The sequence below is a fragment of the Cajanus cajan genome, chromosome 10 (genome assembly GCF_000230855.2).
Source record: "Cajanus cajan strain Asha chromosome 10, NIPB_CcT2T_4, whole genome shotgun sequence".
Taxonomy (NCBI): Eukaryota; Viridiplantae; Streptophyta; class Magnoliopsida; order Fabales; family Fabaceae; genus Cajanus; species Cajanus cajan.
In genome coordinates, this window is record NC_138526.1 from 1,139,947 (window position 1) to 1,260,893 (window position 120,947).

Below are 120,947 nucleotides of genomic sequence, written 5' to 3' on the forward strand. Positions count from 1 at the left end.
AATGTACTGGCTGATGCTCTGTCAAGAAGACATGTTTTGTTAAATACCCTAGGTTCTCAAATACTAGGGTTTGATGACATCAAGGAGTTGTATGAGAAAGACCTTGATTTTGCTAACTTTTATTCTTTATGTATTCAAAAACCTTACCAAGGTTACTATATTTCTGAGGGGTTTCTTTTTAAAGAAAACAAACTTTGTATTCCCCAAGGATCTATTAGAAAACTTTTGGTTAGGGAGAGCCATGAGGGTGGGCTCATGGGGCATTTTGGAATTGACAAGACTCTTTCACTTTTGAGAGAGAAATTCTTTTGGCCTCATATGAAGAGAGATGTCCAAAGGTTTTGTAGTAGTTGCATTGCTTGCTTACAAGCAAAGTCTACCACTAAACCTCATGGGTTATATACACCCTTGCCTATATCCTCTTCTCCTTGGGTAGACATTTCCATGGATTTTATCCTTGGTTTGCCTCGAACCCAAAGAGGAAAGGATTCCATATTTGTGGTTGTGGACCGTTTTAGCAAAATGGCACACTTTATTCCATGCCACAAAGTGGATGATGCAAGTAACATTGCTAAGTTATTCTTTCAGGAGATTGTGAGACTACATGGGTTACCCAAAACTATAGTCTCTGATAGAGATGTTAAGTTCTTAAGCCATTTTTGGAAAACTCTTTGGGCAAGGCTTGGAACTAAACTTCTATTTTCTACCACATGTCATCCTCAAACTGATGGACAGACTGAGGTAGTCAATAGGTCTCTCGGGACTATGTTGCGGGCAATCCTCAAAGGCAATAAAAAGTCATGGGATGACTATCTCCCTCATGTGGAGTTTGCCTATAATAGAGTGGTTCACAAGACCACTAACATGTCTCCTTTTGAGATTGTTTATGGCTTTAATCCTCTTACCCCTTTGGATTTATTACCTCTCCCTGATGTGACTTCTTTCATTCATAAAGAAGGTACTTCAAGGGCTGAGTTTGTAAGGAAATTACATGAGAGGGTTAGAGATCATATTCAATCCCAAATAGAAAAATACCAAAAATACAATAATAAGGGTAGGAAGGAAGTTATCTTCAAGGAAGGTGACTGGGTTTGGCTACACCTTAGGAAGGATAGGTTTCCTTCCAAAAGAAAGTCAAAGCTTAGTCCTAGAGGAGATGGACCCTTCCAAATCCTTAGGAAAATCAATAACAATGCCTATGTTCCAGATCTCCCTTCTGAGTATGGTGTTAGTTCTAGTTTCAATGTTTCTGATCTCTCTTTGTTTACAGGACTAGCTACACAAGAGGAGGACACTTTGGATTTGAGGACAAATCCTCTTCAAGAGGCAGGGGATGATGGAGGAGGCCCATGGGCTAAGGGCCCAACTACTAGAGCAATGGCAAGAAGGATGCATGAAGAGTGGGCCCAAGCCCAAGAAAGGCCCATCACTTTATTTTGTTGGGCTTTAGCTCAAGCCCATTAGATTAGGGTTAGTATAGGGTTGGGCCTTGGTGCCTTGTATTTTCTTTTGGGCCTTGTATTTTCGGTCTTTTGTAGTGTAGGAATTACATGTAGAGGTCATTTGAAATTTAGGGTTAATTTAGGTTGCATGTGTATTTTCATTAGCATGTAATTAGAAGCACATTTGGTGTGCATTTCGGCCATGTGCAACACATGCACATGGTGTGATCCGAAATGCAACTCAAATGGCCTCCTAATTACATGCCAAATGAGAGCACATGGAGGGGGTGGCCGGTTGGCACCAAAATTTGAATTTTAGAATTCAAATTTTGGCGCCTAGAGTTAAGTTAACCATACCATGGTTTTACTTAACTCTAGGTGAACCCAACTTAAACCCTTAACCTAATTTCACCTATAAATCTTCCTATGGCCGAGTCTTGTAGCACTTTTGGAATTAATTGAATGAGATTTCTTCACTTGAAACCTCTCCCTCCGAAAGTCATTTTGGTTTCCTACTCTACCCTCCTTGAGTGCTTCTCTTTGTAGAGCTAGGACACCCTTTTCTTCCGTGGAACTTAGCTAGAAGCAAGCTTCGACCACCTTGAGTCTCTTTGGAGCTCCAATCCTTGACGCCTCTTCCAAGGATCCGTGGAGACTTAAAGTTCTTCCTATGTGCATCCAAGTGGAAGCACATCAAACTCCGAGTTTAAGAGAGGTTGTTGTAACCTTAGTAGTTGCTAGGATACACAACCCATTACTTATAAAATCCTTCCCTACCCAAATCTGGCGTGCAAAGGTGTAGGAAGGAGAGGAATGCCAACTAGTTGGTTGAGAGAGCTCATTGTAGGTGGTTGTGAGGGTTCAAATCTCCACAGGTTGTTGAGTGAGGAAACTTAGCAAGTGGCTAAGTGTATGTCACAAACAACAAGTGGTTATTTTGTGGGAAGGAAGTCTAGGTGGATGACGGTATAATCTCAACAAGTGTTGAGGAAAAACTTAGTAGGTGGCTAAGAGTGTACTACACAAACAAGAGGTGGTTGGATTGTGTAGGGTAAATCCAACAGGTGGTTGTGATGTAATTAGAATAGTTGTAGTTGGTTTAGTGAAAAACCTCACATTGTGGGACTGGATGTAGTCCAAGTTGGGGTAACTAGTACAAAACTCAATGTGCAATCTCTCAAACTCTATCTCCTTACTTGTTGCAGTTATTTTAATGCCTTATATATATTTGTTGCATAATTTTTCATTGTTTTTAACTGATCAAAAGAAAGAGTCATGAGAAAACTAAGTTTTTAAACACTTAGAAACAACAACTTCTAAGCAACTAATTTTCATAAAGAATAAATATTTTCCAAGGGAACTTATTTATTTAATGTCGTTGCATTCACCATCATGCTACTACATAAGCTGTTTTGCAAATAATTAAGCTTGGAAACTATTTTCATAAAAATACTTTAAGCTCTAACACTTTGAAGCATCAACTTTTAAGTTGTCTTTAAAAAATATAATTAGCACCAATACTCAAAAGTAACAACTTTGAGCAACAAATTTTATAAAAGAACTGATTTTTTAAAGGGAATAACAATTCAACCCCTCTTCTTGTATGTTAATAATCACTTCACAAGATACTTAATATGCCTTTTTTAAATGGCATGGTTTTATGTGTTCAAATATATTTTTAGATGTTATGTGTGATGATTTGCCTTGTTGATACATGACTCAATTATATTCGATATGCAAATTTTGGATGGAAACATCTTCACTTTTTTAATGGAAGCATAATGTATATAGTTATTTACTTTCTTCATTTGCCATTTTTTTTATATTTCATTTAATGCAGTCCCTTACTCCCTTACTATTCATAAGAAAAGCATAAAACTTTTTTTTTTAACCTAATGTTGTCCCTCATCCATAACTAAGAAAAAAGCACATTTCAAGTTTTAAATTTTGAATAGTACAATGTAAGGTTCTGTCATTTAAAAAAACTTTGGTAGTAATAAAATAAATGAAAAGTATGTGATTAAGAAGTTTTATATTCACATGTTTACAATGACTAAATCCAAATTAATATACTCTTATAAGGACTTATAACAAAAAATTAAAGGATACAAGAATCTTAAATTTGGATTTTTTTTCTCATGTTCATATCAGTAGACAACATTTTTCCAAAAAACTATATAACTAGAAAACATGTTTCAAAACTTTAAAATTAACATTATACAAATCGTCATTAACACCCAAAATCCTTCATATAAAAGGCCAAAACATTACATAGTAAACACTACTCAATATCTAAACATATTCAATGGTCAAACCCAACTTGCATTGCATATAAAATACAAGGCACACTACTCAGTGCCCAAACAAAAATTGCAACACAAACAACAATCTCCATGAATTTTCATTTCACAAGAAGCATCCTTTGTAGACTTTCATTCTTCTTCTTTGGCTCTTCATTTTCCACTCGCAAAAGATGTAATTCAATCTTAAGTTTTGCAATCTCCTCCTCAAAGTTTGCAATCTTTCTTCTTTAGAAAATCAATATATTATTCATAGCTTTGAAGCTTCCTCTTCAACTTTTGAATTCCATCAAGAAACATCCTCATTTCATCTTCAATATCAACATAGTTGAACTGTAATTGTTCACTCAATTGGAAAAAAAAACTACAACCATTTTATTTCTACATACAGAGGAATAACATCAAAAGCTAATATATTTTGTAATGAAACAAAAAAAGGAAGAAAACCATTGAAACTTACATTCCAATTTGGGCATGTCCAAAAATGTTTTCCCTAAGTTCTTAGCACTATGCGAAATGAGGAATATAACCTTATGCTTACATCAACAGATAGGTCGATGAATGATGGAGCTTACATCAACACATAGGCTGATGCATGATGGAGGAAGAAGAAGACAACCTTAATGAATCACCTTTCTTATGCACACCAATCTTCCATTTCCTTTTTCACCCAATCACAGAAATCCTAGAACAACCAACAACCTTACACTTTGTGTTAAATTTCTTAAACAAAAGGAAAAAATATTTTAACTTAGTTTTTTTTTTCTGTGTAAAAAAGTTTGTCTTTATAATTGAAAACCAACATTAGCTAAGATGGACTGTGTATGTTAAAAGAATGACACTGGGTTTTACTAAGGTGGAGTTCCATTTTCCACCCCAACAATTAACGAATGAAAGTTAATATCAATGACACAATTAAATAAATTCGGGACATTTTTTAAACATTTTTTTTCTTTTAAGTACTAAAATCAAAACATGAACAAATTATAAAGATCAAAAGTATATTTAGGTTTTTTAATTACGTAATTTTAATTTTCCATTCTTATAAAACTCATAATTTTGGTCAAACAATTAAATATTGATTCATTAATCATTAAAATTACAATAGTAACTATTATATGATATCAAGTATATGACATGTTAATTAATATTTACATTAAAATAAATATGCTTTTATTTTCTCATAAAAAGTTAAATTATATTTTTGATTATTTATCTTATTTTAATATTTATTTTGGTCCTTTATTTTTAAAAGTGTTCATTTTGCTCATATATTTTCTAAATTTGGAAGAATTTTGTCATTTTGAAAAATTATTTTTGATCTTGAGACACAATATTAATTTTTTTTATTGATTCAAGACTTAAAACTCATGTCATCAAATTCACTTATATGAAAATGATTGATTAATTGCCTTTGACTAGGTGGCTGTAAAAATGTGTAGTTTTGCAACTTCTGTCTTAACTTTGGTTGATTCTAATTGTATCTTTTTCATTGTTTTGTTTTGTTGGTGAGTTTTGGTTTAGTCCCCCTACTTTGTACATTTATTTTTACTTTTAATTTTACATTTCTTGATGTGGAGCATATGATAGATGTGGAGTGGAGCGTTAACCTAGTTAAGATCCCCATTTTTTTATAAATATATATAAAAATTATTGAATGCAATTAATGTAATATTTCAAATTTCTAAGAAAATGTTTAATTATATTATTATAAATTTAAATGTTCTTAATTTATTTCTAAGAAAATATTTAAGATTATATTTGGATTATTTAAAAATTAATTTTCAATATAATTGTAATAATCGTTTTAATTAATTTAAAATGTGGGTTACATGTGTGAGTATGGATATAAGGATCGGGATTGAAATTGCTATTCACTTGAGTTTGAGGTTGGGTACAATCATTATTTTTAAACACAGACATAAGGAGTACTACAAAACCTTACCTAGATCCCACCTAACTATATAGTCGTCAAAATAATTCACAATCTATAAGCCAACTCAACCTACCATGCGTTTGAGATGGGTTAGGTTAGAAAAATTTAGTCCGTTTCAATCATAAGAAAAATATGGCCTAACCCACTTACAACCTAGCTCATCACGAGCCAACTTCTGGTGTTATGGGTTGTCCACTTGGTATACCTTTTATTTTTTATTTTTTTGGTTTCTAAATTTATACTATTAACTAAATTTATGCATATTAGTAATGTATTACGATAATTAGTGTTAATTTGTATTATTTGTTAATATTTTATGCAACTACTTTGATATTATAAGTTGATTAAGTTGGTTGTTGTTGATGTTTATTTTTTTGCCCTATTTTTTAACATAATTGTAATTCTAAGACATAAGACTAGGTCTTTTTTTTATAAAGTTTGATAAGTTTTTTTTTTAAATTTAAGTGAGTCAACTTGTTTAAGTCATTAACTCGTGGTGGATTATGTCAAATGAATTTTTTTTAGGCTCAACAAAATGTGAGTCGGATTGGATTGATCCATCTACTTCCCAACCTATGATGGACCAGGCTGAGTTGGATGATCGACTTTTACAACTCTATACTATCTTTAATTGAAGTTCAACTAAAAAGTGTTATAAATATGACAAAAGTTGCATAAAGTAGGTCCAAAAAGTAGTAGAATTTTTTTTTAAAAAAAAGGTTCTATATTATTTTCTAGTTACTTATAGAATATATTTTTTTATATGATGTTTACTATGTTTATAGCTCTTTTAAATTTGAAAATCAATTGAATTTTATAATTTTAATACAGATGAATCTAATGTTATAATTTTATAATAAATTAGTAAAAAAATGATTCAAATCGTGTTATAAATTTAAAAATAATCATTATTTTAGAATTACCAAATTAATCAAATATAAAAAATATTTTAACATAAAGAACCAAAATAAATATAAAAAATAAATGATTGAAAGTATGATTTAAAAAAATAAAAATAAAAACAATTATAGTTCACATTTCGTTTTTATCTTATAGGAATAATAAAAGAAATAAAAATAAAGATTAAAAGTGCAAATCAGTTGTATAAAGCCGTGGATAAATTTAGCTTAACATCAATCATTCCTCACTTCAAAATTATATGAATAATAATTTGCTAAGTATGTAAAAACTTTATCTCAAAAGAAATACGTTTTTTTTTCTTCATAAAACAAATATTTTATTTATTTATTTAATAGTTCTATTAAGATGAAAAATCATGTATATAATGGAGGTTGGTAAATGTTGGAGGAGTTGTGCAATAATTTAATAGTACGTTTATATATATATATATATATATATATATATATATATATATATATATATATATATATATTTTACTTTCATAGTTCCATTATGGTGAAAAATCACCTTGTGTAGTGGGAATGGTAAACTATTGGAGAGATATAGAGTAATTTAATATTAATTAATTAATTATTAAATTAATATAATAATAAAAAGTTATTAAATTGTTCTAAAAATAGATAATGTGGTAAAAAAGGTAAAAACGACATATTGAAATATGAATACAAAAATTCATATCGATTTTATTTGATACTAGCATTTTTGTAGATTATTTTTAAAAAATAATAAAAATAAAATTATATAATAATGAATGATTATTAAAAATATAAATGATTATGAAGTGATATTTATAAAAAAATTGTAATTTATAAAATGAAAAGTGATAAAAGTAAAATTGTCTAAAATGGGACAATATTTTTTATTAATAAAATAGAGTACTAACATATAAAAGGTACTCAATATTTTTGTTGTAACTGTACAGAGTAAAAGAACAACACATGCAAGAATAGAGAACCGAGAAACAAAACTAATTGAAAAGAAAAACAGAAAAATGAGAAAGGAAGAATCACACCAAGAGATTAACATGGTTCACCCTTGATCGAAATTGGGCTACATCCACGGGGCAACAGATCAGTCTTTATTTCAATAGTATCAAGTTAAGTGTGTATTACAAAATGTAAGGCCTCCTTATATATAAGGGACCCAGACCCGAAAGAGATATCTGACAGACCAAAAATAACAAGTATTATAAGGAAGTAGGATAGGTTCAAAAGCAATCTTTCAACAAATCTCCACCTTGCGTTTGAACCTTCTTTGAGACAGATATCTACATGATCTTAGAAATAAACTCTGTTGCCACCTACCACAAAAAGGCTATTTCCAATAGTCAACATTAAGCAAGTCAAGGTAGTGCATAAACTTGCTTTTAGGGACAGGTTTTGTAAACATGTCAGCAGGATTATGTATTGAATCAATCTTTTGAACCTTAATCCTTTTTACAGTTCGAATGAAATGGTAACGCACATCAATGTGTTTAGTCGTTTCATGATGAACCTGATCCTTTGCTAGACATATAGCACTTAAGCTATCACAGAAAATCAGAGCACACTTTTGAATGATGCCTAAATCAGTTAGCAGTCCTTTCAGCCATATCCCCGCTTTTGCAGCTTCTGTCAAAGCCATATACTCTGCTTCTGTTGTAGATAGAGCAACAAAAGGTTGTAATGTGGCTTTCCAACTCACCAAACAGTTTCCAAGAGTGAATGCATAACCTGTGATTGATTTCCTTCCATCCAAATCAGCAGCATAATCTGCATCTGAGTGTCCAGCCAGGTGACAATTTGTGCAGGTTCCATAAATGAGTCCAATGTCTAGTGTTCCTCTCAAGTACCGGAATATCCTCTTGACAGCTTTCCAATGTTCTTTCTATGGTTGATTCAGATACCTGCTCACAACACTGACTGCATAAGCAAGATTAGATCTTGTGCATACCATGGCATACATTAGACTTCCTACAGCACTTGCATAAGGTACTCGTGACATATAATCCAAGTCAGTTTGAGATTGAGTTTGAAAAATAGCTGATAATCTCTCTTTGGTTGACAAATGAGTGCTTAAGGGTTTTGCATTGTTCATTCCAAAACGAAGCAAGATTTTTTTGTATGTATTCCTTTTGTGACAAGAAAACCTTCTTTTGAGTCCTATCTCGGTAGATTTCCATCCCTAGGATCTTTTTGGCAGCTCCTAAGTCATTCATATCAAATTCTCCATTTAGGAGAGTCTTCAGATTTTGTATAGCATTTGTGTCTCGGGCAACTATCAGCATATCATCTACATAGAGTAAAAGATATATCATAGACCCATCCTCCACCTTGTTGTGATAAACGCATCAGTCATAGGGACTCCTCTTGAACCCTTTGCTGATCATAAAGCTGTCAAACCTTTTGTACCATTGTCTAGGTGACTGCTTTAACCCATATAGAGACCTTTGCAGCTGACAGACATAGTCCTCTTTTCCTTGACTCACAAAACCCTCTGGTTATTTCATTAATATATCTTCTTCTAGCTTTCCATGTAAGAAAGCTGTCTTCACATCTAATTGCTCAAGTTCTAGGTCTTGACAAGCTACAATGGCCAACAAAACTCTTATGGAGGTATGTCTCACAACTAGTGAGAAAATTTCATTATAGTCCACACCTTCCTTTTGGCTGAACCCTTTAGCAACTAAACGTGCTTTGTACCTTACTGTTTCAATACCGGGAATTCCAGATTTCCTTTTGAATATCCATTTGCATCCAGCAACATGTCTTCCCTTAGGTAGCTTGATAAGCTTCCAAGTTTGATTCTTATGAAGTGATTCCATTTCCTCACCCATGGCAAGGATCCATTTTTCTGAATCTTCATGATTTAGAGCTTCCTTATAGGTGGTAGGCTCGGGTGAGTCCACTTCTTCTACTACATGTAAAGCATAGGCAACCATGTCTTCAAAACCATATCTCATAGGGGGTTTGTATTGCCTTCGAGGTCTTTGACTAGGCTCGGTTTCAGATTGAGTCCTTAAAGTTGCCTCTTGCTGATCAACATCATTATCTTTGTTTTGTTCTTCTTGAGAATTTTTTAATGCTTCATCTTCTAACTCCTTGTTCTGAGTTATACTTGAAGTAGTTTCAGCCTCCACCTGTTTGACTGCATTGTCTATCTTTCCTGTAACAGAAAACTCCAATCTCGGGTGAAACATGTGGGATTCATCAAAAATAACATCTCTACTAAGAATAATCTTCTTTTTAGAAGGTGACCAGATTATATACCCTTTCACTCCATCTCCATAACCCATGAACAAACCTTTCCTAGATCTAGGTTCAAGCCTCCCTTCATTTACATGATAGTATGCATGACAACCAAAAATTCTAAGAATTGAATAGTTTGCAGGTTTAGTGGACCATACCTCAGTAGGTGTCTTACAACCTATAGCAGTGGAGGGTGATCTATTAACCAAGTATCATGCTGTGTTCACAGCCTCAGCCCAAAAACTTTTGGTCAAGCTATCATTAGACAACAAACATCTTGCTTTTTCCAGCAACGTTCTGTTCATGCGTTTAGCTACTCCATTCTGCTGAGGAGTGTTCCTGACCGTGTATTGCCTTACAATCCCTTCCTTCTTGCAATAGTCATTAAACTCAGCAGAACAAAACTCCAAACTGTTATCAGTTCTGAGCCTTTTTATCCTTTTACCAGTTTGATTTTCAACCAAAATTTTCCATTCTTTGAAGTATTTGAATGCTTGGTTTTTGTGCTTCATAATGAATATCCAAGTCATCCTAGAATAGTCATCTATGATAGAGAGAAAATATCTACCTCCTCCAAGTGAAGGTACTCGAGAGGGCCCCCAACAATTTGAGTGAACATAATCCAAGGTGGACTTGGTGGTGTGTTGAGCCTTTGGAAATTTAATCCTGTGGTGTTTCCCGAGAACACAGTGTTCACAAAACTTGAGTTCTTTTACTGTATGATCTCTCAACAGCTTCTGTTTGCTTAGCACCATCATTCCTCTCTCACTCATGTGACCAAGGCGCATATGCCAAAGACGTGTCAAATCTAGTGTATGTTTATCAGCCACAGATATTGATTCTGAGATTAAATTGGTTGATCCTTGAAGCATGTATAGGTTTCCTTTCTTGATACCTCGTATAACAATAGTTGAGCCCTTGTTGATTTCCATCACTCCACCTTCAACATTGCATTTGAAACCTTTTGTATCCAGAACTCCAACTGAAATTAGATTCTTCTTCAAATCTGGTACATGTCTGACTTCAGTAAGAGTTCTTATCACACCATCATGCATCTTGATCTGAATTGTTCCAATACTAATTGTTTTGCATGCCATATCATTTCCCATGAAAACATCACCTCCAAATTTCTTCTCATACGTTAAGAACCAGCTCCTATTAGGACACATATGATAAGAACAACCCGAGTCAAGTACCCATTGTTCTACAAAATGTTGATGATTGTCAACAATGGACAGTACGAGCTCATTTTCAAATGAGGAGTCTTCTTGGGCAGCAACAACAACCGATTTCTGATTTCTTTTCTTTGGGCAATCTTTCTTCCAATGACCCGGTTCTTTGCAGTAGTTACAGATGTCTCTTGGATTGACTTTAGTTTTCTTCTTCCCTTGTTCTTTCTTCTTCTTACCATTCGTGGTGGAATTAAAAGCAAGTAGTCCTGCTCCATTTACCCCCTCAGAGTTTGCAGATGCCTTGAACCGGAGCTCCCTCGAGTGCAGACTTGATTTTACCTCTTCCATCGTGATGCATTCCTTCCCGACACTAAGAGAATTTACAAAGCTCTCATAGGAGGGTGGAAGTGAGGCTAATAGAATCATTGCTGCATCCTCATCTTCAATCTTGACATTTATGTCTCTCAGCTCCATCAAGATTGAATTCAGTTCATCCAAATGATCTTGTAGAGGTGTGTCTTCTTTCATGTGAAGACCAAACAATCGTCGCTTTAACAACAACTTGTTACAGATCGACTTTGTCATGTAAAGCTTTTCTAGCTTTAACCATAGTCCACTAGCCGTTTCTTGATCAGCTACCTCATAAAGAACTTCATCTGATAAGGACAACAAAATCAATGAGTGAGCTTTCTCTTCTTGTTCTGCAAGATCTTCATTTTTCACAGAAGTTGGTTTCTCCTCTGATTTAGCAATGTTCTCCTTCTTCGCAGAAACAGAAACTAGAGGACCCCAAACTCTTTGTTCCTTCAGTAGAGCTCGCATCTTAATGCGCCAGAGATTGAAACTGTTCTTTCCATTAAACTTCTCGATCCTGATGGTGTTTGACATCTTTCTTGAATGTTCTTTCACAAATGCAGCAAAAAATTTGCTTTGATGCTAGTTTGTTGTAACTGTACAGAGTAAAAGAACAAACATGCAAGAATAGAGAACCGAGAAACAAAACCAAATGAAAAGAAAAACAAAAAAATGAGAAAGGAAGAATCACACCAAGAGATTAACGTGGTTCACCCTTGATCGAAATTGGGCTACATCCACGGGGTCAACAAATCAGTCTTTATTTCAATAGTATCAAGTTAAGTGTGCATTACAAAATGCAAGGCCTCCTTATATATAAGGGACCCAGACCCAAAAGAGATACCTGACAGACAAAAAATAACAAGTATTATAAGGAAATAGGATAGGTTCAAAAATAATCTTTCAACAATTTTTATAAATTATTTTTAAATAATAACAAATAATAAAAATTATAATGAAGTAAGTAATTATTAAAAATACTTAACTGAGTGAAATTTAAAATATAAAAAATGAAATTTTTTTGTAACTTATAAAAAGTAGTTAGAAAAGTAAAATTGTCCAACAATATAAACGCCAAATAAAATCTTTATCTTTTATTAATAGTAATTATACAGCTAGATTAAAAAAATGCAACAACTTTTGAAGGGAGAGTCAATGTAATTAGACTCTAATTACAATTTTTGGGTGACAGTAAATCATAAAGAAAAAAAGAGGGCACGTAGTTTTCAATTTTGATGAAAACACGCTTTCTGGGGCTGGCTGGAGTTGTGAAATCATATTCAAAGAGAAGAACACACCTCAGAGAAAAAGGGTTGTGAGAAGTAAAGAAGACGCAAACAGTGGTTTGATTCGATTGGGCAAAAGGAGCGAGCGATTGGAAACGTGCCTAACGCTACTTCCATTTTTTTTTATATGCTTTCGCCACATGCAACAGTGACGCCACCACGAGATCCACTCGTTTGGAATCATCCTTCACCCATCTTGGTTCCATCTAATTAAAAAAAAAAAAACTTAAACAAGAGAGAGAAATGGGTTTTGAAAATCAAGCGATTTGAGACGTGGGTTTTGAAGTTGAGGCCATTTGGTTGATGGGTTTTTGAGGAAATCTGAGGAATTTTTTCAATGTCGGAGAGCGATCAGCGGCGTCTTCTGGGGTTGTCGGAGGATGACGTGGAAGCTCGGGGGTCGGAATTGGTGGCGGTCACTGGCAGCGGCAATGGTGGCAGTGGCAGCAACAAAGGGTTGAGAGATTTGTTAAGGTTGTCGGGTAACCGACACAGTTTCAAGCGTATTGACAAAGAAGAAGATAGGGATAGGGATAGGGATAGGGATAGGAATAGAGATAGAGATAGAGATAGAGATAGAGATAGAAGAGATCACAATCGGCATCTTCACGATGTGGATCTGGATTCTTCTGTTGATGTCCTTGGCGACAGTGCACCTCCTGAATGGGCGTTGCTTCTTATTGGTTGCCTCATTGGACTTACCACTGGCCTCTTTGTTGCATTTTTCAATAAAGGGGTATGCCAAATTTTCTTTATTTTTTCAATCTCTCAGTACTTTGTGTTATGGATCACATTGGCAATAGTCTAATTCATAGTTGCCATGGTTTTAAATTGCAATTGCGGTTTCGTTTCAATCTGACATTGGTAAATTACAGTGGCAATGTGAGTGAGGAGAGTGGAGAGTCTAGAAATCTTGAATTTGCTGCCAAAACTACTGTGTCAGGCTGTTGTTTAAAACTTTGATAGTTAAAGAATTGACTTTTTTTAGAAACCTTGATAGTTACGGAGTTTTCTCTATTATCTCGTGTGAATTACGTTATTCTTGGTTGCTTGGGAAAAATTTAGGATGTCTTGTCTTGAACATGTGACATTATAATGATATTACAATATGTAAGCCATCAAACCAGGCTCTAGATAGACAATTGTGTTAGCACTTGGTGCATATTGTGTGTGTGTGTTTTTTTTTAGGAATTCTTGTAATAATAATGTCAAAAATGATGAACTGGGTACCTACAAGAACTGTGTGCCTGTACCTGTACCATGTGCTTGGTAACTATGGTTCCAATTACTGGAGGCAGAGGGAGAGCGATAAAAACCGTTGGCCAAACTATTAAGAAGGATTTAGAGGTCTATAGTTTGTTCATTGATATAATTTATGATTGTACATAATGGTGTTGTTTGATTTATGTAGCCCACTCCACCCAGATCTTGTTTAAATTGCATCCAACATTATGAATTTAATCAGATGGCATGCATTCATGTTGCCTGTCATATGTTTTTGTATTGGGCTGGCCACTGGTGTAGAACTATCAGTGTACATAAGGATTTCTCTAATCTTAAAACTTAGAAGTGAAGTACTGCCTTAAGTGTTAAAAAGTAGGGCTGGTTTAGAAATTAGATAAACTATAAATTATGCTTTAGTTATCCGGTTTGTTCTGGTGTATTGTATAAGGATGAAAGCACGTGTCTGAATTCTTCAACCAATCTGAGTGGCATTATTGTATCCGGTTTGGTCTGGTGTCTGAATTCTTCAAGCCCTTTGTGGTTAGCTCCTTCATAAATAATCCTTTTTGAGACACCGACAACCAGCTTTGATACCTTAAACACTCAAGCATTTGGGAACCCTCTTTTAGAAGCTAGCTGTCAAGGGGGGAGAACCAAGTCACTTATGTACTCTAATGAGCATCTTGTACTTCTCGATGTGGGACTTAGGCACATGCACCCCTTAATACCCAATTGCCTATCAATTATTTCTTTTGTTTAGTCTTGCTTTTGTGGTTTTGAGCATGTGTGGATAAGACCTGCACAAGTCGCAGTAAGGAAAGTAGATCAGAAGGTTGCCTAGTGATTAGAGTCAGAGGGAAACTAATAAAAATTATAGGAGAAACAATTAAGAAGGGTTTAGAAGTCAATTGTTTGTTTGTAGACATGATTTACGAAGCAACATTTTGATATCATTTGATCCATGTAAGTTGAACCACCTAGTGGGAAATAGCTTGCTTGTAGTTGTATTTATTATATTTTTTTAAGTTTTCTTGTGAGAACTTGCGCATTTATAAATTAAGCTTCCACGGTTCCCTAGCTATCTTTGATACCTATCTTTTGGCTATTTCTTTGTCATACGTCATTGACCACTAAAATCATTTGATTTTGGACTATCTGGTTATGCATATTCTATTTTTTTGGTAAGAATCTTTACCAAGGCTGTTGAGGAGGATGATTTATCTGACATATACTGAAATGTGGTCATCTAGGTGCATGTAATACATGAATGGGTATGGGCTGGTACTCCAAATGAGGGTGCTGCCTGGCTTCGTATTCAGAGATTGGCTGATACATGGCATCGGATCCTTTTGGTACCTGTCACTGGAGGAGTCATTGTTGGCATGATGTGTGGTTTACTGGAAATACTGGACCAAATAAAGCAGTCTACTTCCTCTCAAACTCAAACACAGGGTTTTGATTTTCTTGCAGGAATCTTTCCGACAATAAAGGCTATCCAGGCTGCAGTTACTTTAGGTACTGGATGTTCATTAGGTCCTGAAGGTCCTAGTGTTGATATTGGGAAGTCATGTGCCAATGGATTCTCACTAATGATGGAACACAACAGAGAAAGGAAAATAGCACTTGTTGCAGCTGGTGCAGCAGCTGGTATTTCTTCAGGTAGTTGGCAATATTGTTGGTGTCACTTTTTGAAACTCATTTTGATATTTGTTCATTTCATATACTGATCATTTAAACCTCCTTAAAAGTTTTTAATGGTGATTTAACCAATGAAAAATTACTAAAAATCAAATTTCTTTATTGGTTCACTCTATGCTTGCCATGTTGAACTCATCCTAGATTTTTCAAAATTAACATATCCTAGTATGCATGATGTGTTAGTGTTATCTGTTTTTCTACTCTTTCCTCTCATAAAAAAAGAAGAATGATGCAGTACTGCTATATCTCAACACCTTAGCTGCAAATACCTTGCTGCTATAGCACTGCTATTGCAGAGGGATTTGTGGCCACTATCTATGAAAATCACTGCCCTTGCAACTGTTATTCTTCACAGGACAGTATCTCCTATTTTACCAATAAGCACCCAAACACTTGGGGAACCCTCCCTTAATAGCTAGCTCTCAAGAGCGGAGGACCAAGCGACTTAAACACTCTACCTAGCATCCCATACTACTTGATGTGGGACTTAGGCACTCCATAATACCCACATCCCTATTATCTCACTGCCCTTAAGAATTGATGTCTCAATGTTTGTACTCTATGATGCTTCACTTGGTCTTTTTGGTCAGTCCCTTCGTAGGTGGCCCTTTTCAAGATACTAGCAACTCAACTAGCTCTTATACCAATGATAAGTGTTGGAAACTGTTTCTATTCCCAGGGAATTAATGTCTACGATAGCTAAAAAGGATGTTTCATGTATAATGGCTAATCATTATCCTAGGGTATAGGGAGTTACATTTTCTAATTATTTCTCTTAAATGTAATTCAATACAAATGATTATAAATAGAGATGCTGTTGAGTGCTTCTTCACTCAAGCATTTAACCAAAATCTTGTCTTCAACTTGATGTTAGAGTGGGTTTGATCCCCCCCTGCTTGTCTCCTCTTTTGGTCAAGTTTCCAGCACTGTCCACTGCTGTCCATCACTGTTTTCTGCTGTTCTGCTCATCACATGGTACTGTTCATCATGTGGCATTTTTATCCAAACTACATAAGCATTCTGTTCACTGTTGTTGAGCATTCACAATTACTGTTCATTTGCGACTCAGTTCTATTTGTTGTCTCCGCTGTTCACCAAGAGTTGAAATTATCTTTCTCAGGTGTTTTGATAAGGAACAATGTCAGAAACAAGGTTATTTTGCCACAATTGCCTCAACGATTCTAGTCTGTCACTCTATTAATGGTTAAAATCCGTAAATAATTGATTTAGGTGCTTTTGATCACATTTTTGGTGATGGTTCTTTAATCTCCTCCATGTTCCCTAAAATTCCTCATCTCATTTACCTTAGCAAATGGATCTAAGTTGACTGCTATAGCAATTGGTCAAGTTCTCCTCTCTGCTTCATTAAATTATGTCTTTTTAATTAATTAAGCTGGCTTCTAAATTGTTTAGTGACATTTAATTCTGATTCTTGTCATACATAAAAGTTGTACTGGTCAAATAATTGGTGTAGGATGTGAATATTGAGGTTTCTACTATCTAGAAATAGAATCAACTTCTTCTGTGTCTCGTGTTTCTAGTGTTACATATCCAAAGCGTCTTCATGATCACATGGGCCATTCAAATTTGTCAAAATTAAAGCTAGACTTAAATATGTTTTTAGTCCTTCAAATTTAGGGTAAATTTGTATTTGGTCCCTTAAATTTATAATTGTTGCTTTTAGTCCCTGTAATTTTCAAAAATCTTGTTTTAGTTCTTGTAATTTTCAAAAATCTTGTTTTAGTCCCTTAGGCCACTAATAACATATCGACAGTGATAGATTGAGACAGTTATGCACCATCAATTAGGTTTAATGTGATGTTTTCATTAATAGAGACACTTGTAGGTAGATTTTATGTGACAATATTTGACAGATTTCCTAACAAAATTTAAGTATAAGAATTAAAACAAGATTTTTTGAAATTATAGAGACTAAAAAGACCAGTTTTAAATTTGAAGAACTAAAAATAAATTTATCTTATATTTGAGGGACTAAAAATATATTTAAACCTTAAAAATATTAGTTCTGTCTTGAAAAAGTACAAAAGTTAAATTGTGAGTCCTGTCATATATTGTGGTCCATATATTCACATCTTGGTTCAAAATCTTGATGTCCTTTCTCATCTATTCCAGAGAAGGACATACTGGTATTCACTCTTTGGTGAAAACAAGGTTGAAAGCAAATAGGATATAACATCTTATCAACTAGAGACCATACACCCAACTTTCACAAATTTAATTACAAGGAAATTTACAATTTTGTTGGTTTAGTTTTTTTTTTTTTTCCCAAGAGGTTTTACTTCATAGAACTCCAATGACCATAAGGTTTCTTGACATTTGTCATTTTTTTAATAAGTGAATAATCTTTTAAGTAAATGAAAAGAGAAGGTACAATTGAGAGGTTAAAAATCCCTTTAAAAGAAGCAAAAGAAAAAGGTACTAAACACAAGAGAAAACTAAATACATCAACAAATTGCTTCAATTCCTTGAAAATATGACAATGAGTCCTCTTGAAAATGACCATTGGTTGAGTTCTGAGGCCAAGGAAACCACTCGTATCCCATAAAAGAGGCGGAAGATTTGTGGGCTTCAGTTTTAGTTTTAGTTTTTTTTAAATTAATTTTTTTTTTTTAGTTCTAGCTTAACTCTCTGCTCACAATATTTAATTAACTCTCTTTTCACATGATTCATTTTTGCTTTCCCCCTTTTTCTTGTGCCCTAAGAGGATTCCTAATCATCCTGTTCCCTTTCCTATCTTAAATTATTCTTTTATAGAAAAACTGAATTGTTTTGTTAATAAATTTGTAGTCCTGTGGACATTTATGTTGCTGCCATGTCACAGAAAATAAGTTAAACAGAATATCATAAATTTATGGTGAGCAGTACGTTTACACGCATACTCTTTAGTAGCTTGTTTATGAATTTATTTTCTAATGGAGCTCTGGATTGAATAGGATAAGCTGTTTTACATTGTGTTCCAATGTCAGTTTTTTAAAATTGTGAATAAACCTCGTTGAGTGACAAAATTTTCTTTTCTATGTGAAGATCGAGTCTCTTGACAGTTTTCTTCTTTCTTGTGGCACCTAGCTTTGCTAGATTTAAATCAATCCTGTGGTTTCTTGCTAATCTTGTGTCTTTTAAGATTATGAATTTATTTTGCAGTATCTGGATTATGCTTTGAATTTCTAAATGTTGGTTGTTTTAGCATTCAATTTTCCTCTGTTCAGGCTTCAATGCACCAGTTGCTGGTTGTTTCTTTGCTATTGAAACTGTGCTGCGGCCTCTTCGTGCAGAGAACTCTCCCCCATTTACAACTGCCATGATTATATTGGCTTCTGTTATCTCGTCAACTGTATCAAATGTTTTACAGGGAATCCGATCAGCGTTTACCATACCTGAATATGATTTGAAATCTGCAGCTGGTACTTTTCTTTAACCTTGCTGTGTATGTTATATATGGTTTTGGTTTGTCATCATATTTGTCTTTTCTAGTCTGTTATCTCATTTTTTTGCCAGTTGAAAAGGGAATATTTTACCTTTTATGCTGTATTTATTTTTAACTGTATTGATGAGGTATTGACACATTATTCTAGGAGGATTTTGTTGAAGTACTGCATATATGAAAAGTACTTCTGACTCCCTAAGAATTCCACATTTTTTAGTATCATTCATTCATTCATTCTCAAAAAGTGATTTCTGTAATTTGGACTCAATAACTTAATACATGTTAATAACAAAAAGAGTTCAGTTCAAAATTTTTGCTGAAAAGATTTTGTAAGATTTATAAATAGGCCATTAGCAGATGTATAAATACAATCCTATAATAAACTGTTGGAATTAATGATCTGCCATCCAAGTTTTGTATGTGGGGGAAATGAGAGGAGACTGAAGAGAGATCTTGGGATGTTGACTTCAACTCAAGAGTGGGATTATTTGTCCAAAATGCCTGACTAATTGGACCTGGCACCCCTTGCTTTATATTCATGTGTTTACATATTACCCACCATTGTGGGACTTCATTTTTCCAACACACTCCACAAATCCAAGTAGTTCAGTTAGTCCAGTTGTGACTTGCCTTCAATTTTCACTCTGGGCATGTATCTCAAGTTTGAACCTCAGAGGTCCCAGGTCTACCTTCATCTATTGCCTTGGCTATGTTCTTTTTTCTCCTTGGCTGTGTTCCTTTTTCTCAAGTCTCAGAGGCCTACAGGTCTGCAACATTTGTCTAGGGCTTCCTCACTGAGTCCTTCTTCCTTCTTTTTAGTGATCTCTCTTATTTGTTGTTGCTGTTTTTCTTCTTCAATCCCTGAGAATCAGTAACTAAAGAGGGGAACAATGAAGAGTATGGAATCAGTTATATCAGACCGATATCCATTTATTTGCAGCAAATCCTTAGAAATTAGATCAGAAATAATTCCTAAAAATATGATTCTGATTCTAACAAATGCAGATCCTGATTGTTAGTACTTGCCAGACCCACAAAGCAAGGGATCTGAAACAAGTTATATTTGTAACAAACTTGATATATAATGCTATATATGCCTTAGCTTGACGGGGAGTGTTAGAGGTGTGCGTTATGTCTGTCAATGTATCATACTATCATGTAAATAAGGTAAATAGGAAAATTGTATTGTATTTTTTTTATATTCATTAATAGTGATTACGAGGCATATTTTGAGACACAATTTTCATTATATGGATCTCTTTTACCTCTCTACACAAAATAGAAAGATTTATTTTATTTTTCTCCTTTGTCTTCTAAAATGGTTTATCAAAGTCTTAATCCCCTGTTAATCACATTGCATAGATCTGAAACTTTTTTGCCTATGCTCCAATGATCTGTTTTAGTGGAGAAAGGCCAAAGAGTTAGTCACTGGTACATAAGCTCTATTGTCAACCAGTGTTAATCATAGCTATTTGTTTTTCAATGGAAGAAAACCTTATCATGATTCACATGTCTGATATTTTATTATGATATTGCATGCAGAGCTACCTTTATACCTGATATTGGGAATGCTATGTGGTGTTATAAGTGTGGCCATGAGTCGGTTGGTTGCTTGGTTCACCAAATTGTTTAAGATTATTCAGGATAAGTTTGGCATTCCTACTGTGGTCTCCCCTGCTTTAGGTGGCTTAGGAGCTGGGATCATTGCTCTTAAATATCCTGGAATATTGTATTGGGGTTTCACAAATGTGGAAGAAATTCTACGTACTGGAAAGAGTGCTTCAGCTCCTGGAATATGGCTTCTGACTCAATTGGTAGCTGCTAAGGTTATTGCTACAGCTCTTTGCAAGGGATCTGGGCTTGTAGGGGGTCTTTATGCTCCAAGTTTAATGATAGGTGCTGCAGCTGGTGCTGTATTTGGAGGCTTTTCTGCTGAAGTTATTAATTCAGCAATTCCTGGAAATGCTGCTGTTGCTCAACCCCCGGCGTATGCTCTGGTAAGCCGACTTTACTGTAAAGCATACAGGTTGTAGAAATGTCATTGCTAACAACAGTACTGATTTGGTTGATGAATATTTAGATAGTTATAAGTTAATTTAATTTCTGCAGGTTGGAATGGCTGCTACATTAGCATCTGCTTGTTCTGTTCCATTGACTTCAGTTCTACTTCTGTTTGAGCTGACAAAAGATTATAGGATATTGCTTCCTCTCATGGTAATCCTTCAATAAAATTCTCTTAACCCAAAAATAAATTAGAGTTTGTTGCATGTGCGGTTTTCTGCTGTTCTGCTAGTTCCTATTGTATCAAAATGAGTCAATTATAAATATCTTTCTCTTCTCTCTGCTGAATTATAAATGATCAAGTATACTACATGATTCCTTTATGTCATTGATGGTTATCCATATCTGGTATTAAGCCATGGCTAGAGAAATTGTTTCTCTATGATTCCATGGCTTTGTTGTGTTGTGTTTTGGTCTGAAGTTGAAAGTCAATGTAAATTAGCATTTTTATCCATGCAATTAGAGAAGAATTGCTTAGTTTTCTCTTCAAATTCATATGTATATGTGTAGCCATTCTGCTATGCAATAATTGCTTATATAAGCAACTCTCTATTTTTAATGCAATCTTCTCTCTCTTTCACCCGAACAACTTTAACCTTACAACTCATTGTGCCACAGTTGCTTATTTATGAGCAACTCCCACTAAAGTTGGTCCTGGACGATCTGCATGTTTCTTAAACTTCGTGTGGCTGGACATGATCTATTGCCTGTGAAGTGCATTAACTCATGTGGTTTTGAATTCATAAATTCATCAAATTACTCCCTCTTTCAAAATATTTATTGCCTTAGGAAGTTTGTTCTGTTTCAATTTATCTGTTGTTTTAGAAAATTAAGGTATTATTTTCTTTTTCCAACTTTATCCTCTTTCGGTATCTCCACTAAATGGAACAAGAGGGAGCATTAATGGAGCAATATTGTTTTGAATGTTTCAGCAAAGGGTTCTTTAGTAAAAACCAGATACATTAATCAAAGCAATCTAGTAGATTTTTTTTTTTTGATTCTCATGCAATTATCTTAAACGGCCGATATTTTAAAATAGAGAAATACTTTAGCTTCAACTACTCTGGCATTGTAATTCATGTAGAATTTTCTATCTGCCAGAACTTGTGGCTTGAACTTTGAACATCAAACTTCTTGTTTTCTTCAGGTTTCCCATCTCTCTTAACTTGTAAATCATGCACTCTTTTTTTTTCGTAATGAAAATTTCTAATATTTAATGTTCTCATATTGTGTAATTGTGAACTTTTCCCTTAGGGAGCTGTTGGATTGGCAATATGGGTTCCCTCAGTGACAAACCAGGCGAAGGAGAGTGATACTCCTGATACAAGTAACTCAGCAAGAGTATATTCACCAGTTTCACATGCTGAAGATGACAATGAGGGTAACTGGAGACGAGCCAATGATGAGAATGATTTAGAACTCTCTGTGGTTGGAGATGGCACTGATCTTGAAGCAATTGATAAGGAACTGCTTCTGGACAATCTTAAGGTCAAGAGAAGATTTTTCACACTTCTAATCATTGGGGAAAAGTATCATCAGCATTGCCCATCTTTTGTTTCTAACTCTGCAGCGGCATGTTGACTCTTGTCTTTTATCTGTAAACTCTGTTGCCTTGACTATATTATTATTGGTTTTGTCAGGTTTCTCAGGCCATGTCAAAACAATATCTGAAGGTTTTGTCATCTGCAACGCTGAAAGATGCAATAAAATGCATGCATGACAACCAGCAGAACTGTGTGTTGGTGGTTGATAAAGAAGATTTTCTAGAAGGAATATTGACATATGGTGATGTTAAAAGGTGTCTGTCCCCGAAGTCTGATGATACTTCCAACGGCGATTCAGAGATTCGGGATGTATGTAGAAAATGCCCCTGCTATTTATTTATTCAAGAGCCATGTTTATGTTACAAATTGTTTTAGAAACAGTCGTCTTCTATAGTTCATGGAAAAAAAAATAACAAAAATAACAGAAAAAGTTCTGGCAAGAACTGTTTACTGAATAATTTTTAGCAACAAATTGGACTGGATCAACTTTTTTCAAGATTTTGGTTCAGCAAGAACTGAATTGTTGCTGTCCTTTTCTTTTGAAGTCATAATAATGCTTTGATGAATGGATTTTAAATGCACCGGGTTGAGAAAATACATTGCTGAAATTCATGATTGGATCTTCATGCTATACTGCTAGGATAGAATTGATGTTAATTTATTGTTGAAGATCTTGCTTATACTGTCTGTACTCTCCATTGTTGCCAGTCATGCTAATGATAATCCAAATTGGATATTTGACAGACACACACATGCCTTGTTTCCTCTGTTTGTACTCGAGGGATGAGCTATCGCGGACGAGAGCGGGGTATTTTAACCTGCTATCCAAATACTAGTTTGGCTATGGCCAAAGAGTTGATGGAGGCCAAGGGCATCAAGCAATTGCCAGTTGTTAAACGAGGTGGAGATCACATTAAAGAAAGGAAGCGAAGAATTGTTGGTGTTCTCCATTATGACGCACTGTGGCAATGTCTCAGGTTTTTCAGCTTATAAAATGCCTTTTAGCTTTGCCCTTTAGAGCTTTACTGATATTACAGTGACTATTTTTTTTTCCACCGCAAACTAGATAGTTTAATTAGTAGTTGAGCATATGGTAATGCTGCTTATTTCTGTCTGTCAAGACTGACTTTTTTTTTTTTTAATTTTTTTTGAAAAAAATCTGCTTTTTAAATATTTACATATCCAACTTTTCCTCTGATAGTCTTCAGTACGTTTGAAGAACTTAAAGGGTCATTTGGTTTGAGAAGATGTTTCATGTTTTTATTTTTTGTTTCCACTTTGTTTCCTATTTTCTGTAGTTTATATACTGACTGACACGAAAAATGGAAAGCGACAATCAAACAATAAAAAATTCTTTTTAGTTTTCATATACAAACTTTTGAAAATATGAAACAAAGTGAAAATAGAAAATTAAAACTTAAACATTTTCTCAAACCAAACAGTCCCTAAATTTCTCCCTCCTTCCCTGGCCTTCCAGATTTTTTTCTCCTTTCTACCAAGAATGTAATTCATTCTTCTAATTCTTGTGCATTTAACCAAGATGAGAAGTGAAAGATTGTCTTCTGGTGGGAACGGATAAATAAGAAATAGATATTTTTAAAGCTTTATTGCCTTTTCTTCCCTGCCACTAATTGTTAATAAAATTGTAATAAAGTAAATCAGAATTTCATATTTTCTAAGCCACGTTTGCATGTGATTATGTGTAAGGAACACATTTCATTGCTCAAGTACTATTACAACCTTTCCATTTTGTAGGTGCTTGTTGGGTTGGATGAATAACAAATACTTCTCTAAGTCACAATTGCCTTCTATGTTTTGATCTCATCATTCACTTTCTAAGGACAATGTCTAAGAACAATTCATATTCCCTTTTTTGTGTGCAGGAAAGAGATTAATCACCGGCAGGCAGCGTATCAAAACAGGACAGAAAACAATTTGGCTGTGATAACAACTAATGGACACTAATTCTGTGGGGCAATTTTTTTGGTTGCCCTTATGAAAGAAATAGTGAGGTTGCAGCAACAAGCAACAAGCTCCTTCGTTGCCATCAAATCAAAAGTTAGACTACAAGTCATGTCATGTATATTCTAGTGCCAAAAATATGGTTATTTGATAAGGAAGAGAATATTTCCATCCCACAAGTTAAGATCATCAATCATAACCCCAAATTCTTTTGCATAATTTAGGACACTGCAGCGTGTAAAGTAAAACTATAAGAAGCAAAAGACTACGAAATACAATGGGAAATATAAAAGTTGTTTACACACGGAAAACCCTCATGGATTTCATTTCCAATATTCATATATATATTTTTTCATTTGCGAAATATGGTTGGTAGATATTGGAGATGCAACAAGCTCCTTCCTGAGCACCTATTTCTCAGGGATTTGAACAAACATGCATTTCTTGTAGTGACATTATTCTATTTGACACTTTTGACTTTTGTTATAAGAGTGATAGTTGTACATATATTGCATGGCATGCATGATTTGTTCTTTTTATAAACATTTTGTCATTTTCACATATGAATGTTCTAGTGGACAATGTTGATAGCAGTGTGTTTATTTATATTTTAACTTCATAACGACCACCTGCGAAGGGCTCCCCTTCCGTGCCGGAGTGGTGGAGCATGGTCTCCCTCTACGTAGACTTCTACTCCCACGATAGTTATGTGATGCAATACAAGATGAAATAAAATCAAAATAATGAGTACTAGCATATGATCTTGCCGCCCTGGCTAAAGAATGGGCAATATGATTTGCTTGTCTCCTAATGAACCTAACCTTAAGGTTTTGGTGAGTGACAAGTAGTAATTGACCTTTGTAAATGAGAAGACCATATTCAGAAAGGTAAAGTGTAGAGCCATGTAGGTCATCAACAACTTGTTTACAATCAAGTTTTATGAAGACTTTAACGTAGTCAGATGTTGCTAGCCAAGTGATGGCCTCTAGGAAAGCTATAACCTCTACTTCATGTGGGACAGGGGAGCCATAATACCAACTAGAGGTAGCAACCTTGAACACACCATATTCATCCCGTATATAGAAAGCGAAACCACACGTTTGTGTCATAAAACTTTGCAGCATCAACATTGCATGTAAGGTGACCAAGTGGGGGCTTGACCTAATTTTGTGGAAAATAGTTTGGCAGAGTGGGGGTTGTTTGAATATTATGTGCTGCTAACCATTCAAAAAGGCATTAATGTGCGTAAAAAATTACTGCTGTAGGAGTGGTGGTCACATTATTCCAAAGCTTGTCATTCCTCCTTCTCCACCATAACATAACTACATATCAACTTTTTTAGCAACAATTAAACAGTTCAAAAGCTTGAATATTGTATCCATTATACCCTCTCCATGTTCCATAATCTATTAGATTTTGTACCAAAGGCCAGAAGCTGCCCAAATCTCTTTTGTAGTTGTACATCCAAAGAACTGTGCCATTCATTCTCTAGGTCTGGATTGTAGGAACCACAAACCATGGTGCATGTAACATGTTTGCATTGTAAGTTCATCCGTGTTGGTAGATAGCCACGTAGGAGGCGCTAAAGGAAAATCTTCATCGCATGAAGGGCTTTCATTTTCCATAAAAGTTTCCAATTTCCTAGGACCTTGAGGTTTGCATTGGATATGAGATTTTCCATGATGTGGTAGTAGGCGAACATCATAGTATAGGTGCCTCCCCTGCTAATAGTCCATGTGATTATGTTAGGTTCATCTAGATGAAGGAGTGGGATTGATTGAATGGCCTGGATGTCGTATGGATTGAATAATGTGGGTATGGTATTTTGGTGCCACCTACTAGAAGGTAGATTGATAAGATCTCTCACCACAAGTTGATCATACCCTGGTGGTGTGGCTGAAGAAATATAGGGGTTATCTGGGATACGTAACAATGGATCCTTCCATATGTTTATACTAGAGCCATTCCTTACACACAGACGACGAATCCCATTCTTAACCACAACCTGTGAAGCATAGATGCTACGCCATGCATAGCTTGGGTTATGGCCCAAGTGAGCCCCCAAAAAATCCCCTATCAGAAAGTATTTTGCTTTGAAAACATGAGTGAATATAGCATCAGTGTTGGTTAAGAGTTTCCAATCTTGCTTTTGTAGCATGGCTAAGTTGAACCCGTGGAAGTGTCAAAAGCCCATGCTACCATGTTCTTTGTGCATGGTTAACTTTTCCCAGTTTAACCAATGGATACCTCTTCCAGAGCTTTTATTTGAGCCCCACCAGAATGAGTTGAGCATTCTTTGAATTTCTTCTTCTAAACTGGTAGGAATTAAGAACGTGCTCATGTAATACAAAGGTATGGGTTGGTCGTGAGTGCCCTTCTTGTCTTCAGGTGATAAAAGGTCATTAAAGTCCCTCATGATACACCAAGGGAGTGAGGTGTCATAGGAGAGGTGGCGAAGGAGGTCTCGAGAAGTTTAGCAATTTGATCTTTCCGAGTAACCATAAAACCCTGTAAAATGCCAAGCAGGCGTGTGAGCTAAGGAAACTTGGACATTGATGAAATGCTTAGAGTAGTTTATAAGAGTGCACTGATAAGGTTTCTTACAAAAAAAGAGAGCTAGACCTCCACTTCTGCCTACATAATCCACAATAAAAGAAGAATCAAATTGCAAGCTAGCACGTATTTCATCAATACGTTTTGTGTGTACCAATGTTTTAGACAGGAAGAACACGTTTGAATGGTATGAACGGACGAGGACCAATAAAGTAGGAACTACACTCGAGTTTCCTAGGGCTCGACAGTTCTAACTAATGAAACTCATTAACCATGGAAGGCCTGATTTCTAGGGCCCGCCCTTAAAAAATGGTAAGTTATAGTCTAGTTTTCTTCCTTAGCATGCACGTAGTCATCGTGGTCATCATCATGCAATGAAAGGTTAATATGTATTTCGTCATCATGTTGATGTTTCCTATCACCAACAATGAGTGTGGGCTCTTCTAGATCTTTGTCCATGGCAACATGGGTGGCACGAGCATCAGTTACTATATTGTATGTTTTGGTTGCACTAGAGGTAGGATATTAATGTAGAAGCGGAAACAAGTTTGTTGGAATTTTGAAAATCTGAGACATTAATTTTGTTCGTTGGTGACTTTCTATGATTCCCGGATAAGGAATATTATTGATTTGAATACTAGAATTTGGTGTCCCATAAATCTCACGAGATCCATGATTTTCTACATGTCCAAGATTTGCATGCTGATTTTCCTCACATAACCACCATAATCCTGTAGAGGTGCCACGAATGTCAATGTAGAGGTCCAATCCCCATTCACAATGACCATCATCATGAGTCTTGTTGAAGAGTTGATCACAACCATCGTCCAGGTGACCTAAAAGACCACAGTAAAAACAAAATGGGCCAAGATGCTCATATTTAAATAGAATGTCATGTGCCTCTCCGCCTGCTTTCTTGACTCGTTTTGCTTTCTTTAAGGTTATCCTTACATTAACCAGCACATGAATTCTCATGTAGGAACGCCAGAAGTTGGATGAATTATTTTCATCGAATTCCAAGAAAACACCTATATAGTCTCCTATTTTTTGCCCAAACATATGTATCATGAAACCTGTTGGGATATTATGTAATTGAATCCAGTATGGGATTGTAAAGAGTGGTACTTGGCCGAGGATTTCTCCAGGCTTGATGACGCCTAGAATAAGATGGCTATCAAAAGACCAAGGACCACCTTTCAAGATGCGTTGCATGTCCAACGGGTGAAAGAATTGGAACAAGAAAAACCCTTCTCGACTTCCTTAATGGAAACTCCTCTCTAGGGATGCCAAACTTCTGCCATGCATTCCTTCACCATGTTCACGCGAATGTTTCTGTCAGTAAGAAACTGACCTAGCAGATAAAGTGATAGATCGTTTGTGAGATTGGTGTTTGGATCGTTTGGTAAAATAAGATCATCTTCATGGTCATTAGTGATTGATAAATGTTGTAAGGTGGGGGTTTCCATGGTTGGATAGTGTGAATGGCAAGGTCAGGAACTTTTAGGCTAAGAAGCGTGGTAGGGTTTATGTCTCACAGGGAGAGAATACGAAGGATACATCTCATAGGGAGAGAATTAGTAAAAATAAATGAATGATATTTGAAAATATATTTATAATTTATAAAGTTATTATTACTTATTTTGAAGAGGATTGAAACATCTTTTTTTTTTTTAAGTAAATAACAAATAAATTAGAATATTATATAAGAATTTTTTTTATTAATAAAATAAAAAAGGGAGAGGTAGTTTAGGAGATTATGGGTTAGACTCTGGGTCTAACCTAGAGGCTAATTAAAAAGAGAAAGAAGGAAGAAGTTAGATTATTACACGTTTTCTAAAACCTAGAGCGCTCGTAGGACAAAATGTAGAGGAGATCATCGGGGAAGATACCTATTAGCGACCAGAGCTTCAGGAAGTGAGTTGTATCACAACATCATCACTCTAGGTAGGGAGAGTGAGATTGTCAAATCTGTTGGACAAATATGAGGGTGATCCATAAGCCCTTTAGGTCGTTAATTTAATCTATATATGTGTATGAATGAATTGATACTTGATTCCTATTATACTTCATGAATTCATGTGTTATTACTTGGATTGAGATACTAATATTTATTTGAAGTGATAATAGATCAAATCGATGCATGCATAGAATTGGGCTTTTAATTGGTTTGATGTTTTGACGAGTTGACAATGATGAATGACTATAAGAATGAAAAAAAGTGTTTTGATCAATTGAATTGTGAATTAAACTAAATGTATGTGTATGGATGTGTGAGATAGACAAATTGTACAAATCGCGAGTATGTGGAGTGTAGACTCTATGACCACGTCAAGTGTGAGAATGACTACATTGGGCATGAGGCTGCCAAAGAGGTCTTAGACGTCTCGGCGCTGGGTGTGAGGTGTTGTTCTTGACGCCATTTGACATTGATTTTAGGAAAAAGGTGATGTTGAGTGTGGCCCAAATTGCACTGAGCAATATTGAGACAAAGAGGTCCAAAACCTCACCACGTCGAACGTGGATGATCCCATGTTTGGCATGACTTTGGTAGAGAGGTCCTTGACCTCTCCGCATTAGGTGCAAGTTAGACCTTGCTGGACGCCACACCTTTTCTCTTACGATGTTACTTTTACGAATTAAATGATAATTGAGGACTCGATAGAAAAGACTAAGATTGGGAATTAAGAGAATCATCTTATGAATAATAATGTGGGAATGGTCGATTATAATGATGAGTTCTAGTATACCAATATTGAGGATGTTGTTTGAGAAATTATCTTAAGAAGTGGTTGAATTAATGTATTGAGATATTAAGATGTGATGATATATTGAAATGTTGAAATGAAATTATATATATATATATATATATATATATATATATATATATTATGACGAGTATTGTGATGAGATGAATAAATCCAGTGCTATGGACTGACATTCGAGGAGATGAGTTATGTATATTGTGTTGTCATGATGTGTGTATTAAGTTCATGCATACATGTTTTGTTCACAGGGTAATATGAGTCTATGCATGTGGGATATCATACGTCATATATGCCTCATGAGGTGTTATGGTGAGAAATCTCTATTGGGAAGAGGGGACTACCATAACCAGTTGTAACACTTCGACAGGATCCTGATAGACATTCTTGGTTGAAGGTGGGTTCAAAGGGGATCACTAGTGATGGATGATCTTTACTCTATTTGATAGGTGGTCCCATTCCATGACTCTTAGGCTATTCTGTATTGATGATGATGATGAAGAGATTGGTATCGCATGCATATAGAGATAGGAACATCCATTGCATGAATATTAATTTATCATTGAAATATATTGTGTTTCTTGTTGATTATGAATGAATGTATGGAGATGATTGTTGTAAATGTATGGAAGAATACTTATGTGTGTGTGATGTTATTGATCTTATAAATGTGTGTCTACTTTTATGTCTTATATATGTTGTTTATGGATAAGATGTATTTTAACTCTTTACATTTGTAGGTTTGTGTTTAAGCTGAACATCACTTGTTGGACTAGTATAAGTACAAAAGGATGTGTTTGATGAAAGAGAGGCCTAAATAGGACTTTTGCTCTGATTAATGTGACATTGGGGAAAAAATTAGTTTTAGTATTTTAATGCATTTATTTGGACTATAGTTTATTATGTTTTATTATTAGGATTTTTTTTTTCTAAATAGGCAATTTGTGCCTTGTTTTAACTTCACACATTGTTTTGCTATGTTTTTAATAAGTTGGAGGAAATTGTGAACCCTTTTATTGAGTATTGATAAATTAGAAATTACTATTTTTTTATGAAAGGTTATAGTTTTCAATTATTAAATTCTTTATTTAATTATTTGAGGTAGAAGGATGTCATACAGATAAAGTTAATATTTCTTTTAAATTCATGTTAAACCATTACAATATAAGATTTCATTTATATTATAATAATGAGGCAAGCGACTAACTATCAGGGATATGTTTAGAAATATTTTCTTATCCTTCTCTAAGAATGTAACATGATAAAAAGAATAACATCAACAAAGATGGCTAATAAGATACATGTGCAATGCAAAATGTTACATGATTACATACATGATCAAGGTTTAAAAAGAATAGGGTTGATATGCATAAGATAACCACAAAAATGAAGTAGTTTTCATTTTTCAACAAGGTGGTTTAGGTTATAAAAAATAGAGGTTTGAAATTAAATTTTGAATGATTATATAATTTATTCAAATCAATGTTGCATGTATATTTCGTGAGAGAAAAAACAATGCATAAATGAGTAATGTTATTTTAATATAATAAATGAAAATTGAACATAAACTTAGTAATTTCTCTTATGAAAATTACTTTGTTCAAAAAACACCTACTATTCCAAAATAAGAATATGCATATTACTTAAAATAATTTAATTTGATTTATGTATACATGTAAATATATTTGTAAAGTTAATATTATTTATTTTGAAAATGATAGTATTTCTTATAAATACATGTTTATATAAATTAGAGTAATATAAGATATTTGTAAAAAAAATTAAAATATCTTTTTTTTAATATTGAAATAAACAATGTGGTTGTCTACTTTTTTTTTTCTAGCTGAATTTTCTTTTTTAATATATATAAATTTAATTTAAAACATTCACTTTATAATTGTTCAAAAGTTATAACTGTTCCAAATTTTAATTTTAATACATAAACCAAAACAAAATAAAGTCAAGTGCTTATCCAACAGTTATAACTATTCCGATTGTAAGTTTGTTAGCATTTTAGAGCCACTACATCTAATGTATTGTCTGCTTTGGTGCTTGTTGGATCGTCACGGTTTTGTCCTTGAAAATTTACCTTGATGGATTAAGGAGGGAGAGTGTTTATTACCCTTAACCTCAATTCTTAAATGATGTGAAACTTTTAGCATATTGAAGCAAACCCCCAGTCGAGGTGGCCTAGGCCCTCTTTCCAGTGCCGGTGTTCTAACTATAAGTCCATTGACATTGTTAAAGTCATTGTGTCCGAAGTATTGTTTGTTTTGGTACTCATTAGGTCGTCATGGTTTTTTCCTTGAAAAGAAGTCTTAGTGGATTAAGAAGGGAAGGCGTTTATAAATTATTCTTAGCATCGATTCCTAAATGATATGCGACTTTTAGGCATACCAAACATTAACCTACTCCAAAATATTAACAAGTTTTCTTAAATAAATAGAATAAACATTAAAAGAATATAAAACATAACTCTAAATCCATAATGTCAAATCCTATCAAAACTTGACCCATAAGTATATCACAAAGCCTAAGTCTCGTCACCAGCATCATCATCATAATGATCTTCACATGCAAAACACACATATGAACAAAACAAGCTAACAAAGGGAGTGAGAAACATCTCAATTTAGCTACCAGTGTGAGATAGTGTTAAATAGCTATACACAAACAACAACATAACTTAAGTATACATATACCAATTCAATATAATATTTACGACAATTATAACTTAAAGAAGTAATACAATGACCATCAAGATATACACAATACTCTTGATTACGTAATTACAATGGACATGAACTTCACTAAACTATATGCATCTGGCGCCAAAAGATCTCGTAACATGTGGCTCGAAGGTTAACACTCATGACTCAAAGGCAAATTCTCATGCTAAAGTTGAAATTTCATGGCCCAAAGATGAATACTCATGGCTTGAAGGTGAAATTTCATGACTTAAAAGCAAATACTCATGCTCAACATGCATGTTTTGTTGAGAAATAAATATGAAATAATAACAACAAATTGATAATAGAGTTTGACTAATTGTATCTACATCTCCAGGTTGTTGCAAATATATTACATTGAAAAGGAGAAAATATAAAAGTGTTTACAAACACTCAACTGGCAACCCATAACACCGAGAAAATAAAATATTATTTCTAAACTCTTATTTTCTCTCTCTTTCTTTTTCTTTCTCATAGTTGGAATTATTTTACATACTTATAACATGGTGTTATTTATACATGCATGCAAAGTTTCTAATTCTCTCATTTTTGTTTTCCTATTTTCATGCATTCCTTTAATTATATTATTTTTCCTATTTTTCCTCAACAAAGGAATGTGCATTTCCATGAGCTTTTTCTTTTCATGACCAAGTCCAATCTCCCACTTAAAGATCGATTTCAATCTATCTTCACATCTCAATCAATGCAACAACCATATATTGTCTATTATTCTAGTAAGCCAACTAAAGTTGAACACAACTTCAGTTTGTTGATGGTTACTACCTTTGTTAACATGTCTTTTGGGTTCTTACTTTCTAGAATCTTTCTCAATGTTGGCACCTCATCCTCAAACAAATATATGAAGAAGTGATAACAAAGATCAACGTGTTTTGTTCTAGAATGAAATGTTGAATTCTTTGCTAAATGTATCTCTAATTATCACTTTGTAAAACACTATTCTCCTATATGAATCCCCACTATGTTAATAATCCCTGAAGCCAAATTGATTATTTACTAGCTTCTGTTACTACTACTTACTCAAACTTTGTAATGGATAAAACAACAATCTTTTGTATTTGTGACAACCAACTAACATTAGTACCAACAATGAAAATGTAATTAGAAGTACTTCTTCGATGATCGACTTCACCTCTAAAGTATGCATCTGTGTAACCTTGTACTTTTACTTCTCCCTTACTAAAGCACAAACGCTTCTCTGTAGTGCCTTATAGATACCTCAAAATCCATTTAACTACTTTCCAATGAACTTTACCTGGATTTGACATAAACCTGCTTACAACTCCCACTATATGGCCAATGTTTAACCTTGTATAGATCATCACATGCATCAAAATTTTGATGGTTGAAGTATACAAAATCTTAGCCATGAACTCTTTCTCCTCCTCTATTTGAGGGGTATGATCCTTGTATATGTGAAAATGAATGGTCAAAGGTGTGTTAATGGCTTGGCATCGTGCACTTTGAATCTTTACAAAACATAGTTGACATGCTCTACTTGATATTACTGCAAAATACCTATTTGTTTATCTCTCATGATTTGCATTTTAAGGATTTTTTTTGCTGGAGCCAAGTCCTTCATGTCAAATTCTTTTGACAATAGTTGCTCCAAGCTTCTAATCTCGTTCATATTTGAACTAGCTACTGACATACCATCGACATAAAGTAGAAAAATGATATAACTAGACTTATATCTCTTGAAGAAAAACAGTGGTCAATGTTGTGCTTTTGGAAACCTTCCTTATGTATGAAGCTTTCAAACTTCCTGTACCACATTGTCTTAGAGCTTGTTTCAAGCCATACAAGCTTTTCTTTAATTTGCACTTCATATTATTTGTCCCTTCTTTTGAGAAACCTTCAGGTTGATGTATGTAAATCTCTTCATCTAAGTCTCCATGAAGAAATGCAATCTTCACTTCGAATTTCTCAAGGTAGATCCCTTCATTGACAATAATAGTTAATACAATCTTTATAAGATTGAGCTTCATAACTAGCGCAAAGATTTCAGTGTAGTCAACTCCTTCCTTTTGTTGAAATCCTTTAACAACTAGTCATACTTTGTATCTCTTGGAGCCATCATGATGCTCTTTCATCCAATACACCCATTTGTTATGATGAACCTTTTTCCTAATAAGTAACTCAGATAGTTCTCATGTATAGTTAGATATTAAAGACTTCATGTCATCTTTCATGGCAAGCTCCCACTTACTAGCATATGCAGTCTCACACACTTCCTCTTAGATTTTAGGCCCCCCTTCATCAATTAACAATATATAATATAGGTATTTCTTTTTAGGCACATGAGGCTGAGAAAAACTTTTCAATATAGAATATGAAGTAGAAGCTTTAGTGTGTCAAGTTGTTGGCCATTATTATTTTCAATTAATTCCTCTAGTTGAGCAGTCTTAATTGTAGGAGTTTCTAGCACACCATCCACCTTTGCATACACTGGCCCACTTTGTTATGAGTTGCTAGTGTATGTGTTGTCCCTATCCTTGTAGATCACTCTTTCATTGTAGATCACATCTATACTACAAAATCATCTTTTTGTTTTCAATACCCTATAGGCGTAGCCAAACTCATCCTCACCATAATCAATGAAGGTGAACTTTTTTGATTTAGGATCAAGCTTAGTCTTGCCTTAATCACTAATGTGCACATGTGCTGCACAACTAAAAACTTTAAGATGTGAAACTTTTATCTCTTTTCTACTCCATCTCGCTTTTGATATTTCATGCTCCAGTGGTACTTGTGGACCTTGGTTGATTAAGTAAGTTGTTGTACTAATTATTTCTACCCAAAAGTGCTTTGGTAAGCCTGACTGCAAATGCAAACTTCTAATTCTTCCAATTAACATTTGATTTATACGCTCAACTACACCATTTTGTTGAGACATACTTGACATAGTGATAATGCATAATTAATACATATTTTAGTATATTGGATTGAGCTTATTTAACATTTAGAAGTGTCTTAAATTGATGAATCAACTAATATTTACTTTAGTGGACTATTTTGGTTTCAATTCTAAATTCTAGTTAATTTTCATAATTTTGGTCCACTTTGACATGCCATCTTCCATAGGCCACATCTAGAGCTCCTTAAATTGGAATCAGACGTTTTTGTGTCCTTGGAAAGCCAAGATAGAACTATAAAACTTCTTTGTTCAGAGTTTTACCTAGTTAAGACGTTTAAGGGTCCAAAAGTGCACCTCAATGTTATGCCTCTGCACTTCATTTTGGATTTAGTTTAAGAACTTATTGTATTAGTAGTCTAACCTTTTTTAGTTAGTTGATTATTAGTGGGACGAGCCTTGTAAATATTATGTTTAGAACCACTAAAATGCTCTATTAATAGGTGTTGTGAGACTTGTTATGTACACTTTATATTCATTTTTCAAATTTTGGAGTTGCTTCATCTACAAGTTTCTCTAAATTCTCTCTCTCAGAATTTTCTCTCTACATTTTTACACAAATTCATTGTAGCAACTCGATGAAGATGCGTTATGTGACACCCTCTACCCCACATACATAATACACAATAAATATATATAAAGTACATTCCTGAGTAAATGAAACTTTCTTAATCGAAATAAGGTTCCAAAACACATAGATAGAAAGTTCACATTCATATTTCGCAAAGCGTAGTCCAATGCGGAAATGATGACAAAATAAAACATCAATCTTTCCAAAATACAATAACAGTAATGAAACTCCAATTTTAATCCTAACTAAGCCTCGATGTCACATGTCTTATCAAAGCACACCTCACAATGAGACTTAAACCTCATCACCAATATCCTCATGCTAATGATCATCTGCAACACAATAAAAATACATATAGCAACAAGGGAGTGAGAAATATCTCACTCTGGTTCAGATGTAGAAATAAATGTTAGGCAACAACACACAATCCTAACAAATACTACACAAGTTACACATAACCAAGCATAACTCTCAAGTTATAGATACATTAGAATACATATACATTCACTTATCATGCAATAATGTCATGGACTCGACTCATAAATGCATGCATGTGGAACCATACGGAAGTTGCACATTTCTCATCACTGGTATGCTGCTACAGTAACATACCTGTGGACACTTTCATTCAGAATACATCACTGGTGACCAAAGGTACACCTGAAATAGCTCAATACATCACTGTCATGTGGCCTAAGCGGCACACCTAGAATAGATCATTTCATCACTGGTAACCCAAGGTACACCTGGAATAACTTAATACATCACTGGCATGCGGCCTAAGCAGCACACCTAGAGTCATATATGCACATGATGCATGTCACACATTCACTATTTCATTGACTGAACATTTCACATATCACGTCTCATCATATCTCATGTCACATTATCTTATAATATCATATCACAGATCATATGTTCACTTTTCACATTTTCACGTCATATTCACATAGTCTTATACAAAGAACTTCTCGTAGTCATATACATCAAAATAACACATAAACCATACCAAGAAATTATCCAACATCATACCCATTCAATTCGCAATTCATAATATACGAAACATAAAGGCCATAGACTCAACTTCATGATTTCACGCATTTTCTACAACCACCTAGTTAATATAATATTTTAATTGTTCAAAACACTTTAAATATTATCCAAAACATGAATCCATCATCAATTTTACATATAATGCTTCAAAATTCATCTAAAGATCGTATCCCTAATTTCACTTCATAGGGTTTCTCACAATAACCCACAAAGCACTCTAATTAATATCAAAACTTGTCTATTTTTGAAATTAAACACATATTCACACTCAGCAAACATCAAGGAACACAACAGAAAACTCATAAGCCAAAACAGAAAACATTCAAAATTTGCCTATTTCTCATGTTTCTCATAGGGTTTCCCGTAGGAACCCATAAGACATTCTAATCCATATCAAAACATATCCAAACTCAAAATATTAAACATACATTTATGCTCAGTACTCATCAGAGAACACAGTAGAAAACTCAGAAGGAAAAACAGAAAACATTCAAAATTTCTCGTAGGAACCCATAGAGCCCTCAAATTCATATCAAAACTTATCTATTCTTGAAATTGAACACATATTCACACTCAGAATCACACAAGGAACACAACAGAACAATCAAAAAGCAAAACAGAAAACTTTTATAAAGTGCTTGTTCCTACAGGCATACATCAAGCAAGGGATTGAGGGCCAATCTTGCTACCTAACAGTTATTCTCACACCCCCGAGTGAGGTTTCTCATCCCCTTTACCTTGATGAGTAGAAGACAAAGGACGTATGGTTCTCACACCCCCGAGTGAGGTTTCTCACTCCCCCGAGTGAGGTTTCTCACTCCCCCTTACCTTGATGAGTAGAAGACAAAGGACGTATGGTTCTTCAGTGACCTCCTTCTCATGCTTTTCTTGAGTCTTCAGAGCACACATAGAAAAGAAGGAGAAAGTGAAAAGCGTACAAATAACTCTTGACAACTCCTTTCTTAAAAACAATAAAAATAAATGATAATAATAATAACTATTTAGCAAAAGACCACTAAGTCCCTCCTTCCCTTCTCATAAAATAATTAAAATAATTTTTTCCTTTTAAAAAAAATAACGTAAATATAATTCTTGATAAAAACATATTTTCATAAAAATAGTCTTATAGCAAATAATCCAAATATTAATTAAAAATCACGTTTTATATTAAAATAGATAAATAATATAAAATATACTTCTCTTTTTAGTAAAAATAAATATGTTTTATATAAAAAATAAAGCTCATATTAAATAGCTAAATAATATTAAAAATCCTTCTAATACACACATTAAAACATTAAAATAAATGCTACGTAATATTAATATAATTTTATAAAAAATAGGGTGTTACATGTTACTAATCTATTCATTTGATTCGAGGTTTCATTACTTACGATAAAATTCGAGTTTCCAATCTAATTTTATCGTATGAGTTCTTTTCATCTTCTTCTCTGTTCTAGATCTATTTTTCATTTTTCATGATTATGAATTGCTTCCTAATAGATTTGAAACACAGACTGAATATTAATTTTGGATATAGATTTAGATTTATATCTAAATCTAAAATAACCTAAATTGCCTAAATCAATTGTTCATCGTTCTTGAATTTGACAAAAATTGTGAGATTTTGATTGCGTTTCACGATTTTATGAAATTCAGTACATTTAGATTTAGATCTACAATTTAATTATGTTTGTGTTTATTTAAGATTGATTGAATTCAGATTATATTTTTGAACTGTGCAAATTTTACCGTAAGTATTGAAATCTTGAAACAATGTAATCTCCGATTGAAATTTCTGATTAATTTTTTTATTTACATTTTTAGTTGTTGATCACTGTAGTCTGTCCAAATAATCTCCTTCCTAATTGTGTGATAATTTTGGATCATATTAACTTGTGTCTTCGAAAAGAATGACCTAAATTATTCCCTATATTACAAATCTTAGGAGAAACCTAGTAAATTTTTTAGTGAATCGACAACACTATCACCATTTTGTTGATAATTTTTGATTGTTAGACCATTGTTTTGAGGCATACTCGACATGGTCCTCTCCATTTTGATCTTGTGCTCATAGAAAACCTTCTTAAATTTAGTTTCTTCATATTCACAAGTATTGTCAATTCTAAGCATTTTGATTTTCAATCATGTCTCATTTTTTACCATGTCTTTCCAAATCTTGAAAGCCTCAAATACTTTAGACTTATGTTTCATAAAGTATACCCACACCTTCCTAGAGTAATCATCAATAAAAGTCACGAAGTATTGCTTCCCACCAATGGATGGGATAGTCGTTGGACTTTAAACATCATAGTGAAAAAGCTCAAGTCTCTCCTTCTTTGGGCTTCTTGCACTTGTTTGAAAGCTAACTTGTTTATGCTTTCCAAGTATAAAATCTCCACACACGTCAATTTCTACTGACCGAAGACCTAGTAGTTTTCAATGCATAATCTTCATCCCTTTCTCATAGGGATGGCAACAGGGTAAAACAGGTACGAGTTTCAATATACCCACCCATTTTTTGTACCTTATACACATCCTCGACCCCATACTCGATGAGTATGAAATTTTCATCTCATCCCCATCCCCATTGGATATCGAGTATACCCATACCCACCTTGTACCCACCTTAAAAATAATTAAATATTGTTTTTTGCAAAAAAGTTAGAAAAAAAAATCAATATAGAGTAGCAATTACAAAATCACATAATTAAGTTTCATTTAAAATAAAGTAAGAATTAATTACATAAATGTCAAGTAAATTCTAAAATAAATAAATTAAGTTTTTAGAAATTTAAGAAAGGTATATAGGTATGGGTATGAGGTGGGTATGTATATACCCATCTCCATCCCTATCTCCATACCCAATTTGAAAAATTAGGTATTACATGTACCCGTGTCCAGTCAAACTAGATATTCCTCATCAAAGTTAAGTGGATTCAAGCATTATCCACAAGTACATGTTTACTTGTCTTCCCTACTTTCTCACTCATATGGCCTAACCTTTGGTGTCATAGATTAGGATTTCATTTGTTGCAACTACACTCAAATGACATGCTCTCCCTGTCTTGTAAAGAGTACCACCTTTTTTTTTTACCATGAGCACTTGTTATCACACCCTTTGAAATCTTATAATGATCACCATGGAAGGCTATTGTTTATCCATCTAATGGAGGACCATCCTTGAAGCATCATATAGGGTCTATCACAAGGTCCATGGCTAGGAGAGTAGAGGAAGATGAAAGACACACCACACCAAGAGCCATTATCATCATGTGTGTGGATTTTGAGCCCTCTCCTTAGTTTATTGCTTTCTTTTCCTATTTTGCCCTTGTATTTTTGGGTGCATTAGATATTAGGATTTTATTTTGTATTTCTATTTAGTCTTTGTATTATGGGGAAAAATTAGTCTTAGGATTTATTTTAGGACTTAAACCTTAATTTAGAAGGTCAAAGTCCATTGCTTTCTTTTCTAGGCCTAAGGGTACTTTATTCTTTTAGGAGAGATGAGAGCCATTTCATTTGGGCTGCATTTATGGCTCATTTAGGGTGCATTTGGACTTGAAAATTTTGGCCAAATGCTCCCAAGAAACCTTAGATGCCTTTCTCTCTCTATAAGTACTCTAGGTCATCTACCTTGTAGCCACTTAAGGAAATTAATGATATTGAGTGAGCCTTGTGCCTCTTTATTCCTTCCTTAGTCCCCTAGGAACTCCACGGCCCCCTATCCTCTTCTCTCTTCCTTGAGTGAGCTTGGGTCTTCCTTGGTTGGCCTTCATCATCCTAAGTGAAGTGAGCTAGAGAAGAGAAGAGAAAGAATTAACCACTAGCCCTCATGGAGAAGTTGGTTCCATCACCATCACTAGCCAACTGGCCTACTAAGATTAAGTTCTTTGTGAAGTCAGGAATATGTTTAACATTTTTCAATTCCCATACAAACCCATTTAACTTAATGTTCACTACACTTTTACCCACAATCTCACAAGATTACTCAGTACCAAGGTAAACTTTACTGAGCTTTTCGGAGATATAATTCTTGAAAAATTCTTTTTGTAAAGTGGTATGAAAAGGATGTTCTAGAGTCTAATATCCAAGAACTAAATAACATATCAACACATTATCTCCTCCAAAGGTAGAAGCAACATTTGCCTCTACCTTCACCTCTTGATTCATCGGTGCATTCTTGCATTTATTTTTTTAATGCATGATCTTTCCATAATTCCAATAGTCAACTGTGTTTGAGTTATGGAAACTATGTTGGTTCTTGGACTTGGACCTTCTGTCCTTGGATTTATCGCATCCATTTCCCATGGATAAACTTCTTCCTCTTGACTTTGTATGCAAAACTGAAGAGGTTGAAAATTCACCCGACTCTATCCGTCGAATCTCTTCACTAAGAACCAGATCACCAACATCGTTGAAATTCAAGTTATTACTTCTTGATTATTCACAACTATGACAATAGCGTTCCAACTTTCTGGTAGAAAAGATAAAAGTATCAATACTTAGACTTCTTCATCAATTTTGATTCCAACTGAATTCAATTGGATGACTATATTGAGTTTATTGAGATGTTGTGATGCCAATGTGACTTCTATCACCTAAAAATTAAATAACTGCATCATCAAATGAATTTTGTTTGAGGTTGATGACTTTTCATACATACTAGAAAGAGACTCCAATAGACCCGTTGTGATCTTTTCTTTTGCAATGTTGAGTGTAACGTTGGGAGATAACATTAATTGGATAACTCCGAAGGCTTGTCTATTGAGAATAGCTCAATCTTCATCCTTCATACCCCCTAGTTAGATTCCTAAGAGAGGTTGATACAATCTTTTATTTGTATCTTTCAAAAGCTAAAGTTCGCACCATCGAACTTCTCAATTTTCATATTTCCTTCAACTACAACCATTTCTCCCACTCAAATCTGATTGCTTTTGTATCGTTTATAAAATCTTGGGGATTGATAAAAATCACAACCAAAACTCTTGATACCAATTGTTGAGAAATTAAAAAAAAATTATAATTAAATTTGCAAGAAACAAAATAAATGCGAAATAATAATACAAACTTAATAAAAAAGGTTTAGCTAATTGAAATGATCAATATAAAAGTGTTTACAAACACTCAACTCATAACCCAAAACACAAAAATAAAATATTATTTTCTAAACTCTTTTCTCTCTCTCTCTCTCATTTTCCTTTTCTTTCTTGTAGTTGAAATTACTTTACGTAGTTATAACATGATGTTATTTATACATGCATGCAAAGTTTCTAATCCTCTCATTTTTTTTCTTCCTATTTTCATGTATTCATTTAATTTTATTAGTTTCCCTAATTTTCCTCAATAAAGGAATGTGCATTTTCATGAGTTTTTTTTTTCTTTGCATGACCAAGTCCAACATGTTTCATATACAAGACTCTATGAAAAATTCTCATCAAATCATCATCACAAGTACACATCACATAGCTTTATCACAATCTCAAGTCATTTACATACCATATCACCATTGTTTCTTTCTCATATCACACATTATCATCATTTCACATCTCATCATTTATCAATGTCTCAAACGTTGCACACGACATTCTCATGTCAAACATCAACATTTCATATCAAATCTCGTATAATTATCTCATATCACATAAATTTCTCATGTTATACATAAACATTTCATATCATGCATATAATGAAGAAGCATATCATATCCCATACACGCACAAAGACTCAAGCACATCTTATAAACATAATTTCATACCTTCATTATAACTCATTCATAAATAATATCTCCTCTTATATTTTTTTTATATTAATTATTGATATAAGTATCTCAAATCATTTTCAAGATTAAACACTTAAAGGATAAAATAACTCATCATTATGACTCATGAACGGTCTCTTCTTATCAAGAACAACATTATATTTGGACTCATACTGATGATGTCAAGTTAATCTTAATTTTGTTGAAAATATAAGAAAATTATATGCAATTTTTATGTTGATATCAAGATTTGGTTTTACAGTCTACTATTTTTAAAAGTTACAAAACCATAGTGTTTAATCCTAAATATGATTGCTTGACATTTGCTCACTAAGTTGATCATATCTCGAGTTCTATACCTTATTTTAAGGTGATTCTAATGCCATTTAAAAACTAACATCCAATGATACAACTGTTATGAAGATTACAAAATCTAATTCGGTCATTTAAGTATCATTGCAAGGCTTACAATCTATGTAGGTTACATTTTGCACAAAGAACGTGATGTTTATCTTCTAATTCAAATAACTTAGTCATTTCTTAACATTTTAATATGATTCTTGAGTCTAAATTATAGTTTAAAATGTTTACTTTCAAACTCAACAAAGAAAACTCAATTTGGTCAATCACATAGAGAGAAATCATAGATATTGAGGTATGTTCTTACGAAAATTTTCATATAACAAAGCACAACTCACACCCAACTCAATTCTCCCAATCCAATCAATTAAAAACAAATTAATGCCTAAACTACACTTTTATACCATCAACTAATCAAACTCATACATCAATTTCACAAAAATCTCTCGAATCTTCATTCTACTATTTAATTAAGAATTTTTTTTTACAAGAACTACAAAATCTCATAGATTCACAATTAATCCAAATAATTCACAATTCACAATATATATAACTAATAATTAAAACATACTAATTAAAAACATCCTTTTCCATATAATATAATAAGCATCTTAATTTTGCAAACTTTTAATAATTAAATAAAACACTCATAATTATTTAAGAAGTCTCTAATTTATTTTATAATTTTTTTTATTAATTAAAACATTCTTTTAGTAATTTTAAAAAATTTAGGACGTCATAATTTGAATTAAAAATGCAAAATTGACAATACATTAAAAAAAACCACGCATTATCGAATTTAAACTTCCAAGGATGGGTAATTTCCATCAACTATAAATCCATGGATGTTGTTTGTTAGAATACATTCATCTCCATCTACAAGCTCGTCTCCTTCGGGTGATTATGCACCCCATGACTTACCTGCATGGCTGAATTTGTCTTTTCAAGATCACCTTTATAACATGTTCTATGGTTTGGATTAGGAAGTTGGAGCCATTCTTGGTATCGTACTCTCCAAACATTGCATGTGTATGTAAAGGAAAACCTTATCCAAAATTGTCGTCTTCTTATTTTATAATTTTGTGATTACCGAAACAAAACGGTACAGGTTTGTGAATAGATACACAGTCTAATCTTTTGAAATTTTATTTAAGTTATTGATGCCTACACGTTAAGCATTACCATTTTTTTTATTTAAATAATATAATATAATAATATAAAAGATTGTTTATTTTGCTAGTTTTAATAAGAAAATAATACGTAACGGGTGTCAGGCTGTCAGCTACTATTAAAGGAAAAAAAAACCTTAATGTTAGGCGCACCTACATTTTAATATGAATAATGTAAGCATGCATCTAAATTCCTTAGTGTTAGGACCTACATTTTAATTTGAATAATGTAAGCATGAATCTCAATTTGAGATGAATCGGAATATAAAATTGAGAGAAAATTATAATGAACTCCTCAGGATCATCTTCACCACAATTGTCACCAGTCACTACTGCCACATGACTTTGCTACACAATTTCGAAGGAGGTAATAGTTTTCAAAGTGGTTTTGAGGTTTTGAAAAAGGAGGAAAGTTGTTTCTAAGATTTAAAAATAATATAACTTTAAAAAACAGTAAAATTTTAAAAATTCCATCTGCAACATCCTAAATTGTGAGTTACTATTGACTACCAATGAGAGGCACGAATACCCTTTTTTCACACTGCCACCAAAGGAAAAACCAAATATGTAATATTGGAAAGAAATACTTAACATACAACTTGCATGTACATGCTCAAATTTCCTTTTAGATTTCTTAACATTGTTATTGTTATTTTAGATTTGAATAGTATAAAAAATATAGTATATTTATTTTAAATTTGTTATTATTATTATTTCTTTGATGTGATAAAATATTAATATTAAATTGAATAAAGATTTAATATATTATTTGATTTATGAAATTTTTAAAATTTTTAATTAGATCTCTAAAAAAAAGAAATTGTAGTTGACTCATTCATTTTTTATTTTATTTTTTGTAATTTAGTCTTTAGAATTATAGATCTGTTTACATTTCATAAAATATGACATTTTTTAATATCTTTATATTTGTAGAGTCACTTCAAATTATTATTTCATATATCATTGTGCATGTTTAATAGATTTAATCTATCCACAAAATTTTTCATAATCTTTTTAATCATAGTAATGATAGAATAGTAAGAAATTTTAACCAATAAAATTTAATACACATGAATGATGTAATTGAATAGTAATATAATATAATTCTCTGAGTAAAGGAAATCAAAATAATATGTCAAATTAAATATCATTGATTATAAAAAATCTCTTATCATATGGACTAAATTATAAAAATATGAAAGATGTTCAATTATAAATTTTTTTAGTTTAAGACCTAATTAAAAATTCTCAAAAAAAAAATCATAAACTAAATGATATATTAAGTCTTAGTTAAATCATGCATCTATTTTTATACTATAAATATTTACATTTAAATTGTTTATATATAAAGTTTCATATTGACTATTTTGCTCAGGATCTATAAAAACTTTTTATATATATAAAATTTCCATTGATAAAAAGTTTTTTTCGGATATACCGACTAAATTATAAGTTAGTAGATAATATCTTATTTATATATATATATATATATATATATATATATATATATATATGATAATTCTTTGGTGTTCACTCAACAAAATAATATATAAAAAATTAAAGAAAAATGAAATGAAGTGAATTATAAGGCGATAGAATATTGCTTATAATTATCCTTTAGAATTAATTTGAAAAAAATGTGTTGTACGAGAAAAGAAATTTTAAAAAAATGAGATGAACTTTTTATGAATTATAATTAGTTTATACATAAGTTAAATTGTAAAAATTTTCTCACATTAACTTCTCTAAAAAAAATATTTTAAATTAATATATAAGTTAATTTTCACTCGTAAAATAATTTATCTTTTTCTTATAATTTGCTTATGATAAGTTTTTCCTAAAAAAAATCTGGCAATTTTAGCAAACAAGGCAAAAGATCCCTAGATCCCTTTTTCTTTGACTCGAGTGCATATGCATGAAATGGGGTTTCTTCCCGAGTCAAAATATGAAGAAGTTCCCCTGTTACAGTTTCTTTTTCTTCATCTGCATGTGGTTCTATCTCTTCCTCTATTTATCATCTCAACACTCAACTCCTCCGTGATCTGGAAGCCTAACCAATTGTTGTCTTTTCTCAATGGATTCACCAATCACTCGTTCCTAACATTCAGAAGTAGGTATGCACTTTAAAATATTTAAACAAGAGATTCATGAGGTTGACCAGAAGATTTCATTCCATTATTAATTACTACTATTCTTTTTTCTCCTAATCACTATAATTTTCATCAAATTAGATTAATAACTAACTTGGAATTGTTCGAGTGATAAAAAACTCACATCATCTAATCAAATGTTCAGAAACTAAATTCTTACTTAGTTTAAATTAAGAAAGTATAATCACTTATTTAATATCTGTCAAACTTTCAAAAGAAATTATTACTGTTTTGAAAAAAAAAACTTTTTGATAATAAAAAAAACATTAAGATTTAATTCATAAATTAAAAAATTATATATTTAATACTTTCATACTAGCTAATAACATATTCTAACAAGGGGTCCATAAATAAAGACACTAAGCAAACATAGTGAATCACAAATAAGATTAAGGTTACACTAATTACATAACAACAAAAGATGCAAGGAGAAACAATAGTATTGTACCCAGCTCCAGGCATAGGGCACATCATTTCCATGGTGGAGCTAGTAAAGCTTCTGCACAAACACCATTTCTCCACCACCCTACCATAGACGTTGTTGAGTACTGGGTGGGTTACCACATATACACATGTCTTCACATTGGTGAGATATTGTCCACTTTGGGCCCAAATTCTCATGGATTTACTTTTGGACATCACTCAAAAGGTCTCTCGACCAATGGAGACAAGTGTGTGTATATAAACTCATGTCCATCCTCTTGTTTGAACGATGTGGGACTTTATTTACATCCCAACAATCCGATGGTGGCCCCACAGAGCTCACTCATATTCAGAGTGCTTACACCGCCGCTCAACGGGACACACCTCCTAACCCAACAGACGCCTACATCTGTCGCATCTCCGCCGCACGCCCCTCCATGTCCTTCCCCTGCCTCCCCCACGTCGCCGCATTTAGTTTGTAGGTTGGTGAATTTTAGGGTGTGGGTTTAGGAAGTTTAGATACAGAGGGGAACCAATTATTATGAATAAGTGAGTGAGTTCAATCATAACATTGTTATTGTTTTGGAAGAATTGGATCACACATCCATTTGGGACAGTGGATTCACATTCATATTTAAATGATTCTATCAGCTTCACCTCTAGTTCGTTCTAGTTTTTTTGTTCTCACCTAAATTGCTTGTACTTCTACAATAATTTGTTCTTTTTTAGGGGTGCGGGTGTGAGGTTTTAATCACATGATTACGAATTATATTCATTACTAGTAAACCAATCTCATCAAATTGACAGATCAATACACTACTAGAATTTTTTCTATTACCTAAAGATTTTCCTAGGAATTTTTCATTAAAATTTGTAGGAAATAAGTTTTTTGCGAATTTTTCTACAAATTTATTTTCGCATACCTTCGTGGATAATTGTTTCTTGCCAATTTCAAAATTCGTAAAAAAAATTCTTATGATTTTTGCTATAAAAAAATCTATAGAAAACTTTCTTGCAAAAAAAAAAATGGCAGCAAACTTTATTGTGGAAAAAGAATTCTTAAAAAATTTGCAAAAAATATTCTACAAATTTTAAAATTCACAAAATTTTTGCAAGAAATTTTCCACGAAATTTAAAATTTGCAAGTAAATTTCTTGCAAAATTAAAATTTCTCAAGTAAATTTTCTGCAAAATTAAAATTTTGTAGGTAAATTTTCTGCAAAATTTCAAATTCGCAAGTAAATTTCCTAGGAAAAATCGCAGGTAATTTTTTATATTTTTTTTAATATTATGATGCCCTGCAAGTTCACAATTCTTATAACTTTCACATTTTAATTTTATGATGCCCTGCAAATAAATTCACGTTTTGGCCACCAAAGAAAAAAATAGTCACTCGTGGCAGCAAGTGCTGATATGGGTAATTTGTACACTTCAATTAACCTTTTCACTTCTTCCATAACAGAATCAAGTTCATACTTACCACCATAGATATCAAGTTCCTTTAGGCCTTAATTTCAAGCATACTGCATAGTTCATTCAATACAAGAATTTGTTTTGATAATCATACTCAAAGCCCTTAACTCATTAACCATTTTACCAAAAAGTTAAGAGTTGGACAATTGCTATAACACTAACAGTATAAGTTACAATTAAATAGATTTTGACTATAAAGCATATTGCATAAATATCAATCATTGGAAAAAAAAACATAGTTGTGTTCCGGATATAGGATGCGTAAAAATTGTGCTGATTAATAGCACTTGGCTCTATCAATTTATTGAATATTTGCCAGTTTCATAACACCTAGCATGATTTAAGCCTTTCAAAGATGTAGGAATACCTTGTGTTGAGATTACACAAGCAGGGAAATTGTTTTTATCAGCTAAACTGCTTAATTCACTACCCTTAGAAGCTACAGATTCGGTTACAGGAGGGAGGGGGGCCTTATCCACATCATCTTTGTTGTTTGGAAATTTACGTATATCTGGTGGCTTTGACTGCAAGGGGAATGGCATTGTTCTTCCAGCAACACCAACTTCTTTTCTAGAATCAACTACAGGCTCTGACCTTGTGCTAGTTCTGGGAACAATTACCAGTATAATATCTGATTTATTGATGAGTGGAACACTGGATGTTGTATGAGATTTCAAAGAACTCCTTTTCTGAGATGTTGTATTAAGAACTGTTGTTGAACCAACAGGTGCTGTTTTTGGACCAGAGTGCTAAACCACACAAATCAGAATGCTCCCCTTTCCCTATGATTAGTACAAGGAATTCTAGAGATCTAGAATGCACAATTGCGTATATGGGCAAAGATTAGATATACAGGTAAAGATATAAGCAGAAAAAAAAGATTTAGCAGCTTTCTCACCTAATTCTACACAGAGATAGCTCTTTTTACGGGACCTAGTTAACCTTGTCTAAATTTTCATAAATACATTAATTACTCCATAAAGTGCAAGAAATCAATCATGCATTAAAATGAGAGACAAACAGAAACACGTGATTAAATAGATAGACATCGCAATAACAACAAGCACACACTCCTCTCCCTTGTTTATGCTTTGTTCAGTCACTCCTTTCCCTGCATTCACACTTTCACATGCTATCAAATCCTAGCTAGCTCTTAACAAACAAAAATGTGGTTTAAAATAAGGTATGCAATCAATAAACGAGACACATATCCAACCAACATCTTACCTCCAGCCAAGATCTGCTTTTACATTTTTCAGATTACAAGCATTGTCTTCTATCTCATTGAGTTGGTACTTCAAATCTACATTCAAAAGCACACAAAAAATGAAGTATTGTGCGGTGAGAAAAATTAGGAAAAGGAGAGAAAACAAAAACCCTAACAGATGTTATGCGGAACGAGAAAAGAAAATGTTCTGCAAGTGGGACTCCGATAAGCTTCCAATGTAATAGAACTGGTTATGATCGTATTTCCTCAGAACGTGAATCAGGTTCTCTGTCATGAAAACGGTGTCGTCGTCGCCCATCACGAACCACCGCACGTCCTTCAGCCCCAGCCGCAGCGTCTCCGACACGATCCGCGAGATCCTGATCGCCGACCGGTGCCCCTGCCGGTTCGTGTACTTGAACCTGGCGGTGTCGTCGGAGATTCTCACCAGCGGGAGAGAGTCCTCGTCGGGCTCCAGCGTCATGTTCTGGTCGAGCCAGACGACGCCGCGCATCTCCCTCGGTCTGTACCAGAGCTTGATGTAGTTCTTGCACTGGTTCCAGAGCTCGGCGGAGGCGGCGATGCCGAAGACGACATGGCGGAGGGCGGTGCGGTCCTCGGGGTTGGTTTGGCGGGACTGGCGACGGAGGAGGGCGGAGGCGGAGGCGGAGGCATTGACGGAGAAGGTGTGAGTGGCGAAGGGAAGGTGGTTGCAGGCGCGTGAGGTGGAGACGAGCTTGAGCGTGTATGTGACGGAAACGAAGAGGATGAGAAAAATAGTGTTGCGGTGAATGCAATCAGTACAGTGAAGGAAAATAAAAAAATTCCTGCAAATTTTTTTAGAAATTTTTATTTACAACAAAAAATTCAAATAATAAATATTTTTGTAATAAAATTTGCAAGAATTTTTTACGAATTTAAAATTATAAAAATATTTGTAATAATTTATTACAAATTTATATTTGCAAGAATTTTTGTAATAATTTCCTACAAATATTTTTTCGCATGACAATTCTTGGATAAATGACATATTTCTAGTAGTGATAGTCTTTAAGTTTTGGTAGAGTTTGATTTTGAAAAAAGTTAAAAAAAAAAAAAAGCAAATAAATTGGCTCCTGTTCAAATAGATTAAATGTCGGCAATTTATAAGGATTATGGTTGCAAACTAATTGTTAGATTCTTTAATTGTACGTGTGAAAAGTAGTGAAAAAAAAATAAGGTGCTAATAAAGATTTGAATATTACTTATTATATCAATTTTCAAATTTCAAAGTGTAAAACATACAAACAATATAGTTGTATAAAAAATAATTAAATATATTATATATTTGTATAAAATTATGAGTTATTGATCATTATGTAACTTAAAAAATGGGTTGACAATGTTGACATATCAAAAAGAAATTCGTGATGAAAGATAAAGGTTCATAATTTGATTATGAGTCTTCAATTAAGTAAAATAGGTTAAGATTTAAAAAATAAAAAGAAAATAAAAAATTAGTAATAAAGAAAAAAAGAAAAAAATTAAAGATAACTCTTATTTATAATTTTACGTTAACACTTTTGTTCTTACCGGAGATTGGTCGTAGGGGACGATCTGCTGGGTAAGATCGGTGAGCCTCCTTCACTGGTACGTTTGATGTTCCAAGATGAGGGTGGTACCTGCAAAAGAGACTCTGATGCTAAAGTTAGTGTTTGTGGGTCTATGAGTCTTGTATAAGTAATGCACGTACCTTTGTGTGAATTAAGGTTTCATTGGGCCTTGGGCCTGAGGTCAGCTATGACCTATTTGGATGTCGGGCTGACGTCGCCTAGCGCGTGTCCGAGGTCACTCTGTCCTGAGATGCCGAGCTAGAGCTCGATATTGCGGTACGGATAGTACACTAGCCCCCCGAGCTTCGAAGACCATGGGTCGAGGAGTTAATGCCGAGCTCGGTAGGAGGTCGTGACTCTTCGCGTACGCTTCTCTGCTGAACTGCCATGTGTCATAACTGTCACTTCGTGTTTCGAAACGCGTGGGTGGCACGTTAATGGGAATGGCGGTTACGTAATGATGGTTGTGCTTCATCATAATGGGCTTCATTTAATGTGTCGTCAGGTTCGCTTTCTCTCTCACACGTGTCATAGCCATTTGAATTTCAGGGAGCCCCTTTCTCTCTCTCGCGCCTCTTCCCCTTTCACTTTACACTTTTCACTCTCTTTCATCTCTGGCTTCTTGTGCACGCCGATTTTCTTTGCCTTCCTCTGTCCGTTCTCCTTCTTCGTTTTCCTCCGTCGCCATTTCCGACAACCAGGTTCCCAGTTATTGTTCTTTGTTTGTCAAAGGAGTACCAGGTACTTTGATTTCTCTATTTTCTCCTTCTTTTCAAATCTTCTTGTTTTCTTGATGGCTAGGGATGATGCCGCTCCCTCCAGGCCGGCCAAGGGAAAGGGCAAGGCGTGCGGCAAGGCGGTGGCTACTGGAACGGCCGCTACCGAAAAGAAAAAGGGGGAGAGCCAGCCTAAGGGACCCCCTTCCGGCATCCCTGGCTATGAATGGGTCAGGAGTGAGGTGGGGGAACTCCAAAGTGTCTTTAGGTCGTTCATGGAGATCAATGCGATGTGGAAATCGCATAGGATCTGTGACTCTTCTGTCTCCAGGCTCATCCGGCTCGAACCTTGTCGGCCCGATGAGCGTGTCTATATGGGGAGTGCTTCTGACCCTCCCTTCTTTTACATGTACCAGTGCTTTTTTAGGGATCTGTGCGTGTGCCTTCCTTTTTCCCAATTCGAATGTGATTTTTTGAATTTCATCAACTCGGCACCTTGCCAGTTGCACCCCAATAGTTGGGGCTTTTTGAGGGCTTTTCAGGTCCTGTGCTCGACCTTAGGGATAAGGTTGTCTCTTCCTGTTTTCCTTCATTTTTATCAGCTAAAGCTGGGCGTCCCTCCTTATGGTCTGACGTCTTTGAATGGTAGTAAGGATGGGGGGCTATTTTCTCTTTACTCCCAGTCTTACAAAAACTTCAAACAAGAGTTTTTTTGGGTTCGACTCGTGGATGTCAACCCATTGGAAGATGGGGTATTCTATTTCGACGGGTTGCCGAAGTTTCCCCTCTACTGGCGGCCTTCCCCGACCAAGTTTAACGGGTCGACCAATCTTCAACTGACGGCTTCGGACCTTGCCGCCATTGCCGACCTAGAGGCACTCCCTCGTCCCTTGGATTGCAAGCTCGTCCTGTCGCTTGCTAACTCAGCGTACAAGGAAAGGGGCCTAGAGAGTGAGTATCTTGTCTTTTTGGCTATTAAGGGCTTGGGAGTTTTTTGCTTTTACTGACGTATCTAATTGTTGTACTCGCAGGTATAATGGGCAAAAGCAAGTGGCGTGAGTTGAAATCACGCTACAACGTCGCCGAGATTGAGGTCCCCGAGCCTCAAGAGGAGGAGGTGGCTTCCTTAGAGACCCGAAGAAAAAGAAAGAGGGGAGAAAAAGAGGTCGGGGGGACCTCTGCCCCTCGAGATGCTGAGGAGGTGACCTCCAACCGATGCTGATGCGGTCGACCTGACTGGGGGTTCTCCACCCGAGGGAGCTCCTCAGGCAGCTGTCGAGGAGACCGCCCAGGCCGTCGAGCAGGTTGCCCAGGCTACCGAGGTTGGTGCCATTCTGTGTGGTTTTTTCTTCTATACTACTCTTTTCTTGCTTGCTGACTTAGGGAGAAATTTGTATTTTTTGTAGGTAAGGCATGCTACCGAGGTCCCGGTGGCTCCAAGTTCGGAGGTACCAAGGGCGGGTGCCCTCGTGGTTGAGCAGGAGGTGCCTGCCTCTGTCTCTGCTGAGGCCCGCGGAAAGGGGCCAAGCTCTGAGGTCCCGACACCTACTCCTGCAACCTCGGCACCGCCGTCTGGCTCGTCGAAGGGGCCTCCCAAAAGCCAGTACATCACCCATCGCTTCGGGAAGGATCATTCTCGAGTGCGGCTGGATCATGTGAGCTCTTCGGAGGACATAGATTCTCTGTGGAGCGTGGGGGTGACCTCGGAGAAGTTCTTCTCCAAGGAGTCACTGAGTTCGACTGATCAAGCCATGATCGAGACAGCCGAGCCAGTGGAAGGCCTTGATTCTGCTGAGGTCTTCCTGTAGAGGACCATTGACATCATGGATCACTGGAAGCACAAGTGGTCTAAGCAGCAGGAGGACCTGGCGAAGCTGAAGGGACGAGTCCAGCCTTTGAGGGAAGAGAACAAGGCCTTGAAGGAGGAGAACTGGGCCTTGGCAGGCGCTCTCGGGGATGCTAAGCTGCAGAATGAGGCCGAGCTTCAAGCCACCAGGAGGGAGCTAGAGAGAGTTCAGAAGTCCTTAGAGATTGCTCTGAGGTCCAATGAGACTCACGCTGCCCAAGTGAGTGAGCTGCAGGAGCTCGCCAATTCTTCCCGGAGTCGGGTACGTTCCCAAGAAGACGAGGTAACCTCCTTCAAGGCTGATCTGGTGGCGGCGGCCGAGAAGCGCCTTTGCGATGAGGTGCTTCTTGGTGGAAAAGAAGAGGAGGTCACCGCACTTAAGGTGGACCTCGTGAAGATGGCTGCGGCGAAGGCGGAGCTGGAGAAGAAGCTCGAGGGGACTGAGCGAGCTATCTTGTTTGAGCACAAGAGGGGATTCCTGAAGGCAGCTCGTTAGGCGAGGCTACTTGCGCCGGGGGCCGACCTCTCCGCTATGCACGTGGAGAAGGAGGTGCGTTTTGGAAAGCTGGTGAAAGAGGACGACCTCCAAGACAGCTCAAGTGAGAATGCCTTTGCGTAGGCTGATTTTGTAATAGCTTTGTTTATTCTGCTTTCCCTTTGGATTCATCTTTTGAACCTGTAAACATTATTGCGTATATACGATTTTCTAATGTTTTCACCTTTGCGCTTGTGGTTGGTTTTATTTTGACCTTTTGTTTTTGTGCGCGAAGTGGGGTTCGAATTCGACCTCATCATAGGATATGATAATTTGCACTATGGTTCGATCTTGACCTTGGGTAAGATAGGGCGGTTCATACCAAGGTTCGAACTCGACCTCGTCTTAATGAATTGCGCCAAGGTTCGAACTCGACCTCGTCTTAATGAATTGTGCCAAGGTTCGAACTCGACCTCGTCTTAGAGTTAAATAAATTGCACTAAGGTTCGAACTCGACCTCAACGTAGAGTGAAACTATTCGCACCAAGATTCGAATTCGACCTTGACTTAGATTTAAATAAGTTGTGCTAAGGTTTGGACTCGACCTTAGTTTAGAGTGACGCGATTGGTACCCAGGTTCGAACTCGACCTTGACTTAGGGTAGAATAAATTGTATCGAGGTTCAGACTCGATCTCGGCTTAGGGTAAAATAAGCTTTATCAAGGTTCAGATTCGACCTCGGGTTGGAGTAAAGATAATCGTGCCAAGGTTCCAATTCGACCTCGACTTAGAGTAAAATAAACGGTACCAAGGTTCGAATTCAACCTCGGGTCCGCATAAAGCATATTATGGTAAAATGATGTAAAAGTAATAGAATATGAATGGAAAAGGAATGAGTTATTTTATTGATGTTATGTGTGCCTCATTAAAAACTCTCTCAGCCAAAACACATTTTTCTGTTTTTTGGGATAAAAGACTGAGGCGGGAAAAGAGTGCACAGCTCATTCATACAAGGTTAATTGAAATAAAACTTGAGATGCGTGGCATTCCAATTTCGGGGGATGGGTTTTTCGCAGAGTTCTTCTAGTCGGTATGCCCCGCTCTCCAAGTTTTCTGTAACTCGAAATGGGCCACCCCAGGTGGGTGCAAGCTTTCCATCTTATGTGTCTCTCCGTGCTTCGCCTAACATTCACCATACCAGGTCACCAACTTGGAAAGAGCGAGGACGCACTCGCGTATTGTATCTTCTGGAAGCTCGGAGTTTGCAGGCTTCTTCATGAATCCGAGCTTCGTCTCTGAGCTCGTCAATCAAGTCAAGGTCAGCTGCTATTTCTTGAGCGTTTTGCTCGCTGTTGAAGGCCTGGCGTCGGTGAGATGTTTCCCCAACTTCCACTAGGATCATGGCGTCAGCTCCAGGATATCCATTCCCCACTGAGCGAAAGGCCACGGTGACATCATCCGGTGGAGAGCTTCAGGCGGCTGCCGATGCGCGTTGCCGAACTGCTGACACTCTTTGCACTTTTGCACGTAGGCTTGGTAGTCCGACTTCAAAGTGGGCCAGTAGTACCCAGCTCGGAGTACCCTGGTCTCCATCGAGCGTGCCCCGGAATGCATGCCACATATACCTCGGTGGATCTCCTCGATGACATAGGCGGCTTGAGGTACAGTCAAGCATTTAAGTAAAGGGGTGGAGTTGTCATGCTTGAACAGTTCGTCTCCGACAATCACGAACTTAGCTGACCTTACTCTCATCTTCCGAGCTTCATCTTTGTCCTCGGGTAAAACTCCTGCCATCAAGTAGTTCCAAATACCTGTCATCCACCCTTATACCTCACTGCCGCTGGTGTTGACGACCTTGTTGTCTAGGCTGGGTGAATGCAGGGTTTCTTGGATAATGGTCCGATGCTGTCCAGGACGTTTGGTACTGGCGAGCTTTGTTAGGAGGTCGGCTCTGGAATTTTTCTCTCGCGACACATGTTGTATAGTGAACTCGTCGAAGGATGAGATCTGGTCTGATGCCATGTGGAAATATCACTGTAAAAGAACATCCTTGGCCTAGTACGCCCCGCTGAGCTGTTCCACCATGAGTTTTGAGTCTTTGTTGCAACTCACTCTTCGTGCCCCGAGGTCGCGAGCCAGCCTCAGCCCCGCGAGAAGCGCCTCATATTCTGCCTGGTTGTTGGTCACCTTGAAGCTGAACTTGAGGGATTGCTCCAAAGTGACTTGATTCGGTCCTTCCAAGATGATACCTGCACCACCACCCTTAGAGTTGGAAGACCCATCAACATGTAAAGTCCATACCTGTGATTCACCGACCAAGGTTGGCGTCAGTTTAGCTACGAAGTCAGCCAAGCATTGAGCTTTCAGAGCTCCGCGACTTTCATACTCGATGTCAAACTCAAACAACTCGACTGACCACGCTATCATCCACCCGACGAGCTCTAGCTTTCTCAGGATTTGCTTGATTGGGTAGTCGATCTTGAATATCACCTGGTGACTCTGAAAGTAGGGCCGGAGACGCCGAGCTGCGGTGATGAGTGCCAGCGCAAGCTTTTCAATTTTCTTTTATCATTTCTCAGCGTCCTAGAGGACTCGGCTGATGAAATAGACTGACATCTGTGCTTTCTGGTGCTCTTGTACTATAACTGCGCTAATCGCGCCTTCTACCACGGCCAGGTAGAGGAAGAGGTCGGCTTGATGATCCGGCCTCTAGAGAATTGGTGGAGTCGTGAGGAAAGCTTTGAAGCTTTTGAATGCCTCTTCGCACCGGTCCGTCCATTCAAAAGTTTTTGGTTTGCGCATCAGGGTGAAGATGGGCCCCGCTTTCTTCGCCAGCCTGGGGATAAAAAAGGGACAAGGAAACCAACCTTCCCGCCAAGCGTTGGACCTCCTTTACAGTTTGAGGGCTTTGCATCTGGATGATAGCTTTGCACTTCTTCGGGTTAGCTTCGATCCCCCTGTTAGTGATCATGAATCCAAGGAACTTACCTCCCTGGACACCAAAGATGCACTTTTCTGGGTTGAGGCGCATGTTGTGCTTCCTGATCTAGCCGAATACCTCAGCCAGGTCGGCAGCATGATCCTCAGTCGAGGTGGTTTTGACCACCATGTCATCGACGTAGACCTCCATGTTCCGTCTGATCTGTTGGTGGAAAACCTTGTCCATCAGTTGCTGGTAGGTGGCTCCCGCGTTTTTGAGACCGAAGGGCATCACTCGGTAGCAATAGTTGGCATGGTCGGTGATGAATGACGTATGCACCTCTTCTGGTGAGTACATCATAATCTGGTTGTATCAGGAGTAAGCGTCAAGGAAACTGAGGAGGGCGTGCCCGGATGCTCCATCAACCAGCCTGTCTATGCTCGTTAAGGGGTACGAGTCCTTGGGACATGCCTTGTTCAAGTCGGTATAGTCGAGGCACATGTGCCACTTCCCTGAGCTCTTCTTCACCAGGACCACGTGTGCCAGCCACGTGGTGTACCTGACCTCACGGATGAAGCCTGCGTTCAGTAGCTTTTGTGTCTCGGTGATGATGGCCTCCCGCCTTTCACCATCGACCTTCCTCTTCCTCTAGGCGACTGGCTTCGCTTCCTTGTGAATTGCCAACCTGTGACAGATGAAGTTAGCATCTATACTTGGCATGACGGTGCTCGACCATGCAAAAAGGTCGGCGTTCTTGGAGATTTCAGCTTCGAGCTGTTGCCGTAACTCTAGGTTCAGCTGCCTGCTGATTTTCATGCATTGCGCAAGGAGCTTTCTGATTTGGAGGTCATCTGTAATATTCATTTTTTTAAAGGGGTATTTTTGTAATTTTTATTAATGGCATTTTTGCAATTTTATTAAAGTTAGAGGGGTAAATGGGTAACTTGAAACGGGCTGTTCCAAAATTGGAACGGGCCGTTGCAAGCAATAAAAAGACACTAAATTTTAAGTTGGGAACGGGTCCAGAACGGGCCGTTCCAACAAGGAGAACGGATCGTTCTGATTTTGGAACGGGCCATTCTAGAAGGAGCATGGGTCGTTCCGGAAGGAGAACGGCCCGTTCTGAATGAGTCTTGGAACGAGCCGTTCTGGTTTTGGAACGGGCCGTTCCAGTTCAAAATTTTACGTAACGGGCGTTTCGCTTTTGGAACGTGCCGTTCCGGGTTAGGCAGGCAGAACCCTATAAATAGGGGGTTGGGGGTGTTGGAAAAGCGGGATTGAGAGAGAGGGTCCTAGAGAGAGAAAGAGGAGAGAGAGAGAAAAAAAGGGAGAGGAGGGGAAAGAAAGGAAGAGGAATCCAGTAGAGAAGGTTCTGCTAGTGGAGAGAAAAGAGGAGGGAGAGGAGGAGATTCTGCCCGAGTTTCGATTCTTGTTTAAGGAAGAGGAGGAGGTTCTGCCCGAGTTTTGGTTCAGGTTTATCCAAGTAAGGGTAGTACTTATAAGACTTAATCTAGTATGTATGAGCATGATAAGGGTAGTATAACTTTTAATATGCTATTTTGTTTATATGAAGATTATCATTTGTTTAAGTTGATGGTTGTTTTAAGTGTTTAGTTATTTATGGTATTATATTGAATAATTTGGCATGGTTATGGAAATTTTTGGTATGTAATTATGGAATATGCTATATGTGTGTGGTTTGGAAAGCTAATAGAACTTAGAGGACTAAGGTTATGGTATGGATTGTGCTCTCTATTTTATGGTACGCTTTGCCTCCTCCCCTATTCTGGCTTTCTTTCTTTTCTTGTCTACTCCATTTCCAAACAACTGAAATTTGACGCATCATTTTCATCCTTATAATTAATTTTATACATTCGACGTTCGTCTAAACACATGACACGTGCCTCCTCAAGCACATATTACTTTCTCTATTCTACCAAGCACAGTAATCCAATGTTGAAAAAAAATGAGAAATCAGAAATATTAAAATACGAACTAGAGCAGAAATGTGAATTGTTGATAGAAGAAGTAGAAGAATTCTTTTTTTGTTATTTTACTATCCTTCAATGAAATGAAAGAAAATACATTCATCAAAAAGTACCATAAGCAAAACCAGTACACAAAACAAAAGCATGCATGTTTAAAAGTTAAAAATAGTCATATTCGAGAAACAAAAAATAAAATAAAAACACACACAATGTCATTTGACATTTACTGTAACAATTAATAAAGATCTGTCATGACAAATATGAATCAAGGCTTAAAAAATGTGATGCAACTTGATTTAGTAACAAAAAAACAGGTAAAAAGGTTGTGTGGAGTGGTGAATGAAATTACAGTAATGGTTACCTTGTTAGTGGCAAGTAAGTAATCGAAAAATAAATACAGTACAATATAAAAAAAGGCGTCGTGGTTATTGAATGTAAAAGTTAAATGTTTTGGCAATATATTATTTAACAAAGTCAGTTAATTCGAAGCAAGGCGTCGTGGTTATTGAAACCAAAAGACGGAGACACACTAGTTAGAAACCAAAAAACGGAGGTAGTTAGAATGGTTTTATGTATATATATAAGTAACCACTATTTGTGTTAGGCATTTTTGTTTCCGTTATACATAGAAATATCGGATGCACGCGTGACCAAACCCCTGGTTCTGTTAGCCTTATCTATTCAAAATTCCCAACATGGACCTATCATGTTTCCCTTTTGACTTGGTTCTGGAAATCATTGTCCGGTTACCATCCAAGTCAGTTGCTAAATTTAGATGTGTTAGTAGGCAGTGGTGTAGGGTTTTGTCTGATCCTATGTTCTTGCAAGCAAACTACATTGCTGGTGGTGTAATCAAGAAACCCATTTTCATAAATTCGCTTTATCGATTTTGAAAGTTGGGTGTATGTTCAATGGACATCAGCAAACGTATTGATGATATCAACATTCAACGGCGTATAAGGACACACATGCTTGGAGAAGGTCTCATTTACGACCTGCAAGTATATGGAGTATGTAGGGGTCTGCTATTGGTGAAAGGGTTATTTCAAGGTAATATTTCTACCTATGTTTGGAACCCCACAACTGGAAATTTCCTCGGGGTTAACCAGAGGGCACTGACTGATTCAAGGCCAATAGTAGACGAATATATTCGTAAGTTCTATGGTTTAGGGTATGTTCCTATTGTAAAAGAGTATTTTTACATGGAGGTATATGATAACATATATGATGGCACAGGCATCATTGAGCGTTACTCATTCATAAATGGTGAGTGGTCCACCATTCATACGAATATATTGTGTAGGTATATTTATCCTGATTTTACTGTATCAAATGGGTGGTTGGGTTTGTATTTTGGTAAAGCTTTGCATTGGGTTGTTTTGTCTTATATTAGTCAGTCATTTTTTATTTTAGCATACCAATGTAGTAGTGGTGAAGTTGAAGAGATTGTTCTCCCCAGCAATTGTGATTTCGAAAGTGTTGAAGTTTGTTCATTGGTGAACTTATGAGCTTTTGTGCAATATTTGACAATGTTGAAAGATCATCCTATTATGTTGTCAAAATATGGAGAATTAAGGAAAATGGTGGTCAATGTTACTGGACTCAATACGTAACATTGCACACGTCTCACTACGGTTCCGGATACATGTTACCGGTGCGTTCTACAGATTTTGGTGTTGTTTACGTAAACAATACCAATGAAATGATGCTTAGGAAGAATAACATTGATCGGATTCTTAAGCATAAGAAATTTGAAGAAACCCTTATGTGGTTATAGTTTCCTTATGATACATAGTTTATGTTTAAGGATGCATTAAGTTATGTTGTAATGTTTTAATTAATGAGTGTATTATTTTATTTTGTATATTATTAAACATTATTAGTCATTTGTTTTGAGTTCAGGGTTTTGTATTGTAGTTATACCTTATAATTGCAGTCATTCATTGGCATAAAATAACCAAGACTTTTGAACAAATGTACAGTTAAACAATAAATGGTAACAATGAAAAGCAACATACACAATTTCAATAACAAGTTATATGAAGTTATGTAACACAATTAACAGAAAAATTCATTAGGACGGAATAAGTCAAATTATAATATAAGTAATAAATATGTGGTATAAAATTAAGCATTTATAAATATTCAAATGGGCATTAATGTAGTAAATAAAGGATACTTATGATGAAAATTTTAACATTATTTATATAAATTTCATAATTCAGAAATTAAATTAATAAAATTTATACGATTGCAATTGCGTACATGCATCCCATCAAAATTATAAACATTTCAAAGGGTTTAAGTAATTATTACCTATTCCGTAGTAGATCCACTGGCATGCGATTTTGTTGTAATCATGAATAGTTGATAAGTGACACGCTCAACGGTCGAGGTTCATTCGTGATCATGATGCCTGGCAAAGATTCAGCAAATACTACCTTACATCTGTTACAAGCATATGTATTGTTATAATATTAAATTAGAAAATTTTATATGCAAAAAAGTTTATGTTGGAAAATATTAATGATAGTTTGTTTTTAATAATAATTTGTGATGAATGTTGTATTTATAAAATTGTTAATAAAATTGTTCATATTACCTATTAGGTTTGATGTTCAGCTGATAAGTAATGTGTAAAATATAAATGAACGGGGTACCATGTCAAAGTTAACAAAGTTCAGTCCAAAAAGCAAAGGGTTAACATTGAAACACACATATAGAAAATGAAAAAAAAAACATCAATAAAGTTAACACCAACAGTCCTTGTTACAAAGAGGAAATCGTGAATTCATGATGGATGACCTGAAATGTTAAAAAATGTTAGGTATTAGGGTTGCTTTTGAAATTGGTTGACATTAATAAGTCATAATTGATATTCAATTGAAAATGGTTTGAAAAGAGGATTAGTAAAAGCATACCGTAGGAATTCATAATTTTTGGTCCACGTACAGGTAAATCTTGTTTTCTCCAACAACTTTATCAAAAAACAAATAGTCAACATATTCCATTGCAAAAAACAGATATAGAAAATAAACAGATAACAACACTTTAAAACAGAGCAATTCAATAAATATCAAATAATCAACATATTCCATTGCAAAAAAACACTATGAGCTTCATACTCTAATCCCTCACCATCTGTTAACAATCGCAGCTTCTTCAATTGGAGCTATTCTTGTGATGACATTTTCAGAACATTGGAATGTGTGTTTACACTGCCCAATGCATGTGATGTGTTTGTATAAATGTTCGTCTAAACGTCATTCATTTTGTCTAAAAGATGTCACAATTTTTTTTTTAGGGAAGAAGATATGTCACAGTTGGTTGTCCATTTTATACACATATATTTAAAAATATTAATTGGTGTTTGTCTAAATTTTATTAAATGTAATATATATATATATATATTATATGAATATATAATATGTGATATAAATTTTTTTTATATTAACATTATCACTTACTACAATTTGATTTTAATAAATTACAAAATAAAGTTAGTTATTTTAATTTATTGTTAAACAAATTTTATTAAAAAAAAATTTCTTTAACATTTATCATAAAGTTAAAGAGTTTGGTTTTAAAAATGTGGACAAAAATGTATACCAAATTAAAAATGCTGGTGACAATTTAGTTACATGGAAAACGAATTTTGAGATTAATTAGTAAATGGTTGTAGTTACATAAATATATTCACTGTGGATTCATTTCCGTAATTATTTAGTTACAATATTAAATTCTTGGAAAAAATTGATCAAAAAATGAAGGGATATCCTTTTAGAGGAGTGCTACAGGCTTCGAAAAGTATCTGAAACATCGGCCGAACTTTTAAAAAATAATATTTATTAATAATTTTATTATTAATTAAATATTGAATATAATAATTTAAAATTTTAATTAATTTTTTAAGGTTTCAGAACGTATTTTGGAATACGTTTTCGGAGGTTGTCGAATTTTTCAATCCAAAATAGAGGTCGAATCATCCTCCAAATATTATGTTATAAATTTTAATTAAAAATTTTATTATAAATTCATAATTTAATTAAATATTTTCAATTTTAAATTAATATTGTCATTTTCGGAATCGTAGGAATACTATGTTATAAATTTAAATTAAAAAATTTATTATAAATTCATTATTCAATTTAATATTTTTAATTTTAAAATAATATTGTAATTTTCGGAAATCGAAGGTTGCTTTTCGGAGGATGAAGAATTTTGGAAATAATGATCCACCGAATAATTTAAATATTAATATTTTTAATAAATTCATTACAAAATAATTATTTTATTAAATATTTTATAATTTATATATTTTGAAATAATTCTGAACACCATTCGGTGGATTCAGTCGGAACCTCCACCATTTTTCTTTTTTTTGTATTTAGACTGATGGTGATGGCCAAGATATGAGAATTGTGATGATGATACTCAAAATATCTGTGCGTGTGTATTGAGCCTTGTGTATGTCGTATCACAATTGCATTTCCTAGCAAGTCGTACCGAATTTTTAATGTCCACCTTTATGTAGTGAAATTTACAATCTAACAATAGGTCTAAATAAAAAACTAAAACAAATTACAAAAATTAATAAGAATGTCATAATTTAGGTGGAACACATAAATAAAGAAAACAAATACGAACACATTAATATGACTTTTATACCGTCAGCGAGACAGTTTCGCAATTTGTTCTTTTAACATCATAACCTCCATTTGCAATTCCAGTTTATCATGAATAACTTTTTGTAGATCCTTCTCAACTTCTAACATGCTATAGTAGTTAAAGTCCTTAATTTTTTTTTCCTTTTACCGCTAACAATTGTTGTATCAACGACAACGCAACATCTTCCTTTGCCTTTTCATCATTTGAAGCAAATTTGCCTAAACACCCAATTGCCTTGTCAGGCACTGTAACAACCAACGATCCATAGAACCTTCGATATTCAACATCTTCAACATATTTAACCTCAGCTTTGGTGTACACAAGAAAACCAATATTAAGTATGCGACATATGTCGGTTAACATTTTGGTCATACTTTGCTCAATGACAAATTCATCGGGCGAAGTCTGTTCAAGAATGTCAGTTGATGTGGTTCCTGAAACTAACAAAGTGTATAAAATCATTAACAACACACTCCAAATATAAACACATAAGTTGAACTATTAAAAACGTCACCTTCCAATTTTCCAAAATTGTCAGATTGAACATTCGTTTGTGTTGGTATAGGCATAGAACATGAGTTCCTTTCAGAATGGCCACGACTGTTGCAGTATTGAATCCATGCTGATTCAGTCTCTTCATATGTTGAATAAGACTTGTGCTTATTTCCTTTATAACCATTAACTTGTCGCTCGCATTCAAACCACGACAAATAAATTCCTGGTTGCCTACCTACAAAAACAACATATGCTTTGCGGGATGAATGGCGTTGGCTCATTGGTTGTTGTTTTTATGTTGAATATACAAAATTCGATGAGCTTTTGTATTCCCGTGTAACTTCATCACCCATTGTCACCTAATTTATAATGTTTAGCAAATATTTATATATATATATATATATATATATATATACATATATATATATATAAGGAGGGTTTAAACGACACCGGTGTAATTTGAACAAAGTGTTAGATCGATCAATAACGTTATATTGATTGTCAATTTTGAAATTTGAATTGTTAGATTGAAAGTTCATATGTCTTACATCATATATATCAAATTTTATATTAATCTAACATGATTTGATATTTCATTCTCTTAAAATAAAATTGACGTAACATATACATTTTAAAATATATTAAAATATGAACATTTTGATTATCTTGAAGTTGTTGTTCAATTTAAATTATAAAATATGAAAATAAATATTAATTTTATAATAAGTTATATAAAAATTAATATTTTTGGACCATGATTACTTTCATTTTTCGAAATGTGTTGCAATCTTCATATATATATATATATATACTCCGACCTTTTTTTAGTCAGAGTATGTTAGCAAGGTATTCGAAAAGTCAAAAATTTTATGACAAAAAAACCAGTGATTTTTTTTCATTTTGTTAATTGGTGTAAAGGATATTATACTAATTAAATTTAATTTGAAATGAAAATAAATTTTTGTGTATCTTATTAACTTCATTGTGTCACTTATTTGTCTTTCTTATTAAATTGTTTGTCCAACTCATTTGTCTGTCTTATTAAATTGTTGGTTTAAGTTATTTATCTTTCTCTTGTTAAATTCCTTCTTTAACTCATTTGTCTATCATCTCTCATCATGTCTCCCCCTCTATCTTTGAACAAATGAATATTAATTAATAGAACCATTATAAAGCATAAACAATATCGAAAAACAACATTTTAAGCAATAAAATCAAGTATTAACCATTATTCCATGGAAATCATGAAGAAATCATAAAGAACCCTAACCAAACCCTCTCCAACTCAATTCAGTCTCAATCATGCGTAAAACATGGAATGAATGTGATATTTTAACTCCATACATACTAGATTAAGTCTTATAAGTACTATCCTTACCTTAGAAACCTCATAAATGCAAGATTTTGACAAAACCCTCAAATCCCAACTCCAACTTTAATCTCATTTTTCAAAGCTTTAGATTCCAAATCTCTTGACACTCCAGTTGTGAAGATTGATCCTGCCTTGACACTGATCCTGCCTTGACACTCCTTTCTCTACTTCCTCTCTCTACAAATTGTCTCTATCTGATAAATGCGACCCTCCGGTCCTATGTCCCTATATATACTCATTTTTCAAAATTTCCAAATTTCACCCTTACCACCTATTCACATCAAATATCGTATTCGTTGAAGTATTTCAACTCCCTAAGCTCTAAACAACCTCAAATTGACTCAGATAGACAAGATTTATCTTATATTCCTATCCTTCAATCTCCTACCCATCGTATTCCTTTCCATGCAATACGCACAACTCACCACCATATGAAATGCAACATGTATTAACACAGAAACAAACATCACTTTTAGATACATATGCTTGGAATAATGAGTTGCATGCCATAATACTTCACTTAACCAAGATGAGAATGAAGGTGATCAGTCTTCTTCCTGCTTAGTACCAACTTAGTATAATGGTGTACAATGCATCATTCACGAAATTCATGCACACACATGCCAATATAAACCTCTGAAAACATTAACCTCTGATCTCATACTATAAAATCACTATGATGCTTAAACAACTAATCAAAACCACATCAACATACAACATGCACAGAGCTAAGTACATTTGGAATCCACACCCTCATAATCTAATCCAAATCCATATAAACAACATATACATACATGCATACATACATACATATATATATAGAGTATATCTACCAAATAGCTCGGTATTTCCATGGCGTTACAAGTTCAGCCAACAAGTACTAAACTGATGTTCATTATCCAACTTTCAAAGTTTACAATTGTATAAAGAAGATGAACATTGAACGTATTAAATATATCATACAAATGAAAAAACATTTACGAAGTTCATGTATGATGCGAAGTTACACAAATATACAACATAAATGTAAAAACATCCGAAAAATACTTTTAACTTAAAATACGATTTCCTTTACATAAAAAACCATATATGGAGTTGTACTACTTCTATCATAGCCATCCTCGTATTATATGAAACACTTATAAATGCAATTAACATTTATGAAAACACATAAAGTTGTAACATATATTTAAATGATACCAATTAACCACAACCAAAAGAAAAAATTAAACACAATTTCTTTTGAAACATATGATAATTTATTAACATTATAACAACATTCATATTACAAGTTAAAAATATTTACTTTCAAAAACTTGATAATGGGAAATAATTTTGTATCTTTATGAAATTATGTGACAAAATGAATATTTATATTTAAATTCTAAACAACAAATAAAATTTTCATTTAAATTTTCTATAACATGAATGAATAAAAAACACTGATTAAAAATAAATAATAAAAAATATAGTTTCCATAACATATTTTTTTTATAGTCACAGAATTCAAAAACAAATAAACGACAAATAAAAAATAATATAACTGGAAAACTAATTTATACTATAAATTGGGATAAATTTACACAAAAATAAAATTTAAACATATTAACAAAATATTAATATTGAAAAATTTACAGCGTGTTTGAAAAATCATTTAAGAGCATTTCCAATGCAAACATATCATGTTTTTGGGTTACGTTTAACGTAACTGTAAATCAAACACACACTTAAAATACATGGTACAATACCATTAATATTTTTAAATTATATAAAAATATCAAAATATAGAGATTTTTTTTAAACATAACATATTAAAATTAGTAAATAAAATTTTAAATAAAAACAAGTAACTACAATAAAATATCATATAATTTACACCACTATTCCTGTTGTCCACAATTTTATTTGGTTTAGGACAATTTTCCTTAAATTGAATAATTAATATTTTCGCCCAACTATCCCTGCATTGATTATTGTTTCCCAGCATGGACGAGTAAATGCAATGGTTGTTGTGTTTTTCCCTGTATTCATTACGTAATTTAATGCAATGATTGTTGAGTTTTTCCCTATTTAAACTGTATGTCTTACCATTACCCTTGTATTTAATATTTCATTTTAGTTGCTACCCACTTCTACTGAAAACATGGTTCACCCTCTACCTCCAAGTTTTCAGATTTAGCTTCATAATGGACAGGCAACGATGATACTTATTCTATTTTGCTTCTATTTGGTTGGTGAATATAATACATAATTATAGTATTGCTTATAACTAATTTTATTTATGTGCAGCAAAAAATGAAGATTCCAACATTTTTCTGCAAAAATTGGGGAAGTCTTTTGAAACAACAAGTCATGTTGGAGACAAATGGAGGATATCTATTTGCCATGGATATTCAGATGAGCACACAAATGGCATGAACGTTTTCTATTTTGTAGATGGAATACAAAATGTCATTAATTCTTTGCAAATGTGTGCGTCTAAATTGACAAAGTTTTCATTTGACGGTTATCTCAAGTTTAACGTTGAAATCACTGATCCTGCCACTGTTACAAGTTGTATGCCATCAACTCTAACTGAAAAATTACTTGTTTCTTGGGAACTAAAGTTAACGAAAAGCATGGCACGGGGACGACGACCTTTGGTCTGTACATGTAATTCATTTTTGTTTCTTTACACTTCCACTTTCTCCATGTTTAATTGAAATTAATGTTTTTGAATTAAGGGTATTCCTAAACACATTTGTGCCACTGAATTTGTTGGAGCAAACCATGAGGTTGCAGTCTTCTATCCAGACGGAACACAATGTAGTTCAAAAATTTTATGCTACCCAAATGAACTAAAGTTCGGGAGTGGATGGTATCAGTTTTGCCGACATTTTCAGTTAGGTGGAACCGATGTTGTTCGATTTCACAAGGTCATCGATAAACAAGTAATTTATGTCTGTCTCAAAAAAGCTTAAGTGAGGCAATTGTTAATATATTTTCAATAATTTGCTATCCATTACATAATTAAAATAATTTTTTTATAATTACTTAGACAAATATTTAATTTTTACTTGCAGATTAGACGCTGTTAAAGAAAAGGGTCAACGAAATTCATGAAAAGTTTTGGTTTCCTGCCAAATGCTCCACTTTTACTTCATCCTCTACATTATAAGTAGGGTTTTTTTGTCAACAATACTGTTGTTGGACGACTTGTGTAATGTTTTGTATTTTCCAAGTTCACCATTGACATTGCCTTATTTAATTATTTATATGTTCAACATTTACTAATATGTTAATTATAAATATTCAATATTTGATGTTACTACGTACAAAAAATTATGCTAAAAAATACTTTGTTATTCAATTTGTAATCTAAAATAAGTTAAATATAACAAAATTTAAAATTATAAAGCTTTTCGTTTGGTTTTTCAATTATATGACACTTTATGGTTAGCCTTAATTTAACAAATTACTGCAATAAAATACTGATATTAATATTTATGATTGAATATTATAACACTATATTCATTATACAAGCTGAACTATATAAAATTTGGGTAATCACACATCCTGCTAAACACACTCTGAATCATATAAATTCATATTAAAATCCTTAATTTGTGTTAAGTAACACATCGTCAGTATCTTATAAAAACAAATTAAAATTGTGGATCCTCCGAAATACATTTGAAATGTTTAAAAACAATATTTAAGTATAAATTAATATATGTATATGTCAATTGTCATTATTACAAGTCGCCTTAACAGTACTATACACACCTTCAGAAATCGAAAAGTTGGATTTCCAACAATGATGACAAGTACTGTAAACCCTGCAAGCTGTAAACCCTAAACCACCTACTGAGAACTGAGAAACAATCGGAAAGTTGAATTTCCAACAATGATGACAAGTATTGTAAATCCTGGAAGGTGCAAACCCTAAACCACCTACTCAGAACTGACAAACAACCATGGTCCTCCACCCTGCGTTGCCCTGCGTTGCCCCACCATGGTCCTCCAAAAATTTTGGCAGTTGACATTTTACTACATTTCATTGTATGAATAACAAATAATAAATATCAACATCATTAGAAATTTTGGAAAACATTTTTTTCATTATTTTCATGAATTAAAAATAAATAAAAAAAATGTTATTTAAGTCGTTCATATTTCAACAGTATCAGTTTTTCTGTTTTGTCTCAAAAAAATATCCAAAATTTTCACGAAGATGGTATCTCATGGAAAGAAAAGGAAAGCGCCGGCCAAGACTTCACCGGCATCGACGAGGAGGACATACACTCGGAACAAGAAGGCAGCCAAGGTGAAACAAGTGATCGAGATATCTTTTAGGTTTGATATGTTATAATTCATTATTTTGTTGTTTTATAATATGTAACTTTATTTTTCCTCAAACTATTTGTGCATTCAGATAATGACTTAATGTTTGCTATCATATTACATTAACTACATGGAGAGTATTCCTCATCCTTGTATCAACGATGAAAACACCGATAGAAAACATGGCCAGGTATCATTAATAAAGCTTGACATGAAACTCAATGACCGTAATCTATGTTTGGTAATTTCATTTTTAATGGTTGCTAACCAAACTACTATTCCATTTGATTTCTTATAGGATGCTTTGGAGGACAAAGTGGCCCGTTTAGAGTCATCCGTCGAAATGATTATTAAAGGTTTGAAGAACTTAACTAATTTGGTTAGTAGTCAAACTACATTGATGACTCCTTCAAATTCACCATGTACTCTTTCAACAATAAACAAACACACAAATAGTGAGGAACGTGTGGCACAATTTGTTTCGCCTAATCATGTTTCCGACCAAGAAAAAAAGGAAGACATTATTGCTACTGCAAGATTTGCTGTTAAAAAACCTGATTCTTTAAAAAAGAGGTTGTTTTCACATACAATAGCAGGAAACAAATGGGGATGCTTGGCAGACATGGAGCCATTACATAATGCTAAGTATGATGGGATGCAAACAAGTATCGAAATACTCACCGTAAGGCATCATGTATTGTGTGATTATTATTTACATAAATTACATATTATGAAAACCAAACTATTTTCATTATCATAAAATGCAGTGGATACCAATGTTATTTAGGCCACCTATGACGATGATTTTGGACCAGGTTCATGCCATGGTTGCAGCCTATATATTTGGCTCAAATAAAGATGACTCCATGAATGCGTAAGTAATGTTCTACTATATTATTATAACCCTAAACATCGAACCACCACAATCATTAACAATGAAGTATTTCCTATAATATTTTTCAGCAAAGAATTCCTAATAAGTACGTCGACTAACATGGTCGGGGATAGGCAGACTCTCAAATCATTGTTACCAAAAGGACTAATGGATCAAGAGGTACGTTACAATAAATGTATCTTTTTTATCTTAGGTATGTTAACTAATATTTGTTAGTTTTTTAATAAATACATAATTTTGTATACAAAATATATTTCCATTAGGTCATTAATCTGGTTGGTTCCATGTTGACCCATGATGAACGTTCGAATTCGAACAAAAATGGGTTTTAGTATTTTCCTACAACTGTCGCGGTAAAGTTTTATGTAAAGCGAAACTTTATTTATATACAAAGTCAAAACCCTAAACCCTAAACCCTAAACCCTAATTTATGAATATTTATGTTATAGCAATATGCGTTGGCTTGGAGTTCTCCACCTGAAACTATTATCGACTACTACCACGGAGATTACATGGGAAACATTGATCACTTAACAAAGGTTTTCAATCTAAATTTGCATAAAAGCTTAATTATATTTTGTTAAAAGTGTTATAAGTATATTGAAGAAATGAGTAACTAACATATGAATAGATTTTTTTTCCTATTAATGATCTCAACTTGCATTGGTTTCTGCTTGTGGTCGATCTCCGAGAGAAAACACTAGTTGTGTTGGATTCACTACCTCACCCTGCCACGAACCCCATGAGAAAAATGTCTGTTAAGAAATTGGTATGTCATCTAATATCTTATGTCACGAACAACACTCAACATAAATAAAACAATATTCGTACTTATCAGGTTAATATTTTAGGCATTATTTTTGGAAGAGATGTTTTTGCATGACTCATTTAACCAATTTGAGGCATCAAGAAAACCTAGAATTTCATAATTTTCCATCAAGGTTCCACATCATATTGGCAAACAAATTCCTGATTCGTAAGCAACTCTCCTATATCATATATTGTACTTTGTACATATGCCTAATACTAAATACAATTTAGTTATTTATTAACTTATAACTTGACTTTCTTTGTGAAACTACCATAAATGACTGTGGCGTATGGGTTTGTGAGTGGATGATGAGCAGTGGATCGATACACGATTACAACATCAATGTAATCAATTCTTTATCCTTAAAATCATTAATTATGTTATTATGTGCATCTTTGACATAACCTTTTATGTAATATTATTTGAATATGATGTGTACATCCATTATAATTATAGGTTGACAATGCAACGAGGATGAAGGTAGCCCTTCATTTGGTTCTCACTTCATATAACACAAAAAAAGATGACGTTGTTAAATATGTTGCAAAAAATTGGAACCATCTACAACAAAAGAACACACAACTTGTTGGTTAAGTTGGCAAAATATGCAACAACAAACAATGGTTAACTCTGTCTCACTTTATATTGTATGATATTTTTTTCTAATTAATATCTTTTGATGCTGCGTTGGGCTTTTGGCAAAATATGCAACAACAATGGTTAATTGTGTCCCATTAATATTTATTGTACGTTTCAATCATTGTTAGATAGTCTCTAAAGTTTTTTGAGTTTTCAATAACCCATTTTTTTCATCAACTTGTTTGTTGAAATTGCATAACAAAAATATATATTTTAAATTTTATAATATATAATTTTAAAAATTTATATTAATATATAAAGAAGATATGACTTTCAATAATTATTTTTTATTTTCAATTTTACATGAAGTATTTTATTATTTGTTTATTTTTTAATAACTATTATTTTTATGAGTAATTTTTCATTTTTTCCATAATTTATTTTTTTTAATATAATACAGGCATAAAGTGCCTTTTTCCTGCTAGTTATAAATATACAAATACGAATTCATAATATGTTTAGTAGATCATGTTAAACATTAAAATACATATAATAATGTAACTAAAGCATTAAATTATATTCAATTTAGGTTGACAACAGTGTCTCTTCACACACTATCATCTGGTGCTCATATTGCACTACACGATCAAAAGTCCTATATTGTAATGTCTCATCCCTTGCATTCCATGTGGCCATAACTCTCGTTTCACTGTTGACAAAGATAATTGAATCATCTGATGAACACGCTGGTAACATATATCCTGCAAAATTATTACTGACTTGCATACTTGTGACCTTAGTCCAAGACGCGTGGACATAATATTCTTCCATTTCCCATATGCCAACCATGTAGTCCCAATTTTCATCTCGCTTCACAGTACAGAAAGCCAAACAGTATCTTATATTTCTCAAACAACAAAGACTAAATTCCTCTAATTCAACTTCACCAGGAATATTTAGCTGATAAAATTTTGAATCTATTAAATTATAACCCAAAATAACATCAATATTTGTTTGTCAGTTGAAACTAATCCAGTGAAGACAATCGCGAAAATAGAGTCTGATACATCCCTGATGAATAGAAATACAAGGCTGTGTAATTGTCTTTAGGGACTCATCTTCGAAATCCCTCCATGAAGCACCATTCAAAGAATAGACGAATGCATGATGAGATGGATCACATTTACTTAGATAAATTTGAACAACAACATCATTCTCTTCAAATGGGTCATAACCAAATCCATAGAAGTTCAGACCAAAAAAATCACCCGAGATTCTCATTATAGTAGGTGGATATGCACGAAAAGTGCCAAAAAACCCGGTAGAGGGATTCCAAATGAACAAGGATGTAGGAACCCAAAAAAGTATCATGCCCCTGCACGTACCAATAATTTTCATGTACGCATTGGAGTATGTCATTGGGTTCTGAAGAATGCAACTTGCGTCTTCACCAACAAGAGGATTGCTTGTGTCTACGCATAGTATTTCATTTACGAAACATGAAAAGAACATATCTTTTTTCACGATTTTAGATTCAGTGTAGTGCCTTTTTGCGAAGACAGATTCGCCAAAAAAAGAAAACTAAAGTTTACACACTGCTTTGGCTCTGCAAATTGATTTGACGGGAGCCCGCAAAAAAGTCTCGATTATTAACTCCACTGGAAGTGCCATTCTATTTACGGTGGTGTATACTGTAGACGATGACCGTACTGTATTTGTTGTGCAGTGAACGAATGATGACTAAAATGATTGATGCAGATATATATACCAAAAATGACGTATACGAACAATTACTCCCATACGCAACTTTTGTTCCCAATAACTGCACCCCATGCCTCCCACGTCGCCTCGAGTACAACCGTTTATTTGAATTATGCAACATTTTAATTTTTTTATAATGACTTTTTTATTTTAAGTGGATTTAAGTGAATCAGGTTTATTATTCGAGTTTACAAAATTAGTCCGTAATGTATTGCATTTGAAGTAAATGAAAGCTACAGTAGAAACTCTTTAAATTAATAATGTCAGGACCGGAGAAATTTATTAATTTAGAGAGTTATTAATTTATCGATAAATTAATAATTATTAATTTAAAGAGTTTTTAAGTAATTATACTGTACATACCAAACAAAAAGGCAAATTAGTCTATGCCTATTAGAATTACATTGCAGCGAACCTTGGGACTCAACGTAAATTAGTAACTTTTGAAGTACATATGCATTGAAAATCAATACGTAATGACTTTTGAAGTACATATGCATTGGAAATCAATAATGACTTTTGAAGTACAACAAATGTAAACAAAAGGAAAAAATGTGTTCAATGTATTCTTAAGCAAGTTTGGCATATATAAATTACATGAATGTGTTAGAGTATTCAAACCATATCTCACAAGATGGCTTCTCATCTAAAAGGTGTTGCAAAATCAACTATGTCAGATCAAATACGTAAGGAGTTGTGTGAGTATAAGAGAGATAATCCTGCAAGCACACAAAAAGACTTGCAGAGATGGCTTGAGGGAAAATTTCATTTGAAAGTTAGTCAAGGAACAATATCAAACACACTTAAGCGGTCAGATGACTATCTCTCTGCTAAAATAGAAAAGGGAAGAGCAGAGATCAAAAGACACAAACCAGCAAAATATCTTGATCCAGGGAAGATAAATGTCCTTGATACTATCATTGAGAACAATGCAGAGGATGACAACGAAGATGATACAGTGTCTTTGGAGCCTGTTACGCGAAAGGAAGCACTTATGGTGTCGAACACTCTTCACAACTTTATGATACAATACAAAAATACAACACTTGAGCTATTGGATGCAATAAGAAAAGTTAAAGATGAGCTCCAAATAGACTTGAACTTTAAAGGAAAATAAAAAACTATTGAATCATATTTCAATAGAGTGTAATATATTTTTTTTTCAGTTTCTATGAATTATTAATTTATGATTTTCTTGTAACCGAAAATTATAAAGGGAGAAAAATTATTATCTCATTATTTTATCGAGTTTTTCAATTTTTTAAATTGGCCCAAGTCGGTTCCGGAAAAATTTATTATTTTAGAGATTTTATTAATTTATCGAGTATTAATTTAAAGAGTTTCTACTGATACGTTACAAATAACTTCGAAATTTTAAAAACAAATTTTTTCAACTATTAAATATTAACTTATATATTTATTTTAGAATATATTTTATAAAATATATGAATATTTTAACATTTGGACGTTGTTTTGGATGTTGTTTCGGACGCTTTTCGAAACATGTACCAACTGTCTTTGAAAAATGTGAACTTCTAAATTGCATTATTCGGAGAGTAATCATTAGTCATTACTTGTAAGTTGTAACATATAAGACTGACGCTTTGTTTGCATCAGAGACAAACAATTGTAACTTTCTTCCCTTTCATCTTGTTCTAAAAAGAAATTTTCTCTCATATTCTTCGCTCTAAACCGTTAACATCGCCGATGATACCGTCGTTTCTGGAAACAAAAATCATTAGTAAGTTTCATTTATGTTGTTATTCCATGTGTTTAGCCTTTTGCAGTAGATGCTGATGTTTGTTATTTTATTCATTTTAAGTGTGACTAAAAATTTTGTTTTCTTTTAACTTGTTTAACCGAAATGGTAATGTTCGGTATCATTAGTGTGTCCAACTTCAATTTTTTTAGTTTTTTTTTTAACTTTTATATTCATTGCATGGATATACAATACATACGATTTACTTTTGTTATTTATATTTGTTATTTGTCAATGTTATTTACGAATGATAAATTCCATTTTCTTTATTCTTAGGCCATTAGTAACACACTTCACTTCTTTTTTGACACCAAAAAGGGTATTTATCTTTTATTTTTTTCAATTTTTTTTATAAATTCATAAACAAAAGCTTAGCATTATATATGTCATTTTTAATTTGTGTATGTATTTTTTTTTTCAGGGAAAAATTTATTGGAAGTATGTCTTTTTTAAACAATGGCAATGGAAGTTAAATGTATGCCAAACTATTGATCCAAAAGGAAACACTTTCACTCTTGGTTTAACAAAAAAATTTGGTCCGATAATCGGATATTTTCAACAAGGAGTGAAGGAATTACTCCTATTTTATGGTATAAAAAAAAGACATACTATTCATTTTGGGTATAAAGGTAATAGTACATTTGATATGCTTATTTTTAATATGGCTGGTGAAGAAATTATTTATCCCGACAATCCAAACTCTCAAAATCTAAGGTAACACTGAATTTAAAAAATTTGTTAAGTTGTTTATTCTTATACTCCTACTTTATAAAATTCATTCATTGTTGGAAGTTGTTGTTATCAGTGACAATAACATAATACAAGAGCCCAATGAGGATAACCTGGCCGTTTATACATTGTGGTATTTGACTCTAACAAAAGCAGCAGCTACAGGGAAACAACCATTGGTGAGTAAATAATTTACTTAAAAATTAATTTTATTAATCAACTTTATAAATTTGCAGTAAATAATTAATAAAACTAACATATGCTTAATATAATATACTTTACTAATTATTTTATTGTTTGGTGCCAGAATTTTCTTGTTAAATACATCGTTGCTTGGAACATAAATGAATATGGATATTGTTTTTTATTTGATGTCAATAAAAAAAACAATATGAATCATATATAAGCAGAAGATCGTCCCGCCAAAGTAAGGAGTGTTATTTGGGTTCTGCGTGGATGCAATTTGTGAAGACTGGAAAGTTCAAAGAGGGTGACGTCCTGAAGTTGGAAAAAGTTTTTCACTCGGAATATCTAGTGATAAACGTTTCCAAAATTTAGTTTTTGTTATGGTCAATCGTTGAATACATTTTTGTTGTTAAACATTCGTAACTTTTATACTTTCTTTTCCTGTGATTTACTCTCATATGCATTTTTTTAATTTCAATGACGACAAAAATACAGAAATATATAATTCCCTAAACTAATTACATAATTACTTCAATTGTATTACATTTAATAAATTTTATTATAAAATGTGATTATTTTTTATTCAATAATTTGTTAATCATTTATTTTTTATTATTAACAAATTAATTAATTAATAATTTTAATTATAAATATTATTATTATTATACTGTAATGAGTTTGTATCAAACATTGGGATAATGAATCGGAAGTAAACACTAAAAACGCATGTATTATTCAAACTGACCATGCTTCCGTACTGCACGCCTGTAAGACTATTACTGCATACTTCTGAAATCATCATTGTTTATCGAAATCATGTAATCGCAGTCATACATTAATAGATTTGATATCCCTCATCAAATCTCTATGTGCTTCGTAAATCTAAATGTAAATACAGTTTGTGTGTCATATAAATATTTATATGTTTGTTTATTACATACTCCCTCCATTTTTTTTTCATAGTCATTTTGTCAGAATTTGTTATTTTTTTTTCATTGTCATTTTACTAAAATCAATGACTTATTTTTTCTCCATTTTTACTCTTGATAATTAATACATGTTTACTGAACAATGTGTATATTTATTTTTAATGTCTACCTATTTTTTTCTCCAACTACCCATATAAAGTTAATGTGCATTTATAAGAGAAATATGTTCCCAACAAAATACTATAAAAAAACAAAAAAAGGGACAAATATAATTAAATACAGTAAGTTATAGTTCACGTATAATCAATGCATTAATAATTAATATAGTAGGAAAGTAAGTAATAAATATTTTTGAAAACTAAAATATCAATGATTTCCTTAACTTCCGTGCAAAACCTTAAACGACTATGAAAAAAAACAGAGGGAGTAATTAATATCCACTTGTGTAAAACACGCGTTCCTTTTCGCGTTATGGGTTTACACACCCCCTTAATGACTTATTTAAAGTAACCTACAATACACACTTTTCACATTCCATAATTGACGACCATAACACCATTGCCTTCATTTTCGGTTTTATTCAACATTCACTCCATCCTTGTCTGATCCAGGTATGTCTGTATTGACTCTAAAAATTTCAAAATCACATCTACATTTGGATATTATTCAGCATTCACTTCGTACTACTGTTTTTTTTCTTCAAATTTTAAACATGGCATCTTCTTCGACATCGGTAAACAACGACAAGTTCAAATACTGGTTTCAAACTTTCGCTAGAAAATTAACTCCAGGAAAGGTATTTTCATTCTATTTTTCATGTTGAGTCATATTATTTATCAACTATTGTTGTTTGTAATGTAACTTTCACTATTTCAATAATATGCAGGATTCAATGAAAATGTCCAAGAAATTTCAAAAATTTTGGGGTCATCGTTTACTTACGGATTTATGTTATGCCATCGATCCTAATGGCAATGTCAACACACTACTAATTGGTAAAAGAAAAAACAAGCATTGCTTTACAAGTGGGTGCACTGATATGGCAAATTTCTATCAAATGAACACAGTTCATGTTATTTTCATGCACTTTATAGGAAATAATCATTTCCATCTAGGTATATTCAATGAAAATTTTTATGAAATAGATTACCCAATTTCAGACGCATTCCTCAATCGACGTACTATTCACTTTTCGACCAACTTTTTTCAAACATTCAGAACTAATAATGAACAGGTATTAATTTTAATACCTACTAATCCATACACAAAATGTGTCGACTTCTGTCTATCAATATCTTTTTGTTTAACATTTTGTTTAACTTATTTAACGCAGGATATATTGCAACTTGGAGAAACTTTTAACTTTTTTTGGCAAGATAAGATGAATGTTGGCGTTGCCGTCATTACTGATCCTGCAGGAAATGAATTTTCTTTGCAATTACAATACGACAGTATTGATTTCGAGTTGACTGGTGCTTTGCAACTCGTACAAAAATATCATCTTCAAAACAATCATGTGGTTTGGATTCATTATTTGGAACATAATAACTTCTTAATAAGGGTCTTTTCTGGAGCTAAGATCGAAATTAATTACAATATTGGAAAAGATGAAGAAAATTTACAACAGTTTATGTTTCACAAAAGTTGGCTCAAAATAATTACTGATGAAGATTTTAATAAATTTCAAACACTGGTAAGTTTTTTGGTAATTAACAACTTATATGGTAATTTGTTCAAAAATATTATATAATGTCATATTTCATCACTAATGATAACATGTTGCTTTTGTAGACGATTCCATCTCATATTGTTAGGGATTTTATGCCAGTGGAACAAAAATTAATAGTCTTACAGGATGAACATGGAAATCAATATTTATGTGACTTGAAACAAACATCTCATCAAAGGTACATCGTTGCAGGATGGTATGAGTTCGTCTACTCCAACAACTTTGTCGTTGATGATGTCCTTCAGTTTTATTTTACTCATAATCCTAAAATATTATATGTACAAAAAGGCTAATGATGTATCCTTTTATTTGTAACAATTTTATACATAACAGGTATTGTATTACATTACTTTATCTACTTTGCATTTATAATTTGTAATCATATTCTTACCTTTTTATCATCAACATTAGTACATTAATTTATCACCAATTATAGACACAATTTTTCTTATTTAACTAAATCGTTTTCTTCAACTAAATTCATAATTATTTCAAATTTTCGCTGAGTATCATTTCAAAATAACTCTACCACAATAATTTATACAAACACGTATGACAACGACTGTTTTTTCCTTCAACAGGTGTCATAATAATAATATTTTTTTTAGCTTTTAACAATTATATTTCAATTTTACACAGTTCACATAATATCTTTTTTTTAATAATTTTTTTATTAAACATTAGTATCACTTTTTTAATTTTTGATCATATTTACCTATCAAATTAATTTCTTCTTTTCGTACAAATTGTTTCTAATTAAATAACAAAATTATAATAATTTCTAATTAAAATAATATCAAATTCAAATTTACCTTATATACAACGGTATTTAGTATCAATTGTTCAAATACGATTACGCAGTACAATGATCGCGTCAAAAAATGATCTCACCACCAACAACTTACTCATCCTTCGCACAATAAAGTCATAAATTCCTCCATCAGCCACTTATGCCTAAACATGACACACAAAATTAACTTACTGTTTTTTGGGTTGTAATAATTCATGTATCATACAATTTATTTATGCCAAAACAAATTCAATCAAAAAATAACATTAACTTACATCATCCACCTTGATTTTTTATCATACTATGTAGGAATTCACACCAACCACCTCCAGAATTAAAATTCGAAGGAACACCATAATTCTGAAATGATTATTCTAATATAACAATTAATTTATTACAAAGACCAAATAAAAATAAAACACAACAAAATCATTTTCGTTATATACAAACTAACCATATATGTGGGCATAAAATTTGGAATGAACATTACTCCACCTTCATCACATTTAATGTTAACACTACTTGAGCCAAACCATACTGGCGAAGGACTTATATATTGTCTTGCCTGACACATTCAAATATTAACATTAAACCGTGCATACCATGTATACACTTCATCATAATATACTTTTTCAAATTTCAAAATCTCACAAATTAGGTCTCAAAAAAATTTAAACTAACCATGTACGTGTCCATTGGATTAGGCATTGACAAAATTGCCTGTTGTGGGAATTCATTCAAACTATTAACCTCACAATTGTTATCATTCTTAACCTCACAAGCCTTCACCATTGGTTGTTTACCCTGAAACAAATTATAACAACTTCAATATAAATGAATATAGGGATTAACATCAATTTATCAATGAAAATATTTCAAATCCAACAAAATAACTTTACTTTATGTCGTGCACTTGTAATACTCGCACTTTCTGATCCACAAACACCATCAATTTCACTTACATCATGCTGCTGAGAAACAACAGCAGGGCATGTTATAAAGTGACCAGATTTCTTGCAGTTAGAACATTTTCTACTATTCTTTTTCTTCTTTTTTGTTACTGGAGCACCTTTTGTCTTAACCACATTTGGATCACAACTATCGTTTTTTTCAATATTTTCATTTAATTGCAACTTCTTATCAAGTTGTTCTTTTAACTTGAGGACTTCATTTCTGACAAAATTGAAACTATCACATTTTTTTGCTGCAATACTGCACAGACTGTTACAACATGTAGCCAATGATGCAAAACGAGCCATAACCATCATATCAGTATCTTCAACTTCTGACTCAAAACACTACAAGAAAATTACATATTAGCGAGGGGCTATTCTCTCGCTATTTCGTCTCTGATCTCTCGCTAATCAGATTTGCGACGGAATAGTGATGAAATTGCGAGAGACCATTCCCTCGCTAAATACAGGTAGCTAATTAGCGAGGGATTTAATCTCTCGCTGATCTGTAGCAAAATCTGTCGTCAATCCCTCGCTAAGGTCCTCGCTAATTATATTAAGGATGCTTGCTATTTGCTCGCTAATTTGCGGTCAAGCTTCCCCGCTATTCCCTCGTTAAGGGATCGCAAAATATTTCTCTCTAATTTGTAGCTAATTCCTCGCTAATGTTCCCTCACAAACCCCTCTCTATTCCCTTGCTACATTTCTTAGCTAAGGCTTTGCAATTCCCTCGCTGAATATCCCTCGCAGACCCTTCTCTATTTCCTAGCAATATTTTCCTAGCAATTATCTCGCTATTCCCTCGCAATATTTCCCTAGCAATGGTCTCGCTATTCCCTCGCAATATTTTCCTAGCAATTGTCTCGCTATTCCCTTGCAATATTTCCCTAGCAATTATCTTGCTATTCCCTCGCAATACGTCCCTAGCAATTATCTCGTTATTCCGTCAAAATATTTCCCTAGCAATTGTCTAGCTATTGCTTCTTTTCTTTTTTTAAATTTGTCGCTTCGTTTATCATTTCCTCAGGGAAAAAAAGGAACGTGTCATTTCATCTCTAGCTTAGAATGATTTGAAATCCTTACGGATCGTAATATTCATTTTCTTTGTCGCTTCAAAAACCCCAAACACTGAATCGATTTGGATACATGCTTGGTACCCGAGTATATGTATCTGTCCCGCTTTAGATTCAGGAAGAATTACAAGGGCAAATGGACAGAGATAAATGTATTGACTAGAATGACAACGACGGAGAAAAGTAGAGTGGGGACCAACCACGAAATTTCATCCAATAAAAACGCGAACTGGATTCAAAAATTCAAATTCAACGTAACTTTTTCCACTTTTGTTTGAAATAAATTAAACACGAACGGAGCCAAGAGCTGTTATATCTTTTTCCGTTTTGAAAATTAAAACAGAGGTATAGAAGTTTTGATTTTGAACTCGCAAGAAGAAATTTCTAAGATTAGTACACGAAAAAAAAATTCCGTACATAAAAATCATGATTTCTGATAATCATAAATTTTGAAAATCATTTCATGACAACAAAAATTACTTTCAGATAACCACGTTTTCTAGTAGTATTTTTTTAAAATAGCAAACCAAAAGGAGAAACCAACATTTTCTATGTGAAATTTTCAGAAATGTTAACAACAATGCCACTCTCAGCGAATTGTTCACTCAAGCTGAGCAAACAAAATAGTTCAAATTCAAATTCAAATTCAAATTCAAATTCAAATTCAAAATCAACGAATCCACACTTATGAAAAGGATAAAACAGTCAAAATCGGCATTGGCGGCGTTGGCGGCGTGGACGGCTAGGAAGAGCGGCGAGACGTCGGAGACGAATTCCTGGAAGTGGAGGCGGACCTGGCTGGGGGATTCCGGGAGGAGGAGGAGGTCGGCGGCGGCGGTCTTGAGCGTAACGGCGCCGGCGAAGTTGACGTCGATGGAGGGATCGGCAATGCAGTGGAAGGCGAGGGGGAGATCGCCGGAGTGAGAGGCTTCTAGAAGGCGCTGCGACACTTCGGCCACGTAGTCCACCGGAAACAACTGCCTGGCGAAAAACACCGTCATTGTGCGGCGGCCAAGTTGGAGGTTTCAGATTACTTAACTTTTATTTTATGTTGCGTTAGTTGGAGCATGCGCTACGCCTGAGAAGGAAGTTGAAAGGAGTGAGCGGCAGAGAGAGAAGAAGGAGGTGAGTGGGTATTTATATTTAGGGAGTTGCTACGCTATCTTCAAAGATAGAAGGATTTCAATATATTTTTCTATGTAAATTTATAAATTCTTTTTAAAAAAATTAATTTAATTATAAAATAAATAATCTAAATTATACTTATAAAATAAAAAGTAAGATAAAATTATAGAGATTAAAATTATAAGTTTTCAATAATATTATAAAATATTAAAGAAAAAGAAAAAATTAATAAATAGTAGAAATAAAAAGTTATTAAAATTACAATATAGAAATTCAAAAATTTAAGAAAAAAAGACAAAAAATATACTTAAAAAATTATTAAAATTAAAATATAAAAATTCAAAAATTTTAAGTGAAAAGATAAAAATATACTTAAAAAATTATTAAAATTAAACTATTTAAATATATAATAATATTATTACAAATAAATTAGAATATATAAAATAAAAATAAAATGACTAAATAATTTAAAAATTGAAAGAATAAAATATTATAAATATTATTTAAATAAATTACTAAAAATATAAAATATAAAAAACTATACCGGTACCCTCTCAAATAAGATGGGTACCATAGAATTTCTCTTATATTTATACCACTACAGGGAAAGAGAAAAGATTAAAAGTAACTACCGAGTATTCTCTCCTTCGTCCAAACCTAGCACTATTGTCTTGTTCGTAATTCTAAACATATAATTTATAATTCATTTATTTTTAATAAATTATTAATTTGGTATATTCTTTATTTATTATAAAAAAATTCATTAACAATTTTTTTCATGAATTTGATGGAGACTAAATAAGTATATATTATATTCTCTCTCAACTTAAATTTTTTATATTTGTAAGAGTTAAGACTTAAGATTTGATCTGACTAATTAAATTGATATTATAAATAGTATTTTTTTTCTTATAGAAGTAACACTAATTTAAAAAAAAAATTGTAATAATCTTTAAAAAAACTATTGATTTAATGTCTAAATTAATATACTTTATTGATGTTTAAGGGTTAACTTTTTTATTTTTATAAAGTTTAAGGGGATTAACTTTAAAGATATCAAAATTTAAGAAATTATTTAGTATGATTTTTAATTTTTATTGTTCTTTGTTTGTTATTTTGATAAATCATTAATTTTTTTTTTTTACGTTCGTTCTTGAAGTATTCAGGGTCGATAACAGTGACTAATCTCCTCACTATGTCGAAGGCACCTCAAAAGGTAGGATAGCTGGCCCTAAGATTTAACGCGGCTAATCTCTTAAACGAGTTATTTAATGAATGTAATTACGTTATATATTGAATTTCTTATTCAATAAATTAAGTCTAAAAATTTGTATGCTTTATCTTTTAATCAATAATTTTATTTAATAGATTATATTAGATAATATTTAATAATTTTTAAAATTAATATTAGATATATTTAATAAATCTAAAAATATTTTTAAATATTCAATAATTAAAAAATATTAGATAATATTAGTCAATTTGCAAGACTTTTGTTCTCTAGATTTGCGAGACATTTTTTAGGGTATTGCAAGCAACGTAATCTCTTATTTGCGAGGGATTAGCGAAAATACTTTTCCCTCACTAATTTGCGAAGGATTTGCGAGGGATATACTTATAACTCATTAGCGAGGGATTTGCGACAAGAAAAAACTCTCGCTAGATGAAAAATTCATTTTTTTATTTTGGGTCATAATTTGGAGAGGGATTTGCTAGGCATTTGCGAGGGCTTCAGTTCCTCGCTAAATAAGCACTAACTTTAGCGAAGGATTTGCGAGGGGATAAAGGTTGGTCGCAAAATGTTCCTATTTAGCGGGGATATAAATCCAAGCTATTTCCTCTCTAAATTCCCTCGCTAATCCGCAAAATTCTTGTAGTGTTTGCGAGGGATTAGCGAAAAAAAATTTCCCTCCCTAATTTGCGAAGGATTTGCGAGAAATTTGCGAGGGCTGTACTTATAACTCATTAACGAGGAATTTGCGACAAGAAAACTCCCTCGCAAGATGAAAAATTTATTTTTTTATTTTGACTCATAATTTGGGGAGGGATTTGCAAGGCATTTGCGAAGGGCTAAGTTTCTCGCTAAAGAAGCACTAACTTTAGCGAAGGATTTGCAAGGGGACAAAGGTTGGTTGCAAAATAGCGAGGAAATTTAGCTAGGGATATAAATCCAAGCTATTTGCTCGCTAATTTGCGAGGAATTAGAGAGGAATTATATCCCTCGCTAAATTCCCTCGCTAAATTCCCTCGCTAATCCGCAAAATTCTTGTAGTGAAAGATGACATATATGAACTTTTAGCATCCTTCAACCATCTCTTGCAAATCAAACTACTTGGAAAACACTCCATGTGTTCATATCGCATGACACATATTATGTGCGAGCATGGAATGCCACAAAACTCATACATCATGCAATCACAAACAAATTTACCTTCTTCTTTATCATATCCAACATTATGTTCCCAGTCACGCTCACAAAATTTGTCCACCTTAAAACAAACTTTCTCCTCAACTTCAAATTTGTTTGTCACATTCAAAGATCCAGCAGTTATAATTTCTGATGCCACTTGTTTAAAAATATTTCTTGTGAATAAATTAGCAGCCTGTCGCTCAATTTTTCGAAGAGAGGATGTCAGAACAGGCTCAGTATATAATGAATTATAATCAGAAACTAGTTCATTGTACCTAAAATCCCTTAAGGAGTGCTCAAAATTATACAACAACTCAACAATTGTATTTTTCCTCCTTATATAGGTTTTGATACAAGAAATAATCCCTTCACATAATGACGTTGTCCTTATTCCTGCAAAAAATTTATCACGAAGATATGCATGAGCCCACATGCCCCTCTTCCTATAAACTTCATTAACCCAATTGTTATCTTGAAGCTCATGCTTAACAACTAACTCCTGCCAAAATTTTTCAAATTCACTTGATGAAAAATTACCATACATCGCTCTTTTGAAGTCAGCTAAGAAATTTGAATTCTTAACATTTTGACAAGCATTTTTTTTGCAAATGCCAACCACAAAGTCTATGTGTAGCATTTGGAAACACCTGTTTTATTGCCTCCCACATTGCTCCATCACCATCTGTCACAATGGACTTCGGTTCTTTGTTGCACATTGCATCCAAAAATGTTTCTAACACTCACTTGTATGTTTCAATTGTTTCGTCTAAAACAACACTACAACCAGATATAACAGTTTGAGAATGATGATTTTTTCCAGAAAAAATTACTAAAGGCTTATTGTACTTATTTTTCTTGTACGTGCTATCAAATGCAACAACATCTCCAAAACATTGGAAATCAGATCTGCTGGTACCATCAGACCAAAATAGGTGCTTCAGTTCACCTTCCTCACCAACAACATATCTTGAAAAAAACATTGCATCATTATCTGCCTTTCCTTGTAAATAACTTAAGGCAGCAATTACATCTCCCCCTTCAACTTTACATCGTCTTTGTTGTGAAATATGATTATAAACATCTTTCTTGTTGAACCCTAAACCAACACAGCCCCCCTTTTGCTCCATCATGAAACCCATTATGTGACATGTTCTTACACCTTGAGCGTGCAACGAATCAACCTGTGCTTTGTCTGTAGTAGACAGCCCACGATATGTAGGGATTAATGAAACATATTTATCTTCACATCTAATATGATTATGACTTGCCTCAAACGATACCACTTTCCATTTACCGATTTTTTCATCTAAATGAACACGTAATTTTGCTTTACAATTTGTTCGTGTCAAAGGTCTATGCTTTTTTTTCCTATCATCTCTAATAAAGTGTTTCTTATCCCTCAAACCCGCCTTGTTGCACAAAAATTGACGCATTACAATATTGTGATTTTTGTCATAACCAACTTCATCTTTTCTAACACCAAAACCATGATACTTTGCATAACCAAAATAGAATTTATAAGCATCATGTTCACTACAGAACTCCATCTCCAAAATCTCCTCTGCTGTTAAATTAATATAACTTTTGTAATCAAATCCACTTAAACCTACATTTTCTACTTTATCAATTTCACTTTCACTATCATTAGAAATATCTTCATTCTCTTCTTCAAAATTTTCAATATCACTATCTTTACAAATATCAATGTCATCAAAACTACACTCTTCTTCATCACTTAAATTAACACATGCTTCACCATTGAAATTTGCCATCTGTATAGTATGTGAAAAATCGAACACAAATATTACTAAACAACACAATCAAAGTCCCTAAACCCTAAATCACAATTTCAAATTACCAACAAAAACAAACCGAGCCATATAAAAAATATTATTCTTCACAACAACACTATGCAAAAGGTATCTGGAACATAACACTTACATGTATGACCGACACCAACAGATAACCACTTCGGTCAAATGCGTCGTCGGAAAATTCTTTCGTCGGAGATGATGACACTTTATGCCTGACAAACCAACTTCCTTCACCGGAAAACAACAACGAAAAACAAAACCACAACGACTATACGTGCGCTTTCAAAATGGACAGTCGCAACCACGTCGCCAGAAAACGACAATCCACAGCACTAAGCGGAGAAGGACAATTTTACCTTCTTAGCCTTCCGGAGAACAACAACGACTCTTCGTGTGCATTCAAAAATCACATTCGCAACCACCTCGACGGAAAACGCCAATTTTAGGGTTCAATAACGGGGCAGTAAAATTCACAATACGAAGCCCTAAGCGGAGAAGGGAAATTTTACGTTGATAGCCTTCGATGAAATTACCTTGTTGTCCCTTTACGAAATGTTCAACTTTCATGTCACACCTTTCCAGCTCACAAGGTGACTCACCTCATTAAAACCACATGTCAATCTGTCATTGGTTTACAAACAAGGGGCACCACAACCCCTCCAAATAAAAGGGCACCGGAGCAATAGCCCAATTATTATGGTTCAGTTGACTCAAAGTCAAATTTCCCTTCTTCAATATTTTACTTTTCACTTCACACGGTTACTAGTCCAGATAGATTTATTTCATTTAATATGATTAATATTAAATTTTAATAATTTAATTCTTGAATTAAAAACATTTAATGTATAAATAAAATTTTAATTTTTTTTTAAAATTGAATATCATATAATATTTTATTATATAGATTTAAATTATCATATAAATACTTTTTTCTAATTATATTTTAATTTGAATCATGGTTGTGGAAATCAAACTAAATTGGCCAATCAAACTGGTTTGACCGAGAATCAATCATAAATCAGTTTGGTTCGTCCAAGAAATCGTTTTACATCGAACCAGTCAAAAATAGGTAAAATCGGTTTAAAACCAATCTAAATTGGTAAAAAATAATGGTCAAACTAGTTTAAGTTGGTTCACTTAAAAATAATTATAATTTATTTTATTTAATAAAATTATAAATTAAAATATTTTTTAATACTTGTCTCATAAATATAATTTAATAATTTATATTAATTTGTAGTTTTAATATCTTTATTTTTTATAATTTATATTATATTAATTTGATACTATTTATTATAAATGTAAATTTGTTATTATTAATGGACATTGTTATATTTTTATTAAAACTTAAACTTAAATATTATATTATATATAGTTTAAAATTTTACATATATTAAATTTTAAAAATTTATAAATAATGTTTTATTTAATTTTTTAGTGTTATAAAATTATAATATTATATTATTTAATATTATTTTAACATTGATAATAATAATTATTATTATTTTATTAATATTGGCTTAACACAATTCAACAAACTATTGAACATTAAACCAATGCCTAGATCTGTTCAATGAACGATCCAGTTTTGAAAATATTGATTCGAATTAATAAAATGAAATATCAAATAGTTTTTAAATTTCTTAAAAATTTGTAAACTTGATCTATGCATTAAAATCTTTTAATTCAATGATTAGATTATTATAATTTGATGTAAAACATGAGTTATGGAGTGAAGTGAGTTTATCAAGACTTACTCATAAAATAAGTGAATCTCTCATTATATATATATATATATATATATATATATATATATATATATATATATATATATATATATATATATATATATATATATATACATATGGATAGTTATTTTATTTTTTTGTTAATTAGACACATGGATAATCTATTGCTACAATGAGAGATTTTGAGCAACTTGTCTACATGGAAAGTTAGGCAACTTTTTAATTAGGTTTTAATTTAATTTTATTATATCTTATTAGACATTATTTTTTTCACTACTTTTCACACGATTAAAGAATCTAACAATTAGTTTGCAACCATAATCCTTATAAATTGCCGACATTTAATCTAGTTGAACAGGAGCCAATTTATTTGCTTTTTTTTTTTTTAACTTTTTCAATATAGAGAAACCATATTATGTACAAGACTCGCAAAACATACATATTTTTACACTTCAAGTGATTCTTTTAGCATTCTTTTTTCAAAATCAAACTCTACCAAAACTTAAAAGACTCTCGATCTGTCAATTTGATGAGATTGGTTTACTATTAATGAATATAATTCGTAATCATGTCATTAAAACCTCACACCCGCACCCCTAAAAAAGAACAAATTATTGTAGAAGTACAAGCAATTTAGGTGAGAACAAAAAAACTAGAACAAACTAAAAGTGGAGCTGATGGAATCATTTAAATATGAATGTGAATCCACTGTCCCAAATGGATGTGTGATCCAATTCTTCCAAAACAATAACAATGTTATGATTTGAACCTCACTCACTTATTCATAATAATTGGTTCCCCTCTGTATCTAAACTTCCTAAACCCACACCCTAAAATTCACCAACCTACAAACTAAATGCATGTAACAACCTTCATTCAGGACCATCTCTTTCTTTCAAGTTTCCACTTGGATCTTTTACTTTACCTTATATTATTTTAATATGTCTAAAAATTTCACATTTCTCAAAAATTTTAACAAATGTTAAGAGTAATTTATTAATATCCTCATCTTTTAACATTTAAACAATCAAGTAGCCAAAATGAATGCGGAAATTAAACTTAATTATTAGAGCATGTAGATTACAAATTTTTTGACACTATACTGTACAACCTGTACTTGAGTTTAATTATGTTATTTAAAATGTAATTAATTGTTAAATAACACACCAATTATGTTAAATTTAATATACATAATAAAAATATATTATCAAATGATTCAAATGTTATATAGAGTATTATCGCCTCTATGGTAGCTCCAAACATACTCAAAAACTAAAATTCATGTGAAAACAATGACCTGTTGTACAACATTATTAATTAACAATCACAGTTAACAATCATGTTAAGCACTAAATCCACTCCATGGTTGAACCAAGTTGGCAAGTGCTTTTGTGGATGATCCAAATTCTCCAACGGCAGCCAAAGCCAAGTGTTTCAACTTCAAACTTGTTTCCCTAATCTCTTGTGACTCCATTAACTCCCTCACCCTTTTCTCCACTTCTTCCCCACTCACAAACCCATCTTCATTTTGTTCCATTGCAATAGCCACCTTTGTCTGTTCCAGCATCACGTGCCTATTCACGTGCTGTTCCGCGTACAGTGGCCATGCAATCATTGGCACTCCCGCAATCACTCCTTCCAACACCGAGTTCCACCCACAGTGAGTCACGAACCCACCCACCGAGTCATGACTCAACACCTCCACTTGTGGGGCCCACGACCTCAACACTAGGCCTCGACCCTTGGTTCTCTCGATGAACCCACTTGGCAACACCGAAGCCAAGTCGAATTCCGATGTTGTGTCATGTACCTGCTTTGTTCCCGAGTCTTGTGTTGGCCTTTTCACAACCCATAAGAATCTGTGACCACTCTTCTCTAACCCCTTCGCTATTTCTCTCAACTGGGACACTGAGAAGTGAGAACGATCCGCGGCTTCCGAAACACAAGTACACCACACTTCTATGTGGTTGTTCATCCAGCCATGACAAACATTGTTTACTATCCGTTCTTACATCTATTTTATATGAATCAAGCAAAAAATTCAACTAAAGTTTTGCAATCATATTCTTTTCCATTCGATCCAATATTGGAATTTGTGTGGATTTTACTGATTTGAAAATGAGACTCACTAAATGAAAATTAAATTAACATATTAATCAGAATTTAACTAATAAAAAAATATGTGATTGGTAGATAAAATTAAGATTTATATGTGATTTTTGGTTTATAGTTGATTTTTAAATTAATAGAATTAAATAAAATGAAATTTATAATTGAAAATTAAAAAAAAAATAAAAGTATATATTGTTTTTTTAAAATTATTTTTTAAATTTATAAGACAAAGCCTTCGAAAATGTGTCGTAGTTTTTTCTTGCAAAATGTGTGGTTCACCGTTTCATGTTTGACTCAAATGTCAAATCATATGATGTTTTAGTCTTTTTTGTGTTGATATTAAATATATTTAATATATGAAACAAGTTTGGTTAATTTATAAAGGAAAATGCTGTATCTTTTGAATATGGAGGCCAAAAAATTGTCCGAATAATTAAAAAATTATTATTTTTTAATAAATTTATTATAAAATAATTATTTTATAATAAATTTATTTAAAGATAATAATTTTTTAATCATTTTGAGCATTTTTGGCTTTCGGAGGCTGTAGCAATGCTAATTTATAAATTGAATTGTAAGTGCAAAGATACAGTAGAGATAAATCATGTCTCCAGTTAGAGATTATGAATACAACTCTAATAAGAGTTATTTGTGTCATGAAACAATTTAAATCTTAATTTTTTGTTATTAAAGAACTCTATGTGGTAACATAAATTACTTGAAAAATAGAGAAAGTTCTTCTTGAAACAATTATTTCTTACCAGATTTTGAAAACGTTTTAGAAATAATAATAATAAAAATTAATTTTGTATAATATTTATGTATTTACTATTATTTTATTTTATTTTTAATATCTGTTTATTGTGTATTTTTCTTATAATTTATTTTCTTTTATTATAGTGTAATTATCCTTTTTAATAATAATTTAAATTTGATTTATAAATAATTAGAAAAAAACTTTAAAAATTAAATTTCTTAAAATTTCTTATTATTAAAATTAATTTATACTTAAATTACTTAATATTGACATGACATATTAAAAATTACTTTTTTCATTTTTAAATAACTTAAATATTGAATTAGTTCCATTGACGATCCATTGACGTGATTTGGCAACATGGAAAAGTTGGAGAGTATTTTTAAATACACTTAAATATTATTTCAAGTAGGTAAACTTGTTTATATTTTTTTTAAGATAAATGAATATATTTACACAATATCAATTAAATTTAATATAATAATTTTATTAATTGATAAATTTTATATATAAATTTATTAATAAAATTTGAATATAAAAATAAAATTTTTAAAAATCATAAAAAAAAAATTTAAAATTTAAAAATTTAAAATATAAATTTATTTCAAATTTTTAGAACAAAAATATATTTAAATTTTTTAAATATAAAATACCGAAGAATTACTTAAAAAATAAAAAATAAAAAGAATAATAATGAAGCATCTTATAAAATGTGCAAAAATGAAAATAGCAGTTCAGTTAAAAAGTAACATTATTTAACGAAAAAGAAACAAACCTGAATGTTGAGGTTCCGCGATGAGGGGTCCAATACAGTAAACAGAAGGAGCACGTGTTGGATGTGGGAAGCACGCGCCTTCGGCTAGGGCCTTCACAGCCACAGGCTCAAGTTCCGTAAACGAGTTAACTATTATCCCACGCGCCTTCGGAAGGTGCGTGCAGAACTCCAGCATGTCCCAATACGCAGGGTCGTTTCTATCCAACATGGGTTCCGGCATGTTCACCGCCTTCAGCGGCGCGTTACCCGGCACGCGCAGTTCCACCCCGACCATATCCTTAAACGACGCGCTCGTGTCGTCGTGGATTCTTGGAAAGCAAAAGAAGAGCGCGAGAACGGCGGCGCCGGAGGTGAAGAAGTAGTAGACGGGGATCTGCAGGGAAGAAGCTGGTTCCATTGCGGAAGTGCAGAAGAGATCGATTACGAAGGCTTTGATGGTGGCGGATTCCGAGATTTGGGTGAGCGTGGTGGCTACGTTGGGGGCGTTTCTTTTGATGAAGCTGAAGCACTTGGCGGCGCCGCTGATGGCGGCGGTTGGTGCGGCGACGTGGGGGAGGCGGAGGAAGGAGATGGTGGGATATGCGGCGGAGATGCGGCGGATGTAGGCGTCAATGGAGGGGTGGTCCCTGAAGCCGGTGGTGAGGAGGATGGTGGTGGAGAAATGGTGTTTGTGGATGAGCTTTGCTAGCTCCACCATGGAAATGATGTGCCCTATTCCTGGGGCTGGGTACAACACTATTGTTTCTCCTTGCATCTTTCCCTGTTACTAACTATTCTCACCTTCCCCTTATCCTTACTTATGAATCACTAGGAATGCTTAATGTCTTTGTTTATAGATACCTTGAAAATTTTTCTTTTTCTCTTTTTTTTTTTATTTTATTAAATGTGTACACAACACTTAGGATGTGTATTGGATTAGGATTTTAAAGGAATTTTTTAGTTAAAAAAAATCCTGCGAATTTTAAAAGACTTTGCAGGATTTTCATGACTTTTAAGATTTTGCAGGATTCTATAAGACTTAAAATCAAGATTTTAATGGATTCTGCAAGACTTTTGAATCAAGATTTTAATGGATTCTGTGGGATTTTGTGGATTTTGTAGAATTTTTGTGGAGTTTTGACATTTGATAAGATTTTAAAAAAAATTCATACATTCAAATTTAAAAAGAGTCAAAGACAAAAATAAAAAAAAATTAATAATAATGTCTAGATAAATAATAATAATAATAATAATAATAATAATTCTCTATAATATCTTATCCTCTTTTTATAGCATCTACTATCAATTGTAACAATTCATCATAATCCTCCTTATTTCAAGCTATATTTTTTTCTCTTTTCCTTTTCCTTTATTATTTCCTTGTGAATCTCCTATTTGAATTACTAAAACAATATATGTTGAAAACTAGTTATATAAATAATTATGGATAAGAGACAAAATCAATAAAATTATATTATTATTTTTAGAAGCACACAAATCATACAAGATCGAATATATCTTGGCTATCCCAACGGATCAAATACCTCAGCCATTATAAAAAAAAACATGCAAAAACAGAAATATAGAACCATAAGATAATTTTTTATATAAAAAAAATCAGTATATTTGATACTGGAAAAATATTTAGATATATAATTTTTTTTATATAAACGGAAATATTTAGATATAGAGAATATATATATATATATATATATATATATAATTTTAGTTATATATTATATGATAATTTTTAACGATATTTATAAATGTAAATTATTCTAACAAATATTTTAACAATATTTTTTAAAAAAAAAAAAATAAGCTAATGAAGGCATAAATCCTAAATCCTAAAAAATTAGATACTACAATGTCTTATGTTAATTTTCTTTTTTTAAAATATAAAAAAAATCCTAATTTTACAATATAAAAAAAGAAAGAAAATTTCATAGTAAAAAAAATAAAATAATTATTGAGTCATAAAATGAGGAGAGATAAGAGTAACAAATTAAGGGAAGGAGAGAGATCGCAATTTTTATGCTGAGAGGGTTCTTCTCCCAACTAAGATCTATTTTCATCTCATTCTACTCACAGAAACCCTAACAAATTCATCTTATATATATATATATATATATATATATATATATATATATATATTGTAGAGATTATGATATCTATTTCATCTTTCACCTTTTTCTTTTCTTGACGTGTGTTATAAAAAAAATTACCACTTGAAAGTTAAAATTTCAATCATTTTTTTGTGTTATATAAAGGAACAAATTCAACTACATAGAATAAAATAAAGCAAGTCAATTAAAGAGAACAAACAGAAAAATATAACAAGTTAATGACACTATCATTTACATATCAGAGTTTCACAAAATAGGAGAATGAGATGAGAACAGTACTACAATATTATATATGAGCAATGAACAATAGTGCAATATTATTAGTAGAGAAAAAAATGGAGAAGACAGGAGCATAGAAAAAAAAATAAAAAAATCACTTGAAAATTCTTGAAACACTTGAAAAGTCACTTCAAACAATCCTTCAAAATCCGATGGGTTTGGATGGGATTGTTTTATGAATCTGGTATTTATAGATAACATTAAAAAGTCCTTCAAAATCCCTCTCATACAACAATCCTTTAAAATCCTTATATTTTTGAATACCAATGGATTGTTTTTAAGTTGTAAAAAATCTCAAATGAATACCAGTGGATTTTAATGGACTCTTTAAAAAATCTTGAAAATCCAGATTGAATACCACTGGATTGTTTTTAAGTGACATAAAATCCTGATTGAATACCAATGGATTTTTTTACTCAAAAAAAGTCTTTTAAAATCCTACGAAATCCTAAACCAATACACCCCCTTAGAAGGCATGTAGAAAGACCCAATTATTATGATTTAGTTGACTCGAAGTCAAATTTTCCTTCTTTAACATTACATTTCATACGGTAACGAGTCTTAATATATTTATTTTACATAATAATTTATAATTAATATTAAATTTTAATAATTTAATTTTAAATTAAAAAATTTTAATATATAAATAAAATTTTAAATTTTTAAAAAAAATTAAATATCATATAATACTTTATTATATAGATTTAAATTAATATATAAAATATATTTTTTTAATTATCCTTCAATTTGAATTATAGTTGTAAAAATCAGACAAAAATGCCCAATCAAACCGGTTTGACCAAGAATCAATCATAAATCAGTTTGGTTGGGCCAAGAAATCATTTTACATCGAACTAGTCAAAAATTAGTAAAATCGGTCCATAACCAATCTAAATTGGTAAAAATAATGGTCAAAGTAGTTTGAGTTGGTTCAATTAAAAATAATTAAATTTTAATTTAATTTTTAATAAAAAATTATAAATTAAAAAATATTTTTAATACTTGTCTCATAAATATAATTTAATAATTTATATTAATTTACAATTTTAATATTTTTATTTTTTATAATTTATATTATATTAATTTGATACTATTTATTCTAAATGTAAATTTGTTATTATTAATGAATATTGTTATATTTTATTAAAATTTAAACTTAAATATTATATCATTTTCTTTAAGATGATATATATTTTATTAAAATTTAAACTTAAATATTATATCATTTTCTTTAAGATGATATATGAGTTTATCATAATGATTTATTATTGTTGGACCTATTGAGTCACTTTTTATCAACTCCTATCAAGCTACCCTTAGGCTTTAATCTCTTTTCTTAAGGTAGTACTTTACTAGCTAGTTACACTTCAATTCTTTTTACCTAAAAAAAACTACACTGCAAAAATAAATGAGTTGTTGATTATTTTAAAAAAAAATATGTAATATATTATTGATTCATTTTTTATGAATTTTTATGTGTTACAGTAAAATTATACATAAAAGTTATCTTTAATTTTTTTTCTTTTTCTTTTATTGTTAATTTTGTTATTTTCTTTTTATTTTTTAATCTTAACCTATTTTACTTAATTGAAGACTAAAATCAAATTATAAACCTTTACTTTTTTTATCATGAATTTATTTTTTATGTGTCATCATTATCGATCCATTTTTAGGTTATCTAATGATTATCAGTAACTCATAATTTCATGCGAAATATATTTAATTATTTTTTTATGCAATTATATTATTTATATGTTTTAGACTTTTAGATTTGAAAATTGAAATCATAAGTTATATTCAAATCTTTATTAGGACATTTCATTATTTTTTTCACTACTTTTTCACATAGTTAAACAATCTAACAATTAGTTTGCTATCATAATCCTCATAAATTGCAGGCATTTTAATCTAGATGAATAGGAGTCAGTTTATTTGCTTAATATTTTTATTTTTTAACTTTTTCAATATAGAGAAACCATATTATGTACGAGACTCGTAAAACTTACATATTTTTACACTTCAAGTGATTCTTTTAGCATTTTCTTTTTCAAAATCAGATTCTACCAAAACTTAAAGACTCTCGAGCCATCAATTTGATGGGATTGGTTTACTAGTACGGAATATATTGTAGCAAGTACGAGCAGTTTAGGTGAGAACAAAAAGATTAGAAATAGGCCTGAGCATCGGTCGGCCACGGTCAGTGTTGGACCAAAACTTTTAAAATCGTCCGAAATCAATTAAGAAAAATTAGGGGTTATTATCGACCAACGAAGAACTCGAGTTTTGGCGGGTTCAATCCGTACGAGTTACGGGTTCATGGGATGGGTTTATCGGTTTGAGATGCTTCCTTTAGCGTCTCGTGCCGCCATCCATCATCACCCTTCGTCGGTCTCCGTCACTGCTTCATTTGGAAGAAATCGCGCAGAGTTTCAGATCTCTGCATCACCCCCTTCGTCAACCAGAGTAGGGAACAGGGAGCTTCTCAGCTGCGGTGGCCATGACAGGGAAAGGTTGAAGAGAAGTGGATGTTTACGGAGTGAAGAAGAAGAAAGAAGACGGAGTGAAGAAGAAGAAGAAAGAAGCAGAAGAAAGAAGACAAAGTGAAGAAGAAGAAGAAAGAAGACAAAGTGAAGAAGAAGAAAAAAGAAAACGGAGTGAAGAAGAAGAAGAAAGAAGACGGAATGAAGAAGAAGAAGAAAGAAGACGAAGTAAAAGACGATAAACGGTAATGACGGAGAAGATAAACGATGAAGACGAAGAAGATAAACGGTCAGATTTGGGTATATCGGATGAGAAAATTCCAACACCAAATCTGACCATTCAAACCCGTTTGAATCCGAAATTTGCTTCCAAAAAAATCCGAAATACCTGAGAATCAATCCGCTTCACCCAATCTGACCGTCGGTCTGGTCAGTTTCAAATCAGCCAGAAATTTTTGCCCAAACTTAATTAGAATGAACTAGAGGTAGAACGGATGGAATCATTTAAATATGAATATGAATCCACTGTCACAAATGTATGTGTGGTCCAATTCTTCCAAATCAATAACAATGTTTAAACTTTGAATGAATTTGAACTCCACTCATCCATAATAATATGTTCCCCTCCGTATTTAAACTTCCTACTCCCACACCCTAAAATTCACCAATCTATAAACTGAATGCATACAACTTTCATTCAGGGCCATATCTTTCTTTCAAGTTTCAATTTTGGATTTTTTCCTACCTAAAAGTCAAAATTAAGAATAATTTATAAACACTTGTCTCTCTTAACACTCAATAAATCATATAACTAAAATCAATGTAAAAATTGAACTTATCAAAACATGCATGTAGATTACAAATTGTTTGCTCACCTAAGTTTGATATATTATATTATTTAAAATGTTAGTAATTGTCAACTACAAATAACATGCCAATTATATTAAATTTAATATTTATAATAAAAAATATAATATTAAAAGATTCAAAGGTTACATCCAATATTATCGTCTCTATCTCTATCGTACCAACTACCAACAACAATCCAACCATACTCAAAACTTAAATTCATGTGAAAACAATAACCAGTTGTACAACATTATTAATCAACAATCATAGTTGACAATCATGTTAGGCACTAAATCCACTCCATGCTTGAACCAAGTTGGCAAGTGCTTTTGTGGATGACCCAAATTCCCCAACAGCAGCCAAAGCCAAGTGTTTCAACTTCAAACTTGTTTCCCTAATCTCTTGTGACTCCATTAACTCCCTCACCCTTTTCTCCACTTCTTCCCCACTCACAAACCCATCTTCTTCATTTTGTTCCACTGCAATAGCCACCTTCATCTGTTCAACCATCACGTGCCTATTCACGTGCTGCTCTGCGTACAGTGGCCATGCAATCATTGGCACCCCTGCAATCACTCCTTCTAACACCGAGTTCCACCCACAGTGACTCACGAACCCACCCACCGAGTCATGACTCAACACCTCCACTTGTGGGGCCCACAACTTCACAACCAAGCCTCTATACTTGGTTCTCTCGATGAACCCACTTGGCAACACAGAAGCCAAGTCGAATTCCGATGTTATGTCAACAACATGCTTTATTCTCTCATCTTGGGTTGGCCTTTTCACGACCCACAAGAACCTTAGGCCACTCCTCTCTAACCCATTGGCGATCTCCTTCATTTGTGAGACTGAGAATGATCCACGACTTCCAAAACAAAGGAACACCACACTTTTACTTGGTTGTTCGTCCAGCCATGACAAACATTGTTTGTTTTCTGTTGCTACATCTGATTTTATACAAACCAAACTTTTCTTAACAAAATAAATTTTGGAGAGGAAACAAATAATATTAATGTAATTTTTATCAACTATTACTTAATATCTTTCAATTTGATAATTATTTCACAAAACTCAATATTAGATTAGAAGTCCCTTATTAGAAACCAACCCTCATTTAGCATGTTTAAGAGTCATATATATCTACAACCTTCTTTGATTCAAATTATTTGATGGTTTAATCTTTTGTGTTTCATATTTTATATTGTTAGTATAGCAGAAGTATGGTCGTTAATTTATAAATTGTACTGTACATAAATAAATATATATATATATATATATATATATATAACATAATCAATGACTAAAATAATTTTTTTATAGTATATTGTTCACTAAAAAATTATTGTTTCAAATACCAAATTTATTAAAAGAAAAAAGTTTTTTAAATTATATTTCTTTTATAGTTGTTATGTAGAAATGTAACTAAAATAGTGTTTTTTTTTAATATTGATATTGATGGAACTATTTTCGACGACTAATCTTATTAAAGAATACAATTATTCACTTTTAGTAGAATTTCTTATTTTAATCATTTTTTATTTATAGAATTTTATCTTAAGACCTTATTTAAAAAAAATTGAGTTGAATTTCATTCAAAACAAAACAATAACTTGTTGATAAAATGTATGTTTAATACTCATTTCTAACTTAAATCACGTTGTTTTAAAGTCAAATTAAAAACGCACACACTCAAGCTAATAAATTTTATTAAATGTGAATTATTTGAAACTAACGTACTAACAAGCATGTGATAACCATTGCTAACCGATCTATTAGTGATTGATTTGCCTACTTGGGTAGTTGGACAAGTTCTTAATTAGTTTCTTGATTTCATTTGTAATATGATAAGTATATTTAAATTTAAAAGTATAAATGATAACTAATATTATAAATTTAAAATATAACAATTTAAAAAGTAAATACAAAATCAAAAGAAAAAAAAAAGTAATCCCTGCGCATAAAAAATACAAAATTAGAAAAAAATAATAATAATTTCACTCTTTAAAAAATAAGCAAAAGGACAAGATCTTGTCATATAATAAGAACAACTCAACTTACGTTTCTAAAATAAATAAATATATATATATATATATATATATATATATATATATATATATATATATATATATATATATGAGGAGGGTTCAAACGACACCGGTGTAACTTTTACTAAGTGTTACACCACTCAATAACTTTATATCAAATTTTGAATTTTGAAAATATCTAACCGTTAGATTGAAAGTTCATATCTCTTAGATCATATATACAAAATTTTATATTAATCCAAAATGATTTGATACTTCATTCTCATAAAATAAAATTGACGTAATATATTGATTTCAAAATACACTAAAATATAAACACTTTGATTACCTTCAAGTTGTTGTTCAAATTTAACAAAATTTGATATATATGATATAAGAGATATGAACTTTCAATCTAACGGTTAGATTTTCAAAATTCAAAATTAATATAAAGTTGTTGACTGGTGTAACACTTAGTAAAAGTTACACCAGTGTCGTTTGAACCCTCCTCTATATATATATATAAAGAGCAGCAAAGTAAATTGTTATTTTTAATGACCAAAATTAAAGCAATAATTGTTGGGAAAAAAGTCAATTTTAACAAGATAAAATTTAGGTGATCAAAATTGAAAAATTATCTTTGTAATCTGCACATTTTAGATAGGTGGGTATTCCTGATAAGTGATGAATCCAGAAACACATAAAAATAAATTATAATTCATAATACACTCCTAAACTTTACCCATTTTAATAGCTAAGGTTTCATGCAAGTTGCTGCACCGAGTTTACACGGGATTAATATACGAAATAATTATGGTACACTTTCTAAAAGCTTCTTTTTATATTATTTTATATTTTTAAGACCAAACTCCTAAACCTTTAATTCTAAACAACTAATTCATATCTTCATAGGATAAGGTATATTTTTTAACCTACATTCTATTATCGAGTCAACCACTCCACCTCACTTAGCCCACAACGAATGAAAGATGAAGAAATTTGAGTTTGTTTTTGTTAATTTGTACCGAAAGAAAAGCAAAAAAAAGCGGGAGAATCCGCATTGCCATTCCTCGCGAAGTTGTGAAGAAAAGAGATAAAAGTCATGTAAGAAATGAGAAAACCCGATAATATCCCTGCCAAAAAGCTAAAAAAAGATGAAGAATAGAGGACAAATTGCAGTGAAAAACTGAACCTCCAACCAGCATAATTGATTATGCATAGCACATAATCGATTATGGGCTAGCATAATCAATTATGCCAGCCCATAATCGATTATGTACCATACATAATCGATTATGGTGGTATACCCATTTCTCCCAACCTTAATTCATGCACTATCGCCGCACCCTCACTTGGCACTTGTTTTTTCCTTTTACAATTATCTAACTACTGTATAAAATAATACTATTATTTATGCCAATACCTTCTTCGCTTTTTCCCGTTCAACTTCATTTTTGGAATTTTGGAAACCAACCAAGCATGCCAAATCGGAAAATCAACTAATATTATTATTATTATTATTATTTATTATTATTATAAATATTATTATTATTATCATTATTATTAATATTATTATTATTTATTATAATTAGTATCATTATTATTTATTATGATTCTTATTATTTTTCTAATATTTATTATTATTCATTATTTATTATTTTTTTAATACATTATACCTATTAATATAATTTTATTGTAATTATTATTATTTATAATAAATAATATTATACTCATTTTTAATCCAAGAGTAAAAGTATAAATTACATATTCATCTATTAAATTTTTAACTTTTATCTATCACATCAATCAATTTTTACACAAATTCTCACAAACTTTCTACTCACTTTCCACTATCTTTCCCTTAATCCAAACTTTATTTTTCACTCTCTTTCTCTTCAAATCTTATTTCACTCCCCTAAATTCATCCTTCAATTCAAACACAACCTTAAAATGGATCGATATGAGTTAACGTGTTTTGACAATCCAGAAATGTGTTACAAACTTACAATGCATATGGATAGTCTATTTGCTATATTAAGAGGTTTTGAGCCACTTGTCTAGCTGGAAAATTGGGCAGCTTTTTAATTACTGTAGTTTTTTTTTCTTTTTAATCTTTATCCTATTAAATGTAAGCATATATTTATATAAAATTTATATATAAATTAAATATTTAAATATAATAAAATAATTACATGCGTAGAAAAAAAAATAAACGAGGTGTTAACTATTTTCAAACGTATATTATTTCTTTCCTTATTTTTCTCTCGCGTGTCAGATGACAAGTACGACCTCCTCACATGTCTCAATCTTAAGTTGGCCAAAAGTTTCATGACTAAAAGCGTGTTTGGAAATATGTCTTTTTAACGAAAACGTAAAAACACGTGTTTCAAAACATCAAAATACAAAGTAACATTTCTTATTTTCTTTGTTGAATATAAATTTATAAAATTTTAATAATAAATTAAACACACACTAACTTATTTTATATCAACCGCATCATATTTAAACCTTATTATTTGTATAGAGACGTGGTTATAGAGAATTATTTTATGATAAGAGATTCATTTAATTCATAAGTAAATTTATTTAAATTTTATTTTATTTAATAATATATTTTATATCAAATTTTAATGATTTATATATTAATTTAAATTAATAAAATAAAATATTAAATAATTTTTAAAATTTTTAAAATTTATAAACTTAATTTATATATTAAAATATTTAAATTTAATAATAAAGTTTAATATAAAATTTGTGTAATTAAATAAAACAAATCTTGACGAATCCCCTCCTTTTTTTTTTTATTATCATTATTTGGTGAGAGGGAATCAAATAGAAGAGTTGTGAATAAAAAAATGGCATTAGTCAGTAAACCTGATTGCTGAGGCTCTGCAATGAGTGGTCCGATGTAGTGAACGGAAGGTGCACGCTCGGCGTTTGGAAAGCACGCGCCCTCCGCCACGGCCTTAACCGCCGCAGGCTCAAGCTGTGGGAACGAGTTCACTATTATCCCACGCGCCTCGGGAAGGTGCGTGCAGAAATCCAACATGTCGCAATACGCAATGTCGTTTCGATCCAGCATGGGTTCGGGCATGTTCACCGCCTTCAGCGCCGCGTTACCCGGCACCTGCAGTTCCGCCCCGACCATGTCCTTAAACGACAGGGTCGTTTGTCGGTGGAGTGTGGGGAGGTAGCAGCAGAGCGCGAGAACGGCGGCGCCAGAGGTGAAGAAGTAGTAGACGGGGATCTGCAGGGAAGAAGCTGGTTCCATTGCGGAAGTGCAGAAGAGATCGATTACGAAGGCTTTGATGGTGGCGGATTCCGAGATTTGGGTTAGCGTGGTGGCTACGTTGGTGACGTTACTTTTGACGAAGGTGAAGCACTTGCCGAGGAAGCTGGCGGCCGCGGTTGGTGCGGCGACGTGAGGGAGGCGGAGGAAGGAGATGGTGGGGTATGCGGCGGAGATGCGGCGGATGTAGGCGTCGATGGAGGGGTGGTCCGAGAAGCCGGTGGTGAGGAGGATGGTGGTGGAGAAATGGTGTTTGTGGATGAGCTTTGCTAGCTCCACCATGGAAATGATGTGCCCTATTCCTGGGGCTGGGTACAACACTATTGTTTCTCCTTGCATCTTTCCCTGTTACTGACTATTCTCACCTTCACCTTATCCTTACTTATGAATCACTAGGAATGCTTAATGTCTTTGTTTATAGATACCTTGAAATTTTTTCTTTTTCTCTTTTCTTTATTAAAGAATATTCTTCATGTGATAAAAATATATAAATTTCCTTGATACTCACATATGTGCACACGTCACTTAAAAGGCATGAAGAAAGACCCAATTATTATGGTGTAGTTGACTCGAAGTTAAATTTTCCTTCTTCAACATTACATTTCATATCATTATTAGTGTTCAACATTACATTTCATATCATTATTAGTGTTGACTCATAATTAATATTATATTTTAATAATTTAATTGTAAATTAAAAAATTTTAATATATAAATAAAATTTTAATTTTTTTTTAAAATTTAAATATTATATAATACTTTGTTATATAAATTTAAATTAATGTATAAAATATTTTTTTAATTATCTTTTAATTTGAATTAAGGTTGTGAAAATCAGATCAAATTGGCCAATTGAATCGGTTTGATCAAGAACTAATCCTAAACTAGCTTGGTTGACCCAAGAAACCATTATACATCAAACCAGTCAAAAGTCTATAAAATTGATCCAAAACCAATCAAAATTGGTAAAAATAATGGTCAAACTAGTTTGAGGCAGTTCAATTAAAAACAATTAAAATTTAATTTAATTTTTGAATAAAAATTACAAATTAAAATATTTTTTTAATACTTGTCTCATAAATATAATTTAATAATTTATATTAATTTACAATTTTAATATATTTATTTTTTATTTTATATATATTAATTTGATACTATTTATTCTAAATGTAAATTTGTTATTATTAATAGATATTATTATATTTTATTAAAACTTAAACTTAAATATTATATTATATATAGTTTAAAATTTTACATATATATCAAATTTTAAGAATTTGTAAATAACATTTTATTTTAACTTTTAGTGTTATAAAATTATAAAATTATATTTATTTAATATTATTTGTTTTATTGATAATAATAATAATCATTATTTTATTAATATTGGCTTAATCACAATTCAAATACGATTGAACTATTGAACATTAAACCAATATTTACTAGATATGTTTAATGAATGATCCAATTTTGAAAACATTGATTCGAGTAAATGAAACGAAATATCAAACAATTTTTAAATTTCTTAAAAATATATATAAACTTGATCTATGCATTAAAAACTTTTAATTCAATGATTAGATTATTATAATTTGATGTAAAACATGAATTATGGAGTGAAGTAAGTTTATCAAGACTTACTCTTAATTAGAAACTAATGCACCTACTAGTTGAAAGTCCAATCTAACAAAAGGAGTTAACCGTCAATATAAATGTTACAAGTCTCATGTCGACTAGTTAGTGGTCTAATCATAATTATTATATATTACAAGACAATTTTATTAGGTTGAGTTGAGCTCTACTTCATTTTCTTAAGATGATATATGAGTTTATCATAATGATTATTGTTGTTAGATCTATTATGTCACTTGCTATTAACCTATGTCAAGCTACCCTTAGGCTCTAATCTCCTTTCTTAAGGCAATACTTTACTAGCTAGCTAAACTTCATTTTTTTTTTAATTTAAAAAAACTACACTTGTGACAAAAATAAGTGAGTTTTTGATTATTTTTAAAAGTATATTTAATCTCTTTTTACTTTTCTTTCATGTGTCTATGACGAGTTTGACCTCCTTACTGTTTGCCTCATTTTTTCTAAAGATATTATTTTAGCTTGAGTAGCTCAATCTTAAAATGACAACTAATGTAAAAGAATTGTTTTTCACTTGTATTTTATTGCGATCATATTATTACTAAATATGAGTTCTGCAATATTATCATCATCATTATTATTGTTATTATTATTATTATTATTATAAAAGAAATTAGTTCTTAATTATTAGAAAATATTTTTATCCAAATTAAAAGATTATTATTATTATTTGATTTAGACATGTTTTTAGTTATAGTATTTTTTTTTATTTTGGTTCTTCTAAAATTTGATTTTTTTAGTTCTTAAAACATAATAAAATTAATTTTGATTTTAGTTTCTTTAATATATATATATATATATATATTTATTTATTTATTTATTTTCATCCCTAAAAAATTTAAAGTCTACAATGTGAATAAATAATATTAATTTATTTTAAATATGTATAAAAATATTTAGAGGTATTGACATATAGTAATACTAACCATTCTAGATAACACACAAAATAGTGAATTATCCTTTTAAAAGAACTAAAAATAAGAGTTCCAAATTTATAAAAATTAAAAATTAAAAATATCTAAAATAATTAAATTAAAACTAACTTATTGTACATAAACTATAACATATTTAAACCTTATTATTTTTATCGTGTAGTAGTGATTGAGATTTTTTTATTTCTTATTTTGGTGAGAGGGAATATTTGAGAAGACTTGTAAACATAAATGACATTATTTTATTGCTATTTTTTGTAGCTTTATTTGTTTTTTACATTAATGTGGTAGAGATTTTTCATTTTTGTGAGAAAAAAAAAAAGATGTATCTCAAAAATAGGCATTGCATGTGATGGGTACAGAGGAAGAACGAAACTTTGAGTGACCTAATTTAAAGTCAGAAAAATAAATTTAACATTAAACACACATAGTTAAATTAATATATTTGTCACGTTAATACAAAAGAGACTACATTACAAAAAAATTAACTACAGAGACTAAAAGGATTATAAAACTACAAGTATATGGACTAAAAAGATCTATTTTAAACTATAAAGATTAAAAAAATGATGAAGATAAGAATAAGGGGTAAAAAAAGTCTATTTTAAACTATAAGGATTAAAAGATAAAGTAAGTGAAACTATATGAACTAAAAAAAGTATTTTGACCTATCTATTTTCAATGGTTAGGATTCATGCAATTGAAAATTCAACTGGATGGGGCCTTGATTCGATTCATAATTGTTGAACTCGTGAAGAGTAATAAATTATTGGTTTATTAGGAGAAATTCATTCATTCCAAGAGTAAATTTTGTTAAACTTACTTTACTCAATAATTTGTGTTCTACATCAAATTCTAACAATTCAAATGTTTATTTACAAGTTCTTAAAGCATAAACGAAATCTACAAATTTTAAAAAAATTTGAAAATCATATGATTTTTTGTTTTATAAATTCAAATTGACGAATAATTATAAAATATTTTATATGATTTTTAATTTTATAAGTTGTACTATCCGTACCGCGATGCCGAACTCTAGCTCGGCATCTCAGCGTGGAGTGATCTCGGACACGCGCTAGGCGACATCAGCCCGACATCCAAATAGGTCATAGCTGACCTCAAGCCCAAGGCCCAATGAAATCCTAATTCACACAAAGGTACGTGCATTACTTATAAGAGACTCATACACCCACAAACACTAACTTTAATATCGGAGTTTCTTTTGCAAGTACCACCCCCATCTTGGAACATCAAACGTACCAGTGAAGGAGGCTCGCCGATCTTACCCAGCAGATCGTCCCCTACGATCGATCTCCGGTAAGAACATTTGGCACCCACCGTGGGTCGATCAAGACAGCTCTTATCGGCCACGCTTATGGTTTTCACCTGAAGCCATAGTAGACGAGCAACAGACGACCTAGATCGCACAACTAGAATGGACAGCGAAGCAGCATTGAGAAGGCTGATCGAGCAGGTCGAACAAATGCGGCAGCAGCACACCGCCGATCTGCAAAGCATGCGTGCCAAGCACGAAACCGACCTAGCGGTGCTGCGTACCGCTAACAAAGTTGATCTAGCGGCGCTGCGTGCCGAGAACGAGCTTATTCGCGCCCAGCTTCCTCAATGCCCTTCTGATCAGCCCCCTCAATCGGGTAGCCAACACGAAGAGGAGGGGCACTCGGTCGCTCAACCCCCAACGGCGCCTAGGGCACCGACTCCCCGACCTACCACACATCGGTCTCACGCGCTAACAAACAGGTCGCCCCATGAAGTCAGCAACGCTCCAACCCAGGCTCCTGGAAATTGGACGAGCATTCGCCGCCACCCCTTTATGGACGGCATCATGGAGACACCCCTACCTTTCGGCTGGAAGCCCCTCCACATCGACTGCTACGACGGCACGACGGATCCAGATGAACACATTGACTTATACGTCACACAAGTAAACCTATACACTAATGACGATGCTGTTTTGTGTAGGGTTCTTTTTACCTAGCTCAAGGGGGCTGCACTCAACTGGTATACCTAGTTACCTGTTGAGTTGATTGACAACTTTGATACTCTGGTCAGACGGTTCACGACACAGTATGCAACGAGCCGACCTCATCACATCACGTCAGCTGCTCTAGCCAGTCTTAGATAGAGCGACGACTAACCACTACGGGCGTTCATGGAACGTTTTGCCGGCATATCAGTGAAAATTCGAAATTTGAATCCTGAGGTCGCCCTACACGCCATGCTCATGGCACTCAAGCCAGGACTGTTCATCGACAGCCTGTGTCGATAAGCTCCTCGCGACATGGACGAACTCCGTGCCCAAGCTGCAGGGTACATACAGATGGAAGAGCACTCTGCTTTTCGTGACCAGGTTCACAAAAAATCTCAAGCGAAGCCTGACCATGGTCACAAAGACAAGATGAAGGTCACCAATGACAGCCAGTTCAAGAAGACTGCCAGGGCAAATAGAGGGGGAGATACGACTTCTACACTCCCCTGAATACGCCCAGAGTGCACATCCTAGAGGAGGCCATATTGAGGAACTTGTCCAGGCGGGTCACCTCGGCCAATACGTCCAACAACAGCAAGGCCACCGAGGAGGCTACAATGGAAGAGGACGAGGCAGAGGTCGTGGTTCAGGAGCTCACGTAGACCAACCCTCTGGCTCTCAGCAAAATGTCGATGGCGTAGTGCAGGTCGAGGTAAGCCAGGAAACAAGGTCAGCTCCCTTACGGGAAGTAATCAACACAATTGCAGGAGGCTTTGTAGGCGGAAGATCCAGCAGCTCAGCCCGAAAAAGATACCTGCGTAGCATCAACAACGTCAACTCCGCTACCTCGGCCTCACACCAAAGCTCACCGCCGATCACCTTCACCGACGACGACTACACTGGCGTCTGCCCCAACCAGGACGACCCAATGGTCATCGCCGTGGAGGACGCCAATTGGGAGGTCCACAAGACGTTGATTGACCAAGGAAGCTCGGCTGACGTCCTATATTGGCTGACGTTCCTCAGGTTAGATATCCCTCACTCCCTTATCCAACCTCACATAGAACCACTAGTTGGATTTGCAGGAGAGCGAATACACACTCGAGAATACGTGGACCTGCTGACAACCTTCGGAACATCTCCCGACACAAGGAGGATTATGGTCTGATACCTCCTTGTGGAAGCCAACACGTCCTACAACATAATTATTGGAAGGCCGACGTTGAACCAACTCGGAGCAGTGGTGTCTACCCCACATCTCACCATGAAGTTCCCAGGGAGTGATGGCAAGATCATCTCTGTCAGGGCAAACCAGAAGATAGCTCGGCAGTGCTACGCCAAAAGTTTGAAAGTCTCTTCGTCTGACGAGCGATGCCGAAGTGATCCCCCCACAGTGGCTCACATCGCCCACGTGGACATCACTGACCTGGATCCGAGGTCAGACTCCCATGATGAACGGTCGAGCCCCATCGATGAGCTCAATGATGTAACGACCCACCCTAGGCCGTCACATCCAGAACCAACCAAAGATAAATAATATATTAAAGAAAATAGAACAAGGGCCAGCTACGCTAGAGTGTAAATATACAATAACATATAAAATTGTTTCTAAAATATATAACATAATTTTATAGTAGAGTCATCCTCAGTAATGTTATACAGTAATCCAAAAAGGTAATATAATTACAATGTCATGAAGACATCAAAATAAGACACCCTAGGTGCTGGTCAAGCTCTAAACCTAGCCACTTCTCAAAACAGCTATCCAAAAGACTCCTTGCTATCCCAAAGCCTCATACCTGATCTGCTCCCCCACATAGTGAGATCATCACAGTCCATCATGAAAATATAAGGGTTAGCACATATAAAACCAACCATAGTATATCATAATAAAATATCATTAAACAGATATTTGTCCACAGTATTTATCCAGACCAACAAGTCATTTCCAAGCTAAATATAGACCAATCCAAAATATATTGTATACACATCCATGCCAATGCATACATATTTTATTATAATAAAGAATCCATAACCAATGTATACAATCCATACCATATGTATACATATTCCACATCCAAAACAAAGTCACACCACTGTATAATCCATGATGTAACCAACACATTCAAACCAAATGTTGGCCTCAACACCATCCAAACCAAGTGTTGATACGGTGAAACATGTCATCAACCCATGTCCCACACGTAACCTCTCATGGAAAATATACAGTTGGGTTACGTCGTCACGTAACCCTGGTGGGGCCACCTCATCCATCGGTATGACTCGGCCTAGACCCATACCGGTAGCAAATAGAATACTTAGAGGAGTACTTCAGAATCCACCTAACATCTGAAGTGGTTTATTATATAATCTTTGGAAAAGTTCCACATTGGAATCCTCACCTGAAGTTTAATTTCGGGCATCACAGAGGTAAATTCATATTTTTTCTATATAAATCACAAAACATTAGAGAATAACAATATAATTCACATTTTTTCTATAAAAATCACAAAATATTACTAACCCAATACTAACAACCTAAACATAATCCTTAATACAAATAACCTAAAAATAAAAAGTAATACAAACATCTTATACATAATTACTGATACAAACAAATTATACATAATTAATAATAAAAACAACCTAAACCCAAAGAAGGCTTTCCTCATAAATAGCCATGCGGTGATAAATTTGTATAATTTCAATCATTTGATGCTCAACAACACGATAAATGTTGTTCCACCTAAGTATCATTTCACTGCTGTTGTTTATGTAAACAATACCATAATCTGTAAAACATACGAGTAAGATGTATCCGAAAGCCCAATCACACATATGCAATGTTACATTATGACTCCAACAGCGCTGACCACCATATTGCTTCATTGCCCATATTTTTACAACATAAAACGGTAATTCAGCATCGTCAAAAATCCCAGAAAATGTTAGACATTCATCAAGTATAACTAACGAACATAGTTCAACCCTTGATAAATCAACATCACGAGGTAGGCCAACAACCTCAAATTGACCATCACTAAATTTGTATGCTAAAATTTGATATGAGTTAATAGTACTGGACAACACAAGCCAGTGCAGATGTTCAGCAAAATACAAACCCAAGGACCCATTCCCAATAGTATCATCAGTATCAGTATATGAAAATTCCATGCTGGTATCAATCGTGAACCACTCATCATTTGTCAACGAATAACCCTCCACTATGCCAATCCCATCATATTTGTTTTTATATATCTGAATGTAAATATACTGCCCTATATTTGGAGCATACCCCAAACCATAAAACTTAAGAATATATTCATCCACAAATGGAGTTGACTCAATAGGTGGCCTCTTGTTGAATTTCCTCAAATATCCTGTTGTGGGATTCCAAGCATAAAACTTATACTCACCTCCAAAAAGAACTTCGACCAACACCACACCCATGCATGCACCAATAGGTTTGATATGGTATCCGAATTCTTCACAAAGCAAATCTGTTCTGAATGTTCGCACAATGGCATTATCATTTAGATGTTTTGTGATATCAACCAAACATATCTAACGAACTATTTCATTTATGAATAAAGGCTTCCTTATGCTACCCAGTGCTGCATAATTTGCTTCCAAAAAGTTTCGATCAGACAATAACCTCTGCCAACTCTTACAAACGCATCTATATTTTGCAATACACTTCGCAGACAATCGAACAATGATTTCCAATATCAACTCACATGGCAATGATGATAAGTCCATCTCACTCTCAAATATGTATGTATAATATTGTATCCTGTTGCTACAAATTTTCTGATTTTAAGGCTTCGGGTTTGTACATATATATACACTCATTGGATAGTAATAGTCATGAATGGGGACTCGTACATGAGTACTTATTTCGTAGTTTGGAACCCTTCCCATCAGCCATCAGTCGTGTCGTTTGGTTTCTAGGCCGTTTGGTTTCTGGGGAGTTGTACTTCTTGTACTTAACTACTTCCAATTCATATTTTTAAAATTTTTTATTAATATTTGTTAATTTTATATTTATTACTAAAATACTAATTACTAATTACTAATTACTAATTACTAATTTCTAATTATGACTTACTTGTTTTTTTCGTACATACTAATTATCACTTACTTATTATCATTTTGTAAATTTCAATTTTCCTTCATATTTACAATTATAAAATAAAGAAATAAAACAATAATGTAAATTTAAATTTTCCTTCAAATTTACAATTATAAAATAAACAAATAAAACAATAATGACACCCTTCGCGTTCACAAAAAATTTCACAACTCCCAATCTTTACAAATATAACTTCATACGCAACCTGTTGGTTCCTATGTCTGATTTTGTTCAATAGTCCATTCGTTTCATTGACATTGCTGCACCACTATAATCTTCCTCCATCCTTTTTCCACCATGACTTCCACTGTTGCCTTCGTCGGTAATACTACCTCCAACTTTCTCCTTCTACGAAATTCTATTATGTTAATATTATTGTATTTCGTTCAACCATGACCCCATCACTGTCATTTCTTTCATCTCTTTATCACAGCACAAACAAGACAATACATATTTCTCTTCAATGACGAATGCGACATTTCTGAGTTTAAAGTAGAACTTTGGCCTCATAAGGTAAACCCTAAACCGTTTAAATTTTACACAATTTGTTATATAATGTTTGCATGTTAACAATTGTTTTTTCTATTTAGGGACAACTGATTATTCCCAGACGATTTTTCCATCATTGGAAGGAAACCCTGAAGTTTGACAAATACTTTATGACAGATCCGGAAGGAAACTGTTTTCCCATCAACATTACCAGAAAAGCGCAGGTTGGAATATTCACAACCGGAGTTCGACAAATGACTAATTTTTATGGACTGCAATACTTCCATTCTATTCTGTTCAAATACAAAGGGGGGCAATGGTTCACCATTAGAATCTTCACATCTATTGACAATGAAATTCCTTATACCCCAAACACAGTTAATGAACAGCAACAACCACAAAGGTTATGTTCATATTCCTGCAGTATTATATATGTTATCAATTATTCCCATTTTATTTGTTATTTCTTATTTCTTATACTTGTAAAAGTATTCTGTTATACAGATTGGACGACGATGCCTCATTTGAACCAATTCAAAATTTACCAACACATGAACAAAATTGGACCTTCAAATTGACAACAAGTCAAGCCAAGGGAAACCAACAAATTGTAATACTTTTATTTTACTTTCTTATATTATTGTTTATAAATTTTTAAATAAACACTTATACAAAATATAACTTATCTTCTCTTGATTCACAATATTTCAGTACATCCCCCTTACTGTTGTTCGGGCATGGGAAATTAACAATTATACAAATTGTTTGTTAAAGACTCACTCTAGCAATATCCATGAAAATTGTCATATTCTAAAGAGGAAGAGGAAGAGGAAAATGACATCTACATTTGAGTACTACTTAACATCAACATGCACAAAGTTCTTCAAACAACAAGGGTTTCTACCGGGAGACGACTTGATTTTACAGAAGCTTCTCACCCCAAACAATTTAGTTATTCAAGTCCAAAAGATAAACCATTAAGTTTATTTTATTTATTTATTTAACTTCTCTCAAAAACTTACATTTATGTTATCTGATGAACATCACGTCATTTATGTTATCTGATGAACATCACGTATATGAATATGACTATTCAAGTTCAATATTGACGCCTATTTAACTATCATTTATATTGTCTTATGAACATCACTTATATCATTATTAGTGTTTTAAGTTACATTTATACTAATTGTCTTTCAATTGCAATTGTAAACCCCATATTAAGGAAACCAAAATGCCTAAGGTCTTTGCGTATTACAAACCATTTTCCTAAACATACAATTTACCCTTCCAATTCAACTTTACTATTCATATTCTTATTCATGTTATAACCTTAACTCGTAACCATTTATTACTCATTAACGCTATAGTCAAACACCGAAAATGGATTACTCTTTAACGAATGAAATTATAAAATACATGTTTATTACGGTTTTTGTCGTCTTTTCATATTGTGTAACAACTGCCAACCCTCCATTGCAGATTGTCATCTTACGATTTCAGTCACTTACAAATGTAATAACAAAGCCTCACACACTACAATAAATTTTAACTATTATTTATCATCACTTTTATCATAATTATTTAACAATCTAACGTTATTTTACATCATTCACAATCAATTTATGAACGTTATTTCAATCGACATACCAATATGTTTTTCAATCCTAAAATCATTTTATTTTCTGCAAACTTAGCAACTGAAATATCCTAATAAACATGAGTCTTACTGTTATTCTATATTTAGTCCACTGCGACTACACCACCTAATATATTAAACATAAGCCCATTTGCAATAGCCTAAACATAATAGGCCCACCAACATCACTTGTGCGTGTAACAACCCAATTTTCACTAGGCCAAGAGCCCAATTAAGGTGGTTTAGTATACATTCTCTTCTTTCCCTTCTACACTCTCTGAAGATTGAGGGACACTTAGAGGAGACCAAGAGATCTCTGTTTTAGTTTCAACTGCAGTTTATCCAGGTACGGGGGAAAAGGGGATTATTTATATGTAGAGTTACATGAGGGAATTGGGTAGAGGAAGAGTCCCTTAGGATTATGAGTAATTTTTATAATTATTTATGTTTGGAGAATTATTGTTCTTATGAGATTCTGTATATATTTAGGATTACGAATATATGATTAATTTGTAAAAATGATGATCTGGAAGAGAGAACGAAATTATAGAAAAGTGTCTGTTAGTTAGGTTTTGGAAAAATTGAATTATTTCTGTTTGAGAAATTGATGATCCCATTAGATTTCGTATGTGTTGAGGATTAAAAATATATATTTAATTTGTAAGAATGATGATTTGAGAGAGAGAATGAAACTGTAGAAAAGTGCCTGTGAGTTAGGTTTTAGAATAATTGGGAGTTTTACCATTTATGCTAAAATTATATTAAATTGCTAATTCTATTGATTATTATATTAATTTATGAATGTTATTGTTATATTATTTGATAAAAATGATGATCTAGGTGAGGATTCATGGTGAATTACTTGAGGGGTATGTGAACCACCATTTTGTGTGGATTGTGTATGTATTGTGGAATTGAGATGTGGATGTGGATGTGGATGTGAATGTGGATGTGGATGTGAATGTGGATGTGGATGTGGATGTGAATGAGAATGTGATTGTGGTTCCTAACACTTGTGACCAGGGGTGGCACGACCTTAGGCAAGAAATGGTACAGGCGTGACCTTGGCATAGTATGGGATGGGTGATTCCTCATGCTTATGTCGGGGGTGGCACGACCTCGAGCAAGAGATGTTGCAGGCGTGACCTTGGCACAGTGTAGGCTGTGTGATTTCTCATGCTTATGTTGGGGGTGGCACGACCTTGGGCAAGAGATGCTACAAGCGTGACCTTGGCATAGGGTGGGATGTGTAAGGCAATTAATGCTTATGTCGGGAGTGGCACGACCTCGAGCAAGAGATGCTACAGGCGTGACCTTGACATAGGGTTATTTGTAAGATTTGTGTGGATTGTAATGGATTGGTGTAATTGTGAATTGAGATGTGATGATGAATGATTGATAAATTATGATATATATATATATATATATATATATATATAAATGTTTGTAAATAACATTTCAAGTTATGATGTGATGATGTTGTGGATTTCCTTGTGTGCTTTATATATAAATGTTTTCTTTTCTCACAGTACAATTTGTGGATGTTTTAGGTGAGGAAGATCCGGCTTTGAGTGGCGTCTAGAATGTCAATTGTTGAGTTGTGGGTGTGGTATGATATTGTGACATCAGGGCAGAAAATTCTAGGATATGGAATTTTTATATGGATTTAGAGTTGTATTTATTATTTTTAAAAATAATTTGTAAACTCTCAAGTTTTACTTTATAAATTTCATTTTTAATTATTTTGGTTATTCATGAAGGTTTTATGTGAACCTGTAGACACCCAATTTTGTCCGGAGGGCATACAAATGAAGAAATGGACGTCTATTATCAAGGAAATGAGCTCCCAATCATGGAAATAACAGGACATGACATCAGAAGGTTAAAATCCCACATAAGATGGTTTTAGGAACCCGGAATGGGCTGTTCCAAAACTGGAACGGGCCGTTTCAATTTACAAAAAGGGCCTAAAACCCTAAATTGGAATGGGCCGTTCTAAAACTGGAACGGGCTGTTCCAGAATTGGAACGGGCCGTTCCAGAATTGGAACGGGCCGTTCCCATATTGGAACGGCCTGTTCCAAATAACAAAAAGGGCTTGAATTCTTAATGTGGAACGGGCCGTTCCAGTATACCTATAGACGTGTTAATCTTGTCTCTAGAACGGGCCGTTCCAATTTCGGAACAGGCCGTTCCAATTACAAAATTTGCACATAACGGCCATATCCAGAACGGGCCGTTCCGATTTTGGAACGGGCCGTTCTGGACCCTGTCTGAAGTCTATAAATAGACAGTTTGGGCTCATTTCTCGAGATCCCAAAAATTTCGTCCATCACTCCTTAGAGCACGAAATTTCTCTCTTTTTCTCTCTCCCCCTATCTTTTGTATTTCTTGAGATTTTGTGAGGCATTGTAGTGTGAAAGGTTGCCACAAAGCACCTAAAATCTTCCTGTTTTGAAGATTCAATAGAGCTCATTCAAGAGGTATTTCAGTTAATCTCTTTCTTCTTTTTTTATTTATTTCTTCTCTATAATAAATATTGTTATAATAAAAATAATCATGTAGATATTTTAGATTAATTGTATAATTTAAATTGCAAGCATGTAAATAATTATTAATAAAAAGGGGATTTAATATTTTTATTATTATCATTCATAATGCTAACTTCATAGGGTACCAATTAAGGGCGCTGTAGGGGTGCTTAATACCTTCCCTACACGTAACCGACCCCCGAACCCAATTCTGGTTATCAAGACCATTATTGGATTTTTAAAAAACTTTTTCTTTTTCTAATGTTTTAAGTAAAACATTGGTGGCGACTCCATGAACTCATTTTTCAAAACCATTATTAAGGATTAGTCTGGCGTCCGGGCATTCCTTAATTGATGAGACTTTTAAATGGATGTCTAAACCATTAGTCGCGAGATTGAAAATTTTCGGGTTGTGACAGATGGCGACTCCACTGGGGACGTTTAAAGAGAGTCAGACCCATTTAATTGATGAAGTTAATAAAATAAAAATAATAATTTAAATATTTTTTCCCCTTTACTTTATTTGTTTTATTTGTTTGGCTTTAATATATGTTTGTTTGTTTATTTAAATTCTGCACCTGTTTGAATAAAAACCCCTTTTGAGAAAACCCCTTCTAACAACCCATTTGAAAAAAATAAATAAACACAAACATCCCTTCTTTCTTTTCTCTTAACCTTTATGGCATTGAAATGGTACCGAAAAGATACACGAAATATGCACAATGAATACTCACAGAGGGAAGGCCGAAATGTCCTCAAATAGAGGTTAGAGACGCTTGACCATACATCGACTGGATAGTCAAGGAGCCACTGAAGCTTGGGCTCAAAAGAATATATCCTGACAGTAATCAAGATTGGCATGGATAGAAAGAAATCGTCAACATTAACCTTAATGCGTACAGGTTAATTTACCAACATAAAAAAAATGAATTGCATCTTTAGGAACAAACACATGAGCATAAACTGCATCGCATGCATATGAGTTAGGGGCATATGGAAGGGCATTACACAAAAAAATAAATAAAAGAATCATTCTTGTCTTGCATTTTCATTGCATCCATGCATTCTATTTGCTATGGGTTAGAAAGACTCATCAGGACAAAGCATTCGTAAAAGCTCAATAGCCAAGCATGAGTCGAAGCGGTGTCAAATGGCAACCCCAAGTGATTCTATGTGCCCACTAAGCAAAGACATATCAATAGTGGAATAGAATCAACCAAATAAGCAAACCCATAAGCATGTAGAGGCCATCGCGCCCTACTCCTCAACTGAATGATGGAAGACTCATGAAAATGCCAAGACCAGGAATGTTTTCCTACCAAAGCCAGGAGTGGCTTCCAAAATAATACTCCTCAATAAAGATCCAGCAAATAACATCATGGGAATAGATCCCTCCACCAATGATGACAATAAAAAAGCAAAACAAACATGAGAAAAGGCAAGCTTCACAAATGTTGAAAAAGCCGAAGCATTTAGAAAAATAGAAAAAAAGGCAAGCTTCAAACATGAAAGAGCCGAAGCTAAACAAAAAATGAAATTCAGAAAAAACCTACCACAAGCAAGCGCCTGGAGAGGCATCACAATACTCACACGACAGGGGCAACACTAGAATCCCTGTCACCCATCAACTCCTTTGCCCACCATCATAAGGGCACCACCTACCAGCAATCCTCGTCTTCATCAGACGTCCTCCCAAAGAAAAGAGGGAATCACATCATCATCATCAGCAGGCGGCCTGGAGAGGCCGGCATAATAATACTCACCATCAACAGGCAGCCTGGAGAGGCCGGCATAATAATACTCACCATCAGCAGGCGGCCTGGAGAGGCCGGCACAATAATACTCACCGTCAGCAGGCGGCCTGGAGAGGCCGACATAATAATACTCACAATATCAGCAGACAGCCTGAAGAGGCTACGAAAATACTATGGCCTGAAGAGGCTACAAAAATACTACGGCCTAAAGAGGCTACGAAAATACTACGGCCTGGAGAGGCTACGAAAATACTACAACAACAAAGTGGGTTACCTGACCTTAGAGGAGGCCGGCTGAAGCCTTAAATATCAGTCCAGCTTGGAGAGGCTGGGCTACGAAACTACTTCAACAAAAAAGTGGGTTACCTGACCTTAGAGGAGGCCGGCTGAAGCCTTAAATATCAGTCCAGCTTGGAGAGGCTGAGCTACGAAACTACTTCAACAAAAAAGTGGGTTACCTGACCTTAGTGAAAGGGTTGCTAGATCCCTAAAACTAGAACAAGATCAGTAAGGGTTGCTAGATCCTCAAAACTAGTACAAGATCAGTAAGGGTTGCTAGATCCCTAAAACTAGTACAAGATCAGTAAGGGTTGCTAGATCCCTAAAACTAGTACAAGATCAGTAAGGATTGCTAGATCCCTAAAACTAGTACAAGATCGGTAAGGGTTGCTAGACCCCAAAACTAGCAGTGGGCCGGCTGAAGCCCTAAATATCAGTCCAGCCTGGAGAGGCTGAGCTCAGAATATACTCCCTCTTTAACAAGCTACAAATAAAGAAACACACTACCATGAGACAAGCAGAAGCAGTAGGAAGCATCTACATCAAGACCAGAAGCCTAGATGTTTTAGTTTACCATCCTCATCACCCGACGGAGCATATAAACCAACACTCAGTTGCTCTTAGGGACAAGGATACAGGTAAACACCATCTACCCTAAAGAAATGGTGTGGGGGCATCTACACTGCTGAAGTAAAGGAGAAGATTCGGACATAGAAAGCGACATGGGGCATTCACATGGATCTTGAAGCCTACATGTTTTGGTTTACCATCCTTGACATCCAACAGAGCATACAACCCAACACTCAGTTCCTCCAAGGGGCAAGGATATAAGGAACACCGTCTACCTGAAGGAAACAAGGTGAAGGTATCTATTGTTAAAACAAGAGTGAAGATCTGAGTTTTCACCTCACTATCACAAGAGAAACAATGAAGCTTCTACTCGAAGACTGAAGATCAGGTGCATAGTTTGTCACCCTTGTTACCCCATAGAGTATGCAACTCAACACTCAGCTACTCTAAAGGTAAGGATACGAGCAAATACACCTATCCAAGGAAGCAACGTAGAAGCGTCACACAAAGAGACAAAGAGAGGACCTGGACGAAATGTCTACGTCTTTACTTGCCTTTGGAAAAGCAACACATAGCTATTCCAAAGGACAAGTAAAGAGGGGCAGCTGTAGACACCCAATTTCGTCCGGGGGGCATACAAACGAAGAAATGGACGTCTATTATCAAGGAAATGAGCTCACAATCATGGAAATAACAGGACATGACATCAGAAGGTTAAAATCCCACATAAGCTGGTTTTAGGAGCCCGAAACGGGCTGTTCCAAAACTGGAACGGGCCGTTCCAATTTACAAAAAGGGCCTAAAACCCTAAATTGGAACGGGCCGTTCCAAAACTGGAACGGGCTGTTCCAGAATTGGAACGGGCCGTTCCAGAATTGGAATGGGCCATTCCAGGCTCTTTAAATAAG

General features: G+C 33.4%; 10 protein-coding genes across 10 annotated transcripts; 3 read left to right on the top strand and 7 right to left on the bottom strand.

Moving 5' to 3' along the window:
• The first annotated feature begins 12,550 nt into the window (after positions 1 to 12,550).
• On the top strand, positions 12,551 to 25,079 carry CLC-F (chloride channel F). Its single transcript, XM_020367943.3, has 9 exons — positions 12,551 to 13,374; positions 15,113 to 15,521; positions 18,788 to 18,982; positions 20,548 to 21,002; positions 21,115 to 21,219; positions 22,321 to 22,554; positions 22,707 to 22,919; positions 23,355 to 23,587; positions 24,494 to 25,079. Exons 1-9 carry the CDS (start codon positions 12,976 to 12,978, stop codon positions 24,573 to 24,575), a joined length of 2,325 nt encoding a protein of 774 aa, XP_020223532.1. The 5' UTR covers positions 12,551 to 12,975; the 3' UTR covers positions 24,576 to 25,079.
• Positions 25,080 to 26,154: 1,075 nt separating this feature from the next.
• LOC145952729 (uncharacterized) lies at positions 26,155 to 26,730 on the bottom strand. The gene has a single exon (XM_083065675.1). It carries the CDS (start codon positions 26,728 to 26,730, stop codon positions 26,155 to 26,157), a length of 576 nt encoding a protein of 191 aa, XP_082921801.1.
• A 33,433-nt stretch (positions 26,731 to 60,163) lies between these two features.
• LOC145952731 (uncharacterized) lies at positions 60,164 to 60,760 on the top strand. Its single transcript, XM_083065677.1, has one exon. It carries the CDS (start codon positions 60,164 to 60,166, stop codon positions 60,758 to 60,760), a length of 597 nt encoding a protein of 198 aa, XP_082921803.1.
• A 12,220-nt stretch (positions 60,761 to 72,980) lies between these two features.
• Positions 72,981 to 74,066, bottom strand: LOC109806297 (F-box/kelch-repeat protein At3g23880). The gene is made up of 3 exons (XM_083065681.1): positions 73,988 to 74,066; positions 73,484 to 73,867; positions 72,981 to 73,372 (listed from the first exon to the last, which is right to left on the bottom strand). Exons 1-3 carry the CDS (start codon positions 74,064 to 74,066, stop codon positions 72,981 to 72,983), a joined length of 855 nt encoding a protein of 284 aa, XP_082921807.1.
• A 724-nt stretch (positions 74,067 to 74,790) lies between these two features.
• On the top strand, positions 74,791 to 75,273 carry LOC109806298 (uncharacterized). The gene has a single exon (XM_020368668.2). The coding sequence runs from the start codon at positions 74,791 to 74,793 to the stop codon at positions 75,271 to 75,273; it is 483 nt and encodes a 160-aa protein (XP_020224257.2).
• A 10,393-nt stretch (positions 75,274 to 85,666) lies between these two features.
• LOC145952733 (protein FAR1-RELATED SEQUENCE 9-like) lies at positions 85,667 to 86,555 on the bottom strand. Its single transcript, XM_083065683.1, has 2 exons — positions 86,487 to 86,555; positions 85,667 to 86,338 (listed from the first exon to the last, which is right to left on the bottom strand). The coding sequence occupies exons 1-2, from the start codon at positions 86,553 to 86,555 to the stop codon at positions 85,667 to 85,669; spliced, it is 741 nt and encodes a 246-aa protein (XP_082921809.1).
• A 24-nt stretch (positions 86,556 to 86,579) lies between these two features.
• LOC145952734 (protein FAR1-RELATED SEQUENCE 5-like) lies at positions 86,580 to 87,611 on the bottom strand. Its single transcript, XM_083065684.1, has one exon. The coding sequence runs from the start codon at positions 87,609 to 87,611 to the stop codon at positions 86,580 to 86,582; it is 1,032 nt and encodes a 343-aa protein (XP_082921810.1).
• Positions 87,612 to 90,571: 2,960 nt separating this feature from the next.
• LOC109805618 (UDP-glycosyltransferase 88F3-like) lies at positions 90,572 to 93,841 on the bottom strand. Its single transcript, XM_020367778.3, is given in 3 exon segments — positions 90,572 to 91,304; positions 91,306 to 91,415; positions 93,046 to 93,841. Coding segments are annotated over 3 exon segments (1,425 nt in total). The 5' UTR covers positions 93,800 to 93,841; the 3' UTR covers positions 90,572 to 90,743.
• Positions 93,842 to 98,857: 5,016 nt separating this feature from the next.
• Positions 98,858 to 104,517, bottom strand: LOC109805617 (UDP-glycosyltransferase 88F5). The gene is made up of 2 exons (XM_020367777.3): positions 103,663 to 104,517; positions 98,858 to 99,708 (listed from the first exon to the last, which is right to left on the bottom strand). The coding sequence occupies exons 1-2, from the start codon at positions 104,414 to 104,416 to the stop codon at positions 99,041 to 99,043; spliced, it is 1,422 nt and encodes a 473-aa protein (XP_020223366.1). The 5' UTR covers positions 104,417 to 104,517; the 3' UTR covers positions 98,858 to 99,040.
• A 6,775-nt stretch (positions 104,518 to 111,292) lies between these two features.
• On the bottom strand, positions 111,293 to 112,405 carry LOC145952735 (F-box/kelch-repeat protein At3g23880-like). Its single transcript, XM_083065685.1, has 2 exons — positions 112,255 to 112,405; positions 111,293 to 112,146 (listed from the first exon to the last, which is right to left on the bottom strand). Exons 1-2 carry the CDS (start codon positions 112,403 to 112,405, stop codon positions 111,293 to 111,295), a joined length of 1,005 nt encoding a protein of 334 aa, XP_082921811.1.
• Between the last annotated feature and the right edge of the window lie 8,542 nt (positions 112,406 to 120,947).

Bases quoted from the DNA above. Each gene is read 5' to 3' on its own strand.
- CLC-F (XM_020367943.3), top strand. From the start codon at position 12,976: ATGTCGGAGAGCGATCAGCGGCGTCTTCTGGGGTTGTCGGAGGATGAC. The intron at 13,375-15,112 runs GTATGCCAAATT...GTGGTCATCTAG, and splicing joins TTGCATTTTTCAATAAAGGG to GTGCATGTAATACATGAATG. The intron at 15,522-18,787 runs GTAGTTGGCAAT...TCCTCTGTTCAG, and splicing joins AGCAGCTGGTATTTCTTCAG to GCTTCAATGCACCAGTTGCT.
- LOC145952729 (XM_083065675.1), bottom strand. From the start codon at position 26,730: ATGCTACAAAAGCAAGATTGGAAACTCTTAACCAACACTGATGCTATA.
- LOC145952731 (XM_083065677.1), top strand. From the start codon at position 60,164: ATGGACATCAGCAAACGTATTGATGATATCAACATTCAACGGCGTATA.
- LOC109806297 (XM_083065681.1), bottom strand. From the start codon at position 74,066: ATGGCACTTCCAGTGGAGTTAATAATCGAGACTTTTTTGCGGGCTCCC. The intron at 73,868-73,987 runs GTAAACTTTAGT...TACTATGCGTAG, and splicing joins TTGCAGAGCCAAAGCAGTGT to ACACAAGCAATCCTCTTGTT. The intron at 73,373-73,483 runs GTATTTCTATTC...ATAATTTAATAG, and splicing joins AAAGACAATTACACAGCCTT to ATTCAAAATTTTATCAGCTA.
- LOC109806298 (XM_020368668.2), top strand. From the start codon at position 74,791: ATGGCTTCTCATCTAAAAGGTGTTGCAAAATCAACTATGTCAGATCAA.
- LOC145952733 (XM_083065683.1), bottom strand. From the start codon at position 86,555: ATGTGCAACAAAGAACCGAAGTCCATTGTGACAGATGGTGATGGAGCA. The intron at 86,339-86,486 runs GTGTTTCCAAAT...AAATTTTGGCAG, and splicing joins TGTGGGAGGCAATAAAACAG to GAGTTAGTTGTTAAGCATGA.
- LOC145952734 (XM_083065684.1), bottom strand. From the start codon at position 87,611: ATGGCAAATTTCAATGGTGAAGCATGTGTTAATTTAAGTGATGAAGAA.
- LOC109805617 (XM_020367777.3), bottom strand. From the start codon at position 104,416: ATGCAAGGAGAAACAATAGTGTTGTACCCAGCCCCAGGAATAGGGCAC. The intron at 99,709-103,662 runs GTTTACTGACTA...GTATAAAATCAG, and splicing joins TGCAGAGCCTCAGCAATCAG to ATGTAGCAACAGAAAACAAA.
- LOC145952735 (XM_083065685.1), bottom strand. From the start codon at position 112,405: ATGGACTTATCATCATTGCCATGTGAGTTGATATTGGAAATCATTGTT. The intron at 112,147-112,254 runs GTAGCATAAGGA...CATTCAGAACAG, and splicing joins AGCAAATTATGCAGCACTGG to ATTTGCTTTGTGAAGAATTC.